At 48.7% G+C, this 142,020-nt stretch overlaps 3 protein-coding genes across 4 annotated transcripts in view; all 3 read right to left on the minus strand.

Moving 5' to 3' along the window:
* SLC41A1 (solute carrier family 41 member 1) overlaps positions 1-16,934 on the minus strand; it is a 21,660-nt gene extending 4,726 nt beyond the window's left edge. The window contains exons 1-10 of the mRNA XM_052653511.1: positions 16,580-16,934; positions 13,905-14,915; positions 5,606-5,713; positions 4,427-4,498; positions 3,651-3,795; positions 3,363-3,509; positions 2,634-2,781; positions 1,782-1,861; positions 1,162-1,296; positions 727-875 (exon numbers count right to left, since the gene is read on the minus strand). Of these exons, the coding sequence (XP_052509471.1) occupies positions 727-875; positions 1,162-1,296; positions 1,782-1,861; positions 2,634-2,781; positions 3,363-3,509; positions 3,651-3,795; positions 4,427-4,498; positions 5,606-5,713; positions 13,905-14,279 (1,359 nt within the window). The 5' untranslated portion in view covers positions 14,280-14,915; positions 16,580-16,934. The remainder of the gene's footprint in view (positions 1-726; positions 876-1,161; positions 1,297-1,781; positions 1,862-2,633; positions 2,782-3,362; positions 3,510-3,650; positions 3,796-4,426; positions 4,499-5,605; positions 5,714-13,904; positions 14,916-16,579) is intronic.
* Positions 16,935-58,173: 41,239 nt separating this feature from the next.
* Positions 58,174-80,841, minus strand: PM20D1 (peptidase M20 domain containing 1). Of its 2 annotated transcripts, XM_052653917.1 has the most exons (13): positions 80,612-80,841; positions 77,820-77,906; positions 76,083-76,315; positions 75,324-75,410; positions 74,073-74,206; positions 73,561-73,680; positions 72,692-72,767; positions 72,272-72,333; positions 71,957-72,035; positions 69,703-69,774; positions 63,493-63,661; positions 60,033-60,132; positions 58,174-58,858 (listed from the first exon to the last, which is right to left on the minus strand). In XM_052653917.1, exons 1-13 carry the CDS (start codon positions 80,778-80,780, stop codon positions 58,735-58,737), a joined length of 1,512 nt encoding a protein of 503 aa, XP_052509877.1. In that variant the 5' UTR covers positions 80,781-80,841; the 3' UTR covers positions 58,174-58,734. The 2 variants fall into 2 exon arrangements, with proteins under 2 accessions (XP_052509877.1, XP_052509878.1); XM_052653918.1 differs by lacking the exon at positions 69,703-69,774.
* Positions 80,842-96,183: 15,342 nt separating this feature from the next.
* Positions 96,184-115,462, minus strand: SLC26A9 (solute carrier family 26 member 9). The gene is made up of 20 exons (XM_052653827.1): positions 115,284-115,462; positions 112,582-112,721; positions 112,365-112,475; positions 111,543-111,718; positions 109,861-110,025; positions 108,918-109,070; positions 108,508-108,590; positions 107,396-107,543; positions 107,045-107,158; positions 106,772-106,849; positions 106,151-106,246; positions 104,063-104,169; positions 103,247-103,316; positions 103,037-103,129; positions 102,785-102,898; positions 101,855-102,124; positions 100,762-100,816; positions 98,821-98,966; positions 97,395-97,466; positions 96,184-96,231 (listed from the first exon to the last, which is right to left on the minus strand). Exons 1-20 carry the CDS (start codon positions 115,460-115,462, stop codon positions 96,184-96,186), a joined length of 2,418 nt encoding a protein of 805 aa, XP_052509787.1.
* Positions 115,463-142,020: the final 26,558 nt, after the last annotated feature.

The raw sequence follows: 142,020 nt of genomic DNA on the forward strand, positions 1-142,020 counted from the left end.
GGTTGCATGAGAGAGCCTTGTGGTGACGGAGCTGTTCTGTGTCTTGACTGTGGTGGTGGTTACGTGAACTATGACTGATAGAACTACACACACACACGTGAGATTGGATGTAAAACTGGCGCAGTGTGAATAGCTCTGTGCATTATACCAACACTGACTTCCTGGGTTTGGTGTTGTGCTATAATTATGCAAGACGTTCCCACTGTGGGGAGCTGGGTAATGGGTACATGGGCTCTCTCAGCACATTTTGGGGGGGGGGGCAAATTCTTATGAATACATACTGATTTCAAAATAAAACCCTGAAAAAATGTAGCGAACAGCAAGGGAGAAAACATCCTAGTATTACAGAGTAGGAAGGCTGGATGGGATCCTAGAGACTGTCTGGCGCAGTGGTTTTGACACTTTCTCAAGCTGTGAAATCCTCTACTCAAGTGAAATCTCCCAAGGAAGCCCAGCATGTGAACAAAGTCACATGGAGCTCCGTGGCCAGGCCAGTGGGCGTGGCACCTGCCTGAAATCCAGCACCTCTGCTTCACTCCCCTCGATTTGCAAATGTGCTACTGAGGCTCAGAGAAGTAAAACAACTCACGGAAAGCCACACGGCCTCTTACGGGCTGAGCTGGAACTGCGGTCTGCTCCTGAGCCCCCATCCACACCATCCCTGGCCCTCCCTTCCTAGCCCTGCAGGGTGGCCCTGGCCCTCCCCATGCCCCTGCCTGTCCGCACCTGGAGCAGAGCAGCTGTCATGTAGAAGATGATGAAGATGAGGGTGAGGGTGGTATGCCCACCCTGCATACAGCTGATGGTGTAGAGAAACACCAGGTGTCCTGGGACCACGAGGAGGAAGAGCACGCGGGCCGAGCGAGAATTCACATCTAGGACCAGCGGAGAGGGGGCGTGAGGCAAGAAGGGGGCCATCTGGTGCCAGGAGGCGCCGTGCTGCATGCCAGGGCAGCAGACGGCGGACTGTGTCTGCATCCGTCCCACGGCGCCCAGCCCCCAGGGTGTCCCAGGAAAGGCCAACCTTCCTGCCTGGGCTCCCCCTCTAGGACAGCTGGTGCACACAGCCCAACAGACAAGGAGAACCCGCATAACTGGGCTCCAGCTGTTTCTTAAGTGATGATGTGAACCCAGGAGAGGAGGCGGGAACTCTGGCATTACCAGGGCTGAAGAAGGTGGTACAGGGGCTGGGACATCGGCGGGGGGCTTGCTCCGAGTTCTCCCCTGGCGTCCCGTTCATGTGGAGGAAGGTGGAGATGCGGCTGGCCTGCACAGCCACCAGATTGCCCCCAACACCTGTGGAGACATGCGAATCCTAAGCTGTGGTGGGCTTGGGGAGGGGGGAGGGCGTGACCCATCCACCAGTCTCTAGGAGAAGATGGAGACACTGAGCAGGGAGACTCCTTTCCAGGGTGTCTTCAAGGCTCCTCCCATCCTCCCAGTTACGGAGACACAGCAGTCCCCTGTAGCCCCGGCGGGCAGAGATCGTGGGCAGGGACAGATGCATAGACGCAGGGAGCCTGACTTCTCTACCCAGACAGCGTGTGCACCTGCGGGCACACGCACAGCTCAGGGCACAAGCCTCGCAGTGATCAGTCCATCTCCAAAGTTAGGTGGACCCCGCATCCCATGCTCAAGCGCCGGTTCCAGGAACCAGTCCAAGTCTTGAACTCTCTGAGCTGGACTCTCTTGCCTGCTAGAACCCTGACTGATACAAAGCCCCCAGACCCTCTGATCCAGCCCTCTCCTTTCCCCCCTGGCAGCTGATGCCGAGACCTCACCGTTAATCACAGGTGTGAAGACAGCCATCCCTGCAAAGTTGGGGTCTGAGACCGTCTTGTCCAAGATGAGGCCTCCCACACTGCACAGACACAAAGACCACTGAAGGCTTCTGCTCCGGTCCCTGGGGTGAGGCCGCAGGTCCGTCTGGATGTGGGCAGTGAGGCGGCTCCCGGGAGTCCCTTGTCCTCCAGTCCTCGCCTCCCCTTGCCAGAGCCAGCAGATGCCCCTAACATTCACCCTAGCACAGCACCCCGGGCAAGCTGGTGCTGCTGGGTCAGGCAGCCACCTCCTTCAACCACCTCCCAAGTTGGCGTGAGAAGCTGCTGGCTACCCTGCCTGCTCAGTCAGTGTTTATTTCCCCTCTGGTAAGAAGGCTGGACTTTTCCTCGGGGAACCAGCTCCCCCAGACTCGGCCACTGTGGTCTGCGTGACCCTGCTCCGACCCTGAGGGTGCGGCCCCAGGCCCGTGCAGTCGGAGCAGCACATCTCTGAGGCCACAGTGACTGGTTCACAGACAGTGAAATTCTATAATGGGACTTTGCAGAAGAGTTTAGAGAAAGAATCGCTCTCCGCCTGTTTATGGAACCAAACCTGAAGCTGCAGGCCAGCACGGAGAAGAGCAGAGCTGAGAGATGGAGAATCCTGGGGCCCGATCATTTATGTCCCTGAGCCCAGCTGTGCGTAGTCAGCTCCCTAAGCCAGTGTGGCTTCTAATGAAACCCCTCCACATGGCTCCGTCACTTCCAATAGAAGCGCACGTGACTGAGCCACTACTGCAGGCATTTCTAGGGTCCGGGCCGCACTTGCTCCTTCCAGAGCTGGGAGGGCGGCGGGTGGGGGCTTGGGCCTACCTGCTGATGGCCATGGCGATGATGACGGGCTCCCAGCCCGAGTACAGCACCTCCCTTGTAGCCGGGCTCCGCCGGGCCAGCATCACCCAGACGGGGAGCAGGGCCACGAAGAAGACACACACCAGTGGGTAGATGTACTGCCAGATTCCTGAGAGGTGGAGAGGAGACGCAGGTGAGCGCGGGCTCCCTGCTCCCAGCTCCCCTCGGCTCAGCCTGCAAAATCCCAACAGGCCAACGGTAACACCACGCTAATTGCCAGCAAAGCTATCTACTCATCTGACACTCGCTGTTAACCTGGGAGGTACACGGGGGCCAGCCCTTTCCATTCTGTAAATGAGGAAACCAAGGTGAACCCTCCTCAGACACTGAGCTTATCAGGGGCAGAGACCAGATCCTAGGTCTCTTGATTTGATCCCTGGAAAAATCTCCATCTCCTCTCTTTCATTGTGCAAGCAGATTCCAGCCTTAGTTCCTTTCCTTTGCCCTTACCCCTCCATAGGACCAAATATATTTCTGAGATACTTTTCACCCCTGCTCCCACTGCCTGCATGAATCTGAGATAAGAACTCAGCTTCATTTCTGTGAGGCAGGGAATTATTACAAACTGTGTTCCAACCAAATGGTTAGGAACAGAGGAGAAACCCTTACACGTGTGTGAAAGCGCTGCCACGTCTCCCAGTCCCACCCAGGAATCCACCCTGGTCGAGTCCTCAGTGACCTCAGCCTCACCCTGCTCCAGGTAGAGTCCCCAGCTGATGCCCGAGAGCAGTGCCAAGGTGATGAGGTCACCCAGGCTGGCAGCAATAGGCGTGGCCACGTTGTCTGGGTTGATGCCAATCTTGCGAGAGCCAATGATGACTCCAATCATGATCATGCCTGGGGAGGAAGGAGAGGGGCCGGGCAGGGGAGACGAGATGACGGGGCATCCACCAACCGAGAGGGAGACGGGAGGGGCGCGGTTTTGGACACCTCTGGGACCACCCTGCCTCCTCCCTGCCCCTCCCTCGCCCTCCTTACCCAGGACCAGGGAGGCAATGGAGGCCGTGGCCACGCTGCTGGCACAGAGCAGGAAGGCGTGCGGGATGCTGAAGTGGCCATCAGGGATCCAGCCGAAGACCACGGCGGCGATGGACGCCAGGAAGCCCACCACCGTGGCCTGCACCTGGGGAGGGGAACCGTGACTCAGGGAGCAGGGCGCTTCTCAGCTGAGGCCACAGGACACTCAACCAGCCCTCCTCCTGCCCCCAGCTGCTCCAGGAGGCAGGCAGAGCTGGCCTGTCCAGTCCTCCCAGGCGGGAATGATGCCTTTATTTATTTAGTTTCACACCAGTAGTGCGCCCTGCAGGAGCCCAGGACATGTTACTGGCTGAATGAGCGCTCCTCTGGGGCCCTGGGGAGGGCCCACAGAGCCTGAGACTTCATCCAGACACAGGCCTGGGACTCAAGGGGAGGAACTCCTGGTCCGGAAAGTGTGCAGCCTCATGGGGACATGGGACAAAAGTGGTCAAGGGCCTTCAGCATTCCAAGTCTCCTCCTGATGTGAGCCGGGGGGACACAAGCCTCCTACATCACTGCAAGCAGAGAACTGACACTGAAGATCCTGGGAATCCCTCTGATCTTGGCCATTTTCCTGGGAAATCGGGAAAAACTCCCAGAGTTCATTTGGGAGAAGGCAGCTCAGCAGGACCTTGGAGCTTCACTCAGGAGCCAGTGGGTGCTGACTTAGGTCTGTCACGTTCCTGCCCAGGGAGGAAGGAGGCTGAGCCCCACCGGCCTGGTCCATCCTCTCTTACCTGAATGAGGGCCATGTTCCCAGTGATCATCCGCCAGAGCTCCTTGGGTGTGTCCATGTGCCCAATGTTGGCCTGGGAAAGGGAGGACCAGGGTCTGGAGCGGCAGGCTGGGAGAGCCTGCAGCGCCGTTCGCTAGGATCCTGCCTGGATCAGCAGATGGTGCACGTGCCCCAAGACCCTGGACCAGGGTGTGACCCGCAGGGAAAGTGAAGCAGGGTGGAGGGGCTGGATGAGAGGGAAGGCGCAAGACTGCCTTGAGCTCCTGCCTCTGGCTGGGGGGTGGCCAGGGGTCTCGTAAGGCAGCTCCCTCTTCTCCCCTCCTCTCAGAACAGAGGCCGATTCTGGGCTCTGCCCTGCTTATCCGGGCAGCTCATCCCCATACGGGTGAGAAGGAACCGATCAGTCCCTGGCTCTGAAGCCAGCTGGCCATCCAAGGGGAACAGGTCAGCTGCTGGTGCAGGACAGAGGCCATGAGAGTGTTTGGGAAGGACTGAGGTGGCTGGGAGCAGGCCAGGAGGGCAAGATGGGGAGGGCTAGGCAGGCTGCCACTTCTCTCTGCTCCCTTCTCTGGGCTCATGGCCATGCGGGGACATCCCTGCCACCTGGCTCCCCTGGCCTCCCACGTTTTACCGCTTCCTACCTCCCGCCCCATGGCCCTGAATCTGGTTTAGTCTCCGAACCACGACGGCTGATCTAAAAGGTTGTGGGAGGTGGGAGTGACAAGCCGCCCCTCTTCCTCGATTCCCTTACAGAAGAGCAAGCTGCCATGGGGGAGAGGGAGCGGGGTGGGAGGGGGCTGGAAAGGCCTGGCTCTGCTCCAGCCCAGCTGCAGAGCAGGGCTGGAGATCAGAGAAGGCCCCTGGCTGTGCAGGTGAAGGGACCAGCGTGATGCTCGCCTGGCAAAGCTGCACAAACAGTCACGAGGCAGGTTGCGAAGCAGGGGGTGGGGCAAGAGTCCAAGGATGGCTGGGACCTCCAGAAACCGAGCCTGGGAACCACTCTGAGCAGGGAGCCCCTGACCAGGGGCAGGACAACCAGCCCGGGATCTCCCTGAGCCTTTCCAGCCCGGACCCACCTTGCGGACCTGAGCAGCTGAGAAAGGCCTGCAGTGACCGCTTGGTCAGGCTCTGTGGTGCCTGAGTCTCTGTGTGCCCCACTCCCTCCAGCCAGGACACTCACTGCGGTGGAAAGCCTTGAGGCCAGCGTCATTTCCAGGTTTCCCTTAAGGCCCAGCAGTGCAGGCACCAGGATGAAGACCTCTGTCACCTTCTGGAATACTTCCCAGTGCTACAAGGGGAAAACAGAACCCAGGAATCTCAGGGCCCCACAGGGCAGGCATCAAAGTTGAAAGTGAAACTGAGTCCCCTGAAAGTGAGTTTATGATTAATTAATAAACTCTGCTCCGAGTATATGATTAATGTTGCTATCCAAAACTTTATTCCCTTTCCTGTCCCTGTCTGAATTCAATCCCTTCTGACCTCAATCCTGGGCTAACTAAACAGCAATCTGCCAGAGTCAGATGACTAAGATTGCTGAGATCAGTGATAACGTTGTTACAAGCTCAGGTTGTTTCTCCTGGGTGAGATGAGTTACCAGAGCTTTTTTGTTCTTTCCCTTTAAACCCCCTCACTCAAAGACCAAGTGGGAGAGGCTCTGAGGCTTGTTTCCCTCGCCTTGCCTGGTGTCCTGCAGTAAGCTCTTGCTGCTGCTGCTGCTAAGTCGCTTCAGGCGTGTCCGACTCTGTGCGACCCCATAGATGGCAGCCCACCAGGCTCCCCTGTCCCTGGGATTCTTCAGGCAAGAACACTAGAGTGGGTTGCCATTTCCTTCTCCAATGCATGAAAGTGAAAAGTGAAAGTGAAGTCGCTCAGTGTCCGACTCTTCACGACCCCATGGACTGCAGCCCACCAGGCTCCTCCGTCCATGGGATTTTCCAGGCAAGAGTGCTGGAGTGGGGTGCCATCGCCTTATGCCCTTACTTTGCTGCAAACCTGCAATGAGAGTTTGGCTTTCTGTGCTGTGGGCACACGAGCCCTTGCTTGGTTACGGTTGGAGAGTCTGGGAGCAGGGGGTTGAGAAGGAAGTGGAATCAGCAGGGAGTGAGCTGGTCAGACGCCTTTCCTCCAGGAATCCTGGAAGCAAACCAAGTCCATGATGCTCCAAACAACATAGCCCCCTTCCTGCCACCCAGAACCGGGGATGTGCAGAGGGTCTCCCTCAGTCAGGAGACCCCAGCCTGGCTCTGCTTCCTGTGGCTACTTTGTGGAGCCAGGACAGAAGACGGTGGGGACCCATGCAGCTGAGTCACCCTGGAGCTGGCTTACACCCCAGAACTCCAGCGCGATCCCCCTTCAAATCGCCTTCAGTCTAGTTTCTTCGTGGCTTCAGCCTCGGGTGGTGTTGTCTCAGCTGTTGAGCGCTGGGCTCCATGGGGCTAAGGAGATTAGAGAGTTTGTTTGGCTTCTATCTCCAAGGGCTCTGGGCCTCAGCCACAGCCGCTCTCCTTCAGAAGAGGCTCTGAATGAAGATGGTGGCCTCCAAACCTCAGAAGGCTCGTCTGCAAGAGGCCTGTCATTCCTCCTCGGCCCTGTCACCCCAGAAAGCTCCTGCAGTCTCTCAGTTAGGAAACGGAGGGCTGCTGGTGCGGGAAGAGCACAGGCACGTGGATTCTGGCCCTGAGACCGTCAGGCTCCACTCTCCGGCCCGTGCTTCCAGCTAGCGTCTTTTAGGTCTGCACTGAGTGCCCGGCTAAGGGCTCTCTGTGCACTTTTTCATTTTACTCTATCAAAAACCTGGTGAGGTAGGAGCTATTCTTATCCCTGTTTTGTAAAGGAGGGCACTACTGAGGTTCAGAGAGCACTATATTCAGTGCTGGGAAGGAGAAATGCAGGAGCCGCGACTGGCTATTTGAAAGCTACTTTAATTGCAACTGAAACTGAAGACTTGCAAGAAATGCTGGGATTGAGTTACCTTCCCTGGCCCCAAGGGCAACCTGAGTTCCTTTCTGTGCTTCCTTTTCTAAGAATGGAAACGTTGATGTTTGGCAGAAAACAACAAAATTCTCTAAAGCAAGTATCCTTCAATTAAAAAATAAAAAAAATAAAAAAAAATGGAAAGCTTTCAGGTTTGGAGAGGGGAGGGGTCAGGCAGCCAGATGGAGATATGCAGGCTGATCAGACTACCAAGGTCAGGGAGCAAAATGCAAGGGCACTGGCCTGACAGCCTCTGGTCTCCCACGTGAGACCACAAGGGTGGGCCACGTGCTCTGTCCCCAACATTGTCCCACAGAGGCCAGCAGGGGCTCCTTAGACAAGTTACAAGGCCTTGAGCTCCTGACTGTAAAATGTACACTTCAGGGGCCAGATCAGATGGTCCCTAATGGCAATTCCAGGACTGACACTACAGTTAATGATAAGCAAGGCTGCAAATCAGATCCACAGTGAGATATCACCTTATACTCGTTATGATGGCAACTATTCAAAAAACAGAAAATAACAAGTGTTGACAAGGATGTGGAGAAATTATAAGCCTTGAGTACTGTCGATGGGAATGAAACATGGCTCAAACACTATGGGAAACAGTATGGCTGTTACTTAACAAATTAAGACGAGAACTACTCTGTGATCCAGCGATCTCACTTCTGGTATTTATACCCAAAACAATTGAAAGCAGAGTGTCAAAGAGATATCTGCACATCCGTGTTCATAGCAACGTTATTCCTAATAGCCAGGAGGTAGAAGCAACCCAGTGTCCACTGACGGATAAATTAATAAACAAAACATAGTCTTACATACACAAGGGAAAGTTATTCAGCCCTAAAATGGAAAGAAATCCTGTTATATGTAACAACATGGATGAACCTTAAGGACAGGACAGTGAGTGAAACAAGCCAGTCGTAAAAAGACAAACACTATATGATTCCACTCATACGCGGTATCTGAAGTGTTCAGCTTCCTAGAAACAGAAGTAGCTTACTGGTCACCTGGGATTGGGAGGAGGGGGGAAGGGAAGTCGATGTTTAGGTGTAGAGCATTGAGTTTTAGCTCTGTAAGATGAGGTTTTGGAGACCTATTTTACAACAATGTGAATATACTTAACACCACTGAACTGGACATGAAAAATGGTTAAGAGGATAAATTTTATGTTATGTGTGTTTTTTTTTAACCACAATTTAACCACCACAACAAAAAAGAGGAGCACGGAAATCAGAGGGGACTGAGGCTGGGGGAGGCGGCACACCGGGTCCGATAAAGGCAGGGACCTCTCTTTTCTTGTCAGAGTTCTTCCTGTGGGAATGGGGGTGTGCGTGTTGACAGTGGGGGTCCCTACCAGGACCCTCTCATTAGGGCTAGAGTGCACCCTTCCCTGAGCTCCTGGCCTAGCCCCTCACAGTGGAAGGTATAGGAATCTTCTTAGGGAAGGTGCTCTCTTGAAAACTAAAGATGGGAAGGAAACCCCCTGACTCCCTGCCACAGCTGCTGAGCTTTCAGACACCCACAGGAAGAGCCAGGAGGGAGGCACATCCTTTCCCGGCCCTGGGGCCCCTAGAGGGGAGGCGGCCCCATGAGCCCCATGAGCTCTGGAGGAGCTCAGGCACTGTTGCTCTTGGCCAAGGCTGGTGCGTACCGCTGGGGCTCCAGCTCCCAGCAGGCAGGGCCGTGCCCCGCTCTGCCCCGTTCTCCCTCACCTCGACTGGACACGTAGCTCAGAGAGCAAGCATTCCTTCTGCGACATCACCCCCTCCCGATAAAAGTGGCTGACTGGCGGTTTTGGAAGCTTCTCTCAGAGCCCAGCCTCATATCCCCTCTTCACTGCATAACACCCACCTCTCACAGCTTCCAAGCCTCCGGTTCTGTGAAAAGCTGTGATCTGCAGGTAGGCGTATGTAAAATATGTGTGTGTATTGGCAGGGTGAAGAAGCCCGAAAAGAAATACTCCAAGTGTATGCCAGAAATATTTTCTGGATTGTTTGTAAGGAATATTGTCTTTATGATTAAGAAAAAAAAATATATATGAAGCTCAGCTAACCCCTCTAGCTGCCACTATATTATATACTAATACTTAAGACATGCTATAAATATATATATATGAGGTTATAAATATCCTCAAATCCTTGCACCCCCTTAGCACACATACACCTTCTCCTTCAACTACACTAGGACCTAGAAGGGATGGGGCTTTCGCAGCGAGGCGGACAGACAAGCAAGTAGAATCGGCACCACGGTAACAGCCCCTGTCTTCCGGGCCTGCCAGGGGACAGTCTGGGCCCTCACACCACCTGACCCCCCACCCAGCGACACCCTGAGCTGGCACTTGGTCAGGGTAGCCAGTGGCTACACACATCCTTTCTTCACCCACAAAAGCCTCTCAGGGGAGCCTCTGACATGCATGCGTGTGTGTGTGTGTGTGGCGTGCATACACACACACACGGCTCTGGGAGGGCCAGGGAAGCAGGCTGGCCCTGAGATGAGCAGTGGGTAGAGAGACAGGGGCCAGGGGACCAGTGTGTCTCCTTCCTGCTTTGGCCTAACTCAGGCCCATCCTATTCACCCTGCCTGGAAGTGTCTGACCCTGAAGTCAGACCCATGAGCCAAGCCTTCACCCACGCCTTCCTGCTCTGCTGGGGATGGAAAAGGACACGTTCCAGGAAGCCCTTGGCGGGAGATGCGGATGGCACACAGGGGCAGATTTCACTGGTTCTCAGAAATGTGGCTCCTCTTTCCTTTCCTTCTCTGTCTGTGGATGGTGTGGGGGGGTGCAGTATGGGGCTCACTGGTTCCTGATGGCTCGGAGGAGGGATGAGCCTGCGGCACCCCCACAATAATCCTGACTCATCACCAAAGGCTTCACACCTCAGCGACCCTACTGCTGTCTCACCCTGGTCTGTTCCTCTTCTCTCTTCCATCTGACATCTCTTCTGGCCTCAAAGAGAGAACCAAGTCTGCCTGGAGTGTTCTGCCCAGCAGGGAAGAAAGTCACAGGCTGGAAAGGCTGGAGTCAAAGACACAAAGCCAGCTCAGATCCCCAGCAGGTCCAAGAACTGCAGGAGAACCTGGGAAGCTGAGCTGGAGCTGACTCTCAGTCTGAGGACTGAGTCAGCTCAGATGAGTGTAAACTCAGCTGGCACCTAAGGCTCTCCCTGCCACCTGCAGGCATCCTCTAGGTGTCTAAGGAGGAGGCCCTCAGGGCAGCGCCTGGGGACAGAAGGCTGGGCAAAGTGTGATAAGGGAGGCAGATACCTGAAACCTTGGGGGCAGGCCAGCCAGGGAGGAATGTTTCTGCTCCACCCTGCTTCCCCAAAGCCATCCTTGCCATTCACTTTCACCTTTGCAGACTACTCTGTACACACAAAAAAGCCAGAGGAGGAGGCGTTTGGGGGAGGGGGTGTCTCCTTTCCTCGGGATCTTCAGCACATGAGGAGCGAGGATAAAGAGCTGGGGGACTCACCTGTTTTAACACAGCTTAGAATTCAAGTGACGGAGAAGGAAACGGCAACCCATTCCAGTGTTCTTGCCTGGAGAATCCCAGGGACAGAGGAGCCTGGTGGGATGCTGTCTATGGGGTTGTACAGAGTCGGGCACAACTGAAGCGACTCAGCAGCAGCAGCAGAATTCCAGGGAAGGCTGGTACACCACCTCCTGCCACCCCCATCCCTCCAAGGGCTGACAGAAGAGGGGAGTGAGGTCCCCTGGGGCAGCCCAGGACTAAACCAGGAGGCTGGGCGAGGCCTCTGCAGGATGGAGGCTCCCCAACCCAACCCCCTTCATTTCCTACACTGGGCCCAGTCCCACTTTCCTTCCCAAATGCTTCGGGAACTTCATCCTCGGTGGGGCGGTTGCAGCAGACTGCAGTCTACCTAACCTCTTCCGACTTGGGGCCAGTAATCAGTCCCTTATCTCACTGCAAAGGTGGCTGTACACACTGAGTGGAGAGAGGGCAGATAAGAGGAGACAGAAATGGGCCTGGGGAAAAGACTGGGGCTTCTGCAGCAGTGGGGAAAATGAGGGCCTCAGACCAAGTAGACGTCTGCACCGGCACGGCCTTGTGCTCGGCTGCTCTGAGACACAGGGGACACCCTACAGCCAGCTCCTCCCAAGGGCCGCTTCGAGGCCTCCATTCCCCTGCAGTTCAGCTTAGTTTGTGAGGGGAACACGCAGATCTGAATCCTTAGCAACTGTCCTGCTCCTCCTGACCCCAAGATTGCCAGTCACCTCTTTCACCCCCTTAGATACGAAATAAAAACCTTCCTGCAGTCCCTGATTTCTCTGCTCCTGCCATCCCTGCCGTGACTCGACTGCAACCATCTGCAGGGCTTGCTCCACACACACTGAGGGAGAAGGCTGGGGGCAGGCACAAAGACAAACCAGCCACTCTTCTCCGTACCAAATGGACCTTGGCTCTGGGGTGAGCCAAGGTGCCACACCAAGGGCAAATGCTGGCCCTCTGTGGGCACACTGGGCAGGCTCCAAAGATTACCTACCTGGGTTTCTCAATGTCTCAGGGTAAGGGGTAAGATGCCGGAAGTCATTTCCAGCTCTAGAATTCCCTTGAGTGCGTAAGAGAAGGGGAGGGAGTGGCCCTCAAAGAATCTTTGTTCTCGCTCATTTAGAATATAACTCCAGTTGTTCCAGATTCCAGTTTACCCTGTTTTTCAAGGAAAGACAAAAAGCAGACTCCTCCGGGAGTCTTTAACCAACTTTGGAACCACGGCCACGGTAAAGGCTATAGAGGCTAAGGACACAGGTTCTGGGTCCGATGACCAAGGACAAGTTACTAATCCCTTTGAGCCATTGGTTCCCTGTCTACACAATGGGGACAGTTATGGTTCGAACCTCACAAGTCCACAGAAGAGTCCAACAGATGCTGCCCACTGCCATTCTTACTTTCTAGAAAATAAAATAACCCCTCCCATGTTACCATCAGACCCTGGTTCTACACCCCTTTGGAGGCATCAAACCAGAACTGGAAACCTCTGAGAATGAGAACCCAGGCCACAGGAAAGGGATGGAAGAGGTGGAGAAACTGCTACCCTGGTCTGATTTCTCCTCCTCTCAGCTACCAGGGTGAGGAATCCAAAGCCTGCCCTCCCCGCTCCAGACTGGCATCCCAACCTCCATGAGGAACAATCCCCAAAGAGACAGGTTAAGGGAGACAGAAGGCATGATATAAACACCATCCTCAGAGGCAATCAAAGGAGCAGGGTCCCCCTAAGGTCTCAAGTCAAAGTGGTCCAGGTAGATACCATTCAAAGAACCTCCTAGAACCAACCACCCTGCTTCCTGGGACAGTGGCCTGGTAAGACTCGCCAGCAGGACTTTGTATTATCATATGCATTGTTTGTAGGGCTGGCTCGGCAAAGGCAAAGGCGAGGGGCTGCTGAAATCCACATCCTCCTGAGAGATTCCATGGCCAAGGACTCACTGGCTGGGGCAGGGGGCAGGGGCAGGCCCAAAGGGCAAAAGCCAGATCACCTCCAGCCTTTCTATTTCTCTGAGTACCTAGGACAGAGCCCAGAACTCAGTAGGAATCTGATACATGTTAATGATTAACTTAGATAAACCCAGCACTTTCAGAAAGCTTTATATGTCTTACTAACTTCAAAAACTTTAGCTGGAAATAAAGCTTTAAATCATCCTGGGGACCTGGAGGTCCCGGGTAAGTCCTAACCCACAATATGCTAACACAGCATATCCCTGGCTGTTAGCCTCCTGGTTCTGCCAATTCCTGTCCTTAATTCTACGTAGGAGCCTCACAAAGAGCTCTCTTTGCCCACCACAGGTTCGTGAAAGACAGGTATGGAGCAAGGAGAAGAGACAGTTCTGCCCAGGTTTAGTTATACTTTGTCCCCGAATTTGTCACATGATCAGCACTTCTGTGTCTGATCACGCCAACCCCCCCAAACCATGTCTCAGCATGTGCCCACCCCCATTCTCTAAGGAGAGCCTGCCAAGGTTACATGAAGACAAGCAACACAAAATGCCTTTAAGAACCTTCTTGCTTCATTTGAGACCCTCTTGGCAGCTGGACAAATTCCTGCCCAGCAGGGGGATGAAGGGAAGGCTTGAGACTGAGCTTTCTACTGTGGGTATCCTTGAAACCCCCAAAAATAAAGGGGAAAGAAAGCCTAAAGAGAAGGCCCACGATCTAAATGTCTCCTAGTGAGCTGGGCTCAGCAGGAATGACCAGGAGGGATGGCAGGCAACAATCTGCTCCATCTCTCCTCTTCCAAGCCTGAGCTTGGGAATCAACCCTGCTTCTGTTTAAGCAATACAGCCCTGACCACCTGTCCCAGGGCTACAGGGCTTCCCCAGGGCTTCTGTAGAAAGGGACTACAGGACATGATCCAAAGGGAAACAGTGTTCCAGGAAGCAGCAGCTGCTTCTGACAGGGAGGTGGAGGAAAAGCTCCAAGAGACAGTCTCCCAGGAGGAAAAGCCGGTTCCAGGCTCAGTGTCCAGGGCCGCCCTCCCAGCTCCTACCTGCACGATGTCCAGCACCATGCCGGCGGCCACCGTCCCGAAGCCGGCCAGGAGGAAGGGGAACAGCACCTGCAGCCCGATGGAGAAGGAGGTCTCCTTGAGCGGGGAGGGGGCGGCGGGGCCATGGTCGGAGCTGACGTCGTCACTCTCGTTGCTCTGGCTGCCGTTCTCCAGCAGGGCGTCCTCCTCCCGGAGGCCCTTGGCATTGGCCCGAGACTCAGGCACCACCACCTCGACCTCCGCCCCGTCGGGCCCCAGGAACTCCGAGGTCCCGGCCAAGGGCTCTCGGCACGGGCCCTCCGAAGAGCAGGCCGAGGCGGCGGGACCAGTCCCGTTCAGCTGGTGGGCGTCCTTGGGCTCCGGCTTGGAGGACATGTCGCGGAGGGAGGAGGAGAAGGGGGGAACTCTCCTCTTTGTTTTTCCGCTCTCTCTCCCTTTCTGACTCGGGAAAGAACTTAGTCTTGGGGTGAACGCAGGCGCGGCGGCCGCGGGACCTCTTCCCGCGGCTCTCCGCTCCTATCGGGCGCTTCAGAAGCTGATCCACCGACAGGCAGCCCCATCAAGCACTGAAGCCACAAGCTGGAGGGGAGCAGGAAACTCCGCACCAGACGCTGCAGCTGGCGCTTATGCGTGCAGGTGCCCGACCCAGCTGGCCGAGAAGCTTCTTGGGGGGAGCTCCTCTGGCCTCCTAACTTCTTTGGTTCTCAGCGCAGACTCTTCAGAGTCAGGGGCATCCAGAGCAGAAGAGCCGGGTCAAGTGTGGGGTGCCTCCGAGGTGGCCCTGCTTTGATGACAAGCAGCCCGAGTTCAGATCCTTCCGCAGGCAGACTTGGCCTGGGGGGGCCTCTGGTTGGGCTCCGCCAGCTGCCCACAGCTCCTCTGGCTCTGCTGGTCCCAGGGCAGTGTCAGCCCTCTTTCTCCTTTTTTCCAGAGACCTTCTTCCTTTCTGGGAAGACCCTGTATCTTCCCAAATCCCTGGTCCTCACAGTCCCAAGAATCTGGATGGAACACCTTATGTAGGAAGAAGGAAGACAAGGGAATGTTACGATACTGCAGAAAACAGCTCCTACTGCGAGAATATTCCCCCACCGCAGGCATAAGGAGTTTGCTATTTCCCTTCCCTTTTCACTAACAACCCCCATTCCTGCCCTGCAACATCTGGATGCCCAGCAGGCACTAGTCCTGCCATCCTCCCAACAGGCAATGCACTGCCCACCAGGGACCACCACCATGGTCAACAGCCACGAGACGGGCCAGCCTGGGATGGGGAAGATGCTGTGCAGGAGCATTGTCTGCACAGCAATGGGGGATGGGAAGGGATGCCCTGGGGGATATCCCTTCTTGAATGTCCATTAAGAACCCAAAGTTATTAAAATGTGGTCTCCCAGCGGAGTATGTTACAAATTCAGTCACAAGCTCCCTACAGCCACTTGGCTGTAGAAAGCGATAGTTTACAGTCATAAGGCAAATAAGCAGGGAGAATCTGACTACTGAATGAAGGTCCCTACACCCCTACAAACCCTAGTCCCTGAGGGAAAAACAACAACAACAACAACAAACTGGGAGGACTCCCCTGGCAATGGGACAGGCCTGCCAGACCAAGGCCAAGAGCCAGAGGCCTACCCACTCCTGCCCTTGAGAGTCAACAGTGTTACAAAAAGCTCAGACACTGACTTGGATCCAGGCCTCTGCTACTTCTCTCCCCCTGCTCTTGGCCTTGTGAGCTCTTCAGATAGGACAAGAGTGTTATCTCACTTTGAAGGGAAAGACAGTAACACTGTGATTATTATGCACACATCTCAGTTCTCTAGGTTCGCCCTGTTCCCCAGGGTTACTGAGAGTTGGATATAATGGAATTCTTAAAAAACAAAAACAAAAAAGCACCATCGGAAAAAAATAAATAAAACACAGCAAAATACAAAACAAAAGCAGCATAAGCCAAAACGTACTTGCTCCCAAATGCATGTCTCTTTAGGGTAATGGCCCCACTTCTTGCCTACAGGAATCCCCAGGCCTTGATCCCACCGGATTCCATCCCACCAGAAGAGCTTTCACAAGTAAAAAACACGTTTGAAGAGAATTTCCCTAGGAAGGATGAATAGGTCCTTAAGTATTCCAAACACACACAATTAGTCAACTCCAGTTTGGGGAAGGGTGGATCAAACTCCAGTAACTGGCCCACGGGAATTGTTTTCTCTTTCTAGCCACTCACGTCACCAGGACTCCCTTTACCAGTCTCCTTAAACACTGTCCTGTTGGTTCTTTCAAAAACCCTCACGAGAGATCCAGGAAGAAACCTCTGAGGAGAGAGCCCGCGGCTCCTGTGCCAGAAAAGTTTCTGAGTCCGCTAAAACCTGACCGGTCCTCCTCCTCCCGGCTTTCTGGCAAGTTACCTAACCTGAAACAGGGCTCGGAGCGAGAGAAGCCAGCCCCTCATCCGCTGCTGCCAGTAAAGAGACTTCAACCGGGCCTAGGCCCGGGGATGAAAGAGGCAAAAGTGACCCGGGATGCTCTGGGGAGGGGACTAAGCAGACGGCTTTCGTGTCCCCGAGCCCAGGGATTGGGAGAAGTATCTGGGTGGCCCTCCGGCCTCTCCTCCAAACAGACTCAGCGAACGCGCGGGGTGCCAGGTCCCTCGGCCTCGCCACCCACCCCCTAGACCCAACAGCACTGACCTGCCCCTCACTCGGGAGGAAAGGGGGCGCCTGGCGACTGGCGGCGGGGACCCGTGGTCTCGGGGGAGGCAAGAGTCCCCCTCTTCTCATCACTCCTCCTCCTCTGCAGTCCTCCTCGGCCCCCGGATGCCCCCCGCCACACACACACCCCAGCCTAGGCGAGCGTCCAGCCGCGGCCCCCGACTTGCTACATTTCGCCTCGCCGCTGGGCGAGCGAGGCCGCCGCTCTGCTTCCACGAGCGGTAGGTGGCCCGGGCGGGCAGGACAGGTCGCCGCGTCCCAGGCGGGGCGGGGGGCAGTCCGGACGGCGAGCCGTGGGGCCGAGCTCGCTCGCCCCCAATCCCTTCTTGCCCGCAGACTTGGGCCCAACTGGTTGGCTGCTAGCGGCAAACGTGATCTGGGGCAGAATGGGTGGCACCCCTATTCCATCAAAACTAGATTCCGGATGGACAGCGGCAGCCCCCAATCAGAGGCGGCGAGGGGGGCGGGCTCGGCCGCGGCCCGGCCCCGGGGGCGGGGCGCCGGGGAGGCGCAGTACGCTGGGTGACGCGCGCCGGAGGCCGCTCGCCGGTCCCCGCGCTGCCGCGCGGGGCCGCCACCCCGCGCCGGGATCGTCCCTCGCCCCTTAAAGGCGTGCGCGCCGGTGCGCGTCTACCCCTGGGTACGGAATTGTTTCCTTGTGCCTCTGGCCTTCGGCAAGACCGGGAAACCTCCCAGCGGAGCCGCCAGCTCTGACCGCCGGGGCTCAAACCACCCTGCCGCTGCTCTGCGCCCCGGGCTCGGTTCCCGGAGAGAACCGTACTTACCTTGTTTGGGGACACAGCCTCTTGCCGGCTGGGGAGAAGTCACCTCCGCTCTTTCCGCCAGATGCCGCGTTCCTGCAAGCGCGTGGCTCAGCCTGAAGGAACCGGCCTTAATAAAGTCCCAGCCTTCGAAGGGCTGGAAATGGGCGGGCGGGCGGGAGGGAGGGAGGAAAAAGAGGTCAAATCCACCGCTGTGGTCCTACACTCACCGCCCGAGGCGGGGCGGAGGGGAGCCTGGGTTCCTCTGACCCGCTGATTCTGGTGGCAGCACGGAAGGATGTATCCATTCCGGGCTAAACAAAATCCAACTTTCCCTGACGCACCTTCTGGGATCAAAGAGGGCTGTTCCCATTTCGCCTTTTGCCACTTCCTCCCTGGGGTATATCCACCTCTCCAACGCAAACGGAGAACCAGTTCTTTTGGGGATGTTTTTGGTGTACGGGGTGTGATCTCCCCCGAAAAGGAACCGCCACCCTTGGGTTTTCCCCTCTTGTCAGTGGAACCTGTGACCAGTGGTTCCTTCCTGTCATTTTCCTCCCGGAAAGTGGCTCAGGGGTGCATTCGAGCGTGACTCTAGACCCCCGGATGAGTTTTGAAGAGAGAGAACACCGCGGAGAGAACACCGCGCTGGGTAGGAGCTTCTGGCTGCCTCTTCCTCTTTCTGAGATACCGCATCCTCTCCCCCACCCCTCAACACGCGCGCACCCCAGCACGCACAGAGTAACAAGAGCAGGTAATTAATCCCCTTGCGCAAACCCGCACAGTCTCGTCCCTATTTCCCACTCTAGTCCTCAGGATTATTCCAGTTTAGCTGCTGGGACATTTGGCATCAGGGCCTGCAGTTTCTTATAGCACCTAGTAGAGGAAATGGCTGTGTCAAAATTGAGGTTCTAATTTGGCTAGGAACACTACGTCTTTCTGCCTGGATACAAAAGTAACTGCTAGACTAGGAAACATTGGGCTGCATCCAGAAGGATCCGATCTTGAATCGGTGGTGTAGGGGTGGGTAGGGAAAGGGGAAGGTGTCTGGAGACTTTTCAGTTGAGGGCTGGAAATAATTCCTGCCCCTGCTCCATTCAACAGTCCTCTGTCCCCTTTACATCTTGACACAGCTGAGCCACCTGAATGTAAAATCTTGATCCACCTCCTATTCCCTTTCTACCTTCCTTTAAAAAAATTCTCTTGAAGCAGTTCCCTTCCCCTGTAAATTTTTTTAAATAGAATTTTCCACCAGATCTGTGGGAAGGTGCACAAATCCTAAATATGCAGGTCAACAAATAACGACACAGTGAACATACCTGCATGACAGCCTCCCAGATCAAGAACTCGACCATAACCAGCACCCCAAAAGCCCTCTTCATGTCTCCCCCTAGTCCCTACCCCACCGTCCTTCCTAAATTAACCTCTGTCTAATCCCATATGTTAGTTTTACCTGCTTTTGAACTTTATATGAATGAAACCATTCAGTTGGTACTATTTTGTGTCTAGCTTCTGTCACTCAGTATTATGTTTGTGAAATTTAAGCCCAAGGTAGCAGTAGCTCATTCATTTTCATGGCTGTATGGTATGCCATTGCAGCTGTTGATGAAAAAATAAAAATCAATAGATGATCTGAGAAAGAAATGGAAAATTTTATTCAAGCCAGCCTGAGTATTATAACTTGAGAGACAGTTTTTCGGAAAGCTCTGAGGACTGTTCTGCCTGCTGGAGGGCAAAACATAGTTATATGTGTTTTTGAGATGACGGTTTATACACTGAATGATGTATTGACAGTTTATGCTATCCAGATGTGCAGAACAAAGCAAGTAGTGGGGCATCATGACCCCTTACAAGACTGAGAAGGGATGTTATCTCCTAAGGAGTTCTGGTTAACGCGTATTCACAATACATATTGAAGGGGAAGGAGGAGGCCCAAATGGGCAGACAAAACTTTTATGTTTCAATTTTTCTTGTATTGTAATAAAATATGAGTTTTATTTCATCACCATTAAATGCATATACCACAGTTTATTTTTCTATTATTCTGTTGGTGGTCATCTAGGTTGTTCCTAGTTTGGCATTATTATGAATAAAGTTGCTGTAACAATTTTGTTTCTGTCCATTGGCACACTTATATTTCTATTTCTGTTGGATATATATTTACAAACAGACTTACTGGGTCATCAGTTCAGTTCAGTCACTCAGTCGTGTCCAACTCTTTGCGATCCTATGGACTGCAGCACGCCAGGCTTCCCTGCCCATCACCAACTCCCAGAGTTTACTCAAACTCATGTCCATTGAGTCAGTGATGCCATCCAACCATCTCATCCTCTGTTATCCCCTTCTCCTCCTGCCTTCAATCTTTCCCAGCATCAGGGTCTTTTCAAATGAGTCCCCTCTTCACATTAGGTGGCCAAAGTATTGGAGTTTCAGCTTTAGCCTCAGTCCTTCCAATGAACACTCAGTACTGATTTCCGTTAGGATGGACTGGTTGGATCTCCTTGCAGTCCAAGGGACTCTTAAGAGTCTTCTCCAACACCACAGTTCAAAAGTATCAGTTCTGCTGGGTCATAGAATATGTTTATATGCTTAGTATCAGTGCGTGTGTGCATGCGAAGAAGTGCGTGTGTGCGTGCGAAGTTGCTTCAGTCATGTCCAGCTCTTTGTGACTCTATGGACTGTAGCCCGCCAGGCTCGTCTGTCCATGGAATTCTCCAGGCAAGAATACTGGAGTGGGTTGCCATGCTCTCCTCCAGGAGATCTTCCCAATCCAGGGATTGAGCCCATGTCTCTTTTTGTCTCCTGCATTGACAGGTGGCTTCTTTACCATCAGTGCCACCTAGGAAGCCCTTTAGGATCAGTAAATGATACTAAATAATTTTCCAAAGTGCTCATGTTAGTTGACACTCCTGCAGGCAGTGTCTTAGCATGCCAATCGCTCCACATCCCCATCACACTGTGTCGTCACTCTATAATGATTTTAAAATGTTAGCCGGTCTGCTGGGTGTGCAATGATACTTCATAGAGGTTCAGTTTTGCATTTCCTTAGTACTGATTGAGGTTAAGCACCTTTCCATATGTTTATTTGCTATTTGGATGTCTGTTCAAGTACTTTATTTCTTTTGTCCATTTTCTTTAAAAAAATTAATGTATTTATTTTAATTGGATGCTAATTACTTTACAATATTGTAGTGGTTTTTGCCATACATCAACATGAATCAGCCATGGGTGTACATGCATTCCCCACCATTTTCTATTAGGCTTTCTGTGTTACCGTTTTATAGGAGTTCTTTATATGTTTTAGATAAGAGTTCTTTGTTGGTTATGGGTATTGCAGATATTTCCATGAGTATATAAATACCGGAGACCTCAGTTTTGCAGGTCTTCTGAAGCCTCGGGGCCACTGGAGCACTAATGTATTCCCAGCTCCTAGCACTTAGTGGGTGCTAGTGGTAAAGAAACTGCCTGCTAATGCAGCAGATGTAACAGACATGGGCTCTTCTTCTGGATGGGGAAAATCCTCTGGAGGAGGGCATGGAAACCCACTCCAGTATCCTTGTCTGGAGAATCCCATGGACAGAGGAGCCTGGCGAGCTACTATCCATAAGGTTGCAAAGAATCAAACACGACTGAAATGCCTTAGCACAGCACACGCAGCACGTAGTAGGTACTAAATAAGCGTGTTGAATGAATGACGGATAAAATGGATGAGACTCATCCAGGTAGTCTGTGCTGTGCTGTGCTGATTCCCAGGACCTCACACTGAGAGGGGCTGGAGGGGACAGATTTTCTTCCAGCCCAGCCAGCTGTGTGACCTTGGGAAGGGGAAGATGCCCAGCCCTTCCCTGCTGAAAAAGCAGAAATAGATACAGTCTGTGAAGAGAGAAGCACAGACATAGGGAACAGAGGTCATAAGTGGGAAGACAGGAACTAGCCGCGGGTAGCAAGCCCGCCAGATGCTCCAGAAGGAGAGACTGGCAAGTGGAGGAGGGGATGGTGTCAAGGAGACGGTGAGGGTCTCTGAGCATCACAGTGGGTCTCCGTATGACAAGAACCTCCAAGCTCATGTAGGCGCTGCTCCCACTTACTCTCTCTCCTTCCTTTTTTTTGGCGGATCTGCTTGGCTTCCTGGGTTTTAGTTCCCGGACCAGGATTGAACCGAGGCATCCCCCAGCAGTGAGGACACCGAGTCCTAAGCGTGGGACTGCCAGGGAATGCCCTCCTGCTTGCTCTTAAAGTGTATTAGGTGAGGCAGCTCTTCGATGCTTTTCCTTTCCAAAGGAGAGAACTTAAGGTGTCCTCATTCCTATCTCCCCATTAAGGAACTCTTTTTTTTTTTTTTTGGTCAGGTCTGAAACTTCCTCATGGCCTGTAATGTCCATCGTGAAGATGGAAGACAGTGGCGTCAGTGCCACCCCCTCCTCTCCAGGGCATCCTTCCCTAGGCCTGCGCATTCTCTCGCCTTCTCATGTCACATTCTCTCCCCTGTCCTCTCTTTCCCCTCCTTCAGCTACAGCTGATACCAGGTCAGGCCAGAAGTCTGACCAATTTCCATGAGTTCGGAAGAGAAACTGTCCCCCTCACAGCACCACAACAAACTCACAGCATCCGCTTTCCAGGTCTTTCCTCCAGAGGACAATGAGGCTGCAGCTGCTCCAGAATTTTCTATATAGGATAAACTTGGGGGCTTAGCACTTTAGTTGACAAGGGGTCCATGGAGTGTCATGGAATGGCACTCTTATAGCAAGCACCGCGTTTCACTTAGACTATGAGACTGTTGACAGGGGTGGAGGATTTAGAGGAGGGAGGAGGTGTGGATAACTGCTGGAGCTGGTGGAGTAGCCTGTGAGGGACGTACCTCTGTGGGCAGCCGTCTCCAGCACTTTTCTAATATGTGGTTCTCTTAGCTTCTGTACTGGGGTCCCCCAGGTCGTGTGGCCTTTCTTTCAGGAACAGCTGATGTCTACCAGTGGCTTCTCCATAGACTGCCTGCATGCTCATTCTGAAACATCGTAAAATTCCAGAGCCCTGTAAACCCTGAATCTCATAAGCAGCATGGTATAGTCATAGGACTCACCTGACATGGCTGGAACGTTTTCCGTCTTTCGTTTCTGCTGAGGAAAGGATGACGTGTCCCATTTTTCCCCTTCCTACAACCCCTCCCCAGCTATGTCCCTCCCAGAGGTCAACATCTTTCCTGCTGACCCGAACTAAGGTGATATCCTCTTCCGGCTTCCTTCAGTTTAGGAGGATGTGGTGACGGGGGTGGATGGGGAAGTGTGGCCATCTGTGCTCAAAGCTGGGTGCTCTCATCACCCCTTTTCTTCTCGCTGAACTCTCTGTTCCCAAAACTCCCTGGACACTCTCCCTGGATTCCTTCAGGCTGGATGGTTCCAGGTATTTTGGAGCTGTAGTTCTGAAATTCCCAGGTATAACTGGGAGAACTTAGCAGCAAGCAAAATAGGCTGGTGAGCTATAACTGGGGAGATGAAGTCATCTTTGAGAGACAGAATTGCAGAGTGGAATGTGTCACAGCTTTGTAATCACATGGGTTTGAATCCATGCTTAGTCACACGTTAGTTATGTGGCCCAGAGCAAACTCCTTTATGTCTCTGAGCCATATCTAAAAAAATGGAGACAGTGCTCGCTTCCTTAGAGATGCTGTGGAGATTAGAGACACCATCGCGTTTGGAGCACTTACCGCACACGGTAGGAAAAGGATGATTTCACCGAAGAGGAAGAGCCACAGAGAAGGGCTGAGGCACCTGTCGGGGCAGCGCCAGCTCTCTGGGACTCACACTGAGGTCTGTCCTTCACAGACTGAGGGCCCTCCTAACTGCAGAGGGTTTAAGAGGGCCGCTCTGTCACATGGGTGTGGCTGCGGACACAGTCTTGGCGGGGCAGCACCCCTGCAGTTTTCACCAAAAGTGAGCATGCTTCACCTTTCCAGAGCCAGAATGCTAGACTATCATATTCTGAAAACCAGATTATCTAGTTTCAGAATGCCCCCCTGTGTTTACTGCCCTTTGATTATCCGCTAGCTCAAGGTTTCCTGAACAGGCCTGGTCATAGGAATCACCTGTGGGCACTTCTCTTAAAATATAGATTTCCAGGCCTCTCTCCTGGAAATTCTGTTTCCACAGATCTGGTGCCAGGCCAGGAAATCCATCTTTAATTAGTGTCCCAGGTGACTCCCACGATCTGACCAGTTTGGGGAAGAGTGCCCCAACCCAGTGGTTCTCAATCATGCTCCTAAAAAGAACCTCTTGGGGAGCTTTAACAACAATTTGGCTCCCCAAGAGGAGGAGCCTCCCCATAGGAGAAAACAATGAACACTTGGAAGGCTCTGGGGTGTTTAAAGACACAGAGATGCTTCAGTTGAATCTTCCTGTGTGGATTTATATATTGACTCATTTAATCCTCATAATTACTCTATGAAGTAGGCTGTTGCAATACGATAGCTCAAAACCAAGTCACTGGACTAGAGAAAAGTAGGTGGCGCCTTCTGGGGCTTCCTTGGTGGCTCAGATGGTAAAGAGTATGCCAGCAATGCAGGAGACCTGCATTCGATCCTGGGTCAGGAAGCTCCCCTAGAAAGGGAATGGCAACCCTCTCCAGTATTCTTGGCCATCTCTGGTGGCTCAGTGGTAAAGGCTCCTCCTACAATGCAGGAGCTGCAGCAGACGCAGATTCGATCCCTGGGTTGCAAAGACCCCTTGAGATGGATTTGGCAGCCCACCCCAGTATTCTGGGCTGGAAAAACCTATGGACGGAAGAGCCTGGCGAGCTACAGTCCATCGGGTCACAAAAGAGTCGGACATGATTTAGCAACTACACAAGAAGGTGCATTCAAAAGTTACTTAGGGGTGTCCCTGGTGGCTCTGTGGGTAAAGAATCCGTCTGCCAATGCAAGAGAAAGGGGTTCTATCCCTGATCAGAGAGGATCCCAATTATTGCGGGGAAATGAAGCCCATGTGCCACAACTATTGAGCCTGTGTCTGGGAACCAGAGCTAATGAGCCCCAGTTCAGTTCAGTCGCTCAGTCGTGTCCGACTCTCTGCGACCCCATGAATCGCAGCATGCCAGGCCTCCCTGTCCATCACCAACTCCTGCAGTTCACTCAGATTCACTCAGATTCACGTTCATTGAGTCAGTGATGCCATCCAGCTATCTCATCCTCTGTCGTCCCCTTCTCCTCCTGCCCCCAATCCCTCCCAGCATGAGTCTTTTCCAATGAGTCAACTCTTCGCATAAGGTGGCCAAAGTACTGGAGTTTCAGCTTTAGCATCATTCCTTCCAAAGAAATCCCAGGGTTGATCTCCTTCAGAATGGACTGGTTGGAGAGACGCAGCAGAACTTCCCTCAGCAAAGCCGAGGGATCCCAAGAAGAGGTGAGCCTGCTGTCCGCCAACCCAGCCCCTCGGCGACGGAGATACAATCAGACCCAACAGGGGTTCCGTCTAAGCAGTTCGCTTTATTGCCCCGAACTCTTGGTTTATATAGGCAAGCAAGGGGGGTTTTGCGAGGGACTTTCCATAGTTGTACCAATCACGTTAAAGGTCAAATTGTAATATGCCATAGTTGCACCAATCACGTTAAAGGTCAAATCTTAATATAGCATAGTTGCACCAATCACATTAAAGGTCAAGTCATGCACTTCATTGTAACAGGAGTCTATGGTGATCACGCGCTGTCCAAGTGCACGGAAATCAAGAGAGCCAATCAAAAGTTTTGACAAACAACTTACGCCACGCCCTCATCTAGTCCGCCAGGCGCCATCTTAGCTCTAAACCGAAAAGCTAGCGCTTCATTTTCAAGGTTTCCCATTTACGGCCCCACGTCCAAGGGACTCTCAAGAGTCTTCTCCAACACCACAGCTCAAAAGCATCAATTCTTCGGTGCTCAGCCTTCTTCACAGTCCAACTCTCACATCCATACATGACCACAGGAAAAACCATGAGCCTACCTGCTGCAATTACTGAAGCCTGAGTTCTACAAGAGAAGACACTGGAATGAGAAGCCCCAACTAGAGAAAAGCCTGTGCAGCAATGAAGACCTAGCACAGCCAAAAATAAATAAATAATAAAGATTTTTTAAAAACAAGTTACTCAAGACAGTCATGTATGTGTCATAAGTCCCTTCAGTCGTGTCTGCCTCTTCTTGACCCTATGGATTGTAGCTTTCCAGGCTCCTCTGTACTTGGGGATTCTCCAGGCAAGAATGTGGAGTGGGCTGCTGTGCCCTCCTCCAGGGGATCTTCCTGACCCAGGAATCTGAACCTGTGTCTCTTAGGTCTCCTGCATTGGCAGGCAGTCCTTTACCACTAGTGATACCTGGTAAGCACAGGATAGTCATGTTGTTGTTTGGCCACTAAGTTGTGTCCGACTCTTTGCAACCCCATGGACTACAGTATGCCAGGCTTCCCTGTCCTTCACTATTTCCCTGAGTTTGCTCAAACTTGTGTTCATTGAGTCAGTGATGCCATCCAACCATCTCATTCTCTGTTTCCCCCTTCTCTTCTTGCTCTCCATCTTTCCCAACATCAGGGTCTTTTCCAATGAGTTGGCTCTTCGAATCAGGTGGCCAAAGCATTGCAGTTTCAGCTTCAGCCTCAGTCCTTCCAATAAATATTCAGGGTTGATTTCCTTTAGGATGGACTAGTTTGATCTCCTTTCAGTCCAAGGGACTCCCAAGAGTCTTCTCCAGCATCACAGTTCCAAAGCATCAATTCTTTGGCACTCAGACTTCTTTATAGTCCAACTCTCACATCTGTGCTTGGCTACTGGGAAAATCCATAGCCTTGACTATATGGACCTTTGTTGGCAAAGTAATGTTTCTGCTTTTTAATATGCTGTCTAGGTTTGTCATAGCTTTTCTTCCAAGGAGCAAGCATCTTTTAATTTCATGGCTGCAGTCACCATCTGCAATGATATTGGAGCCCCCCTAAAAAAAGTCTGTTACTGTTTCCATTGTTTCCCCATCTATTTGCTGTGAAGTAATGGGACCGGATGCCGTGATCTCAGTTTTCTGAATGTTGAGCTTTAAGCCAACTTGCATGTGTGCGTGCTCAGGCACTTCAGTCGTGTCCGACTCTTTGCTATTCTATGGACTGGCTGTTTATCCATGGAAGCCTCCAGGCAAGAATACTGGAGAGGGTTGCCATGCCCTCCTCCAGGGGATCTTCCCAACCTGGGAATTGAACTTGCATCTGCCTGTGTCTCCTGCATTGCAGGCAGATTCTTTACCCACTGAGCCATCTGGGAAGCCCTTAAGCCAGCTTAAGGGAAATGCAAATCAAAACTACAATATGATACCACTTCACACTCACTTCAGTTCAGTTCAGTTCAGTTGCTCAGTGGTGTCTGACTCTTTGCGACCCCATGAATTGCAGCATGCCAGGCCTCCCTGTCCATCACCATCTCCCGGAGTTCACTCAGACTCATGTCCGTCGAGTCAGTGATGCCATCCAGCCATCTCATCCTCTGTCACCCCCTTTTCCTCCTGCCCCCAATCCCTCCCAACATCAGTCTTTTCCAATGAGACAACTCTTCGCATGAGGTGGCCAAAGTACTGGAGTTTCAGCTTTAGCATCATTCCTTCCAAAGAACACCTAGGACTGATTTCCTTCAGAATGGACTGGTTGGGTCTCCTTGCAATCCAAGGGACTCTCAAGAGTCTTCTCCAACACCACAGTTCTAAAGCATCAATTCTTCGGCACTCAGCTTTCTTCACAGTCCAGCTCTCACATCCATACACTCACTAGATTGGTAATAAAAAAAATAAGGGCAAAACCCAGAAAATATAGCAAGTGTTGGTGAGGATGTGAAGAAATTGGAACTATTGTGCATTTGTTGGTGGAATGTAAAGTGGGGCAGCTTCTGTGGAAATAGGTCAGTGTTTCCTCATAAAGTTTAACACAAGATTATCATATTATCCAGCAATTCTACTCCTAAGCATATGCCCCTAAAGAATAGAAAACAGAGAAGAAAAGCATTCCAGTTAGATGCAACGGAGTGAAATGACAGACAGGCAAGGGAGAATGTGTCATTTTCAGAAACAGGGAGTTCTCTATGTGGCTGCGTGCATTTGGAGAAGTGGAGGGTAAAAGATGAAATGTCTTTGATGGTTGTTATACGGCTTAAGACTTACTTTACATGGATGTGTTGTTTTACCTGTTGATTTCATTTTTCCATGTAGGTCTTTGAACCTAGAGATTTTATATTTTGAAATTTATATTAATTTTTAATGCCTTATATTTTAAAATTTCTGTAATGTTTGCTGACATAGTCTACTTTTATAATGAATATATATATATATGGTTTTTGGTTTTTTATGTTTGGTCACATTGTGTGGCTGTGGGATCTGAGTTCCATGACTAATGAATCCAGCTGTCACCCTGTGCATTGCAAGGCAGATTCTTAACCACTGGGCCACCAGGGAAGTCTCCCTAAAAAGATTATCCTTTAAGAGCAGTTTTCTTAAAGAGCAATTTTAAAATTTACAGTAAAGTTGAGAGGACAGTACAGAGATTTTCCTTATGCCCCCTGTCCCCATATGTTCATCACCTGCCCCATTATCAACACTACTCAACAGAGTGGTACATTTTTCACCAGTGTGAACCAACATGGACATCATAATCACCCAAAGTTTACCTTAGGGTTCACTCTTGGCGTTGTACATCCTATAGGTTTGGACAAGTATATAATGATATATTCCTCTCATTATAATATCATATAGAGTATTTTCACTGCCCTAAAAGTGAAGAGGAGCTAAAAAGCCTCTTGATGAAAGTGAAAGAGGAGAGTGAAAAAGTTGGCCTAAAGCTCAACATTCAGCAAACAAAGATCATGGCATCTGGTTCCATCACTTCATGGAAAATAGATGGGGAAACAGTAGAAACAGTGTAAGACTTTATTTTTTTGGGCTCCCAAATCACTGCAGATGGTGACTGCAGCCATGAAATTAAAACACGCTTACTCCTTGGAAGAAAAGTTATAACTAACCTATATAGCATATTCAAAAGCAGAGACATTACTTTGCCAACTAAGGTCCATCTAGTCAAGGCTATGGTTTTTCCTGTGGTCATGTATGGATGTGAGAGTTGGACTGTGAAGAAGGCTGAGGGCCAAAGAATTGATGCTTTTGAACTGTGGTGTTGGAGAAGACTCTTGAGGGTCCCTTGGACTGCAAGGAGATCCAACCAGTCCATTCTGAAGGAGATCAACCCTGGGATTTCTTTGGAAGGAATGATGCTAAAGCTGAATCTCCAGTACTTTGGCCACCTCATGTGAAGAGTTGACTCATTGGAAAAGACCCTGATGCTGGGAGGGATTGGGGGCAAGAGGAGAAGGGGACGACAGAGGATGAGATGGCTGGATGGCATCACTGACTCGATGGTTGTGAATCTGAGTGAACTCTGGGAGATGGTGATGGACAGGGAGGCCTGGCGTGCTCCGATTCACGGGGTCACAAAGAGTCGGACACGACTGAGTGACTGAACTGAACTGAACTGAAACATCCTCTGTGCTCTGCCTATTAATTTACTTTTAATATTAAATAATATTCCATTGGTTGGATGTACCATAGTTATTTATCCATTCACCTACTGAAAGATATCTTGGCTACTTCCAAGTTTTTGGCAATTATAAATAAAGCTGTTATGAACATATGTATACAGGTTTTGGTGTGGATATGTTTCCAACTCCTTTGGGTAAATACCAAGGAACCCAATTGTTGGCTTATATGGTAAGAGTATGCTTAGTTTTGGAGAAGAGCATGCAATCCACTCCAGTTCTTTTGCCTGGGGAATCCCATGGACAGAGGAGCCTGGCAGGCTGTAATACCTGGGGTCGTAGAGAGTCAGATGTGACTGAAGTGACTTAGCAAGCACATGCTTAGTTTTGTAAGAAACTGCTGAACTGTCTTCCAAAGTGACTGTGCTATTTTGTATTTCTACCAGCAGTGAAAGAGTTCCTGTTGTCCCACATGCCCAACACCATCTGACGTTTTCAGTGCTCTGGATTTGGGCCTTCAATTTTAATAGATGTGTGGCAGTTCCTCATTGTTTCAGTGTGTATTTCCCTGATAACATGTGATGTGGAGCACCTTTTCACATGTTTATTTTCCCTCTGTGTATCTTCGGTGAAGTGTCTGTTAAGGTTTTTGGCCATTGTTTAACTGGATTGTTTCCTTATTGTTCAGTTTTAAGAGTTCTTGCACGTTTTGGATAACAGACCTGTCTCTTAACATGCTGATTTAAACTTACAAATTTGGCTCTTCTTTATTATTATTTTTTGATTAGACCCTTAGCTATTAAGTCTCATTTACTCTTTTTAAAAAATTTTTTAATATTTTTAAATTATGAAAGTATGATAACACAGCTACAGAAGACTTGGAAAATACGGAACAAGGTTACATATAGTTCCACTGTATTTTACAGTTACTTTTTTAAGGAGATAAATTAAGAATTTTAGTTGGAGTTTCAATATTAAACTCTCAAAAATTAATAGAATAAATATACAGAGAAGTAGAAGGATGCAGTAGACCTGAAAAGCTCTGGGAACCAATTCAAGTCTCATTTACTCTTAAAGCATTAATTTATGGTGCTATGTTGATGACTCCCAACTATCTTTGTCTTAGACTTCTTCTGAGCTCCTCACTTGTGTGTCTCAACCCTTGTTACTTGTCATATCCAACATGGAGCTCGTCATCTCCTGATGTCTACTCGCTCAGTCTCCCCTTCTCAGTAAATGCAGTCACTGTTCCCATTTGCCCAAGGCAGCTGGCCGGGGGTCCTTCCTGGCCCCTTCCTCTACTTCTCCATCTCCGTTTGTTGCTGCTGTTTAGTCGCTAAGTTGTGTCCGCATCTTTTGCACCTCCTTGGACTATAGCCCGCCAGGCTCCTCTGTCGATGGGATTTTCCAGGCAAGAGCACTGGAGCAGGTTTCATTTCCTTCTCCAGGGGATCTTCCTGACCCAGAGATTGAACCCACGCCTCTTGCATTGTCAGGCAGGTTCTCTACCACTGAACCATCAGGGAAGCCCTCTTCATCTCCCTACCCTCCATCAATCATCAGCTGCCATCTACTGGCTCCACCTCCTACAGACTTTTTTTGATTTTTAAAAATTCAGATAAAATTCGCACAACATAAAATTAATTATTTAAAAGCATACACTTAACTTGTTAATGGATAAACATCAAGGTCCTACAGCATAGTACAGAGAACTATATTCAGTATCCTATGATTTTAAAAAAGATTACATAAAAATAATGTGTGTATTTATATATATACCTGAAACATTTTGCTTTATAGCATAAATTAACACAACATTGTAAATCAACTATACTTCAGTAAATAAAATCAAAGCATACAATTCACTGACATAGAAAACAAACTTACAGTTACCAAAGGGGAAGGTGGAGGGGATAAATTAGGACTTTAAAAGGTATACACTGTGTGCACGTGTGCGTGTGAAGTCACTTCAGCAAGAATACTGGAGTGGGTTGCCATGCGCTCCTCCAGGGGATCTTCCCAAGCCAGGGATCAATCCTGCGTCTCTTATGTCTCCTGCATCGGCACGTGGTTCTTTACCACTAGTGCCACCTGGGAAGCCCCAAAAGATAAACACTGCTATATACAAAATAGATAAGGACCTACTTTATAGCACAGGGTACTATATTCAATATCTTGTAATAACATATAATGGAAAGGAATATGAAAAAGATTCAGTTGTGTATATATATATATATATATAAATATATAAAATTGAGTCACTTTGTTGTATATGTGAAACATTGGAAATCAAATATACTTCAATTAAGAAAAAACATATAATGTTAGCTCTTAGTATATTTACAATGTTGTGCACCTATCACTTCTGCTTATTCTTCATAAGACATTTTCATCACCCCTAAAGGAAACTTCTTAACCATTGCTCCTCACTCTCTCCTTCCCCTAGCTCCTGGCAATCACTAACCTGCTTTCTGACTCTATGGATTTTCCTGTTCTAGACATTTCATAAAAATGGAGCCATGTAATATGTGACCTTGTGTGTCTGGCTTCTTTCTCTCGCCACATGATTAATTCGAGGTTCATCCATGTGGCAGCATATGTCATGCCTTTTTATGGGTGAGAGTAGTCCATGGCACAGATACAATGTATTTTGTTTATCCCTTCACCTATTGGTGTCCAGCTGGGTTGTTTCCATCTATTGGCTATTGTGAACAGTGCTGCCGGGAGTACAAACTTTTGTTTGAATATGTGTTTTCAATTCTTTTGAAAGAATGCTTCAGAGTGGAATTGCTGGGGGCTTCCCAGGTGGTGCTAAGGGTAAAGAACCTGCTAAGAGTTGGACACAGCGGAAACAGCTTAGCACAGCACACACAGTGACTAACCGGAAGATTTTTTTAATACGCCTTTCTCTGACCCACTGACTGGATCTTTCAACTGTTACATTGTAACAGCCTACTTCACCAGGTAATTGTTAGTATTAAATGATTATAATTGTATAATTGAATGACCATATACACACAAATCTATGTCTATATATCTATTTCTATCAATCTATTCTTATTTAGTCACCCAGTCGTGTCCAATTCTTTGCAACCCCGTGTACTACAGTGAACCAGGCCTCCTGTCCCTTACCATCTCCAAGAGTTTGCCCACGTTCATGTTCATAGGGATGCCATCCAGCCATCTCATCCTCTGACACCCTCTTCTCCTCTGCCCTTGAGTTTTCCCAGCATCTGGGACTTTTTTAATGAGTTGTCTATTCACCTCAGATGACCAAAATACTGGAGCTTCAGCTTGAACATGAGTCCTTCCAGTGAATATTCAGGGTTGATCTCCCTCAAGATTGGTTTGATCATCTTGCCATCCAAGGGACTTTCAGGAGTCTTCTCCAGCATCACAGTTCGAAGGATTAATTCTTAGACATTCTCCCTTCTTTACAGGCAAGCTCTCACAATCCTACGTGACCACTGGGAAGACCACAGCCTGTATGGACTATATGAACCTTTGTGGGCAGAGCAATGTCTCTACTTTTCAACACACTGTCTAGGTTTGTCATTGCTTTCCTGGCAAGAATCAGTTGTCTTCTGATTTCTTGGTTGCAGTCAAATCTGTCACTACTTCCACCTTTCCCACTTCTATTTGCCATGCAGTAATGGGGTCAGTATCGCGGGGGCAGGAGGGCCAAGAGGAGCTACTCCACGATCAAGGTCAGGAGGGGTGGTGGTGAAGAGATACCCCTCGTCGAAGGTAAGGACCAGTGGCTGCATTTTGCTGGAGCAGCTGTGAAGAGATACCCCACGTCCAAGGTAAGAGAAACCCAAGTAAGATGGTAGGTATTGTGAGAGGACATCAGAGGGCAGACACACTGAAACCTTAATCACAGAAAACTAGCCAATCTGATCACACGGACCACAGCCTTGTCTAACTCAGTGAAAGTAAGCCAGGCCGTGTGGGGCCACCCAAGACAGGCGGGTCATGGTGGAGAGGTCTGACAGAATGTGGTCCACTGGAGAAGGGAATGGCAAACCACTTCAGTATTCTTGCCTTGAGAACCCCGTGAACAGTATGAAAAGGCAAAATGAGAGGATACTGAAAGAGGAGCTCCCCAGGTCGGTAGGTGCCCAATATGCTACTGGAGATCAGTGGAGAAATAAATCCAGAAAGAATGAAGGGATGGAGCCAAAGTAAAAACAATACCCAGTTGTGGATGTGACTGGTGATAGAAGCAAGGTCTGATGCTGCAAAGAGCAATATTGCATAGGAGCCTGGAATGTCAGGTCCTTGAATCAAGACAAATTGGAAGTGGTCAAATAGGAGATGGCAAGAGTGAATGTCGACATTCTAGGAATCAGCGAACTAAAAAGGACTGGAATGGGTGAATTTAACTCAGATGACCATTATATCTACTACTGCGGGCTGGAATACCTCAGAAGAAATGGAGTAGCCATCATGGTCAACAAAAGAGTCCGAAATGCAGTACTTGGATGCAATCTCAAAAACGACAGAATTATCTCTGTTTGTTTCCAAGGCAAACCATTCAATATCACAGTAATCAAAGTCTATGCCCCAACCAGTAATGCTGAAGAAGCTGAAGGTGAACGGTTCTATGAAGACTTACAAGACCTTTTAGAACTAACACCCAAAAAAGATGTCCTTTTCATTATAGGGAACTGGAATGCAAAAGCAGGAAATGAAGAAACACCTGGAATAACAGGCAAATTTGGCCTTGGAGTATGGAATGAAGCAGGGCAAAGGCTAATAGAATTTTGCCAAGAGAACACACTGGTCATAGCAAACACCCTCTTCCAACAACTCAAGAGAAGACTCTACACATGGACATCACCAGATGGTCAACACCAAAATCAGATTGATTGTATTCTTTGCAGCCAAAGATGAAAAAGCTCTATACAGTCAGCAAAAACAAGACCAGGAGCTGACTGTGGCTCAGATCATGAACTCCTTATTGCCAAATTCAGACTTAAATTGAAGAAAGTAGGGAAAACCACCAGACCATTCAGGTATGACCTAAATCAAATCCCTTATGATTATACAGTGGAAGTGAGAAGTAGATTTAAGGAACTAGATCTGATAGATACAGTGCCTGATGAACTGTGGACGGATGTTTGTGACACTGTACAGGAGACAGGGATCAAGACCATCCCCTTGGAAAAGAAATGCAAAAAAGCAAAATGGCTGTTGGGGAGGCCTTATAAATAGCTATGAAAAGAAGAGAAGCCAAAAGCAAAGGAGAAAAGGAAAGATATAAGCATCTGAATGTAGAGTTCCAAAGAACAGCAAGGAGAGATAAGAAAGCCTTCCTCAGCGATCAATGCAAAGAAATAGAGGAAAACAACAGAATGGGAAAGACTAGAGATCTCTTCAAGAAAATTAGAGATACCAAGGGAACATTTCATGCAAAGATGGGCTCGATAAAGGACAGAAATGGTATGGACCTAACAGAAGCAGAAGATATTAAGAAGAGGTGGCAAGAATACACAGAAGAACTGCACAAAAGAGATCTTCACGACCAAGATAATCACGATGGTGTGATCACTCACCTAGAGCCAGACATCCTGGAATGTGAAGTCAAGTGGGCCTTAGAAAGCATCACTACGAACAAAGCTAGTGGAGGTGATGGAATTCCAGTTGAGCTATTTCAAATCCTGAAAGATGATGCTGTGAAAATGTTGCACTCAATATGCCAGCAAATTTGGAAATCTCAGCAGTGGCCACAGGACTGGAAAAGGTCCATTTTCATTCCAATCCCTAAGAAAGGCAATGCCAAAGAATGCTCAAACTATCGCACAGTTGCACTCATCTCACATGCTAGTAAAGTAATGCTCAAAATTCTCCAAGACAGGCTTCAGCAATACGTGGACTGTGAACTCCAGATGTTCAAGCTGGTTTTAGAAAAGGCAGAGGAACCAGAGATCAAATTGCCAACATCCACTGGATCATGGAAAAAGCAAGAGAGTTCCAGAAAAACATCTACTTCTGCTTTATTGACTATGCCAAAGCCTTTGACTGTGTGGATCACAAGAAACTGTGGAAAATTCTGAAAGAGATGGGAATACCAGACCACCTGACCTGCCTCTTGAGAAATCTGTATGCAGGTCAAAAGCAACAGTTAGAACTGGACATGGAACAACAGACTGATTCCAAATAGGAAAAGGCATCAAGGCTGTATATTGTCACCCTGCTTATTTAAATTCTATGCAGAGTACATAATGAGAAACGCTGGACTGGAAGAAGCACAAGCTGGAATCAAGATTGCTGGGAGAAATATGAATAACCTCAGATATGCAGATGACACCACCCTTATGGCAGAAAGTGAAGAGGAACTCAAAAGCCTCTTGATGAAAGTGAAAGTGGAGAGTGAAAAAGTTGGCTTAAATCTCAACATTCAGAAAATGAAGATCATGGCATCTGGTCCCATCACTTCATGGGAAATAGATGGGGAAACAGTGGAAACAGTGTCAGACTTTATTTTTTGGGGCTCCAGAATCACTGCAGATGGTGACCACAGCCATGGAATTAAAAGACGCTTACTCCTTGGAAGGAAAGTTATGACCAACCTAGATAGCATATTCTAAAGCAGAGACATTACTTTGCCAACTAAGGTCCGTCTAGTCAAGGCTATGGTTTTTCCAGTAGTCATGTATGGATGTGAGAGTTGAACAGTGGAGAAAGCTGAACGCTGAAGAATTGATGCTTTTGAACTGTGGTGTTGGAGAAGACTTGAGAGTCCCTTGGACTGCAAGGAGATCCAACCAGTCCATTCTGAAAGAGATCAGCCCTGGGATTCCTTTGGAAGGAATGATGCTAAAGCTGAAACTCCAATACTTTGCCCACCTCACACAAAGAGATGACTCATTGGTAAAGACTCTGATGTTGGGAGGGATTGTGGGCAGGAGAAGAAGGGGACAACAGAGGATGAGATGGCATCACTGACTCGATGGACGTGAGTTTGAGTGAACTCCGGGAGTTGGTGATGGACAGCGAGGCGTGGCGTGCTGCAATTCATGGTGTTGCAAAAAGTCGGACACGACAGAGCGACTGAACTGAAGTGAATGGGGTCAGATGCTATGATCTTAGTTTTATTTTAATATTTAGCCTTAAGCTGGCTCATTCACTCTCTACATTCACCCTCATGAAGAGGCTCTTCAGTGCCTCTTGGCTTTCTGCCTTAGAGTGGTATCATCCGCATATCTGAGTTTGTTGATGTTTCTCCCATCTATCTTGATCCCAGCTTGTAACTTGCCCAGCCTGGCATTTCTCATGATGTGCTCAGTGTATAGGTTAAACAAACAGGGTGACAGCAGACAGCCCTGTCATACTCCTTCTCAATCTTGAGCCAATCAGTTGTTCCATACAGGGTTCTAAGTGTTGTTTCTTGACCCGCATATAGGTTTCTCAGGAGACAGGTAAGATGGTCTGGTATTCCCACCTCTCTAAGAGCTTTCCGCAATTTGTCATGATCCATAAAGTCAAAGGCTTTAGCGTAGTTGATGAAACAGAGATAGATGTTATTCTGAAATTCCCTTAGTTTCTCTATAATCCAGCAAATGTTGGCAGTTTGATCTCTAGTTCGTCTTCCTTTTCTAAACCGAGCTTGGACATCTGGAAGTTCTTAGTTCGCATAATGCTGAAGCCCAGCATGCAAGATTTTAAGCATGACCTCACTAGCATGGGAGATGAGTGCTATTGTCTGGTGGTTAGCACATTTTTGGTGCTATCTATCTATAGCTATCCCTATTTCTATACCTATCCCTTTACCTATATTTATCTCTAGGTATAATTATTTAGTACAGTGCCTGGAATATAGCAATCACTGTATGTATGTACGTTAGAAAGAAGGAATGAAGTGAAGATGAGAAGAACGGAAAGGTGGAAGTGAGGGAAAGTACCCCCTCACCTGTTCTCCCCTCTCCCACTCTCGGCATGTCAGGCTCCAGAGTGCCTGTCCTGATACACGAGGCCCATCAAGCCTCCTTCCGGTTTCCCGGAGGCACCAGGCTCTTGTTTGCACACTCTGTTCTGTTTGGCACATCCTTTACACTCCCCCCTCCCCTATTCTCCCCACTTCTTTGCCTTGTTAACTCTTATCTAATCTTGAAGTCTTAGCTTATTCGTGACCTTCTCACCATGGGGGCTTCCTGACTGCCCTCAGGAGGCACCATGAAAGTGAAAGTTGTGTCTCTCAGTTGTGTCCAACTCTTTGTGACCCCATGGACTGTAGCCCTCCAGGCTCCTCCATCCATGGGATTTTCTAAGCAATACACTGGAGTGGATTGCCATTTCTTTCTGCAGGGGATCTTCCTGACCCAGATCGGGAACCTGGGTCTCCTGCATTGCAGGCAGACTCTTTTTACTGTCTGAGGCACCAGGGATCCCTGACCAGGAACCATGGGGCATATAAAATAGGATTTTACCTCCTAGATCTGAGCAAGAGAGCGCCTTACCCCCAGTCTCATGCTTTAGAAGGTACCGCAGATTACAGCCACAAAAAGGACTAAATCTACTATAAACCTAGAGGTGCTTCTGTGCACTGGGGTTCAGCTCTCAGTGCTGGTTCAGAGCACCTGGTCACCCCAAACACATGTTTCTGAGACTAACACAGTTCAGGCCCCACAGAACCACTTCTCTACAGAAGTTGCTCTATATCTTCGGAAAAGAAAAGTTACATCTGAAACGTCCCAAAGATGTGGCATTGTGGGTTGTGTCACTGTGAACTTTGGAGACGACATAGCTTTGGAGAGCAGGGAGGAACTGAGCTGTCAAAGTGTGCTTAGCTAAGGGAAAAGAAAGTTGACTTGTCAAATCCTTCCTCTCAGATAGCATGATGGCAATAGATTCCTGCACGGTGTGTTATTTCCCAGGAGTGCTGAGTGGCCACTTTCTTGCTTCTCTTTGAGTTCCAATTTCTGGTTCTGGAGGCACTCAAGAATTAGTGTCATATTTGCTGAGGACATTTTGACTGTTCCAAAGAGGCAGGGAGAAAGGTCAGTATATATGTGATTTTGGTCAAGGGGGAATACAAGCAATCAAGCACATATTTTCCCAGAAGGTTTCTGCTAGTCTCATGAAGCTTTTGCTAGTCATGAGAAACAGTCAGCGCCATTAAGGATTTTAGTGCTTTTCTAGATTTGGGGAAATATAAGAATTGGGCTCATATTAATAAAATTGGCTCCTGAAAATATCTATCTGAAGACCTGTCCTGCCAGTTCCCGATTCCTCCCTCATACTGGTGGAGGGTGGGGAGTTGAAAGATACTGAGACACATCCATCCAGCCTCTAGACACTGGGTGGGGTTTGGTTGGAAGATATCAAGTAATACCTGCCCAGCTGAAAGATACTGGGGTGGGGGCTGGTTGAAAGATACCAGGGTTTGCTCAGTTGTAGGAGATTGAGTCGGAGAAGGCAATGGCACCCCACTCCAGTCCTCTTGCCTGGAAAATCCCATGGACCGAGGAGCCTGCTGGGCTGCAGTCCATGGGGTCGCTAAGAGTCGGACACGACTGAGCGATTTCACTTTCACTTTTCACCTTCATGCATTGGAGAAGGAAATGGCAAACCACTCCAGTGTTCGTGCCTGGAGAATCCCAGGGACGGGGGAGTCTGGTGGGCTGCTGTCTGTGGGGTTGCACAGAGTTGGACACGACTGAAGCGACTTAGCAGTAGCAGCAGCAGGAGATTGAGTGGTCTTGCCTGAGTGGTCAGGAAAGGCTGATCTGACACTTGTCCTCAATTCAGCTGCCTTAATAGTAATTTGTTAGGGTAAAAGTGAAGATGTTACATGAGAGCTTGGCGCTGAAGAAGAAGGATGAGACTCCTCCTGACCAGTTACAGTTTTCTCAGGGGACTGAGAAATTTACAGGAGTGGTAAAGGCTGAGTCCTCACATCATGCAGTGGTCCCATAGGGAAACCCATTCATTAATTAAAGCACTTGCTCTGCTTGCAGTGGGTGGAGACTAGGAACTGGCGATTCAGTGATCTGAGTATCCTTGGTGGTCTTAGACTGCTGGAGGGAGAAACTGAGACACATAAGAAGAACTGAAATGTCTGGGGTGACGGCTAGAGAAGCTAAGCTCACACAGCCCACCACACAGTTTCACTAGGGAATTTTACCTCTGACAAACTCAGCTTAAAACGGGAAACAGAGGCTCTGAAATACAGAAATAAGGAGCATCAGAGAGCCAGCCTTTAACTAACACCTTAGTCAGGGTTCAGTTCAGTTCAGTTCAGTCGCTCAGTAGTGTCCGACTCTTTGCGACCCCATGAATCGCAGCACGCCAGGCCTCCCTGTCCATCACCAACTCCCAGAGTTCACTCAGACTCACGTCCATCGAGTTAGTGATGCCATCCAGCCATCTCATCCTCTGTCGTCCCCTTCTCCTCCTGCCCCCAATCCCTCCCAGCATCAGAGTCTTTTCCAGTGAGTCAGCTCTTAGCATGAGGTGGCCAAAGTACTGGAGTTTCAGCTTTAGCATCATTCCTTCCAAAGAAATCCCAGGGCTGATCTCCTTCAGAATGGACTGGTTGGATCTCCTTGCAGTCCAAGGGACTCTCAAGAGTCTTCTCTAACACCACAGTTCAAAAGCATCAATTCTTCAGCACTCAGCCTTCTTCACAGTCCAACTCTCACATCCATACATGACCACAGGAAAAACCATAGCCTTGACTAGACAGACCTTAGTCGGCAAAATAATGTCTCTGTTTTTGAATATGCTATCTAGGTTGGTCATAACTTTTCCTCCAAGGAGTAAGTGTCTTTTAATTTCATGGCTGCAGTCACCATCTGCAGTGATTTTGGAGCCCAAAAAAATAAAGTCTGACACTGTTTCCACTGTTTCCCCATCTATTTCCCATGAAGTGATGCCATGATCATCATTTTCTGAATGTTGAGCTTTAGGCCAACTTTTTCACTCTCCTCTTTCACTTTCATCAAGAGGCTTTTGAGTTCCTCTTCACCTTCTGCCATAAGGGTGGTGTCATCTGCATATCTGAGGAGATTGATATTTCAAACTTAAACTTGCAAGTACCTACTTAACTTGGGGAAATTATACTAAAGGAGATCTCAACCTAAAATGACCAAATTGAGGTTCTTTTGATATTCCAAAATTGATAGTTTCGTGCGCACAGTTAGAAAATGTTGGCCACAAGATCAAACAGACTGAATAGAACGCTTACTTTGATTGGTATCTAGAAGCTTCTTTCGAAACTACGTCAGGATGCAAAAAGGCTGCTAGCAGTCTGTCATTGACTTGTTCTTCTTCCAGCCCAGCATTTCTCATGATGTACTCTGCATATAAGTTAAATAAGCAGGGCGACAATATACAGCCTTGACGTACTCCTTTCCCAATTTGGAACCAGTCTGTTGTTCCATGTCCGGTTCTAACTGTTGCTTCTTGATCTGCATACAGATTTCTCAGGAGACAGGTCAGGTGGTCTGGTATTCCCATCTCTTGAAGAATTGTTCAAGAGAAAGTTAGCCTGAAGGAAAAAGAAAATGTCCTGAGGGAGGAAGTCTGATTTAGGAGAACCTGGTTTTCACTCCCTGTGCCTTGAGACCAGAGCTCTCAGGATCACTTATCTATCAAGACCATCTCTAATTCCTGAAACTAAAAAACAAACACCAAAAACAGGGAATGAAGCTGGATCTCTCATTGCGTCTGTCTGAATATACGTATGTCTCAGCATGTATCTGTCTTTGGATAGAATTCTGAGGTTAATTTGCTAATGAGCTCTAATTTAATTTGCCTGAAGAAAAGTAAGTGCTTACAAATCAAACAATTCTAAATATAAGAACAATTAAGCTAAACGAATTTCAGATTCATGTGAACTGGGAAATACTCAGTATTAAATTAGTACCTGTCAGTGGACGTCAGTTTGAGCAAGCTCTGAGAGATGCTGCCGGCCATGGGGACACAAAGAGTTGGACATGACTGAGTGACTGAGCAACGGCAACCTGGCATTAATGTTCAAGTCTGTTGATCTGATTAAAATAGACATGTCTTAGAGTCATCAGTATAATACTTTCATTGTGCTTAGGTTTAATATAGGCTAAATAAGATCTTATTGTATCTGTTACAAATTTGTCAGCAAGGAAAGGAACTTAATGTGAAGAAACTTTTAAGGAAACTTTTAAGGAAAGAAAATGTAAATGAGATAAGAGCTTTCAGATAAGCTCCATTAAGAGTAATTATGTTTTAGTCTCTCCAGATTTTGAGAAATTGAATTACTAGGGTTGTGCTAAGTTAAGTGATGAAAGCTTATTGAATACCTAGGTCACTCCCAAATAAAATGAGATAACTGAAACAGTAATTAATAATCACTGGCTTCCTCTTACAGAGAGACTAAGGATATTTTAGGCTATTCATCAATATGTTTGCTGCCATCTTGAGATGTTCTCTATAAGAAAGGAAGTGTTTTTAGAAATTATCATTAGTATTTATGCTCACCAATCTACAGAACGCTAATATAAGGGTCAGTTCATGGTTGCTTAAGGAAAGTAGGATGTGTTTTCAGTAAAAAAGGCATGAAGAATAGAATTGCATTTTATTAAGGGAAAAAGAAGTAGGTCTGACTTACAGATGTCTGTTTCTGAGTGGGAAAATAGTAATGGTATAGAAAGTGATGGCTACAAAGAGGTTTGTGAAAAGTGGGCCCTGAAAAAAGATTTTGTGCATCACAAGTTTTCTTAAGATGCTGAACTGCCTTTGATAACAGATTTTAAGCTCTTTACTTTTAGGTGATCTGCTCTGTATTTGTCTTTGAAATTTGTTACTTTGGCTAAGTGAATAACTATCGCTTCATAGGGACCTATGATCCTATCTGATTGAGTGTTCTAAATTCTTTCTGATATTTTTTGACAAAACTTCCTATATCAAAATCTAATGAAGTCCTTTGACCTCTAGCTAACTTTGGGATGCTTCAAAGGGCCCCAGAAACATCCCAAAGAGATATGTAAACTAGGTTCATTTGATACATTAAATTATATTGGAAGTATTGTCAAGTGAGTAATAGATCTTCTCAGGTTATACTGTATGGTAAATGTTACTAATATAGATATTCTAAAATTTATATGGAGTTCCTAAAATTCTGAAATGTCCTGGTAAGATGTTATCAGTCATAATTCTAATTATTATCTGCAAGTGTTGTATGTCACAGCAGTAACCACATTACTTTGTCAATTGCATTGTAATCAGATTTTAAATGAGCCTTAAGTTGTCATTATAGACAGTTATGGTTTTAGGCTGAGGCTTTTGCAAAAAAGTTTCCTCTTCAAGAAGATTAACAGAATTGGATAAATGTAAGTTTCTGACTTTTAGACCATAATGCTGAACTGAGTAAGAAATAAAAGAATCCTAAGGAGAAACCAGATGGCTTCAAAAACTGTTAACAAAAAGAGTTAGTTAACAAAAGGACTGAGTAAACCGGTAAAAATGGTTATAATTTTTATGGCTTCTGTCTGAAAATTACTGGGTTGAATCCGTGTTTTACAGGTGAAAGGAAAACCGTCCCATCAAACTAACTATGACCTACAGTAATTTGGTAAATCATACTTTTGTAGGCAGAATGGAAACACTTACCTTTTTTTTTTCTATCTGCACCTTCCAGATATCATAATCTATTAGGTTTCCAGCAGCTTCATCAGTAAATCAGGACAGGTAAGTTGGAGAAGGGGACGACAGAGGGTGAGATGGTTGGATGGCATCACCGACTCAATGGACATGAGTTTGAGCAAGCTCCGAGAGATGGTGAAGGGCTGGGAAGCCTGACGTGCTGCAGTCCACGGGGTCACAGAGTCACGCATGACTGAGCGACTGAACAACAAAAGGAAAGCTACCTCGCCAACAGGTACAGAAATCTTAAGGTATCTGGGGACCCTATAAAGGGAGAAGCCCACCTAGATTTGAAAGGTGAAACATGTAGTGAGCCCTTGGCATAATTTTCCTAGCCCTGAGAGGTTTTTTTCTAAAGTTCAGTTTGAAGTTTTAAGTTTGGGAAAAAAAAGTTGTTTGAGACTCCTTATAACAATTTCAGTAAAGCAAAAAGCCTATGTGATCAATTATAGTTATATAAATGATCGGGCCAAGATATATTTTTTGAGACCAGATTTATTTTGCAAGCAAATTAATCTTAATTTGGATGTGTTTGGTAGAAATGAGAGTAATTTTAGAGATTCAAAAGATTATGTTTCAATGAATGTCAAATCCCAATTATGTAAATGAGGATTGAGGATCTGTATTTACTCACTTGCCAGATAGTTCCTTGCTGTTATGTTATATTAATATGCAGTTAATCAAATTACTAAAAGGACACTCTAAGTTTTGTTTCTGAAGCTTATCTTAGTAATCTCTGGATGAAGATCAGACACTCCATGACCTGCAAACAGGGGATTACATATACTGGAAAAGACATAATTTAAAGGGCTATCTCCAACCTGGATGGAAGGACTTTTAAATCAAGTATCTCCAACCTGGATGGAAGGACTTTTAAATCAAGTATTCTTAACTAGTTCATGTACAGTGAAACTGAAGGAAAACTGACTCTTGGATTAATTCCCACTTCTAAAGGCTGGACTGACTACTGGACTAATCTAGAGAGAGCCAGTCTAAATACTGGACTACCTAGAGAGAGGACTGCTGACCTCAAACTCACCTTAAAACGATGCTCAAATAGAGGAAACTACACCTACAGCAGGAAGAGAAGAAAATGATATGAGAAGTAGACAGCTTACCAAGATCCGGGACCTGATTTGTGTGATCTTGACTTCTTAGACTTTTGCATATAAATCAAAAATTTTCTATCAGCGATTTGATCCTATGCTAGTTTTAAAAATCAACCCCAATTGTTGAGTTGTGGTCAGTTATCTGCATCTATTACTTCTAGATTACCTTGGTGGATTTCTCCACTTCAAGAGTCTAATTGGAAGAAAGTTCAGTCCTATTTAGGCTACTCTTGATATTACTAGGTGGAATTCTCTCACCTGGTCAATTAATAATACTTTCTCTGACACTGGCCATAATATGAATTTTCCTCTAAGCTATTCAAGCTCAATCAGAGCAACAGCAAAAATTCAAGGATAAAACCTCCCAAAATTATGGGATGGATTTATGACATTAACACTAGGTTGTGGTCATTTCAGATTTAAGCCCCCCTTCTTTATCTTGGGAACAATTAAATTATACTAAGGATAACCAGCCTTAGTAACACTAGGAAACTGGGCTAGGAGTCTTATGGACAGTGCCAACATAAAATTTCCCTGAAAGGTAAAAATTGGTACAGAATAGTCTAAGTCAGATGACCTGAGAATATACTGGGATGCACCTAGTGTAAGTTCTGGCTTCATTCTTACTTAAGACTTTAATACTATGGCTAGCTATGTTATTTGTATGTTGTTTGTTTTACAAGATAGTTGTTTCTTGCATTACCAAATGTGTGATTGGACCTCCAATGAAAATAATAGGTGAGGTGAGGTGAAGTCGCTCAGCTGTGTCCGACTCTTTGCGACCCTGTGAACTGTAACCTACTAAGTTTCTCCATCCATGGGATTCTCCAGGCAAGAATACTGGAGTGGATTGCCATTTCCTTCCCCAGGGGATCTTCCTGACCCAGGGATCGAACCCGGGTCTCCCGTCTTGGAGGCAGACGCTTTAACCTCTGAGCCACCAGGGAAGCCCAATGAAAATAATAATGACTAAGCAATTTGAAGCAGTTGATCAAATATATAGTTCTGTACATGATCAATGACTGTAATAGTGTAACTCTAGATATGGGAAGGTACCATAAGAGGGAATTTTTCCTGGACCATAACAGATTAAGACAGGTTGGTCCAGAGTCCTTTGATTACTATTGATAAGACCTAGTCCAGTAATAGCACACTGAGTGAGTAGCCTGTCTTCGAAATCTTCACCAGACCTAGGAATGAGCCTTCCTTGCACCGTGTAATAGTGAAATTGTCATGAAATGCCTCCCAAAGTCTGGTCGAATTTATGACCGTGATGGCACTCTGTCAACTAAAAATTGGCACTTACCATCTACCTCTACAATGATAAAATTGTGCTCCTGCTATTGCTGTCCTTCAATACCCACTGAAAGGAGTTTAGAGTGGAGAGCAGAAACGAGGCACTCTGTGCTTGGGGGGAAAACTGATAGGATAGGTCTTCTGTTTTCAGGAGCTGATTTTATGAGTCCAATTCTTGTATCCCTCCATATCTAGAAAAACACTAAAATCCTTCATGGTGACAACTGTTCCTTGTGACTAGCCAAAGTTTCATGAGACTAGTAGAAACCTTCTGGGAAAATATGTGCCTGACTGCACGTATTCCCCCTTCACCAAAATCACATATGTACTGATCTTTCTCCCTGCCTCTTTGGAGAAGTTTCTCAGAGCTATCTGAGGTGCTGTCTCCCAGGCTGCAGTCCTCACTTTGCTGCAAACAAAGCTTAACTCACAACTCCCATGCTGTGCATTTTTAAAAGTCAACAGTAGGTCTAGATGTCACACATGAAACATGATACTTATGCTTTTTATTAACAGCCACATGGACACTGAACATAGAAATTGCAAACAGCTTCATTTTTATTAAAATATTTAATTAGGTTTAAATATTTTAAAAATTAAAGAAGTGTCCAGCTCTTCAGAAAAAACTGGGTCTCTATTATTTCCTCTGGAAGAAAAGAATACTGGATTAAGAATGGCCAAGTTTACAGCAACCTACAATCAAAATCAAGGGACTTCAGGAGAGAACAAGATGGCGGAGGAGTAGGTGGAGGTGGAGTACATCTCTCCCCATGGATACATCAGGACTACACCTTCAGACACAGACGTGCATGCAGAACACCAGCTGAGAGTGGACAGGAGGACCTGACCAGAGGAAAAGAATTTATAGACCCACGCAAAACTCGGGAGGATGAAGGAGCCAGGGGGAAAAACAGGAGTGTTTGTTAGTAGGATTGGACCCGCCCTCGGCGGGTGGGGAAACTGAGGCAGGGGTCCCATCCCCACAGCAGGGCAGTTGTCAGAGTCAGAGGAGAAACATTTAAGGCTGAGAGTGAAACACCTGATCTGGAATGTAAATGAGAATGGAATGAGAATGGAATGGAATAGAGAATGGAATGAGAATAAATGGAATGAGAATCAGACCGTCTTTGTCGCAGCCATACATATGCTGGGCAGGAACGCAGGTCTCCTGGAAGAGGCAGTGGTTGGGAGCTGGAGTTTAGGGATTGAGGAGAGCAATCCTAGTTCAAGGGCTGCTGTTGACTGTGGAGAGACAGATGGAGGCGAAGTAAGGGAGGAGATTGTGGTGGGAAATACCTGTGGAGGAAAGCCAGGCAGCCATGGAAACAAGGCAGTACTGCTGAGTCACACATAGGGGGTGGAGCCATCACCATAGCCTCTCTCTCCCCACATGCCAGCATCCACAGCTGAACAATAGAGAGGCTGGCCCATCAAACGCCTGACTCACTGAACTACAGCGTAGGACCCCAGCCAGGGGCCCCTTCTGTGTGCCTGACGTGCTGAACAACAGAGAAGGACCCCAGGCAAGGGAGCCCTCTAAGGGCCTGAATGGGCGGAGCAATGGAGAAAGACTGGCCAGAGGGGCCTTCTGATCGCCAGCTATAAGAGGCTGGAAAAAAGACTCTGATAAGCCACAACTCCTGCTGTGGAGGCAGCCCGTGTTTTTGCATATTTGGTGCTGCCAAAGGCCCTGCCACCCAAGTAGCTGTGCCACCTTTACGCTCAGCTCTGGGGCAGAGCTGGGGCAGAGCTGCCGCAGGCAAAAAAGTCTTGTGTCTATGTGCGCAGGATCGCTTCGATCGTGTCCGACTCTTTGTGACCTGGTAGACTGTGGCCTGCCAGGCATCTCTGTCAGGGAGGGGGCGTCTCTAGGCAACAATACTGGAGCGTACTGGCCCCTACTGGTTGCACTATATTTCCTGCTGCCCTAGCAGCCAACTCCCCTGAGTACCTGGTGCTGCCAGAACCCCTGCGACCCAAGCAGCTGCACCACCTCCACACCTGGCCCTCACAGGGGCAAACCCAAGTCCTCCAGGGCAGCCTCAGGAACAAACCCCAGTGGACGACCCACATGCAGAGGTGGAAATAAAACCACGATTGAAACCCAGGGGTGGTGTGGCTAAGGAAGCAGACCCAAAACCCTCCCACCAGCTGTACAACCTGCAGATGAAGTCCACACAATCAATTAGCAGGACTCTATGTCTATGGAATATATAAAAGGCCATTGAGAGCTCCCACAAAAGAAAATGCACTAGTTCTGATAGCTGTGGACACTGGAGGCAAGAACACACAGGAGAAGGACCAGACTAGAATCTGAGCTGCCCCCACAGCAGGTCCAGAGATCAGCACAGTGCTGGAGGGCATCCTAGGGTGGTTGAGGTGGACTGTGACTCCCAGTGAGGGAAAGGACCCTGAGAGCAGTGACTCAAGAAAAACATTTATTATTCTTATGTTTTGACTTATTCTGTGGATTCTTTTGTATTTTTTCTTTTTTTTCCTCCTCCCCCCACTCCCCCCATAGTAGTTGCTGGTTTTATTGGCACTATGAAATCTAATTAAACATCTGAGCTTTTCAAATTTTTTCTGAGTCACATTTTTTATTGTTGTTATAAACTCCTGCCTCTACATTGGGCTTTTGTAGTTCTGAGGAGATTTCCTTTCTTTCCCCCCTCTTTTCTTTCTTCTTCTGCTTTTTTTTTCTTTTCTCTTTTTTATAATTTTAATACCTATTTTTCTACATTTATTCCTTTGTTTGCCTTCCTACTGTCCTTTTCCCCTTGCAGTTAATCTTCAGTGTGTATAAATCTTCTTAATCTACCTCTATTTAACTTTGCATATCTATTCCTTCTTTCTTTTCTGTCCTCTCAATATATTTGTTAGTTTTGTTTTCATTGCTCTATTCCCCACTTGGCACCTTGCTTTAGTTTTGTTTTCCAGTTTGTGCTCTAGTTAGTTTTGTTCTTAACTGGTAACTATACTTTTTGATTTTCTTTGTTCACTGGGTCAATATATTATACTTTATTTTTGTTGGACCGTTTTAACTTTGCTCGTGGGTGTATATGTATATATTCCATTATTTTAATTATTATTTCCCTGATTTTGTGACTGCCATTTGTCTGGGGTTCATCTTTGGCTTCTCGCTGTTGGATATTTGCTTTAATCTCACTTAATGTCATAACAAACCACTTGTGGAATCTTCATTCCTGACCAGAGATCAAGCCCTGAGCCTTTGGAGTGGGAGCACTGACTCCAAGACCCTAAACTACTATAGAACTAATCCTATGGAGTATCAAATATGAGAACTCACACAAAGGAAACCACTTGAATACAAGACCAGGCATTATCCAACCACCAGCAGCACCCTGTGCAGGGCGCCTCATCTAAACAACAAACAGAACAAAAATACAAATCAAATCATCAGCAGACAGGATTATCACCTCACTCAGCCTTGCCCATCAGAGGAAAAAAAACAAACAAATAAACAAATCTCACCCTATACAGATGCTTATACAAACCACTGGACCAACCTTAAGAGGCCAGAAACCAAAAGGAAGAAAGAATTCAGCATTGAAGCCTGGAAAGAGGAGACCTCAAACACAATAAGTTAAAAAAAACAAAATGAAAAGGCAGGGAAATACTACACAAATGAAGGAACAAACTAGAAACACAAGTCCAAATAAATGAAGAATAGGCAAACTACCTGAAAAAGAATTCAGAATAATGATAGTAAAGATGATCAAAAACCTTAAAAACAAAATGGAGAAAATGCAAGAATCAATTAACAAAGACCTAGAAGAATTAAGGAACAAACATATAGAGACAAACAACATAATTACTGAAATTAAAAATACTGTGGAAGGAATCAAGAGCAGTATGATTGAAGCAGAAGAACAAATCAGTGAGCTGGAAGATCAAATGGTGGAAATAACTTCTGAAGAGCAGAAAAAAGTAAAAAGAACGAAAAGAACTGAGGATAATCTCAGAGACCTTTGAGACAATATCAAAAGCACCAAAATTTGAATTATAGGGGCCCCAGAAGAAGAAGAGAAAAGAAAGGGTATGAGAAAATTTTTGAAGAGATTACAGTTGAAAATTTCCCCAATATGGAAAAGGAAATAGTCAATCAAGTTCAAGAAGCACAAACAGTCCCATACAGGATAAACCCAAGGAGAAACATTCCAAGACACATACTAATCAAACTAATAAGGACTAAACACAAAGAAAGAATATTAAAAGCAGAAAAGGAGAAGCAACAGCAGCAAGGGAGGAGCAACAAGTAACATACAGAGGAAACCCCATGTGCTGATCTTTCAGCAGAAACTCTGCAGGCCAGAAGGGAATGGCAGGATATAGTTAAAGTACTGAAAGGGAAAAAAACTACAACTAAGATTACTGTACCTGGCAAAGATCTCATTCAAAATTGATGGAGAAATCAAAAGCTTTTCAGAAAAGCAAAAGTTAAGAGAATCCAGTACCAACAAACCAGCTCTACAACAAATGTTAAAGGGGCTTATATAGTCAAGAAATACAAGAGAAGAAAAAGATCTACAAAATAAACCTCAAACAATTAAGAAAATGGCAATAGGAACATATATATCAGTGATTACTTTAAATGTAAATGGATTAAATGCTCCAACCAAAAGACACAGACTAGCTGAATGGATACAAAAATAAGACACATATATATGCTGTCCACAAGAAACCCACTTCATACCTCAAGACACATATAGACTGAAAGTGAGAGGATGGAAAAATATATTCCATGCAAAGTAGAAGCAAAAGAAAGCTGGAGTAGCAATCCTCATATCAGACAAAATAGACCTTAAAATAAAGATTACAAGAGATAAGGAAGGACACTACATAATGATCAAGGGATCAATCCAAGAGGAAGACATAACAATTGCAAATATCTATGCACCCAACATAGGAGCACCTCAGTACATAAGACAAACACTAACAGACATAAAAGGAGAAATTGACAGTAACACAATGATAGTAGGAGACTTTAACACCCCTGGTGTTATATTGGGCTTCCCTGGTGGCTCAGAGGTTAAAGCAACTGCCTGGAATGCGGGAGACTGGGGTTCAATCCCTGGGTCGGGAAGATCCCCTGGAGAAGGAAATGGCACCCCACTCCAGTACTCTTGCCTGGAGAATCCCATGGAGGGAGGAGCCTGGTAGGCTACAGTCCATGGGGTCGCAAAGAGTCAGACAGGACTGAGCGACTTCACTTCACTTTCACTTTAACACCCCACTCACACCAGTGGACAGATCACCAAAACAGAAAATTAATAAGGAAACACAAGTCTTAAAGGATACACTAGAGGAGAAGGATCTCATTGATTTCTTCAGGACATTCCATTCAAATGCAGAAGAATACACCTTCTCAAGTGCACATGAACATTTTCCAGGACAGACCACATCTTGGGTCACAAATCAAATCTCAGTAAATTTAAGGAAACTGAAATCATATCAAGCATCTTCTCTGACCACAACGCTATGAGACTAGATACCAATTACAAGAAAAAAACTGTAAGAAACACAAACACATGGACATAACAACACGTTTCTAAATAACCAACAGGTTACTGAAGAAATCAAAATGGAAATCAAACTAATTCTAGAAACAAATGACAATGAAACCATGACAACTAAAAACCTATGGGATGCAGCAAAAGCAGTTCTAAGAGGGACGTTTATAGCAATACAATCCTGCCTTGAGGAACAAGATAAACAGCAAATAGACAAGCTAACTTTACACCTAAAACAACTGGAAAAAGAACAAAACCCCCCAAAATTAGTAGAAGGAAAGAAATCATAAAGATTGGAGCAGAAATAAATGAAAAAGAAATGAAAGAAACAATAGTAAAGATTAATAAAACTAAAAGCTGGTTCTTCGAGAAGATGAACAAAATTGACAAACCTTTAGCCAGACTCATCAAGAAAAAAAGAGAGAGAATCAAATCAACAAAATTAGAAATAAAAAAGGAGAGGTTACAACAGATAATGCAGAAATACAAAGGATTTTGAGAGATTATGATGAATAACTATATGGCAATAAAATGGATAACCTGGAAGAAATGGACAGATTTTTAGAAAAGTTCAATCTTCCAAGACTGAACCAGGAAGAAATAGAAATTATGAACAACCCAATTACAACCCAATTGAAGCTGTGATTAAAAAAATCTCCCAAAAAGCAAAAGCCCAGGACCAGATGGGTTTACACAAGAATTCTATCACACATTGAGAGAAGAGATAATGCCTATCCTTCTAAAACTCTTTCAAAAAATTGCAGAGGAAGGAGCACTTCCAAACTTATTCTACGAGGCCACCATCACCCTGATACCAAAACCAGACATAGACAACACACACACAAAAAAACTACAGGCCAGTATCACTAATGAAAATAGATGCAAAAATCCTAAACAAAATTTTAGCAAACAGAATTCAGCAACACATCTAAAAGCTCATACACCATGATCAAGTTGGGTTTATTCCAGGAATGCAAGGATTCTTCAATATACATGAATCAATCAATGTGATACTTGATTGATCAATGAATGTAATACCATATTAACAAATTGTAATACCATATTAACAAATTGTGATCAATCAATGTAATACCATATTAACAAATTGAAAGATAAAAACTATATGATAATCTCAATAGATGCAGAAAAAGCCTTTGACAAAATTCAGCACCCATTTATGATTAAAATTCTTCAAAAAAATGGGCACAGAAGGAACCTACCTTAACATAGTAAAGGCCATATACAATAAGCCTACAGCAAACATTATTTTCAATGGTGAAAAACTGAAAACATTCCCCCTAAGATTAGGAACAAGACAAGGGTGTCCACTTTCACCACTATTATTCAACATAGTTTGGGAAGTCCTATAGCATTCAGAGAAGAAAAAGAAATAAAAGGAATCCAGATCAGAAAAGAAGTAAAACTCTCAGTTTGCAGATGACGTGATATTGTACATAGAAAACCCTAAGTGAAGTTGTTCAGTTGTGTCTGACTCTTTGTGACCCCCGTGGACTGTAGACTACCAGGCTCCTCCCTCCATGGGATTCTCCAGGCAAGAGTACTGGAGTGGGGTGCCATTTCCTTCTCCAGGGGATCTTCCCGACCCAGGGATCGAACCCAGGTCTCCCGCATTCCAGGCAGTTGCTTTAACCTCTGAGCCACCAGAGAAGCCAAAACATTACTAGAGCTAATCAGTGAATTTAGCAAAGTTGCAGGATACAAAATCAATGCACAGAAATCACTTGCTTTTCTATATACTAGCATGAAAAATCAGAGAAATTAAGAAATAAATCCCACTCATCACTGCAACAAAAAGAATTAAATATCTAGGAATAATCTTACCTATGGAGGCAAAAGAACTGTACACAGAAAATTATAAGACACTGATGAAAGAAATCAAAGATGTCATAAACAGATGGAGAGATATTCCATGTTCCTGGGTAGGAAGAATAAATATTGTGAAAATGACTATACTACCAAATGCAATCTACAAATTCAATGTGATCCCTATCAAATTACCAATGGCATTTTTCACAGAACTAGAACAAAAAAATTCACAATTCATATGGACACACAAAAGATCCTGAATAGCCAAAGCAGTCTTGAGAGAGAAGAATGGAGCTGGAGGAATCAACCTTCCTGACTTCAGATTATTCTACAAAGCTACAGTCATCAAGACAGTATGGTACTGGCACAAAAACAGAAATATTGTCCAATGGAACAAGATAGACAGCCCAGAAATAAACCCATGAACCTATGGGTACTTTATTTTTGACAAAGGAGGCAAGAATATACAATGGGGCAAAGACAACCTCTTCAATAAATGGTGCTGTGACAACTGGACAGCTACAAGTAAAATAATGAAATTAGGACACTTTGTAACACCATACACAAAGATAAACTCAAAATGGATTACAGACCCAAATGTAAGACCAGAAACTATAAAACTCTTCAAGGAAAACATAGGCAGAACACTCGATGACATAAATCAAAGCAAGATCCTTTATGACCCACCTCCTAGAGTCATGGAAATGAAAACAAAAGTAAACAAGTGGGACCTGATTAAACTTAAAAGCTTTTGCACAGCAAAGGAAACTATAAGCAAAGTGAAAAGACAATCCTCAGAAGGGGAGAAAATAATAGCAAATGAAACAACTGACAAAGGATTAATTTCCAAAATATATAAGCAGCTCATACAACTCAATGCCAGGGGAAAAAAAAACAAAAAAAACAATCAAAAAGTGGGGAAAAGACCTAAACAGACATTTCTCCAAAGAAGACATACAGATGGCTAACAAACACATGGAAAGATGCTCAACATCGCTCATTATTAAAGAAATACAAATCCAGACTACAAGGAGATATCACCTCACACCAGTCAGAATAAAGTGAAGTCACTCAGTCCTGTTGGACTCTTTGCAACCCCATGGACTGTAACCTACCAGCCTCCTCTGTCCATGGGATTTTCCAGACAAGAGTACTGGAGTGGGTTGCCATTTCCTTCTCCAGGGAATCTTCCCAACCCAGGGATCAAACCTGAGTCTCCTGCATTGCAGGCAGATGCTTTACCATGAGCCACCAGTAGAGCCCCTAAAAGTCTACAAACAATAAATGCTGGAGAGGGTGTGGAGAAAAGGGAATGGGAATGTACTGTTGGTGGGATGTAAATTGATACAGTCACTATGGAAGATGGTATGGAGACTCCTTAAAAAATTAGGAATAAAACCACCATATGACCAGCAATCCCACTCCTAGGCATATACGCTGAAGAAACCAAAATTGAAAAAGACACAGGTATCCCATTGTTCACTGCAGCACTATTTACAATAGCCAGAACATGGAAGCAACCTAGATGTCCATGACAGATGAATGGATAAAGAAGTTGTGGTACATATACACAATGGAGTATTCAGTTCAGTTCTGTTGAGTCGCTCAGTCGTGTCCTACTCTTTGCGACCCCACGAATCGCAGCACACCAGGCCTCCCTGTCCATCACTAACTCCTGGAGTTCACTCAGACTCACATCCATCAAGTCAGTGATGCCATCCAGCCATCTCATCCTCTGTCGTCCCCTTCTTCTCCTGCCCTCAATCCCTCCCAGCATCAGAATCTTTTCCAATGAGTCAACTCTTCACATGAGGTGGCCAAAGGACTGGAGTTTCAGCTTCAGCATCATTCCTTCCAAAGAAATTCCAGGGCTGATCTCCTTCAGAATGGACTGGTTGGATCTCCTTGCAGTCCAAGGGACTCTCAAGTCTTCTCCAACACCACAATTCAAAAGCATCTATTCTTCGGTGCTCAGCCTTCTTCACAGTCCAACTCTCACATCCATACATGACCACAGGAAAAACCATAGCCTTGACTAGATGGACGTTTGCTGGCAAAGTAATGTCTCTGCTTTTGAATATGCTATCTAGGTTGGTCATAACTCTTCTTCCAAGGAGTAAGCGTCTTTTAATTTCATGGCTGCAGTCACCATCTGCAGTGATTTTGGAGACCAAAAAAATAAAGTCTGACACTGTTTCTACTGTTTCCCCATCTATTTCCCATGAAGTGATGGGACCAGATGCCATGATCTTCATTTTCTGAATGTTGAGCTTTAAGCCAACTTTTTCACTCTCCTCTTTCACTTTCATCAAGAGGCTTTTGAGTTCCTCTTCACTTTCTGCCATAAGGGTGGTGTCACCTGCATATCTGAGGATATTGATATTTCTCCCAGCAATCTTGATTCCAGCTTGTGCTTCTTCCAGCCCAGCGTTTCTCATGATGTACTATGCATAGAATTTAAATAAGCAGGGTGACAATATACAGCCTTGATGTACTCCTTTTTCCTATTTGAAACCAGTCTGTTGTTCCATGTCCAGTTCTAACTGTTGCTTCCTGACCTGCATACAGATTTCTCAAGAGGCAGGTCAGGTGGTCTGGTATTTCCATCTCTTTCAGAATTTTCCACAGTTTATTGTGATCCACACAGTCAAAGGCTTTGGCATAAAGCAGAAATAGATGTTTTTCTGGAACTCTCTTGCTTTTTCCATGATCCAGTGGATGTTGGCAATTTGATCTCTGGTTCCTCTGCCTTTTCTAAAATCAGCTTGAACATCAGGAAGTTCACGGTTCATGTATTGCTGAAGCCTGGCTTGGAGAATTTTAAGCATTACTTTACTAGCATGTGAGATGAGTGCAATTGTGCAGTAATTTGAGCATTCCTTGGCATTGCCTTTCTTAGGGATTGGAATGAAAATGGACCTTTTCCAGTCCTGTGGCCACTGCTGAGTTTTCCAAATTTGCTGGCATATTGAGTACAGCACTTTCACAGCACTATCTTTCAGGATTCGAAATAGCTCAACTGGAATTCCATCACCTCCACTAGCTTTGTTCGTAGTGATGCTTCCTAAGGCCCACTTGACTTCACATTCCTCAGTCATAAAACGGAATGCATTTGAGTCAGATCTGATTAGGTGGATGAACCTAGACCCTATTATACAGAGTGAAGTGAGTCAGAAAGAGAAAGATAAATATCGTATTCTAATGCATATATACAGAATCTAGAAAAATGGTACTGAAGAATTTATTTACAGGGCAAAAATGGAGAAACAGATACAGAGAATAGATTAATGGACATGGGGAGAGGAGAGGAGAGGGTGATGTATGGAGAGAGTAACATGGAAACTTACAATACCATATGTAAAATAGATAGCCAATGGGAATTTGCTGTATGGCTCAGGAAACTCAAACAGGGGCTCTGTATCAATTTACAGGGGTGGGATGGGGTGGGAGATGGGAGGGAGTTTCGAAAGGGAGGGGATATATGTGTACCTATGTCTGATTTATGTTGTTTGACAGAAAACAACAAAATTCTGTAAGGCAATTATCCTTCAATAAAAAATAAATTAATAAAAAAAAATCAAAGGTCTTCAGCCCAAATTTACTCCTTTCCTCCACTTTCTTTGCCTATGAATACTGTGTCTTCCTTCCAACCTTCGAGAGTGAGGTATGAGTAAGATACTTGAGCCATGTCATTGATGGGAGTGTGCAGGGTACATGTGATTATCTGCTCGATCTCCTTCAGATGGATGTGGGGAGTGATACACGGACGGAGTAAAGGTGGAGGAAAGTTCCAGGTTCATTGTCCCACCCTACCCAGTATCATGTTCTGTTGTTCCAGCCAGCATGTTCAACTGTTCTTTTCAGAAAACTTCAGGGGCCAAAGGGCTGGAATGTCTGTGTTCTCAGAGCCAGGATTTGGAGCAGTTCCCTCTGGAGAACTTCCCTCCCCGGGGGCTTGGAAGACTATTGTTCTGTTGCTAGAAGAGAAAAGGAAGACCAGATAGGGACAGGGACCCTTGCTTGCTTTTTCCCCAGTTATCCCACAGATCATTAGAGGCCTGGCTGTCCCCAAACTCAAGAAGGGAGAAGAGCTGAACACAGAAGCTGAGGGTGGGGGTGGTAAGGAAAGTTGGCAGACAGTGGGACAAGTGTGAATAGTAAAAGGTCAGCCAGGAGAACAGAGAACTTGAGCTCAGAACCAAATTCAATAGTAGAACCACCTTTGTCCTTGAGATCTCCCTGAATCAGAATGAATGAGCCACACACCAGAGGTTCTTGGGGGGAGGCAGTGTAGGATGATTGAAAAAGCACTGGATTTGGGGATTTTTGAGCTGCATTTGAATTCTGAGGCTGCCCCTTCAGAACCATGTCTTCTTGGGCAAATGACTCCTCTGAAGACAAGATTTGGATTCAGATAGACTCTGCCCCTAACACCTGCATGACAAATTAGTTAACCTCTGAGCCTCAGTTGCCTCACTTGTTAAAAACAGGGGCAATAAAACCTTTGGCGTTGTTGTCAGTATGGAATAATATGTAATCTTGTTAAAGTAGGTTTCATCTGTCACATTGGATCATGGAGCAACAGCGAGCTTGGGGCCAGGAGACATGCATTTGAATTTGCCTCCAGCTGGACATGTAATCTCTCTGAGAAACAATTTCTGCTCTGTAGGAAGAATGGTGCCTCCTCATGCAGCTCTCATGGGGCTCCGGTGAGCTAAGTGGGGCTGCCCAGGTGGCCCAGTGGCAAAGAATCCACCTGCCAGCGCAGGAGCCGCAGGAGACTCGGGTTTGATTCCTGAGTCAGGAAGATCCCCTGGAGGAGGAAACAGCAACCAGTTCTTGCCTGGGCAATCCCATGGACTGAGGAGCCTGGTGTGCTACAGTCCATGGGGTCCTGAAGACTCGGACACGACAGAGCACAAGTTGAGTCAGACTGGTGTGGGAAAGTACTTTGTACAGCTCTGTACAGATGTGAAGAGTTCTTTTTGTTCTTCAGCTCACCCTCTAACAAAGGCTAAATTAAATACAGAATTGGCCCAAAAAGGGAGGGCGAGGGAAGGAACGTGAATCTTAGGGGGAGTAGCAGAGAGCCTGAAAGAATCCCTGCTGCCCGTGTTGAACACTGTCCATTAGGCTCCAGCTCCTGAGGAGCTGCTCACACCCACAGGTGGGTGGGAAGGGGCAGGGGATTGAGAGGAGGGAGAAGAAGCCACTGTCCCACTGCTGTTAAACCCCAGGAAGGCGAGGAAGGTCCTGTCTGGACAGAAGAACAAGAGGGAATGTCGTCTCAGGTCCCAGCTCCGTCTGTGTCTCCCTCCGTGACCTTGACTCCCTTGTGATTCACAAAGCATAGCTCCCAGCCTTGAGCCAAGAAATGCTGCATTTCAATGCCCCCCACCTGACAGCTACTGAGCAGATTCCAACATGCTCCGGCTTGGACCCCACAGGAAACAGACTGGAGCTTTGCGGTCCCCTAAGGGAGGGCAGCTGGCCCTTGCCCCACCGGTGGAGCAGAGCCTCTGTAGGCAGTCCCCTCCCCACTTGCCCTCCACTTTCCCTCGATAAGTCTGAACCAGGACACGACGGCAGGGCCAGGGCCCTGCTGCCCCTGGGCTCCAGAGAGAGGCTGCCTTTCTCTTGGGAGCTGAGCCCGCAGGATGTGCCAGGGAAATGTTTCCGCAGATTAGCGCCTCCTGGGGTGGGGCAGCAGCAGCAGGTGGCAGGACAGGGCAGGGGAGGGAGCGAAACCCAGGGAGCCCTTGGGAGGAGCCCAAGGACGAAGGTTGTCTTCTCCAGGCTCCAACCTCCAGAACCAGGAGGTCTGGGGTTCCCCCAAAGGCCCCGGCCTCAGTTTACCCCCAGTGACCAGACGGTGCTGCACAGACTACTTTATTTGACCAGCTGTTGCGGTAATTATGGCAGTGACACAGTTTAAGTCCTGCTCCAGGTGCAGAATAAATGGAAGGGGAAGAGGTGAGAGGCAGGGGGAGGAGGGGAGAGATGAAGAGCCAGATAAACAATCCAAGAAGGGAGGGGGAGAAAAAGGAAAGGAAGTTACGGCAAGAACAAATTTATAAGCCAAGGAAAAGGCAGCCCAACAAGCGTGCCTTAAATTAAACTTTTAAAAGGTAAAATCTGGTTGATATTTTTCAAATCTGTGTTTGCTCAGTTAGGCCTCAACAAGGAGCAGTGACATCACCAGTGAAAGGCAGTCAAGCCAGATACCTTCTATTGTAAAAGACTGAAAAGAAGGCAATAACGGATGGCGAATCGAGGAGCTGTCTGGAGGGAGAGGCCAGCTTCCTGCTGGTCCTCCCCTTCTTCCCGGCCTTGTTTTTCACTGAGTTTAGGAGTGACCAAGGCAGGTGGGTGAGGTCATTATAACATGATTTTTGACATCAACACTGGCTTTCCCCCTTAGGTTAGTCCTGGTCCAGCATCAGGCATCCCTAATCCAGCTGGTCTCTAACCTCACAGTTCGTGCAGGTGAGGAACTGGCTCCACGTCCGTGTCACCATTCTGGATAAACTCGAAGATGAATTTCACCTGGGTCTCATAGGCTTCCACCGAGATTTTCTCGTTGATTCCATGGATGCTGAGGGAGAGAAGTTTTGGGAGGAGAGGCCATTGCTTTAGTGCAAATGTTATTGCAGAGCACCCTACCCCTGAAGCCACTGGCCTTTGACCCTCCAGGGGTAGGAAGTGGGCAAGGTGGGAGCAGCCATTTAGAAGAAGTGAGATTCCATATGACAGGCTGGTCACCCCTGCAGGATCTACGTCCATGGCAAAGTACAGGGGGAGCAGATGACAGTCCTGGGGAGTGCAAAGCATCTCCTGCTCTGGAATCTGTTTAATAATTTCTCCTCCGAGGGGAAGTTATCTTTTAATTCTCTCTCTAAGGCTGGAGTCCCAGCTAGACTTACCCCTATGCCAGCCACCCCTCCCCACATTATTAGGGGCACAGGTGGATAGGAACCCAGGCTACCTATGGGGTTCTCTCCTTCATCTCGAATTTCACTACCAGATCCAATGCCCACAGCCTGCCTCCACACAACAGTACAACCGAAGCACACATGTAACCTCAAAGATGAAAGGAGATAACCTACACTCCTTAAAAAAAAACCAGTGAACCCCCTTCCCATGAAATCTGTTCTTAAGTTCAAATTCAAATATATATTCAAACAACTTGACTTATGATGAGGAAATCAGAGCTGGGTATGGTAAGGAGCAGAGAAGTAAATGGAAATCATGCCCCTCTATCCCAAGACTAAAAATTTGCTGAAGAACCCACAAAGTAGTAGTTCACATACCGTAGTTGAAACTGGTGAATATGTTTTAGATTCCCAAAGTATGTTTTGAGAATTCAAAGCATGAGTTCATCTTTGACCTCAAATGTGTCTGCAGTTCACTAAGTGGAAGTTGAGAATTCTGGAGTACCCACTTTTGGGGCAAATGAGATCCAGAGGGGAGGGCTTCTCTCAAAGGAAGGAAGAGGTGGGACTCAAGGGTCCTAATTCTACCAGGTTCTTTCCAGTCATCTGATTATCTCCACCCCTGAAAAACAGTCACTGATTCCACCAAATTCTAGGCAGTGGCAAGACTCTGGCACTGAGAAAAGCTGGCCAGTTGGGCTCTGCTGTATCTTTTAGTTTGTACAAATTCCAGGTTTCCCCCATTCTGCGGACTGTCAGGAGAATGAGTGGCAAAGGGACAGGTCAGATGTATCTCCTCTCTCCACCAAGCTGTCCAAACCTGTTCCACTCACTCACCTACTGAAGCTCTGAGGCTGTAGGTAGACGGGGTTGAACCGGTAGATGCCAGTGGTAAGATTTAGATAGTGTCTGCTGTCTGTGTTGCCAATACAAGTACCTAGAAAGGAAGAATCCAGAGAAATGGAGCTTTATGTGAGCAGCCAAGCCAAGGAAGTGGTGGCATGCAGGCTACCTGGAAAATTGGGGCCCTTGTGTCACCACAGAAGACGTCTGGATCTTCCTTAGGAGACTGCAGCCAAGAATTTTTGTCCTTCAGCCTACCCATTTTCAAAACCTTTCTAAGATACCATTTCAGCCAGGAACACGGAATCACCTCCCAAGGGCATTAGAGAGACATCCCTTACATGGTCCAAGGCTAAGTGCCCTCTCTCCATGATGACCACGGAGGCCAACGGCTTCATTTCATACCCATGGCCAGGTTATTCTATCAGTAGAAATCTAGATATCCAGAAATCTAAGCACCATTTCTTTATTGCCCAAGCTTTCTTGTGTATCGCTCAGGTTAGAAACAAACACTCTCTGGGGGAGTTTTACTGCTATAGATGGCGATCCTCTTAAAGTAGAACACGCTGGGCTGCTGTGCTTAGTCGCTCAGTTGTGTCTGACTCTTTGTGACCCATGGACTGTAGCCCACCAGACTCCTCTCTCCATGGGGGTTCTCCAGGCAAGAATAAAAGTGAAGTCGCTCAGTCATGTCTGACTCTTAGCGATCCCATGGACTGCAGCCCACCAGGCTCCTTCGTCCATGGGATTTTCCAGGCAAGAACACTGGAGTGGGTTGCCATTTCCTTCTCCAGTGCATGAAAGTGAAAAGTGAAAGTGAAGTTGCTCAGTCATGTCCGACTCTGTGCGACCCCAGAAACGGCAGCCCACCAGGCTCCCCCGTCCCTGGGAGTCTCCTGGCAAGAACACTGGAGTGGGTTGCCATTTCCTTCTCCAAGGCAAGAATAAAAGTAGAACATGATTTCTGGTTATTCCTGTCTTCTGAAGGAGGACTCTATCTTCCCAGAGTCAAACTTCAGGTCTGGATAGTCCCAGGATACTCTAGTGTCCCATTCTCCTGAAGGTAGTAAGTTGTCCCCCTCCCCAGCTGGGGCTGGGACTCCTCCCCATTATGAGTGTTCTTTGAAAAAAGACTCCCTAGCTTATCAGTTAAAGTGTGGTGGGACGAATTTGAGATGGTAATTTGTGTTTTACTTTGATTGAGTTAGTGCTTTTGTTCTAGAAATGGATCCCATTTTTAAGTACTTTCAGGCAGATTTATCATGAAGCTACTCAGCGTATGCATAAAGATCCCACAAGTACAGATGTGTTTTTTGAGTTCATGAAAGGGTCATAGCTCTGTGTTCATGTAGTTGGATAAGTATTTTTAATAATTTAAAAGTGACAGGAAAATTTCAAAAACACCATTTGGCTCTTGCTTTATAGCAACCTTGGGATGATGTGTCGCACACACGTTTTGTTTGAGTATCCTTTCTAAAACTGAAGTATAGCTGACTTACAGTGTTGTGTTAGCTTTAGGTGGACAGCGAAGTGACCCAGCCATCCACGTGCAGACAGAGCTGCTCTTTCCCAGATTCTTCTCCATCACAGGTTATGCAAGATATCGAATGTAGGTTGCCACTGTTTATCTACTTAATACGTAATAGTGTATATCTGTTGTTCCCAAACTCCCCATTTATCCTCCCCAACACCTCTCCCACTTGATAGCCACAGGTTTGTGCTCCATGTCTTTGAGTCTATCTCTGTTCTGCAAGTAAGTTCATTTGTATCGTTGTCCTAGATTTCACACGAGTGACACCAGATGACATTTGCCGTTCTCTGTCTGATTTGCTTCACTTAGTATGATAACCTCTAGGTCCATTGTTCTACTTTCCACTCCTGGTTTCAAAGGGGTCCCTTCACAATTCCTGGCTTTGGAGATTTCTGCCGTTGATGTCTGCCTACCTCTATTCTGTACAAGCCTAACTGTGTTGATGAGATTATCGCAGGTGCCCCACAGGGAAAGGGAAAGGCAGAGAGCCTCTGAGGCCAAGAGAGGAGAACCTGGGAGCCTGAAAGCCAGGGTTCCTCGATGGCAGGGGCCCAGGTCCTGCTCCGTGGCAGGAGTCCAAGGAGGCAGGAAATCTCAGAGGGGATGTTCAGGGGAGATCTTGGATCCAGAGCTCTCACCCCCCAGACAGGTCAAGGAATCAGAGGAAATCTGCAACCTGAAGTGACCTTGTGGGCAGGATAATGGATGTCTCAGAGGCAAACACAAGGACTGATGATCGCAGACTAAGGGATCCTGATGCTATGCTACTGCATAAGACCTTGAGGCCTGATTCAAGGTGGGGGTGCTTGGAGGCCTGATTCAAGGTGGGGGTGCTTGGAGGCCTGATTCAAGGTGGGGGTGCTTGGAGGCCTGATTCAAGGTGGGGGTGCTTGGAGGCCTGATTCAAGGTGGGGGTGCTTGGAGGCCTGATTCAAGGTGGGGGTGGTGGGGGTTGCTTGGAGGCTTCAATAATGCCTGAGGTTGAATTTTTGAGAAATGAGTTAGATTTAAGTTGATTAAAAACTGAGTGCTTTTTTCCCCCCTAATACCCGAGGAGTTTATGGTTGTAGAATTTCACTATAATATCTTTAAGGTCCACGCCTAACAGGTCCTAAGAATTAGCTTAGAAAAATGAGAGACTCCATGATTGAAGGTATATAAAAGCAAAGTGAACACAAGTCTTCACATGAGAGCAGCTTTTCCTCACATCACAGACCAGAGATTCGCAAACTGTGGTCAGCCATCAGCTGGTGTCAGAATCCCCTGGGATATTTGCTAAAAAGGTAGATTCCAGGGTTCTCTCCAGAGTTAATATACCTGAATCTTTGGGAGTGGGTCCAGGTAATCTGCATTTTAATAAGTTCCCTAGGTGATCCTCTTGTCCTCTGAAATTTGAGAACCACTATCTATACAACATAGATTTGGAAGGCATGCTGGAAGACTGGGGAAGGGGCACAGAGGCACTGCTACTGGGAGAGGTGAAGGGGGTTAATTCCAATGGTACAGCCAGGAGAAGTTCCTGGGCTGCAAATTCTGAGCTCTGTTGCTGAGCTGTTATTCTAGAATGGATCAGAACCAGACTGCATGGGTGGAACCCAACCCCCTCTGTGGCTCCTCCAGAGGAAGGGGAATCTGAGCCGATCCTCTCCTCTAGGCCAGAGTGGCTGGCCTAGGTTAAGCAAGGACCCAGGCTTGGCTGACCTAATTTATTGTTTCTGATCCTTTCCTGTTTGCTTTCTCACTTCCACTTGGAGGGGAAAATACAGTTTCAGTCCCATCAGGAGAGGAAGCAGCCAGCTGTTTCCAGGCTGAACAGCTGGCATGGGGGTGGGGCAGTGGATATCAGATAGGATACAGTTCCAGCACCCCACCCCCCACAAGCTCCCCCCAAACTCCCCCAGCCACAGTTGATGAAGTCATTACCTGGGGCAACAATGTTGACTTCCGGGAAGACAGATTGTATGGTCTGGCGGAGCAGCTGGTAACCCAAGGCCTGATCATCAGAGGGGCTGATGGGCAGGGGGTCAAAGGCATCCAACACGTGGAACTGGACCCGGTCATCAGCCACAATGTCCTTGGCTAGTTTTAGGACCTTGAGAGAGGAAACAAAGAAAGTCTGATTTCTTATTGATCTGCCATTCAAGTACTGTATGAATCTATACAGTCCTGATTTCTCTCCAGCAAGGCAGAGCCTTTACAGAGGAGACTCACTGTAGCTCTGAGACCTCAATTTCAGCCTACTGGTTGTAGGAGATAGAATGGCTGTTCTTCCTGGAAATCTATAGCATGGTAGATTTAGGTTACATGCTTGGGAGGTTTGCCTTATAGCCGTGAGGTAGGTCAGGAACTGGAAAATCAGGATATTGGGTAATTTCCCTTAGGCTGAGAACCATGGGCTAGGTGAAAATGTAGGAGACAGCACAGTGGAAATGTCAACCATCTCGAGGCAGGGGGGTAGATATGATGACCTCACTTAAGCCTGGGAGAGTCTCAGACAGGTGGTGACAGATCATACACTTTCTTCCTTCTCTGGGCATCCCTGCTTCCTGTTTGTAACCATCTGCACTGGGGCCAGGAAGATGAGCTCAACAGACAAAAAGTCAGAGGTTGGGGGGCTAGTATTCAAGTTTTCTCTCTGAGCCTCCTTTCCTCAGGAAGGAACATGAGGAAGCTTCTAGAAATTTCAGTCTGAAGTAACTAAAGCTCAACTCAGCAAAAGTCCTGGTCCCAGGCAGGATGTAGACTAGACCCTGAGGATCAGATCACATGAAGCTGTGTGGGAATGGATGAGGATGCTGACAGTCTAGCCCCACAAACCCACCCAGCCACCTAGGGAAAGCTCCAGCACCAGTCTCAAGCTATCTGGGTAACACTTGGTTTAGGACAGTCTCTGCCCTAGAAAGGGGAGTGTCTGTCTCATAACTGGGGGGCATTATCTTGAGAGGACCTCTTTTAGGTCAGTGTGAGGTCTGGAAAGGAAATGAGGGTTCCTTCTCCTGACTTAAAAACCATCATTTGAGGCAAAGCAAATTCTGTGCTGTTGGGCTGAGGGAAGGGGCAACTCACTTGTCAGAGCTTATTTTCACTCCAGCACAGATGTCTCAAATACTCTGATACAAGAATTAATATATAGTCTGGGTATGTTCTTGACCCTCTGGAAGGCTCCTAAAGTCAGCCCCAGAAGTGTCTGCTGTGCCCTGCCCCACATTACTTAAAGATTCCTGCCTCTAGAACTGAAGAAGGCGCACAGATCGGACCTCAATGAGCAAGTGGCTCAGCGGTGAACGGTCTGCCTGGCGATGCAGGAGACATGTGTTCGATTCCTGGGTGGGGAAGATGTCCTGGAGGAGGAGATGGCAACCCACTCCAGTACTCTTGCCTGGAGAATCCCACAGACAGAGGAGCCTGGCAGGCTACAGTCCATGGAGTCGCAAAGAGTGGGACATGACTGAGCACGCATGCCTGCAATGAGCCTACAGAGCCCAGGTTTCCCACCAGCTGCTAGGCTAGGTCCGGACTCAAAGGCCTCGTTTCTTTACGTTTAGTATCAAGAATATAAAAGGTATGCAATGAATGTTGCATATATACATTTTAAAAGATGTGAAACAATAATAATAAACAAAACAGGAGTTGTCTCATTAAGGAATTTGCCCAAGGTTTATGGAGGTAGTATTGCTGGGCTGGGTATCTGACTTCACAAGGATGGTGCTTTACTTTTTCCAAAGTAGCTACAGGTTGAAATGGCATCGAGTAGAGCCAGAAAGAGGGCAGTGTTCATTTAAGATGGATTTCTTAGTGGTATGAATTTTGAGCCAGAATTTGAAGGAAGGATATGAGAATGATGGAGAAGAGGCAAGAGACAGTGTGAGCATGTGCAAAAACTCAGCTCTGGGCTTTGCAGAGCCACTCACAACTGTGTGACACTCAGCAAGCTCCTTAACCTTTGCGTCTCAGCTTGCTCATCTGTTAACAGAAGGATAATAGTAGCACCTACCTGGTTAGGTGGTTGTTACCATGACTGGATGTGTGTAATACGCTTAGGCTGGTTCCTGGCACTCAATGTAGGTTAGCTGTTATTTGCCTGTTTAGAAGGGAGGGACCACTCTGGGCAATAATCAGAGGCATAAGGATGGGACTAAGAGGAGGGATTCATCAATGGTAACGGGGACCTCAAAGGCAGAACACATTGATTCCTCATTTCTCTGAGCTCCTACAGTCCATATTCCCACATTATGTTGTTTTCTATTTTAGGCAAAGCTGTATTTTCTTCTTGAGTGAATAAGTTCGAGGGTAAGGACAATGGGTACTTAGAGTTAGCAAGACCAGCTTCCATCCTACTGTGAGCCTGGTCATCAAAACAACCACGACAGGCTGTCACTGGCTTGTGCTTCAATATTTCCAGTGGCAGAAAGCTCACCATCCTGTGTTTTAATCCATTTCATCTTTGAACAACTCTGTGATGAGCATCTTCTTAATAATGAACTGAGGTACGGGTTCCTGTAGCATCTAACCTACGCATACCTCTTTTATTTATTTTTGAAATATTCTGTAGAGTCCACAGGATAATGAATCAATAGTACTAGAGCCATCAGCAGGATCTCACCTCTGTTGAGAACAGAGGCCTGTGCTCGTGCCGCCTGAATGCTGTTCCCAGGTCTTTGCTCCTTTTTGGGTTTCAGTGTAAATGCCTCATGAGAGAGGATGGTGTGTGTGCTTGGTCATATAGTCACATAGGACTCTTTGCAACCCCACGGACTGTAGCCTGCCAGGCTCTTCCGTCCATGGAATTTTTGAGGCAAGAATACTGGAGTGGGTTGCCATTTTCCTCCTCCAGGGGATCTTCCCAACCCAGGAATTGAACCTGCCTCTCCTGTGACTCAGAGAAGGCAATGGCACCCCACTCCAGTACACTTGCCTGGACAATCCCATGGATGGAGGAGCCTGGTGGGCTGCAGTCCATGGGGTCGCAAAGAGTTGGACATGACTGAGCGACTTCACTTGCACTTTTCACTTTCATGCATTGGAGAAGGAAATGGCAACCCACTCCAGTGTTCTTGCCTGGAGAATCCCAGGGACGGGAGAGCCTGGTGGGGTCGCACAGAGTCGGACACGACTGAAGTGACTCAGCAGCAGCAGCTCCTGTGACTCCTGCATTGCAGGCAGATTCTTAACGGCTGAGCCACAGGGGAAGCCCCTAAGAGAGGCCTGACCACAGATACGAAGCTGCTTACTGTCCCAACCCCACTTCACAACCATTTCGTGACACACTGTCCTGTGGTTTTCTTTGTGGTGCCTACTTCTTCCACTTGTTCATATATTTGATTGCTTACACCCACTAGCATGTAAACATCTTTAGAATGGGAATCTTGGCCTGTTCACCATTTTCCCAAGTGCTTGGAAGAATGTCTAGCCCATAGTAGCCACTGAATGAACACTTAGTGAATGAATAAATGAAGGAAGACAGGAATTTTCTGTAAAACACTCTCGATAGGTGGACATCCAGCCTCTGAGAAGCTCACTATCATGCGAGGTGCCATACTCCCAAACTCAGCTCTAAGTGGGGGCTCCCAGAAACATTTCCCAGTGGCCTTATCTCTCCCCCTCAAGGGCCACACAGGACAAGCCTTCCTTCCCACGTGGCAGTCTGTTAGGTTTCTGAAGGCTCTTGTTCCTCATAGATGGGGCCACAAAGTTCATTCAGATCCTTCCTGTAAAAACTTATGGGTGAGACCAGGTAAAGATGGACGAAGAGGGCTCAGGGAGTCATTCAGAATCAGGGCATGAGGAAGAGGTGTGACCAGGACAAAGAGGTACTGTGTACTCCTGGGGTGATGGGGGCTTTCCATTCCCCATGGAGGCAGGGGAGCAGGGCGGGCCTAGGGAGCCCAGAGATCTCATCAGATCAGCAGGGAAGGAAGGCCACTGCAGCAGGGGACTGGAGAGGAGGGCAGCATGCCAGAACCTGGGGAGATGAAAGCCCCAGTTGGTGGAAAACAGCCCTTGGAAAGGGCATGGAGTTGGAATGAGGCTGGAAAAAAACTGGTGGAAAGAAGCTCAGTGAGGGGAATTCAGTGATTTCCTGGCCCTATGAGCCCCCAGGGAGAGGACAAAGGCTGGCACTGGATGAAAAGCAGCAGAGCCCAGGGCTTACACTGTTCCAGTTCCCTGCCAATGCTGGGTGACTCTGGGCAGGCTTCCCCCAGCCCCTGCAATGCGGGCATGCCCCCCAGCCTGTGCGAGGACACACAGCATCCTCCATGGGGAAGGCCCCAGGGAGAAAGGACCACAGAAATCGAAGCGTGGAGGACCCTTAATGACCCGCCAGGAAGATCATCAGGAAACACCACCTGCCCCTTACCTTGCTTAATCCTGGAATATAATACTCATCTCATAGTTGTCAGGTGGGTTTTATTGATCATTTTCAAAAGGATCAGATTTACCTTCTGAATTCTTTTTAGCTCAACCTGACGTTTAAATAAGCTGGTCTTTCCTAGAGATGTCAAACGTTCTGTGTATTTCTTCTCACCCTTTAGCTTTCAGCTCAGATATCACGTAAGGAAGTCTTGCCTGACCTGTGGACAGATTCTCACTCCTTCTTAAATTCTTCAATAGCAGCAGCCCCCTTTCCTCATAGCACTCATGGTTTGCAATTACACATTCATTTTTCTAACCTTTAAATTGACATTCATAGCAGAACATCCCAAGTCTGTCTGCAACCTCTTCTCTCCAAGGGGTTACACACCCTTCCCATGGGGCTTTATTGGCTCTACGGGTTTCAATTAATAATACTCCAGCCTCTGTCTCTATTATCTCTTTGGATCTGAGGTATTTATAACTGTCTATTAATATATTAGAAGCCTCTCAAATTTCTAAACCATTATATTTCTCTGAGAACTTGCTTTCCTCTTGAATTCCCAATCTTGGTTACAGGCACCAGTACCTGACCAGCTAACATCACACACTGCGTCCTGACGAGCCCACCTCTCAATCCTCGGCGGGCACCTACTCTACCCCACGACCAACTACCATCACACACTGCGTCCTGACGAGCCCACCTCTCAATCCTCGGCGGGCACCTACCCTACCCCATGACCAGCTAACATCACACACTGCATCCTGATTAGCCTGCCTCTCACTCGTCTGCAGGCACCTACTCTACCCTACGACCTACTAACATCACACACTGCATCCTGATTAGCCTGCCTCTCATACCTCTGTGGGCACCTACTCTACCCCATGATCATAGCCTCAGTTAAGACCTCCATACCCACTGCCTGAGATGTTGCAACAATTTAATTGTTTCTTCTTACTTCGAGGCTTCCTCAGGATCGCCACTAGCAGTGTTTCTCTAAAACAGAATCTATCACAGGCCTGTTTGAAGACCCCTGACATTTGTCCACAGATTAGAGCCCAAACTCATTGGCATGGCACACAAAGCCTTGACCCCCAAACTATCAATACAACTCCATTTTCATCTTCCATCACTTTTCCCCAAATTATCCTACTCTTTAGATTTCATGTTCCCTGTGCCCTGAATGTCCTACTTCTAGCCAACTCCTATTTGTCCTTTAAGTCCTTTTCTAGTGGTTGGAAAAGACTTTCTTGGTTCTTAGAGGCAGCATCAGCCCCCTTGTTTGGCTCAGGTTCTATGGTAATTTGTTCATCCCTAATTGTTATAATCCTAGTATAGTGTGAGGCTGAAAGCACAGACTCTGGAACTAGTCCTGGATGTATAATACTGGGTATGTTACTTACCTGCTGTGTAGATCTGTGCCTCCACTTTCCCTGTTCAATGAGGATAATACATTCCCCACTTCACAGAACGGCTGCAGGGGTGAACTGTATATCTATAGTATATGTATACCTGAGCACAGTGCCAAGAGCACAGCAAGCCCACTGTCCGTGTTGCTACTATTATCATCTCCTATTTATCATTAATTATCATCATTCATCTCCCACTCCTAGACTCTACGTTCCCTAAAGCCAGAGACCTCCTATCCCAGCCAAGCACCCGGCACATGGGAAGCCTTTGAAAAATCATTGACCAAATGAGCCCCTGGGCCAGCTCCGCCCAGTCCCGACGGACACACTTCAGCGGGGCTGACCCAGTCTTCGGGAACACATGGTGCGTACCTCCTGAACAGTCTGTGCAGGGTGAATTCGGAAGTTGATGATGGCCTCGGCCACAGGGGGGATGACGTTCTCCTGGAGAGAGAACCACAAACCTTGGCCTGAGCTGACCTCTAGTCCCCCACACCTGGCCCCTGCCCAGGAAAAGCCACCTGCCACCAGCAGAGGGAGCGGAAGCTGATTTGACTGAGAAACTCAAGGCTTAATATTCTTAGCCAGCCACTGTCTTCCCTGGGCCCTTGACATGTGGTTATGCTCAATGCTAGAGGTCTGTCTCTGCTTCAGGCCAGACCTTCATGTTTCTTGGTCGTGGAGGGGTCACAGAGAGCTGCTCAGAGCAAGACTGCTTTCTCTGGGACCGCCAGAACGCCTCTATTTTGGCATGTACAGTGCTGCTGGCGGTCTTCTGTGGCACTCTTTCCCAGGGTGTAGGACAGTTCTGCAGTGGGCAGTGTGAGTTCTTACTCAGGAGGGGCACCCAAGGGCCTCTGAGGCTCCATTAAGGCCCTAAGGGGGATGATCATTATAACTGATGGTGGTAGTGATTTTCCATATCCTACTGTGAAATTTGTTCTCTGTCTGATGAGGAAAAAACTCAGGACTAATTAGAAAAGAGGGTTAAGCTATGGAGGGAATTTCTCCTCAGAGCCCACGAGAGAGGAGATTCCCCAATTGTGTATCTTTCTTTGAACTGCTATGGTGCAAAAAAGCACCAGGCTAGGGCCAGGAGAACTGGGCTGATACAAACTGGCTGTGTGATTTTTGGATATGACAATCTCTTTGTGTCTCGATCTCTCAGCTGGCTCCTCCTCTGTCAGGAGGACCAAATGGAAAAACAGATGTGAAAGTATTCTGGACAGATAAAAACACCATTCAAATGCAAGGACATAGTACACAGTACTATTATTTTGATGAATTCTCTAGGCAGCTGGTGAAAACAGCTCAGGTCTGGCTGACATGCCAAACACACCAGCCAGTCACAGCAGAAATCAATTCTGAGGCATCATTCACTTATTCTCAACCTGGACTGCACATTAGCAGAGCTCCGCAAAGCTGCACCGGGTGAATGGTCCTCCCTGAAGTTGCGCTGGTGGCACTGGTAGAAACTGGAACGGTCTAACTCCTCTCAAGATTTCAGAAAAGCCTCAGCCCCGGTGAGCTAGTGTGGCTAGTTCAAACAGAAAAGCTCCTTAGCGGCTGGTCCAACTGAAAGTAGACCAATTTGCTGAAAAATAGTTCTCAGAAAAAAACTTTATCAAAGTATTGGTTCACCTGAGACTTATTTCTATAAAAGTAAACCTTAGGGGGTCCCTGGTGGTCCAGTGGTTAGGAGTCTGCACTGTTACTGCCAAGGTCCAGAGTTCAATCCCTGCTCAGGGAACTAGGCTCCCACAAGCCAAAAAAGTAAATCTCATATAGAATTTATATTTTTGAAAGCAACCCAAAATTTACCTTATTTTGGAGAATGACAATGTATGTATTTGAAGGCTGTATACATCACAAATGTTATAGATTTTTAAAATAGTAGGTGAATTTCTCTAATTCAACTCAGGGAAAAGATATTAATTATTCATTAAATTTGTGAGGTGAATAAAGCTTTCAAACCATGAGGAAGAATAATAAAAAGGTGGTAAAGAGGTTGGGAATCTTTAGCCTACATGACCAAAATGCTGAATAATAATGATGATGAATATATTACATGTTAAATGAGTATGAAGTGAAGTGAAGTGAAGTCGCTCATTCGTGTCCGACCCTTTGCGACCCTATGGACTGTAGCCTACCAGGCTCCTCAATCCATGGAATTTTCCAGGCAAGAGTACTGGAGTGGGTTGCCATTTCCTTCTCCAGGGGATCTTCCCAACCCAGGGATTGAACCCAGGTCTCCCGCATTGCAGGCAGACGCTTTACCATCTGAGCCAGCAGGGAAGCCCTGTTAAATGAGTATAGGTCACAAAAATTAACTCCCAAATAATGTCTCTTCACATCAGTGTAATGGTTATATTTTTGAATGGGTACAGTCCCAAAGAACCTGAGGGAGGCCTCTGAAACACACATACAGGAAACTTGGCCAGCAACTTCATGGAGTTTGCAGATGTCAGTTAGAACCCTTGCTCCTGAGGTTTACCCATCTGATGACAGAGGACAGTTCAGCACTGAGCCTTCCTACTATCCAAACTGTAGCCAGAGAAGGAAGGAGAAGCCAAGAAGATAAAGCCAAGGGATGGAGGGGTGTGTGGGAGGAGTCAGGTGGTGTTACCTTGATCCCGGCATTGAACATAGTGAGCGCTGTGGTGGTCCTGACCATCGGATTGGTTATGTAATTCCTCTCCATGAACCTAAGGCAAAAAGACTAAGGTCAGACACTGTCCACTGGAAAGAGAGGGTTATAGGATACCCCCTTTCCTGAACCTTGGAGATCTTTAAGACTAGGAGGGATGTCCTGTGTACCAGTTAGATGTAGTGTCTGGTGGCTGAGGGATGGTTAGTCAGGCCTGGTTAAGCCAAAGAGAGGAGATGGGGAAGTGGGTAGGTTTGGGGTAGGGATGTGAAGAATGGAAAGATAAAACTTTACCTGCTTACAAGGGGCCGAAATAGCCACAGGTTGTTCAAGACTATATTGGTAGGGAAGGGAAACTGAAAGGGAAAGCAACAGGTCAGAGGGTTTCAGAGGGGTCAGCATAACAGGCTCACTGTTCTGGGACCTGGGCCTGTCCTTGTATTAGACCCGCCTCGAGGGCCCGGGGCAGTAGCCTCAAGGGTGAGTAGGAGCCACCTCCCTCAGAGTGGCTGGTGTTGGGGCTCAGGTTCTCAGCCTGAGCACCAACAGCCCCAGTGAACAAGCTGTGTTTTGGCTCAGCCAGCAGCTGGAAATAGGGGAGAATGGGCAGAGCACTGGTCATCAGTAGGGCCCCTTTATTACTCTGAAGGCAGCTTCTCTGCCACCCTTTCTTCCCCTTCCACAGCTGACCAGAGTCTGTGAGACTCCCCACACCTCATTTGCCAGTTGCTCCAGTGCCATCCTCAGCGGCCCACTTCCAAACATGTTCGGCATTGGTGTCTGCTCCAGTCTGGAAGAGAAATGGAGCTCTCAAGACTCACCCAACTCAGCAGTCCAGGGAGAAGATGGGAGACAGGACATTTCCACAGGCCTGGCCAGGAGTTCTCCTGCTTGCCTCCCCGTCACCTCCACCATTCCATATCTCCAAGCACAAGTGGGGCTACTTCTACTGCACTCACAGGAGCTGTCCCCGGATACCAAGTCCGAGAGAGGGCACCCCAGTCTCATCGCACCTACCACACTGTAGCAAAGCTGTCAGCCTCTCCCACCAGCTGTTGAGTTCCTGGAGGAAAGGGACTGTCCGTTTCTTCCACCACCACGTGCCCATTACTGGACACAGTCTCAAACATGGTAGATAGTTAAATATTTAGCTGAAAGAATATAGCTTTTCTTCCTACTCTGCAAGAAAACCAGCCAGAGGTAAGCTCTGCTGTTACAAACCCTGCTGTCCTCATCCACAAACACAGCCTCTGCTTATCTTGAAGTCATCTTGCTGGGGCAAGGGGAGAATTTAGACAGTTCTTTTCCAGCTTGTGATCTATAATTTCAGGCCTGGACTTTGGACTCTTCCAGCTACCTAACCTAGCTTTTGTCTGCTGGCCCTTGCTTGCCATATGGATAGGTCCTTTTCTGACCTATAACCCCTGCCAGGGTACTGCTAGCTCTCTCCTCCCTGTAACCTCCATCATGGCTTCTCAGCCCACCATCAGGACAGGAAGCTTAGCCTCCTCAACTCAAAGTGAGGAAGTGCCAGGTCTTCTAGTCGGAGTCTGGTGGGGGTAGCAAGGCCAGGAATTGCTTACCGGCTGACTGCGGCTGCGAGAATGCCTATGCTTGTTTCCTTTGGAGGAGCTGAAGAGTGGCCCGGAGTCATGTTGACTTGCAGCATGAGGTTAATCGCACCCTTCTCGGAAACTGACACCCTGTAAGAGAGGACCAGAGAAGGCCCTCCTGACTTCCTCCCACCCTGAATGACCCCCAGGCCCATCTGTTCAGGGGTCTGGTAAGCCAAGAGGTCTGTTTCATGCTGCTTAAAGATTTTACTTTAGAAGAGATAGGGAAAGGAGAGCTCAGACTTGGTCAAAGCTCGGGGTGATGAAAGCAAGTGCGTGCCTGTGTATATGGCTCAGTCGTGTCCGATGCTTTGTGACCACATCGACTGTAGCTCACTAGGCTCCTCTGTCTATGGGATTTTCCAAGCAAGAATCCTGGAGCAGGCTGATCAAAGCAAGAGGAGCAGGCTTATCGATAACCCGACTGAGGTCAGCTCCCATGTGAGAACCTCTGCTGAGGTGGGGCTGGGTGCTATACTCACATGGCAAAGGGCTTCTTGAGGTTGGGAAGGAAACCATCCAAGATGAAGCTCCCTTCATCCACCATGAAGGCTAGCTGGACACCCCTTGCCTGTAGCAGGGCTGAGATCTTCTGAGCCCCGTTTATCCCTGATACCTGCAGATATTAAACCCAGAGCCACAGTTCTCCTCAGTCAGATCTCCAGAGATAGCTCACAGAGACCCATTCAGCATAGCTGGGTGCTCCAGAGCCTCCCCATCCAGGCTCCTTCATGAGGGACAGGGCCCTCAACAATCCTGCCTCAAAGAATCTGGAATGTCAGAGCTGGAAGGGCCCAACCCCCTCATTTCCCAAACTAAGAAACCAGGGCCCAGAGTGTGAAGTGATTTGCCCAGGGTCAAAGTAAGTGGCATCATTAGAAATAAAACACGTTCATTGATCTGCCTGTTATCTCTCTTCCCGTTACACTGGTGTTTCTCAAGGTGTAGTTGATGGACTATGTGCCTGCTGTGGATGTTACCAGGGAGTTTGTTAAACATTCAGATCTGTGCATAGCACTGAGTGAAAGAAGCCAATCTGAAAAGGCTACATTCTGTATAGTTCCAACTATATAACATTCTAGACAAGACAAAATTATGGAGACAGTCAAAAGATCAGCGGTTGCCAGGGTTTGGGGAAGGAGAGAGGGATGAATGGGCAGAACACAGAGCTTTCTTAAGGCAGTGAAAATACTCTGTGTGATACCATAATGACACACCATTATAATGTACAACACCAAAAGTGAGCCCTAATGTAAACAATAGCTTTGGGTGACTACGATGTGTCCAGGTAGGCTCATCAGTTATCACAAATGGATGACTCTGGTGGGGGACATTGATGTTGGGTAAGGCTGTGCACGTGTGTGGGTTGGAGAAGAAGGGAAATTTCTGTATCTTCTAATTTTTGCCGTGAACCTAAAACTGCTCTTAAAAAGAAATTAAAAAAACACTGGACCTGTGGCACAGAGCCCAGGCATCTACACTTCGGTCAAAGTCCTTAGATATTTCTGGCGTCATACGCACAGTGTGTGTGCACTCAGTTGTGTCCGGCTCTTTGCAGCTCCCTGGACTGTGACCCACCAGGCTCCTCTGCCCATGGAGTTTTCCAGCCAAGAAGACATATTCACAGAGAAGCTGGCAAACTGTGCAGCCAGGGAACAAACCGGACCACAGTGAAGCATACTCCCTCCCCCAGGAGGGGACCCAGAGATAGGCTTAGGATGAAGGCATTCTACCTCCTCATCATGGCCCAGAGCAATGAAGAAAGATCTTCGGGGGATGTAGTTTCTGATCAGCAGAAGCTCCAAGGCCTGCAGGATTGCCTGGGGGACAGAAGGACAATGGGAGAAGAGAAAGGCTTATTATTTAAGTGGTGGTACCAAGGCATCAGAGATATTCAGCAGCTAGCAACAGGGCTAGGATGTGATGGATTCCTTTTAGAGAGAACACATTAAAATGGCCCCAGGGGATGGAATGGAGGGAAACAGTGGGTGTACGCATGGTCAGTCACTCAGTTGTGTCTGGCTCTTGTGACCCCACAGACTGTAGCTTGCCAGGCTCCTCTGTCAGTGGGATTTTCCCAGCAAGAATTCTGAAGTGTGTTGCCATTTCCTCTTTCAGGGGATCTTCCCCACCCAGGGATTGAACCCACAACTCCTGCATCTCCTGCACTGATAGCTGGATTCTTTATCACTGAGCCACCTGGGAATCCCTGTAGGGAAACAGAGCTCACATAAAACCATCCCCACCTGGAGAAAAGCATAAATTTATCAATGTCAGACCTGAAAGGGTACCTGGGATCATCTACTCTGATCTGTATTTCACAGTTGAGAAATCAGGACCCAGAGAAGTGACCAACTGATGACTGGAACTCAGATCTCCTGGCACCAAGGTTTTCTCTATCAGAACCTCCCACCTCCCAGGGGTTAGCAGAGCACTCCCACCCTGGATTGATCTTTAGGACTCTAAGGCAGAGGGAACATAGCATTTCAGACCATAAGAGAGTTCTTGTTGTCCAGTGTGCCTCGACCATAGATGAAGCCATCACGCTCCAACCCAGAGAAGGGGGGCACATCCCAGCCTTTGTCCGGGGCAGGCACCACGTCAATGTGAGCGAGGAGCATGTAGGGCTGCATGCTGGGGTCTGAGCCTTTGATAGTGAACAGGTGGCTGTAATTTCCTATGACCTCATGCCGGATAAAGCTGGTATGGAACACAGTAGGAAAGACTAGAAGCAAAGAGATGCAAAGCAGTGAGAAAAAGCCAGATTCAACAGTTGCCTTTGCTTTTCCTACTAACTGATTCTCCCTGCCTTTTTCCTCCCCTTTTAAACAGGCAGCCTCCTTTAGGAAGCCCTCTGGGACAAAGCTAGTCTGATTCCTGATTCACCCAGACAATCTCTGAAATATCTCTTCCTCATATTATAATGTGCTATCACTGTGTAATAACATGCATATCAAGACATGCATCATTTATGACAGATAAGAGCTCAAGATCTGGACTGACCTGACCTCTAATGTTGTCACAAATACAAGTTACAGAGTGATGCAGACTAGGATTACATTAAATTTTAAATATAACAGGCCCCAGTATGCAAATTATTTGGAACCAAACATGGCCCTTATCTATGTATATTAAAAAATCAGAGATATTTTTCCTTTGCAAAATACACCTAATGTTTGTGTTATACGGAGATAAAAGATGATCCTGTCGAGCACATGGCCATACTTCCGTGTTCAAGTGTTCTCAGGGTCAACTATGCTAGTTACAGATAGGTAATAACACAGGTGGCTTTAGATACATGGGAGAAAGAACTTTGATCTCTCTTTGTGCTGTGTTGGAAGAATCCATACATGCCTCTGTGGATAACTGAAAACAAGCAAGTAGGCAAACAAACAAAAAACTGAAGAAGAATATATTATTTTTCTTGTCAGCCTGCTTATCTACTCTACTATTACTGAACATTTCTTTCCCAGTTTTATTTCCTATTTAGTGAAGACTTTCAGCCTGGCCACTGGGGATTGATCCCAGATTCCCAACCCACCCCCACTGCCCGTCCCAGAGTGTTAGAGAAGGGACTCCTTGCTGTGCTATGCCAGGCTCTCCCACTCCTGATGACTTGAGAGGGGGCTGTTTTTTTATTTGATTTGGTAAAGTGGTCTCACTACTCTGCATGCGCTTTTTCTATGGGGAGAGGGAGCTCCAAGTCTCCTTTTTCCCCTTGACCCATCCTTCTTTAGCTCATGGGCAGTGGGGTGAGAAGAGAGCAATCATGCGATAAAGTTTTTGACTGCCTAGCAGCTCAGTGTTAGTCATGAATCTGAAGCAGGGCCTGGGTAGGTGGAGTGTGCCTGTGTGTGGGCTGTAGGTGTGTGTATGGAGGTAGGGAGGGGAGGAGACCGTGGTGCAGTTCTGGAAACTTGCAAATGAAGAAGGAATTCCCAGTCCTATCTTTTTATGTTATTGACTGACATTAAAGGGCAAAATTGACAGCCAACCCAATGGCTATGTGCTTGGTTCTGCAAAGGGTAAATCTAGTCTCTGCCTGTTCTAACTCCTGAACTCTCCGTTCTATCCCTCCCCCTTGTATACAAACATGTCCAAAGAGACCGAGGCACATTAGGTCAATTGACCCTTTGGTCAATCACAAGATAAACTTCTTTATCACCTTGTAAAAGCACTGTGTCTCCAGCGCTACCTCTCCTAACCCTTTCCCATGGTTTGTGGCTGACCTTTACGAATATATTCTCCAAACTCAGCCAGGGCTGTTGTGTTGAGCTCCTTGGGGCTGAAAGACACTGTTGGAATCTGGATGGCACCTGTTGGAGTCAGAGATGGAAGATGATAACAACCACTGATTTTTCCACAGCCCTGTGTACATAAAAAGTTCTCTTGCATTCATTATCTTATTGTGGAGGGCAAAACAATCATTCCAGGTAGGCGTTGTTGTTTTCCCTAATTCAAAGGTGAGGAAACAAGCTTAGAAGCATTAGGTGAGCTGCTCAAGATTGTCCAGAAACAAGCAGTAGAACTGGGATTTAAACTCAAGTCCTTTGTTTAGGCTAATATGGTTCTTAAAGGAAGATAAAGTCCAAAACGGGATGGGGTGGCGGAGGTCAGACAGGAGTAAATTCTGTACCCTGATCCTAAGTGGGAAGCTGCTATAAATTGCTGCTAAGGCCTCACTCTGCCTCTGAAACCACCAACCCTTTGATGAATCCAATGAGCCCACTGTCCTGGGTCCCTTTGTATCTTTTTGTGTACAGTGAGTGTGTGAAAGTTCCTCAGTCGTGTCTGACTCTCTGTGATCCCATGGACTATACAGTCCATGGAATTCTCCAGTCCAGAATACTGGAGTGGGTACTCTTTCCCTTCTCCAGGGGATCTTCCCAACCCAGGGATGAAACCCAGGTCTCCCACTTTGCAGGCAGATTCTTAACCATCTGAGCCACAGGGGAAGTACTCTTTGTGTACAGAGAGTAGGCTTATTCCTCATAGACTGGTTAATCCAGAGTGTCACTGATCTCAGCCCAGGTCAGCTTTGGGGGCACATGATGCCTGGGAAGGGGGGAATTTAGAAGCTCCCAAACAAGCTCCTTTGTCATAAACAATCTAATCCATTCTACCCAGAAGTCCAGTTCTTGAGTTGCTACTAGGTTCATTCCTTGGTGAAGGTTTTATATCATTACAGAGTTCCACTGTCAAATGCAAACAGTAGGGGGTGGGGGTGGTGTCATGAGATAATTTGATTAGATGGCTATTCAAAAAATAGTGGGAACAAAAGCACCCAGAGCAGCTTGATGTCAAGGGAGGCTTTTGACTTCTGTACTCAGTTTTGTGAAGAATCAGCCCTGCATCATAGCCTACAAATAGGTGGGGATGCCAGGGTTCAAAAAGATTAAATGAACTGCCTATGTGAGATTGAGAGGCAGACTCAAGATCTGAATTCAGATGTTTTGCCCTCGGCCCCCAATGCGAGAGACCTGAGTTCGATCCCTGGGTGGGGAAGATCCCCTGGAGGACATGGCAACTCCACTCCAGTATTCCTGACTGGAGAATCCCCTGGACGGAGGAGCCTGGTGGGCTATATATGTGGTCCATGGGGTCACAGAGAGTAGGACACGACTGAGTGACTTCAATATTCCATATATTCAGGGTTCTAAGTCATGGTGCTATGAGGTCCGTATTTTAGTTTCTTATCTAGCTTTTGCTTTCTTGTGTGCAAAGAGACTCTGGTGAGTGGCTGCCCAATGCCTTTCAGAGAACTCTTTACACTAGGATGCTTTGGGAAAGCCCTGCTCTGACTCCCAGGCCTATCACTCCAGTACAAACAGAGTTTATATTTAACAACAAGGGCTAGCTTTTGGATTTGCCTGCAGGTTTATTTAGGACTTCCCTGGTGGCTCAGACGGTAACGCATCTGTCTACAATGTAAGAGACCTGGGTTCGATCCCTGGGTTGGGAAGATTCTCTGGAGAAGGAAATGGCAACCCACTCTGGTACTCTTGCCTTGAAAATCCCATGGACGGAGGAGCTTGGTGCAGGCTACTATCCATGGGGTCGCAAAGAGTCAGGCACGACTGAGCGACTTCACTTTTTTTTTTATTTAGGCAGTTTCTTTTAATCCATTACTTAATGGAAGGGAAAAGACTGAAGATAAGCCCAACAGTGAGGAAGGATCTCATTGTTTTCATTGTTGTTCATTCCCTAAGTCGTATCCTGACTCTTTTGCCACCCCATGGACTGACGCCTGCAGCCTATCAGGCTCCTCTGTCCATGTGATTTCCCAGGCAAGAATACTGGAGTGGGTTGTTATTTTCTTCTCCAAGGGATCTTCCCGACCTAGGGATTGAACCCGTGTCTTTCGGATCCTTTCACTATTGAGCCCCCAACTCTTTTCTCCTGGATAATGCAGACTGAGATGGTAAGTACGTTTTTAGCTTGGTTTGAGGTCTAGGGGAAAGATGTCCTTTAATTGGTAGAGGAAATTAAGAACACCTCACACCTCAGCAATAGCCCCATACTTCTTTATGGAGCCATCTAGAACCCGCAGGATCCTACAGGCAATAGAGGCTGTCACCCACTGCTTACTCCAAGATGTAGGGTCCTGGGGAAGATGGTTCAGCCAACATAAACTTCAGTTTCCTCATCTGTACATAAGATTCAGATCGTTTAGTCTTAAGAAACTTAACAAGTGAAGACTGCCAAAGGTTAAAGACTATAATGCTCCAGGCAAGCGGAGGTTGGCGTGGGGGTGGGATGGGGTGGATGACAGCCTGGTAAACCTGGGCGAAGTTGAAGCTTCCAGGGTAGGCAAGGAACGCCCTGGAGTCCCCAGAAGGTAGGTCTAGGAGCAGAGTGTGGTCTCCAGGGCCCGGAAATGGGGCTGGGGCTTGGTGGTCGGGTGTTGGGGAGCTCAAGCTCGAGGGGCGGACCTCTGCGGCGGGGGAAGGGAGTCCCGGGTTGGCCCGAGGAGACGGGGACCTTTATCTGAGAATAAGCGGTAAAGGGGACCAGGGTTCACCTTTCAGCGCTTCCTTCATGGCGATGCGCTGCTCTTGGCTGAACTGAGAAGGGATTCGCGGCTCCCTTTGACTCTCCGTGCCCCGCAGGCCCTTCGATCTGGAGACGGCGGCGATACCTAGGAGCAGCGCAGACAGCGAGGCCAGCAGGCAGACGGACGGCCGAGCCATGCTCCTCTCACGTCCTCGCTGCCAGTCGGCGGCTGGAGTTTGGACCTAAACGCACAGACCGAGTTCTTCCCCCTGTCACGGCTCCAATTCCCGCAACTGCCTTAGCCCCGCCCCATTCCCAGAGCTGGCCAATCGCCGCTCTCCTGGAGACGCGGGCCCACCAATCCATGGACGGCCTCGCCCCAGGCCCACAAGGCCTTTCGGGGGTTGTGGCCTCCCGCTGGGTAGCGGGTCGCTGTGGAGCTGAGGAGTAGTGGGGCACCAGGCTAGTTAACCAGCAGGTCTTGCGTGCGTCTGACCCTCTGCTTTGAGATGCTAGTCAATCCCTTTCTTCGTGACAACAAATCAGATAAAAGGGGGAAGAGGCAAGCAAATGAACCAAGCTTATCACCTTGATCTTGTCGCTTCCTCTGAAGCTTAGGGTTTGACCATTCTCCTAGGTTCCTTGAGGGAGCTCTCCAACCCCCGGCTCGGTTTCATTTGAATCAGGACAATATTGTTCTGTCCATGGACATTGTTCTAAAGTATTTTGGATCAGAGGAATTGCTTCTGTTCAGGAATTCGCTGGAAGTGTTTTTGATATCAATGTTAAATCGCATTTTTGCAATTCTAGGCAAATGTAATAAGACGGAAGGATTTTTAGAAAGATTATGTGTTATTAGACTTCCCTGGTGGCTCAGGCAGTAAAGCGTCTAGCCTACAATGTGGGAGACCCGGGTTCTGTCCCTGGGTCAGGAAGATCCTCCACCCTACTCCAGGACTCTTGCCTGGAAAATCCCATGAAGGGAGGAGCCCGAGCGACTAAACTTTCACTTTCACATATTACTAACTTCAGTGTGTCCAACAAACTGAAATGTGATAGCTTTTAGAGTAGAGGGTCATTCTGAAAAAAAAAAAAAACCTCGTAAAATACAGACACTTAAAATTAGATTTCCTGGAACCAAAAAAACTTTTCTTTTCAAATCCCTTGATGCAATTTAATATGGTACCACTGTCACATTTTACAATTCTCTAAAAAAAAAACTCATAAGTGCTCTGCGGTCAGTAACTAGTCATGACCAAACTTGCAAATTCACACTCTTGATGTTTGCCAAAGCTCAGAAAGGAAGTGCTTTGCTCCAACTCTTTCACTTATCCTACTTGAAAAAGCAAAATTAAAAAAACCCCTGCAATCATGTACTTGTTTTTCAATAGAATTTCGAAACAATATTATGAAAACTTCACATATGTAGAAAGATGTAAAGAATAATAAAACAAACATATCTGTATTCACTACGCAGCTTAACCCCTAGAATATTAAAGATGGAATTTACCTGGGATCCAGCTTAGCCCCCTCCGGCCGCCCGCCTGGCGCTGCGGGAGGGAGCAGTCTCCTTCAGCTGCTTCTTCTGCCACTTCTGGCTGTGGGTGGACTGCAGGGCCCCTGGGTTTCTGAATGGCTGTCCAAGGGGTTTGGGTGCCCTTTGACGGTGTGGAAGCTCACTCCCCAAGGGGCAAATCTTGGCTAATGGGAAGAGGGAGACTAGATGGAAAGTCGTCAAGTTCCCTCCTTCCTCTTTCCTCAGCTGTCCCGGAGGTGTGGTCACATCTGCTGCGGGGCCAACTGGGTGACTCCTGGTGAACCAGGGCCCACTATCCACCCACACTCACTACCCTTTGGGATTGTGTCTCTCCTGTGAAATATTTGCCCCCCGGCTCTGATTTCAGGGAACCAACCATGCATGACAGAACAAGATGCCCAGATCTTAGAGGGTTAAACAACTTTGTGTCTCATGATCTGTGGGTCAGTCATTTGGGCTGGGCTCAGCTGGGGGCAGTTCTGCCAGTCTGGCCTGAGATCACACTGTGACCATGGTCAGCTGGCAGCAGGCTTGAGGCTGGATGGTCTAACATGGCCACACTCAAGTTTGGCAGTAGGGCCGGGCCCTGGCTGGTGGGCTGGGGAGACTCAGCTGCTCTAGGAGGCGCCTCTTCACCCCTTCCCTGTCTTGCCTGCTGCTGGGAGTGGGCTCAAGGGGAACCATAGTCCTCCTGTATCCCTGCTGGGATGGGGCCAGGGAATGCATTCTGCCTCCTGCCCTGAACTTGCCCTTTGTGCTATGGGCAGCTAATGATGCTGGCCCTCTGTCCACACCCCTGGTAGGGTGTGTGGTCCTGTTTGTAGGGTCCCCCGCCCCTCCATTCTTAAGGTTCAAGCACACCAAGACCCAAGTCTGTGCTACTCTGAAGATGATGACAAAACCCAAGTGAGGAAGTTCCAGCTTCTTCTGAACACCACTGCCCAGATCAGCACAGACCCCAGATGTGTGGCTTTCTGGCTACCTTGGCCCACTGCTCCCAGCTCTGTACTCCCTCCCTCCAGGTTCCCTCAAGGTTGACCTGGGGAGAGGGGAGGCTCTCTCCCCAGCCTCCCCAGCTCCAGCTCTCTGTGCTCTGTAAAGTGGACCTTCACCACGTACTATACTCATGCCACATACTTGTGTTGCCATTTCTCACCAAAAAGAACTAGAAGCATCACTACAAACAAAGCTTGTGGAGGTGATGGAATTCCAGTTGAGCTGTTTCAAACCCTAAAAGATGATGCTGTGAAAGTGCTGCACTCAATATGCCAGCAAATTTGGAAAACACAGCAGTGGCCACAGGACTGGAAAAGGTCAGTTTTCTTTCCAATCCCTAAGAAAGGCAATGCCAAAGAATGCTCAAACTACCGCACAATTGCACTCATCTCACACGCTAGCAAGGTAATGCTCAAAATTCTCCAAGCCAGGCTTCAACAATACATGAACCGTGAACTTCCAGATGTTCAAGCTGGTTTTAGAAAAGGCAGAGGAACCAGAGATCAAAATGCCAATGTCTGCTGGATCATCGAAAAAGCAAGAGAGTTCCAGAAAAATATCTGCTTCTGCTTTATTGACTATTCCAAAGCCTTTGACTGTGTGGATCACAATAAACTGTGGAAAATTCTGAAAGAGATGGGAATCCCAGATCACCGGACCTGCCTCTTGAGAAACCTGTATACAGGTCAGGAAGCAACAGTTAGAACTGAACAGAGAACAACAGACTGGTTCCAAATAGGAAAAGAAGTATGTCGAGACTGTATAGTCACCCTGTTTATTTAACTTATATGCAGAGTACATCATGAGAAACGCTGGGCTGGAGGAAGCACAGGCTGGAATCAAGATTGCCAGGAGAAATATCAATATCCTCAGATATGCAGATGACACCACCCTTTTGGCAGAAAGTGAAGAAGAACTAAAAAGCCTCTTGATGAAAGTGAAAGAGGAGAGTGAAAAAGCTGGCTTAAAGCTCATTTAGAAAACGAAGATTATGGCATCCAGTCCCATCACTTCATGGCAAATAGATGGGGAAACAGTAGAAACAGTGGCAGAATTAATTTTTTCAGGCTCCAAAATCACTGAAGATGGTGACTGCAGTCATGAAATCAAAAGACACTTGTTCCTTGGAAGAAGAGCTATGACCAACCTAGACAGCGTATTTAAAAGCAGAGAAAGTAATTTGCCAACAAAGGTCCATCTAGTCAAAGCTATGGTTTTTTTTCAGTAGTCATGTATAGATGTGAGAGTTGGACTATGAAGAAATCTGAGCACTGAAGAAGTGATGCTTTTGAACTGTGGAGAAGATTCTTGAGAGTCCCTAGGACTGCAAGGAGACCCAACCAGTCAATCCTAAAGGAAATCAGTCCAGAATATTCACTGGAAGGACTCATGCTGAAGCTCCAATACTTTGGCTACCCTATGTGAAGACATGACTCATTTGAAAAGACCCTGATTCTGGGAAAGATTGAAGGCAGGAGGAGAAGGGGACAACAGAGGATGAAATGGTTGGATGGCATCACCAACTCAATGGACATGAGTTTGGGTAAACTCTGGGAGTTGCTGATGGATAGGGAGGCCTGGCGTGCTGCAGTCCATGGGGTTGCAAAGAGTTGGACATGACTGAGTGAGTGAATGAACTGAACTGAACTGAACTGAAGTTGCTTGTTGGCCAGCCCTGAAGTCAGGCAGTGGGTTGGGACAGGGGTACAGCAGGGCTGTAGTTATACCTGTGCCCCAATCTGGGTCATAGTGCCAGCGGCTCCCCCGTCATGCCCTGTTAGCATCTGTCCTTTCACCATGGGGCCATTATCACCTCCCCTGTCATCCCTCAAGCAAAGCTACTCTGAAAGTTCAAGGTCCTAATGGATGTGTCCATTTTTTTGCACCACAAATTAGATGAGATTTCTGAATGTGAAAAAAAAAATAGAGTTGAAATGATTTTTTAAAAGTGGACATTGACAGAATTTTTATTAAAAGTAGTTTAATTCTTACCAAACTTAATTTTTTTTTTTGACCAAGCTGCTGGGCTTGTGGGATCTCAGGTCCCCAACTGAGGATTGAACCCTGGGCCATGGCAGTGAAAGCCCAGAATCCTAACCACCAGGCCATCAGGGAACTCCCCCCAAACTTAAAAATTTTAATTGTCAACTTAATATACATTTATCCTCCTGTGAACTATTTGGAAAACACAGGAAAGAGAAAGGAAAAAAAATTCAGGTGCCATCCCAATATCCAAAGATATTCATTCATAATATTTTGTTGTTGCCCAGTTTTTTCCTATGCTCACAAATATTCACACATGAAGTATGTATCTGTTTTAAAATAAAACAGATGCATACTATACGCAGAGTTCTATATTCTGCTTCTTTCTTTTGGCATTATCATGAGTATTACCCTGTCCTTAAATATCCTTTAAATTCTCTTATCATATAATATTTAAAAGTTAATGAGTATATGCAATGACTACGTAAAGCAAGTAATAATGCAAACAACTGTGACCTGCCCCCAATGATCAATAACACTGAGGATGTGTATGTGACCCATTGCCTCTATCCCTCAATTCCTGCCAAGTAACCACTATCTGCAATCCTGCGTGTCTATGTGTGTGCTTTAAATAGTTCTCCCACATATGTGTGAGCCCTGGCATATATGTATATGTGTGAGAGGAGAGTTTGGTTTTGCTTGCTTTCATAAAAATGATAGCATGCAGTCCATAGTCCTATGAAAAGTTTTTTCACTCAAAATGTTGTTTGTGGTATTTATTTACACTGTTATATCTAGCTGTGGTCTATTCAATTCCACTATGCACGATATTGCATCCTGGGAATAGATAAACATCCATTGTACTTGTCTCTTGGGCTACAGGTGAAAGAGATTCTCTGGTGTATATCCCAGAGTGGAAATGCTGGGTTGCACTATATGAGAGTATTCAACTTGAAATTCTGAATCATTTTCCAAGGCTACTGAATCAGTTTATTCCCATCATTGGGCTGCGCATAGCCTGTAAGTTCCTGTTGCTTCACTTTCTCGCCAGCAGTAGACACTTCAGATGAATAATTTGGCTTATTTTGTGGCTGGAAAATGATATCTCATTGTGGTGTTAATTTGTACTTCCCAGTTTATTAAGGAGTTTAAGTATCTGTTCATATGTTTATTTGCTATTTGTGTTTTCCCAACAAAATGGCTGTTTACATCTTTTGCCCATTTTTGTTTTGAGTTGTTTTCCTTCTTGTTGACTCTTCAGAGTATCTAAATATTGTGGATAGTAATATTCTGTTGGTTATATTTATGTTGCAAATGTTTATGTCCATTTGTGTTTTGTATTTTCACTTTATGTTCTTTCGATGAACTGAAGTCTAATTTTAATGTAGGTGAATTTATCAATCTTTTGTTTTCTTGTTTAATGTTGTTTCCTATTTAAGGTTATAAATATATTTTGATATGCTATCTTTTTAAACTTTTGCCTTTTACATCAAAGATCTTAATCCATCTGGAACTGCTTTTCTATAAATGGTGTGAGGTCAGGTCCAATTTTATTTTTCTCCAACTAGAGAGCAGTTTCCCCAGGGCCATTCATTAAACAGTCTATCCTTTCCTCAGTGATCTACAAGGGCAACTTTCCTATTTACTAAGTTTTCAGTTGAATGAGCCCATTACTGGGCTTTCTATATTGTTCCATCAGCTTTGTTTATTCCTATGCTAATATGATTGTTTTAATTACTATAACTTTAAAATATGTCTCAACATCTAGTGGAGCATGTTTCTCCTTTAGCCTGTTAATGAAATGAATTATATTAATAAGTTGAAAAAATGTAAACCACCCTGACATTCCTAGGATAAGCTCAACTTGGATGAGCCCATTGCTGGGTGTTCTTTTAGGGTTTTTGCAATTCTGTTTTTAAGTGTGATCAGTCTGTAATTTTTCTTTTTCGGATTTGGTATCAAGTGTATAGTAGAAATCTAGTTAGAGGATATTGTAGTGATTTCTAGCTGTCCCTATATTCATTTCTCCTTTTTTCTAAGTAATAAGAACCCCAAAGAACTCGACACGTTGACACTCAGATAAAAAACCAAATTTCCCAGACCCACCCTTGCAGCTAGGTTTGCCATGTGACTAAATTTGGAGAATGAAGGATAAGTAGATACTCTCTGCTTAAATCACTTTCTCCAGCTTCACATGTGATGGCTGGCAGCTCTAGCAGGCATGCAGGACCATGAGGATCTGCTTTTATGGGGAGGGAGGAGGGAGAGAGAGAGAGAGAGAGTTGGTTGTGGGGGGAGGTGGCAGAGAGAGAAGAAGGAAGAGAACAAGAAGGGGAGGGAAGAGGAAAGAAGGGGAAATCTGAGCTTGACTTTCCTTCCACTTGTTTATTTGTTTGTGTTTTGCATTTTCTGGAAGAGTGTATATAAAGTAGAGTCAAATATCTAAGATATTTTTCTCATAATTCTAAAAAATAGAATAATTTGGACCTGATGTTTTCTCTGTGGGAAGATTTTAAACTGATGATTTCACTTAATAGTTACAGGACTTTTCAGGTTTCTACTGTTTTCTTGATTCCATTTTTGGCACATTATATTTACTAGCAATTTATTCATTTCATTTAAGTTTTCAACTTTATATTAGCTAAGAGTTTAAACTCTGGAGCCAGATTGTCTGAGCTAAATTCCTAGGCCTTCCACATTCATTGAGTTGTGCTGAATGATCTTGGGAAATTCACTTAACTTTTCTGAGCCTCAGTTTCCTCATCTGTAAAATGGAGATACTAACAGTATGTACCTCTTAGAGCTGTTGGGAAGATTAAATTAGTTTCTGTACATGAGGGACTTAGAAGAGCACATGGCATATAGTAACCATTGAAAGGACGTTAGCGGTTCTTACTGTCTCCTTTCTTTTGTCTTCTTTACGTTTGTTTGTTTCCCAGCTGCCATAGTTGAACATTTGGTTCGTTAATTTTTGTCTTTTTTCTTTTTTGATAAAAGCATTTAGAGCTATAACGGAGAAGGCAATGGCACCCCGCTCCAGTACTCTTGCCTGGAAAATCTCATGGATGGAGGAGCCTGGTGGGCTGCCGTCTATGGGGTCTCACAGAGTCGGACACGACTGAAGCGACTGAGCAGCAGCACCAGAGCTATCCGTTTGCTTTGATGCACTCTTCCCTGTGTGCCATGGGTTTTGATAGGTAGCATTTTCATTACTGTTTAGGTCTAAGTGTTATAAAGTTTCCATATAATTTCTTCTTTGACTATGAGTTTTTCAGAAGTGTTTTTAAAATTTTTAAAAATGCATACCTTTTTATTCCCTTTTTGTAACTGATTTTTAACTACAGTGTGGGGTCACAAAATGTGGAATGATACCTATGTTTGAAATTTGTTGAGAATTGCTATAGGGCCTAGTATATGAACAATTTTTGTAAATATTTCATATGTACTTAAGAAGTGTACATTTTAGTTGTTGTGTGCAGAATTCTATGTATGTTCACTAAATCAAGATTGTTTATTTTATTGCTTAACTCTTTCATACCTAACTTTAAAAAAATCTGTATGAGTTACCAACTGTATATTGAAATCTTCCATTATGTTGCTGGATTTGCCATCTTTTCCAGTTTTTAAAATACCAATTTTGCTGTATTTATTTTAAGACTTTTATTGGGCACACTTAAATTTAGAACTGTTGAAAATTTTATCATGACATAGTAGTCTTCTTTATGCTTCATGACCTCCTTGTCTTAAAAGCCAATTTTTTGCAATTAATATAGCTACCTCATTCTTTTGGTTAGTATTTGTCTTGTAAATGTTTTCTTCCATTTTTGTGTCCCTATGTTTTACAGGGTCTCTGAATTTAATTTTAATCTAATCAGACAGTTTCTTTTACTAGTGAGATTAGTTATATTTTTTGCGATTTGTGTATTTGGGCTTATTTCTATCTTCTTTTTATCAGCTCTACATTTTCTATGCTTCTTTCCCCCTATGTACTGGCTTTTTAAACAGCTTATTAAATTTTCATCATGTGGGTTGTTTTATTATCCTATTCTCCTCTGCCTCACTGGTTTGGAAATTATATTCTTTGCTATCTTATGATTTACTATTCAAATTTTATATTCATACTTAATAGATTTGAATTTAATACTGTAACACTTTTCCTCTGAAAAATAAGAAGACATTTGAACACTTTAACTCTGGTTGCCTTCTCTTTATATACTCTTGTAGTTTGTTATTTTAATTTTTCAATTTATTTATATAGACATTTCTTTATATTTACCAATGTGTTTACCAGTTTCCTTGTTTAATCTTTCTTCTTGAATCTCAAACCTTATTTCTGGAATAATTTTTATTCTTCCCAATATTCATCCTTCTGAAGCTACTTTATTGAAAGTCATGATAGTCAACTCTCTCAATTGTTGTCTATTTGAAAATATCTTTATTTTATACTCATTCTTGCAAGACAGTTTTCTTGAGTATACAATTTTAAGTTGATGGTTGTTTTAGCACTTTGAAGACATTAATTTACTGTTTTCTGGCCTCCATGTTTTTTCTGTTGAGAAGTTGGCTGATAATGTAATTATTGATGTTTTGTAGTGAACTGTTTTCTCTCTGGCTCCTTTTAAGAACTTCTCTTTGTTTTTAGTGTTCTTAAGTTTCATTACAAGGTGTCTAGATGTCAAATTTCGTTTTTTTTAAGTGTAAAATTCAATGTGTTCACAGAGTTGTGCAACCATTACCACAGTCAATTTTAGAACATTTTCAGTTCAGTTCAGTTCAGTTGCTCAGTCGTGTCCGACTGTTTGCGACCCCATGAATGGCAGCATGCCAGAACATCTTCATCACCCCCTAAAGAAACCTTGTACCTTTTAACCATCATCTCATCCCCTAATTCCATTCAGGATGGTAAAGCATCTGTCTACAATGTGGGAGACCTGGGTTCGAGCCCTGGGTTGGGAAGATCCCTTGGAGAAGGAAATGGCAATCCACCCCAGTACTATTGCCTGGAAAATCCCATGGACAGAGGAGCCTGGTAGGCTACAGTCTCTGGGGTCGCAAAGAGTCGGACACAACTGAACGACTTCAGTTCAATTCCTTCCTAGACCTAAGCAATCACTAATCTACTTTCTGTCTATATACATGCCTACTCTGGACATTTCATGTAAATGGAACAATATCATATGTGATCTTTTGTGTCTGGTTTTTTTCATTCAACATATTTTTCAAGGTTCACCCGCATTATAGCCTGTATTAGTACTTCATTCCTTTTCCTGTCCAAATAATATTACATTATATGAGTACACCACATTTCATTTATTCATCTTTTCATATATAGGTGGACATTAGGATTTTCACTGTTTGACTATTATGAATAATGTTAGTATAAACCTTCGTGTATATTAAAGAATAGTTGATTTACAATGTTGTGCCAATCTCTGCTGTACAGTGAAGTGACTCAGTTATACAAGCGTAAACAACAAGATCATAATGTATAGTACATGGAATTATAGTCAATATCCTATGATAAACCATAATGGAAAAGAATATTAAGAATGTATATATGTGGATAAGTCATTGTGGGTTTGATTTGTATTTCCCAGGTGACAAATGATGTTGATGATGTTGACATGTGCTTATTGGCCATTTGTAAATCTTCCCTGGAGAAATGTCTATTAGAATATTTTGAGTTGTAAGTGTTTTTTAATGTTCTAGATACAAGTCGCTGCTATCATATGTATGATTTGCAAATATTTTATCCCGTTCTGTGGGTTGCCTTTTTACTTTCTTGATGGTGTGTTTTGAAGCACAGAAGTTTTAAATTGTGATGAATTCAATGTACCTATTTTTTTCTTTTATTGTTCTTTTATTGTGCATTTGGTGTCATATCTAAGAATATTTTGCCAAATCCTAGGTCATGAAAATTTACCTCTGTGTTTTTTATAATATCTTATATCTATATTCGTTTAATAGCTATCTTGAATAGATATTTCTTAATTTGCTGTTTTCCCTTTTAGGACCATTTATAGAGGCTTAAATTAAAAAAACAAATGTGACCAGTTTCACTGGAGAGCTGGTCAATGTAGTGTCTCACACTGTCATGAAAGACATTGATTTTTCTCAGTCCTTTTGTGATAAAAATGCGAAAAAAATTATAAAGTATATTTCCAATACTAAAGTCAGAATTATGTTTAATGATAAAAAGTAGAAACTTTAGCATTAAAGTCAGAGAATAAGAGAAGGATGTCTACTTTCACCAGCATTATTTAATATCATATTTGGAGGAACTAGTCAAGACAAATAAATAAGAGAAAGAGATTAGAGGTATAAAGATTTGAAAAGGAGATAAAATTATAATTATTTGTAGACATAGTCTGTATTGCTGACAAACTTGAAATATTCAATAGCCAAACTATCACAGAACTATTAATATTGTAAGAATTCAGCAGGTACTCTGGGTACAAAGTTAATATACAGAAATCAATAGCAAACATCAACCAGTTAGAAAATACAAGATTACATTATATAACAAAAAGGTAAAAAAAAGAAAACTAGGAATAAACTTGAGACATGTGTAAGATCTATATGAGAAAACACTACGTAAATTATCAAAAGGAGATCTAAATAGGAAAGAATATTACATCCTTAATTAAGAAAACTGTATCATAAAAATGTTGTAGGTGGGGACTAACCTTTCCAGATGTTAAAAAAAATACTACAAATCCTCTGTAATTATCTTCTATCTACCTATCTAGAGGAAATGGCAACCCACTCCAGGATTCTTTCCTGGAAAATCCCTTAAACAAAGGAGCCTGGCAGGCTACATACAGTCTACAGGATCACAAAAGTTGGACATGACTGAATCACTGGCAAGAGCACCTGAGATCTATCTACCTAGTACTGGTATAGTCACAATTATTGTTTTTAGTGGTTTAAAATCCACCATTGTGTTTATTTTGGTGCCCCAATTACCCTACATTTGGTTAGTAGAAGGTGCTTGAATCTGATTCCTGTGACCTTGTGATATGCCTCCATCATTTTGGGGGAACAATTTCTTGCCTCCTGGCATAAAAAGTTGTTTCAGATTCATTTTGTCCCTACCCTGCCCTGGCCCTGTAACCAGTCATTGCTCTGAGGGGCCCTGGTACCTCTTAATAATGAATTGTATTAGAGACCATGTTTAGGAATGCATAGTCTTAAAATACTCCATTCCATGGTAGAATGGGGAGATCATCTTATAGAATTTAAAAATTGAGATATAATTGACATATAATAATTTATTAGTTTAAGGTATACAATATAATGATTTGATATTTGTTTATATGGTGAAATAATAACCACAATAAGTCTAGCTAACATAAAAGTTTTGACACTTCTTCCCTAAAGACTGCTAAAGCCATGTTGTAGTTTTACAACTAATGGTAAAAGTGGGTTTTAAAGACAGGTTAGAGAAACGCACCTGATTTAGATGCTGCTTATATGCCACTCAAAACTCTCCTCTGAACCCTCTTGAGAGGGAATAGTTCTGAGCAGTCTCACCTGCTGGCCTTTCCTGCAGCCAAACACATCTCTTCCTTCCTGCCCTGGGGGGCTTCCCTGATGCCATAGCAAAGGGCCCCTCGGGAACTACTTTGTGCTCACGTCCTTGTAACCCATATAGGCCACCCTTGACCAAGAGAAGCTGGGAAAGATGGTTAAACGTTTCTCCAGGTCAGTTTGGAGGTGCACTTCGCAGCCTCCAGGAGGTTGGAGCCCCAGTTGCCCTCTGTAGGGGCTGCCACAGTAACTCATCCTTTTGTTGGTTTTCCCTCCCTGCCTGTTTCACTCCTTCTGCCTTTCACGCCTGCTCCCTGGGGTCACTTCTCAAATACCTGCTTTAGTCTCATGTTCTACTTTTAGTGGTCAGGCTAAGATAGTATCATTAAAAATTCATATAGAATTCAAAAGGGAGGGAGGGAGGTGGGGGGGTTCAGGATGGGAAACACCTGTGGCGGATTCATGTTGATGTACAGCAAAACCAATACAATATTGTAAAGTAATTAGCCTCCAATTAAAATAAATAAATTTAAATTAAAAAAAGGTGGGGGAGGGATGCCTATTGCCAGCTTATTCAGATCTTGAAGGGCATTTAAATAGCACGGTGAGGCAAGATTATTTTTGATACGTGGTTGTTTTGGAACTCAATGGCTTCTCTGCCTCTGCAACCTATCTTCTTCGTCCTTCACCTGTTTCCCCCTCTTCTAGCGCTCTTGGTGTCTTTGTTTTCATACGTCTATCCTGCTGATCTTCCTTCCTTCTTTGCTTTGTCTTATCTCTAGCCCTCCATCTCTTGCCACTTCATCCTATTTCTGTCTCTTTCAGACAGAAGAAGTCTTTGCTGTTTTTCTGTGGTTCCTCTTATTTCCTACGGTTAGCAAACAAAGTTCTGGGTCAGCCAAGCTTGTTGGACACTCGAGTCCTTTGGCCTTTTGCTCGCTGCATTGTCTCACAAACAGGGGAAGGAAATGTGGGATTAGGCTGTGTGCTCCCCCGAACTGGGGATTCGGAAAGCTTTGCTGCGTATTGATAGGATTGGCCCATTCGGGAGACATCTCATGAGTGCTGAAGTACTAGCACATGAAACAGTGGAAGTTCAACTTCCCTGATAGCCACAGAAATCACAAATTTGGCTCTGGCAACTGGTCTTGAGTTGGAGGATCCCTTGGACCAGGTGTTTCACCCTATTTCTGTTCTTCAGCTGTATCATGGGAGTTTATTCATTCCCAGGAGTGGAAAACCAGACCCCAGAGAGGAGCTGTGAGACTCAAGGAGAAGTCTTAGCTTTCTGTTTTTTTCCCCCAGGGACTGGGCAAAGCAAGGCCACCTCTTTCTGGAGGTGACTTGTTTGTTTCTCTGTAAAACCACCTGAACGCATGCATTTGTTCACATTTCAAAACCACTTTATTAGCAAAATGAACAAAAGGAGAATGGCGTTTAAATTAAATAAATTACACAAATATCTCAAGAGTCCTGGTTCCTGGGAACCACATCAATATCACTAAGAACATTCAGAAGTTTTGAAATTGTGGATGCTTTCTCTACCTTCCCACCTTCCCTGCCTCAGTCATGTTCGGTAAGTGGTCTGTGTGAGCTTGTGTTCTTGCTAAGGCATTCCAGCAGTAAGTTCTCTTCTGGTTGTCTCTCTCCACCCCGGGTGTTTCCCACTTTACCTCCGCCGTGGACTCTGGTAGTATTTACACTCTTGAACGTGATGCTGGACCCCTCCCTGAGCCCCTACTTGAGGCCCCTGTGTGCCAGCAATCCCCTTTAGGTCTGGGACTGGCCTGGGGGTTTGTGGTCACTTCAGCAAGTCCTCAAGGGTTCTAGACACTTGGTTCCCAAAGCACTTGTGACTTGGGATGTCCTGAGAGTCTGTGATCTTTCCCCCACCTCTTGGGCCTGAGCTGGACTTTGCAGGAGGTGGAGCAGGGGAGGTTGAGTTTTCATTGGCTACGGTTCTTGTCCTCCCGAAATTTGGCACTTCGGGTGCTGGGCACGGTGAATTCCAGATAACACTGTCCTCTGCCTTCCAAGTTTTGAGTTCCACTGGCAGCCAGATGGCATAATGAATTCACAGAGGAGCAGTGCTTGTAGGCCAAGAATCTGCTGGCTCTTCACCAGCAACCCCCCCTTTAACTCTGTGAAGACTTGCTAGCTGACCAGCTCACGCTAAACAGACACACAGTGCAGGTCAGGCTGAGAGTAGGAACTCTGGCGTTTTTCCAGGCTGGGCCAGCCCAACCCTTCGGGCAGGGATCACTCACCAAAGGAGCTCGGGAGACGCAGTGCGGAGAGGCCAGAGTGTTTTCTGTGCACTTCCGTGGAAAGTTTCCCCAAACACCTGCACATGGAACCTATTTATTTTCTAGTCAATCGTGGGTTTCTTCTACATTTTTCTATAAATTTGGAGCACTTAACCCCTCTTCTCATCTTTCCTAGAAGGAGATGGCCTCAGATCCTGAATTTGTTATGGGATGCCTGTGGAGGAAGACTCAGTCTGCATCAGCCCTTCTCCGCACCGGGCACCCAGCTGGGATATGCCCTTGGAGGCATCTTCCCTCACCTGCCTGCACCGCTCAGGCCCGAGCTGATGAGGGAGAGTTAAAGCCATTGGCTCTTTGCCGGAGAAGAGGACAAGGCAGACTTCTCCAGTGGGGGAGGTCGGGGGGCTTTCAGGGCTCGGGCCCCACCAGCTGGCACTGGACTGATGGAGCATCCCTTCATCTCCATGTCTCCAGTACAGGGACCGCCCAGAGCTTTTGTGCGGAATAACTGGTATCTGTTGCTAGGCTGCCAGAGCATTCTGCCAGCGACCCTCTCTTCCTCCTGGGTTTCTACCAGGTCTCAAGTAGAGGGGAGCAGCCCTCGAGGGCAGGGGGGGTGATAACGTTTCAGGAGGCTGCCCCTGGGAAGGTAGTTCTGGTGGCCGCTCCCCAGGCTAGAGTCTGATGTGCCAAATAGCAGTGGGGGTCTCAGCAGCCTTGAGAGGAGGAGGAATGGGGCACAGTCGCCAAGACGGAGATTCCTGGGTGGTTGGAGCCCATGGGCCCAGCGGTACAGAGCTGCCGGGGATGGACTTGGGGCAGCGGGAGGGGATGAGCTACAGAGTCATGGGCCGGTTTGTCCCTGTGTCCTGTGACAGCGTGACACCGCCTGATGCCGAGGTGTGCGGGTCTCAGGGCACTCTCGGAGCTTGCACGCTACGTCAGCTTGAGCTTTCCCTCCGTTCCCGAGTCACTCTTGAAGCCTGGCAGTCAAGGGTCCCCTCAGCGGCCACAGGCAGGGTGTGGGCGGGTGCAGAGCAGCCAGCAGGAGGCGTGCTCTTTGGGAGTTGGGGCCCCGCGGGTCAGTAGGAGGGCGTAGAGGTGTCTCTTCCTGCTGCTGAGATTGGCTAGCTTTAGAGGTGCCTGGGGGGGCGCAAGAGTGAGAGACGAGGAGGACGGAGAGGCACCGGGGTTCCAGTGGAGGTGTTCTCCTCGACCCTCCACTCCCTGGGGTCCCAGGCTCATCCTTCACGGGCGCCCGAGGTGCTCTGGAGGCGGCCTGGGCCTTCACAGGGCAGTCAGGGTCTCTGCGTGAAACATGCTTCCGAACATCTCCTGCAGCGGCCACAGGAAGGGGGTGGGGGAGAGAGATGAGATCCGAGTAGTCACAACTGCCAGGCGACCCTACGACACGCTGGCCAGTAAGAGGCGTTATGAGGAAGTGAGGGTGAGTGTGTGCATGTGTGTGTGTCAACAGTAGAGGGGCAGGGTCAGCCCAAGAGGTGAACTGGTAAAGAGGTGATGGGAGAAGAAGCTTGAAATCTAGCTTTGAATCACCCCTGCTGTGCTGTGTGGCCGTCACAGGTCCCTCCCTCCGTTTTTGCTCTCCTTTCTTCATTAGGTCAGGTGAGGATTGAGATCAGACAAGCTCTAAAGTTGTTTCTTGTTCCGACAAGCTATTTTGTCCTAGCCAGGTATTTGGAATGTGCTGGAGATTCTGCGGGAGCCCAGAAATCAGTGTGCCAAGTCTTTGCGGCCTGGCTGTATTCCCTGATGCCTGCTGCATGCCACCAGCCCTCCCGGCGATGAGCTCAGAGGACCATCAGAACTCACGCCCAAAGAGAAAGGGAAGAGGCACAGAGTGAGCTGTTCTTTCTAATAGACCCAGAGCTGGATTTCTCTAAAGCTTTGGTTTCTTTGATTCAGGGCATTGGGGTGCGGCTACTTTTCATGTCGGGACCATACAGTTCTATATGAAGTACACGCCACATCCTCTTGGCTCGGAAGGGCTGCCCACCTGCAGTAGTATTTGTACCCCTGGAATTCATCTGATCGGATGTGTGCCCACCCTGGGACAGTGTCAGGCAGGTAGTAGGCACGCCATCAATACTGGTTGAATTAACAAAAGAACAAAAGCGTCCCTCACTAATCTTGTTAGGTAGATGGGACAGGTATTCCTCGTATTTCCCTTATTTTACAGTGATAAACACTGGGGGCCTGGTGGTGTCACGTGGCTTGCCCAAGATTGTGTGGCCAGTGCGTGGGAGAGTTAAGAATAGATGTTGTTTCTCTAGGACTTGATCCAGTGACTCTCCCGTCCCCCATGATGCCTTTCAGGGAGTGAGAAGAATTAAGATCTGCTATTAACAGAAAGGCGAGAAAGAAACATTATTGCCTTCAAGGTGACTGCTCTGGCTTCTGGTGGGAGAGCCCAGCCAACACTTTGGGTGGGAGAGGCTCTCCTTCCTTCCCCTTCTGACCCCCGCAAGTCAGCTTACCTGCTCTAAATCCCAGTAGCTGGGGCTGTCCTCCTCCGGCTCGTACAGAGAAAGCTCAGGGTCCACGGGCGCCTGGGTGGGGGAAACCAGTGCGGAGTGAGCTGCAGCGACCGAATGGTGGTCTGGCACAAATTGTGGGGTGGGGGAGGGCGTCATGTGTTCTGATGCGTAACTTGGCCTCTTGTCCTTTCCTCCCCTCCCTCGTTTGCCTCTCAAAATACAGCACAGCCGCAGTTTCCCTCTTGCTTGTAGACAGGTGTGCATCAGAGTCGGCTCCCTTGGCGGGCACCTCAGAAGCAGGAAAGCTTTACCTAGCTTACCCAGCTGCCCGACCTGGGGAGTCCATCTCCCTTCTCTGTAAAAGTAGGATGATCACACTCACTTTGCTGACTCTCTGCCTTACCACGCTGTTGAAAACAGTGTATGTGTGTATAATTTACAGATATGAATAGAGTCTGTAATATGTAAATATACAATTGGTATAATATACATCTTTAAGAATTTAAACTGTAAAAACTGGGCATTATTTGTGCAGTTATGATGATGAGGGTTTCCCCAGAATCTCCCTCTCTTTGCTCTGCTGGCAAAGAGCATGCGGCCAAGAAGGCCACTGCTCTCACGGTTTGCCTCTGTGTGTGGTGGGCGGGTGCCCGGCCCTGTGTTTCCCTGGACAGGCTTTCTGCACCCAGAACAGATGGCTCCAGCTTCATGAGTCTCAAAAAGCAAAGAGCAAATGGTTGCTCTAGGGCCACAAAAGCCTTTCTTATGATCCCCAGAGAGTAGAAGGGGTTTGCATCATGGACTAGGGCACAGAGGCTTGGCAGGCCGAGGGCCGAAGATGAGCTGGCAGGGCAGCTTGGGAGATGGAGCTGTCTGGGGAGGCCTGGGCAGGGACCCCGACTGGATGGGCTTTTTCTGCCTCCCCAGCTTTCTGGAGTGTTATTTGTAGACACTGTTGTTTGTAGCTCATTGGCATACCACTGACTGAGCTAGTAAATTAAATGTCAAGAAAATGAGACAAAACTCTGATCCACACTCTTCATCCGTCACCAGCCTGAAATCTCTAAGCTCGGTTAAATTAAAACAGGCAGGCTTACTCCCCTCCCTTCTCCAAGACGTCTTGTAGAAAGAGGGAAGGAACAGGATGGTTGAGCCGTGTCAGGATACAGGACATAACCTACTGTGCTTTGGGTGTTTGATCTCAAAACTGATACTAATAAAGAATTTGTAATATACAAAGCTTTTTCAAGTGACACAAAAGATATAATTATCAGTTAATCCTAAAACCAAAACAAAAGATCCTGTGAGAGAGATAATGTTATCTTAAGGCACCCATTCCACACAGAAGAAAACAGAGATTAAGGAAAGTTAATTGATTGTCTGTTGTTTCAATGCCCTGGGGCCTAGGATTCCCCAGAGAGCTTACCCCTTGGAAGTCGCGTCCTGGGGCCACTTCCCTGGCCTGTGCCTGGGCAAAGAGGACCGCATCGTGTATGCTGGGAAAGATGTGACTGCGTTCTAGACACCCGTCTTCAAAGAGGCCTCCATGACTGATGTCATCGTACACCTGGGCTGCAAGGAGGAAAAGGTCACCTTCAAAAGTTGACGCCACTGTGGCCTGGAGCTGGGGGTGGGGGAGATGGAGAGAGAGCGGCCTGTGGGTCGTTCCCTTGCTGCGTCACAGGGCCTGGGCCTTGGCCTTGCAGTATCAGTTCTGGACAGCAGAGGGCAACGTGAGCTTGAGGATGCTGAACCTTCAACCCTGGGCAGAAGGAAATAGCTTGATTCAGGGTGTCGGTACTTGGTGGTGAGGGAAAGCCGAAATCATGGGCCAGTTCTGTCTCTTGAGGGTCCATTCTTCCTCCTGTTCACCCAGACCTTTCCTGCAGAGTCCAGTGTGTGGCAGAGCCCTTACTCCGCCCCAGCCCTGGGGATGATTTCCTGAGGCGTGTCCAGTGAGGGTGGGCAGGGAGCCTCTGAGTCCAGCTCCAGAGCACACACAGAGCAGTGCACAGCTCACACGCACAGAGCAGAGCCAGTGGAGACTCTCCCCAGGCGGAGCTTGCACAGAGTCTGTGTCACGCTCAGGCCGGCACCCAGGCTGACTGGTCCTGCTGGAAGGCACTGACCCTCCGAGGCAGTGGGGTGTGCAAATGTGGGCCTTTCCCTCTCTCCTGTGCGTCTGGGGAGTTATGGCATATCTGTGCTTTCTGCCTGTTTATGGACTTTTGGATTTGGAGAAGATTCCCCGGTTCATCTAGTCAACCTCTTCATGTTACGTAGGTGGCAATCGATCCCCAGGCAGATGAAGTGACATGGCAAATTGAAAGGGAAAGTCGCTCAGTCATGTCTGACTCTTTGCAATTCTCCAGGCCAGAATACTGGAGTGGATGGTCTTTCTCTTCTCCAGGGGATCTTCCCAACCCAGGGATCCAGCCCAGTCCTCCCACATTGCAGGCAGATTCTTTACCAGCTGAGCCACAAGGGAAGCCCAAGAATACTGGAGTGGGTAGGCTATGCGTTCTCCAGGAGATCTGCCTGACCCGGGAATCGAACGGGGGTCTCCTGCATTGCAGGCAGATTCTCCACCAACTGAGCTAAACATGGCAAATTGCTGCTGCTGCTCCTGCTAAGTCGCTTCAGTCGTGTCCGACTCTGTGCGACCCCAGAGATGGCAGCCCACCAGGCTCCCGCGTCCCTGGGATTCTCCAGGCAAGAACACCGGAGTGGGTGGCCATTTCCTTCTCCAATGCACGAAAGTGAAAAGTGAAAGTGAAGTCGCTCAGTCCTGTCTGACTTAGCGACCCCATGGACTGCAGCCCACCAGGCTCCTCCATCCATGGGATTTGCCAGGCAAGAGTACTGGAGTGGGGTGCCATCACCTTCTCCAAACATGGCAAATTAGTGGTGGGCAAATCCAAATCCTAGTTGCCTCTCCTTAACTTTACAATCCCCTCCTCCAACACTTTTATTGGGACCCCTAGTGGTAAAGAACCTGCTTGCCAGTGCAGCAGACGTGGGTTTGATTCCTGGGTTGGGAAGATACCTTGGAGGAGGCCATGGTGACCCGCTCCAGTGTTCTTGCCTAGAGAGAATCCCATGGTGAGAGGAGCCCGGCAGACTCCAGTCCACTGGGCCACACAGAGTCAGACATGACTGAAGCGCCTCAGCACAGCACAGCATAGAGGAAGTTACGTAACCCAGCTGCAGCCTCTTCTGACTGGTGCCTGAGTTCTTGTGAGCAGGCAGTAGTTTAGGGGAACAGGTGCTGTTCCAGTTGCTACCCCCTCACTATTTGGCCTCCCACCCGCCTAGTCCCACCCTAGCCCCTCGTCAGCCTTCAGTCCCCGAAACATCCTTCTCTTACCATGAATGTTCGCCAAGAAGACCTTCACCCCGATCTTCTCATAGGTGGAGCTCAGCTGGAGGAGCCGGGAGCGAGTTGGGTAGGGAGACAGAAGGAAAGGAATGTTCTGAGTGGGCCTCCAGAGTGATTCACAAAACGCACTTGAGAGGGAAGCCAAACAAATAAGCAACCAGGAGAGCTCTGGCAGCCCAAGATAAAAATAGCAGCAAAGCACACCACTCCTCCCTGGAGTGTTGGCCGACCGCTCCTCTGGAAAGTGGGGCAGACCTGGGGCTTTGCCAACAAGGCAGCCACTTGGTGTCCCGGTGGCCCCTTCTTGTGGGGCCAGATCTTTTATTTCAATAGCTTAGAATCCCAGACCCCACCTCATGCCTGCCTTCGAGGCTTAGGCAGAAGCCGCGGGGGAGGACCATGGCCTGGAATGGCGAATGCCTCAGCCACCTGGATCCTAGTAGACCCAGGCTGCGGGAGCAGGCCGAGCCCTTGTCTGGGGATGGCGCCGGCTGTGCGCCGGTTGACGAGGCCATCAGCCTGTGTGTTCTCTCTCTTCCTCGGTTCCACTGTGCTGCCTCTTTCTGGGCCAGTCTGAGATGACTCTGCCATCAGAAGTGGCTGCTGAAAAGCTATCAGACGGATGCATTTATTCAAGCGGCCCTGTGAGCTGTCTGTTTGGCCTGAAGGTGAGGGCCGCTGATATTATTTCTTCTTCCCTCCGTTGGCCGGACCCGGCTGATGCTAGAGTGTCTGGGTGAGTGTGGGAAGGATTAGCAGATCATGAACCTGGGCCAAAACGAGCTCTACTGAGGACCCTGGGCCGGGTTCCTGCATCTGCTAGAGAGCGGTGCTAGGACGGGGTGGGCCAGCGGGGCCCAGACACGCATTGTTCTGCGCTGTCTGGGCCTGCTCTGCAGGCAGCATCCTGTCCTGGTGGAATCTGGGAAAAGGGATTTTAGGAGATGGTAGGCTCCCTGGTGAGCTTCCTCACTCAGTCCTTTGAAATGAAGGCTCCAGGGAAAGGGAGTGTGGGAGGGTAAGGGTGAGGGAGTCGGGGTGGGGTTGTGCTGGGGCTCCCTCCTCCTTGGGGCTCCCTCACCTTGGCCAGGGCTTTGATGCCCATCAGGTCCACAAAGCTGACCCCACTCATGTCGAGGATGAGGGTGTGGAAGGTGACAAAGGGTGGGACGCTGGCCAGCGTGTCACTGGGCTTAGCAGAGGCTGGGGGCTCGCACTGGGCAGCGGTGGAGTGGTCAGGGCTGAAGGTGATGTAGGACACGCTGGCGCCGTTAGCAGGCGTCTGGTTGTTGTTGGGGTCAGTCGGGGAGCCGTTCTCAAAGTCCTGCTGCAGCTCCTGCAGGGAGACAGTCTGGAGGGGGAGTGGGAGGGCGCAGTTAGGGTCATCAGGCTCAATCAGACTTCGCTGTGGCTGAAGGTGGGGCAAGATGCGTGCAGGTGGAGGTGAATAACCGGACTTCGTGGTGGGGAATCCAAGCTCCTGTATTCCCTGAGGACTGGCACCTCCCGAAGCCTCCTCCTTGAACAGGTCTGCACGTTTGGTCTCCGTAACGCAGGCAAAGTTAGAGGACCCTTCTAAGAGAGGCACTGAAGCTTCAGCCCACTCTGTTCTGGGAGAAAGCCCTTTTGGAAACAACTGAGACTCTTTTTGCATTTACCTGTGTTTACCTTTTTCTCTGCAGAATTCCCACATCCACACCCACCTTGCTAGTGCTAAGTTGGCTGGGGACCCCAGGAAATTCACTGCAACTCTCGATCTGGGGTTGCTCATAAGTCCATGGACATATTCCATCTTAGCCAGAAAATGAGGAGGGGGCCATGGAAGTTAAGTGGCCCCGGGAGCTGATGGCTCCTCATGCAAGGAGAAGATGCCCACCAGAAAATGCCCACCAGGCAGTGGCCACAGAGGCTTGCTGTCCTTGCCTCCGAGGGTGCTGGGAGGTGGGACACCAGGTGGCAAGGTCAGAGAGGGCAAGGGAGAGGGCGTGGGCTGTTTCTAGCCTCAGTTCACCTTGGTTTTCATGAACAGAGACTTCCTCTGTTGCGGGGGCATTGTTCTCTCCTTCTCCTGCTTCTTGAGGTGCTTTTGCTTGGCCAGCAACACTTTCTGGGGGTCCACACCTGTCTGGAGGAAGAGGGCCGAGAGCAGTCTTCACCTCTGCCCTCTCTGGAGGTGGCTGGATCTTGGCTCCCGGCTCCCTTTCTTGTCTCTGTCAGGCATACTCTGTCCACTCCCTCTGGTCACCAGGGGACTGAGCCTTACCTTGGCAATGACTTTTTGCCTGAAGATCTCTGAGTTGGCGAAGTAGAGAGGAGAGCAGTAAGTGATGATCTTTATACCTTGGATTTCTTGGACCTGTGGCAGGGAGAGTCAGCTCAGTCAGCAGCAATATCTTTCATCGGTTTTTCACAAAAGCCTTTTATGTGGGGTGATGTAGGGCGAAAGAGGGCGGTCATAGCTTGGATTACCCACCCTATTGTAGGTCTTGGGATTCACGTAAATGTCAGTGTCCATGACTTCGGCCAAAGCATAGCCATTACGGCTGGATGAAGAAGGGAAAGACAAACACAAGAGAATGTTATTAGCAGACAGGCCTAGAGGGACGCTTGGGCTGGGGGCTGGGCAGAGGTAGGGGAGGAGAGGGTCCCGTCCTGATCCTGGGCTTTTTCTGTTTGTCTTTCTGCGCTGGAGACACACGCCTGGTGGCCCGTGGCTGGGCTATAATCAGAGAGATGACAGGCAGCTCCCTGACATAGCTGCCAGGCGGGGGCTCAGTGGGCAGGAAGGTGGAGAACACAAGCGTAAGCGGCCCCAAAGTCACCGCTTCTTGGTTCTGAGTTCTCAAGAGGAGAAGACAGGTCGCTGACATTCAGGATCCTTCCTGCCCTGGACTGGACCCCCTGTCTGCTTCACTTAACATTTTATGGGAGAGACTTAGCTGTCCTCTGGCCCACGGCTCCCTCGAGGTGGGATCCCATCTGATCTGGGGTCTGGCACACTTTTGGAAGGACACCGAGTCTCACCCGCCTGCCCGACCCCGCTTCCTCTGGGCCCCCAGCCCTCTACAACCATGATGGGTTCCCCTGGCTTTTCAGGACATGGGAGTCAGACAGCCCGGCCTGTGCCAGCAGTCCTAGCTGGGCTGGGCTCTCCTCGGGCCTGGCAGCCCCTTCAGAGCCAGACCCCACGGGCAGCGGGGCCCAGGAGCTGTGCCAGGCCACCCACGACAGTCCCTGCAGACCGGCTGGGGCCTGAAGGCCATGCCCTGAGGGAGGGGCCATTACTTACAACTGGGTCTGGAAGACCACAACCAGGGCGGAGAAGGTGACCCCCACCGCCACACCATAGGGCAGGCTCAGGAAGAAGGCAGAGAGGAAGCTCACCACCCAGACGCACTGTGAGGAGAGAGACGTCAGAGTAGGCCTAGGGGTACTTCCCCGCTGGGGTCAGCCAAGGCCCTTCTCTGCTAGCCCAACCTCAGACCACCCTTCCCTCTTCACGGCAGTTTTTCAGCATTTCACGTAGGCGAGCTTCGGTGACACCCGCCCATTTCCAGAGGACTGAGGGTGGCTCCCTGGTCCTATCTGGCTGTTAGTAGTCAACCCCCGTGCCCACTGGGAGCTGGTGTGGCACAGTCAAAGACTGTGAGTCTTGGGACAGATACGCCTGGGCTCCAAGTTTCATTGTCCTACTTGTGAATATTCACTTACTAGCTATGTGAATCCTGGAGAAGGTCACTGCAGCCCACTCCAGGATTCTTGCCTGGAGAATCCCATGGACAGAGGAGCCTGGTGGGCTACAGTCCATGGTGTTGCAAAGAGTCAGACATGACGGAAGTGAGTTAGCGCGCGCACACAGCTATGTGAATAATAATACCAGCTTCATGCAAGGACTGAAGAATTAATGAAGATAGGGTCCTGCCAAGCCTAGTGATGGGTGCAATAACATGAGTTCCATTCCTGCATCTGACACAAAGTGTGCACTCGACTGGCGCTCAGCTTCCTGACCTGATGGCCTGGGGCTGGGTTGTGTGTGCAAGCCGGGAGGGTGGGGGATGGTGACAGGGAGGGTGCAGGGCAGAGGGAGGGAGGGTAAGATGTGAACCCAAAGCACGATGTGAATACCAGGACTATTGCTGTTGTGGGATGATGGTTGGGATACAGCAAAGCAGACCTTTGGGGTGGATGCTGGGGCCTCATCTTTCTCCCCATCCTCGTCCTTCACTCGAGGGGGACCCCAGATGGACCACTCACTTCTCAGACTTCAAGGATTTCCTTCCTTACCATGTAAGTGTGCCTCCTCCCCCAGAAGACAGTACAGCTCAGAGATTTGGAGGCTGAGACTTGGAGCTCCAGTCCTGCCTCTGCCACTAACCAGTTCTGTGGCCTTTGATGAGTTACTTAACCTCTCTGAGGCTTGGTGTCCTCATCTTGAAAGGAGGCTAGGAAATCCTCTCTCACAGCTTACGCTGGGCTCAAGTGTGGTAAGCAGTGTGGTCGGTACACAGTAGCCTCATTTCTACTGCCCAGTGGGAGATGTGTTGGGAATGTGACTATCAAAGCAATAAGTCATGTTTACTAAGTGTTCACAGTTACATGCTGCTTTCCAATTCTGATCTCATTTAATCCTCAGAACCAGTGTATGGTGCAGCCATGAATATCACCCCCATTGTGCACAGATGGGGAGATAGAATTCCACAGAAGTCTTAACCTGCCCAAGATCCTGGTCCACTGGCTTTATGTTCTAGGTTTTTTGTTTTTTAAAATGACTTCATTTTGCTTTTTGGAACTATAAAAATAATGATAGCTAAGTTTTACTGAACACAAGATACAATTCAGACAATGTGTTCCTTACTTGCTTTATCTTGTTTCATAAGCATCCCTGGGGGTTGGGGTGGGGGTTGGAGAGTATAAAATACCTGTGACCACAGATGAGGAAGCCGAGACTCAGAGAGGTTAAGGGACTTGCCATTGGTCACAGAGTCAGTGAACAGTTGAGTTAGGATTTGAACATAAGCTGTCTCACTCCAAAAGCTGAGCTGTTAACACTCGGTTATGCTAATTAGGGCTTCCCAGGAGGCCCGGTGGTAAAGAATCTGCCTGCCAATGCAGGAGACACAGGAGATGCTGGTTCAATCCCTGAGTCGGGAAGATCCCCTGGAGGAGGAAATGGCAACCCACTCTGGTATTCTTGCCTGGAGAATCCCATGGACAGAGGAGCCTGTTAAGCTACCGTCCATAGGGTCACAAAGAGTCTGATACAGCTTAGTGACTGAGTGCACGCTAAGTAGGGAGCCACTGACAGAATGCCAGGCCTGGGGGCTGCAGTGCCTGGGGTACCAGGCATGACAGGCATCCGGGGCCGCCCGCTACTCACGCAGTCCAGCTTGCTCTTCTTCCACAGGTAGTAGGGATCGGCGAGCTGCTTGAGCGAATTCTTGAGGTTGACAGCAATCAGGGCTCCTAGCACAGACTGGGGAAGCAGAACACTGTTCCCCGTCACCTGCGGTGTGGCCCCTTCTCCCTGCCCTTCCTACGGACACCTGGAGCTGGAGCCTGGCAGGACGGAGCTGCAGTTCTAGAACGGGCAGAGCCCCCAGATCTTTGTACTCAACCTTAGGGTTGGAAAGTGCTGGAGCCAGAGGGCCCTTGGGCCTGAATTTTGCCATCCCCCCGCTTCCTTCCTCCCCAGCCTGTGTCTAGGGCCCTCTAAGCCCACAGACACTGTAAACACTGACTCAGGTGTGGACCCTGAGGTCAGAAGGCCGGAGTTTGAAGCCAGCCCTGCGCTTCTGAGCCTTGTCACTGCTTCTCAGCCTCACTTTCCCTCACCTGTAAAATGGCGAGAGTAAAACCTACGTTAACTACTTCGCAGGTTGTGGCTAGGACAGAGGGTAACAGGGATGGTACTTGGCAGCCTGTGAGGCACCACACATCTCCTAAGGCCTGCTCTTCCTGGAGTCTCTCGCTGGCTTCTGCTCTCATGCTGTGCTCTTACCTTGGGGAGAGCGTAGAGATAGGACCCCAGGACCAGCATGGTGACCATCACCACCAGGGACACGCACAGGCTTGACACCTATCCAGAGAAAGAGATGGAAACAGGGCGCAGGTGTGAAATTCTTGCTCTTGATTTTTTTCCCCAATAAATGCCTTTGGCGGAGTGGAGCCAGAGGAGGGCAGAGGGAGGCTGGAGACCAGCTGACCTGGCTTCTCTGGGGCAGCCGTGCTGCCACGCTGAATCCCTATCCCACTGTCCTGACCCAATGCTCACCTGGGATTTTCCTCCAGCTCCGTCCACGGCCAGAGTGACAGAGAGAGCACAGCAAATGACGTGGATCTTGAAGAAGGAGCCGAAGAAGTTGCTGCAGCCCAGGGCGATCATCTCCTATGGGCACAGGGCAGGATTGGAAGCTGGGGCGTGGGGGGGTAGGGGCACATGGTACAGACCAAACATAGTCGTTCAAGCTAGCTGGATCTGGAACTTGAGGATGGCCCAGCTGCTATAAAGCCATACACTCCCAACCAAAGTAGAAGTCAGCCAAAGAGCCCCTGACATCCCTCGTCAGGCCTCCGTGGGCCCTGACCCGTCCTGCTCAGCCCTGCTGGGGGTGGCTGGACCTACCTGGTTAGCATCCACATCATAGCCGTGCTTGTTGGCCAGGGTCCGGCCCATAGCCAGGTTGATGACATAGCCCACGATGGCCAGGGAGAAGGCCGTGCCGAGCATGTCCTTCCACTGCGAAACCACAGGCGACACGGGAGCGGGGAAACTGTCAAGAAGCCAGAAAGGGGGCAGGGCCCAAGGGTGTGAGGAGGGCACCTCGAGTCCTTCAGCACCCACAGGGGGCCAGGGCCTCTGTGCGAACCACCACTGCCAAACTGGATGCTCAGTGTCACGCAGCAGGGCAGCTACCACCACTCCCCTTGAAACCGCAAAAATTCGAGGCGTAGAGAACACAGCTTGTCTGAGGTCACCACGCTAGTAAGTGGTAGGGCCTCATTTGTTCACGTCCAGAATTTGGACTCCTTACTCTCCCTGGTCCCAGAGCCACAGCCCCCAGCGCTCTGAGGCCTTTTCTCCATTGTCTGCTCCCGCTCTGCCGTATAAACCCTGGTCCTCTCCTCCTAGGGCCCAGCACAGTCCCTGGCACAGAGTAGATAGCTGGTGAATTCTGTTGATCCTAATAGCTTTTTTCCCATGTGGATAGGAGAGCCCGTGCATTAAAGCGAGGCAAAGAACCAGAGGAGGGCTGATCAGAGAGGCTTCACTCGTCAGATGAAACTTTTGGGGGGAGTGTGGCAGTTAAGGGGGCTTCCCAGGTGGTGCTAGTGGCAAAGAACCAGCCTGCCAATGCAGGAGACGTAAGAGATGAGGGTTCGATCCCTGGGTTGGGAAGATCCCCTGGAGGAGGCCATGGCAACCCAGTCCAGTGTTCTTGCCTGGAGAATCCCATGGACAGAGGAGCCTGGTGGGCTACAGTCCGTGGGGTTGCAGAAAGTTGGACACGACTAAAGCGATTTAGCATGCACACACGTGGCTGCTAAGACTCACTGTTCGTGAAACAGCTAGCATCGTGTGGCTCTTCTCCATAATAAGTGATAGTAATAATTCATAGCTGGTCAGTGTCATCGACTTTATAACATACTTTATAGAGTTCATCTCATTTCTGACTCTGAACCTAGGTGGGGAGGAGAGTGGGAGTGGGGCCAGGCTTCCCAGCCCCCTGGACTCACCCAGGTTGGATCTCTCCCACGATCTGCATATGGTACTTTTTGGGCATCTTGTAGCTTCCGGAGATAGCTGTTGCCACCACTACCTGCAAAACCCAGAATAGAGAACAAGGATTACCTCTAAACTGGGGCCAGGGTAAGGGTCCCTCTCAAGTCTCCCTTTTGTCTGGGGACCCCAAATCCCACTCCCCTGACTCCTTGAGAGGGAACGACCTGAGGATCGGGAAGAGTGGGAGCCACACACGGGGGTGGAGTGGATTCACCCCAGACCTTCTGTCCTACCAGCTCACAGAGGGCAAGTGGGTGGGGGAGGGATGGGGAGAGGGGCTCTCCTGGTTCCGGCTGGAGCTAGATTCCTTTTCAACAGCCTCTTGCCTGGGCCCCAACACCCCAGCCCTGGGCACGGCCCTTACCACAATCATCTCTGTTGGGATGGGGAAGCGGATCTTGTGCATGTAGCGGGCATTGAGCTCCTTTACCAGCACCAGGACCACACCGCTGATGAGAGCGAAGATGAGCGAGGCGATGTTGGTGTGAGCGAGGTTTTTGCAAATGTCAATGAAGGTCTGGGGGAGAGAGCATCACGCCCGTGGGCTCCCACCCCTTCCTCCTGTACCGCCACCACCCAGCATCTGAGCCAGTGGAGGGGTGTCGTCAGTGCTCTGAGAGGCACAGCAAAGCAGAATCTGGACCCTACTCATGGTCCCACTTCCCACCCCTGTCTCCATGCTGGGACGGGAAGGCTGATTCCCTTCCTTTTCCTCTAGGGAGAGTTCAAGCTAATGGAGGAGGGATGGAGATTAGACGTAAGGAAAGACTTTCCAGGTAGGGAGGGGTTGAGGCGCTGGAATGGGGAACTGATGGAGAGTGCACCTCTCCTTTTCTGCAGGAATTAACCACAGAGATTTAACCATACTTCGGCTTCCTGATACGAAGCGCTGACTCATTGGAAAAGATCCTGATGCGGGGAAAGATTGAAGGCAGGAGGGGAAAGGGGCGACAGAGGATGAGATGACTGGATGACATCACGGACTCAGTGGACATGAGTTTGGGCAAGCTCCGGGAGTTGGTGATGGACAGGGAGGCCTGGCGTGCTGCAGTCCATGGGGTTGCAAAGAGTCAGACACGACTGAGCAACTGAACAACAACCACAGAGAACCTCAGCCAGCCTTCAAGGTCATGTGTTTGATCCTCCCTCCCCAAATGGGAACCTCTTGAAATCCACTCTAAACAATGGGTCAGACGGCCTTTGCTTGAGAACATCTCATGGTGAGGTGCTCACAACTTCTTAAGACAGTGAGCTCGGCTCACGTGTCTGCTCAAGACCCTCTCGCAGGGGTGCACTCATGGACTCACAAAGACGATGGACCCCGGGCCTGCGTAGGAGGGGACGGTCAGTCCGAAGATGTACTTGAGCACGGAGATCAGGATCTGCAGGCCAGCGGCCGTCATGAAGCCCCGGATGAAGGACTCAGAGAGGTAGATGGCCACAAAGCCAAACTGCATGAAGCCCAGGCCCATCTGAGAGAAGAGGGGTGGTGGGGTCAGACCGCGGTGGGCCAGCTGCTCTCACACCTGCCTGGCCCAAACCCAGGACTGGAGTTCATGCAGCCCTGAGATAGTGGTAGCTCTAGGAAAACGAGTCCCTTGTGACCTTGTCCTGCCTTGTGCTGACAGAGAAAGTTAGTCCCTCGGGGCACAGGCCTCTGACACTTGACCTCATTGGCTCCAGTTTCCTCCACTGTGGAATGAAGCTAGTACTCACCAGTGTTTGCCCTCTCAGCAACTGACACCCCCGTCCGCCCAACTGGCCAACCCAGAACTTGGAAGTCATCCCCCCTCACCCTTCATTTCTAATATCCCAAGCCCTGTTCATCCTGGCAAAGCATTCTTCCAGTCTACCCACCATCTCCTTGCCTGCCACTCTGGTCCAGGCCCTTATCCTTCTTGCGTGGGCCTCTTCATAGTCTCCCAACTGGTCCCGTGCTTTGATTCTAATCTACTTTCCATCCATCGTCTTCTCCAGAGTCTGACTGATCCAATCTGACTGCCAAATAGGAACCGAATTTGCTGCTTAGGGGACAGACCTCAGACTTCACTGACTGGTCCTGACTGCTTCTCCGGCCTCTTCTCCGGCTCATTCTCCCAAGGCCTCCTGCCCTCCAGCCACACCAAATGCCTTGTTTTTCCATTCCCTGGTCAGTTCACGCTCTGTTAGGCCTCAGTGCTTTGGGGTGCTGTTTTCTCTGACTGGACTGTCCTTCTGTACCTCTTTCCTGTGGTTACCGGTCAACTTCTACTCATCCTTTGGAACTGAGGTCAAAGGTCACTTCCTCTCTTTCTGACTTTCTCTTTGATGTTCCCTAAGCTACTCATATATAGCTCGATTCTGCTGCTTATCTTACTGCTTACACATTTATTTGTTGATATGGCTACTTCCTCCGCTGGGCTATGAGCTTCTGGAGAACTGGGCCTCTTTCTTACTTATCTTTTATCCCCAGAGCCTAGCCCAGTTTCTGGCATGGTGAAACAACCAAAAAAACCTTAACTGAATGAATCAATGAATGAAACTTCTGAGGCCCCTTCCTGCTCTTACATTCTGTCCTGCTGTATTTGCCTGTTTAAAATCTAGCAGAGTCCTTTGCAGGTGGCGGAAATGCAATTTATCTCATGCGGGAGGTGCTGTGGCTTGGAGCGGAGGCGGCTGGAGGGGGATAAGGAATGTTACAGAAATGGAAAACTGCTGGCAGAGAGCTGGGCACTGGAAAGGATATCGGAGAGAGGCCATGAGCCCTTTAGACAGTCATTAGCTCAGGACAGTTTTATTAAGTGTGGATGCTGGTCTTAGGCATCTGCTGAGGACAGGTGAGATACTCTGCGTTTTTAGGGTCATTTGTGGCCTCCAAATGGGGAAGAGGGAGGATGGAGAGGCCTCAATCAGCTTTAAGGTCAAGGCTGGGCCTCTGTGGAAGGGGCGATGTGAGCTGATGCTGTCCTAAGTGGGGGGCCCTGGCAGAGACGGAAGCCGAGCTCCTCACCTGGATGACAGCCGTCAGGCAGGCTAGCGTTGCCGACACGTGCAGCCTGTCGGCCTCCATGGCCCCCGTGTCCACGTAGCTTTCATTGGTGGCATTGTTGAAGACCCGGAATTTCGACTCTGGGGCCAGCTGCAGACAGATGTTACCCACCAGGATGCTGATAACGGCAAAGGTACCTGTGGTGCCCCACCCAGCCAGCAAAAGTCAGAGGTTTGGACGGCACCCGTGGGAACCAGAAGGGGGCCCAGAACACTCCCTAGCCCCACAGGGATGGCGCCCCGGGCCTCCAGGGTCCTCTCCGGCATCACAGTCACTGTTAGTATCTGACCATGATCTATACTCTTCCAGGTGCTTTTATCCCAACTGTTAATATTACTTTATTGGACACGAGAGGAAACAGGCTTGGAAATATAAGCAGAGCCTGTGTTGGAAACAGGCTTTGTGACCAGGCCTTTTTCCTCTGTCTCATTTCACACCAGAGAACTCCGAATGTCCCTGAGTTGGCCTGATGGATGATGGCTGTCGGACGGCCATTTCTCGCATCTGTTCAACCCTTTATGGCCTTTCTTGTTCTGCCAAGTCTTCCTCACATTCCAGGGAGGGAGACTTAATGGGTCATGCTAACTGAGCTCACGGAAGCTGTGTGGCTTCTCCAAGGTCACAGAAGACCTGGGATGGACACTCATGGTGGTGGTCCCTCTGGGACCAAGCAGCGCCAGCAGGGGGAGAATGCAGATGGGAAAGCACCCGAATCCCCTTTGCCACCCACCACCCATCCTCGCGGTCCAGGTCACCCACCTGCTAAGAGGGGAGGGGCCTTACCTGGCACCATCTGGTGGATACCCCCCAGGAAGAAGTAGGTCAGGAGGGGGAAGAAAGAGGAGTAGAGGCCATTGACGGCAGGAAGGTTGGCCAGCAGAGCGAATGCCATGCCTGCACAGGACACAGAGAGTCAAGGCCCTGGGGCACAGCTGGGTGATGCATGTCACAGAAGGTGGAGTGGGAAGGGGAAGAGGCTTGGCTTAGGGGACCCCCTGACCTTGTGGGACCTGGATGCATCCACCGCTGAGGCCGCCAAGAATGTCGGGGATGATGTAGTCTTTGATCTTGTACTTGGGGAGCCAAGAGAGAATGGGGAGCAGCCCGAACACTGCGGTTTTGATCTTGGCTGAGGAACATCTGGAGGGGAGGAGGGCAGGTTTTCAGTTAGCACTGCATTCAGAGTTGGGAATTGTTATAATATCCCGTTCTTGGTCATTCATTCATGCATTCATGCAAAATTCAGTGAGCATGCACACTATATGGCAGAGACTTTTCTCTTGAGAGCCATCACCTTGCTCTGGACACTGCTTGGAGGTCTTCTGATTGCCTTCTGCTAACCTGGGAAGTCTACAAGACTTCTCTTAAAGGCATGGATTTTGTGGATGCCTAGCATTCCGAGGTGTCAAGTCCAGCTCAGACCGCTGTTCTCTGATCTGACTGAAAACAGGCCTGGTTACCCTCCCCTGGGCTCCTGTAGCAATACCTCGGGCTGTAATTTCTCGCTTTTCATCTCTCTCCCCCACTACACAGTGAAACTAGCATGGAAAGAAGCCTGGCCTCTTGTCTAGCTTTGTACACCTCATGTGTCACACTGGGATGCTTAGTGAATATCTGTTGAAAAAATGAGTGAATGAATAAGTGAAAGAATGGACCTGAATCAGAACTCAGTCTGAATGGGGGCGGCTGCTGTATTTTTTGGAACCTCCCCCTACAGGAAGGCTTCTTTGTCCCCACAGGGTACGCCTCTGCTGACCCACCATCCTTTGTGGGTGATTCCAATGCTGGAATTCTTTCCCCTGTTAATTCATCAAAAGAGGGAAGAATGGGGAAACTATTTGTTGGTCAGCACAGGGTGGGGAGCATTGATCCCTCCCCTGTTTGCTGAACACCTTGAGGTCCTTTCATCAGAAACTCAGAAGCGGTAAAAACAAGGGCCTTCAATCTCAAGGATGACAGCTGGTGGATTGATGCCCGGAAGAGGTGGGGAGGCCTTCGCTTTTCTTCTCCCAGCTGAGGGAATTCAAATGCTCAGGGCCCACCTGGTGACTCACTGGCTTGCTGTGATTAGGCCTCCTTTCTTGCCCAGCACCGATTCCTGTTCTTTACTGTTGCTCAACAATAGTTTCCCTGACCCTGGGTCCCCTGGATGTCACCCCAAACTGAAATCATTGTGCCCTTTAAAATCTGGGTAGATTTTCTGTCCCAACCAGCACTTCATGGAAGAGCATCACCATTGCCTGTGGACTCCCCCGTCCCCTCTGCAGTGGGTGGTGCCTCTCCCATCCCCGGGATGATGGACAGGGAGTTGGACTGGTAGTAAATAGCTTAAAGCATTTCTATAGGCTTGTTCTAAGAGAGAACCAGGCCCCCAGGTTTGTTCTCAGGTTTGTTCATGGCAGGGAAAACTGGACTCACTGATGGAGAGCTGGCTGGGGGAGTAAAACAACCCACTCAAGGGCTTGTACATGTCCAGCCTTACTTGCAAGCCTGCCATAGTTGAGCAAAGCAATCTGACTTCTCTGAAGTCTGAGAGAAGGTCTGGAAACAGATGCTAAACACCTATAGAGAGGTTCTAGGAGCCAAGTGGGAAGAGGATAGTGGGAAGTGGGTTAGTTTTCTAGACATTTATTCATTCATTAAACAAAAATTTATTGGAGTACCTTCTGTGTGCCAGGCACTGTTCAAGGCCCTCCTGCCAGCCACATGGGAACTGTTAGCTCCCTACATCTTTTTATGGTTTCCATCATCCTCTGTTAGGACAACAGCAGATATCCTCATCCCTCCAGTACAGAAACAACACAGACTTAAACTCCTTGGCACAAATGCTGACAAGGTCTTTATATAACCAGGCAGAGACGGAGCATCCCGGGAGAGATAGGGCTGGGCTGGTGCTTTTAGTGAAGACTCAAGTGGGTGATCCCCCAGCCTGAACCAGTTCCACCTGCATCTCCGCTTCAGCCATTGACAGTGACCTCAATTCAGGTAAGTGAATCAGCTGTTTCCCCAGGGGAGCGGGGAAGTGACTTCTACCACGGACCACAGTGAGGCCTGAGGGAGGTCTGCCAGCTGTCTGCCAAGGGGGGACAGTAAAGTTCATAGCCTCAGGTTCCTGGAGTGCAGGTATTGGTCACCTCGCGGAGTATGAGTGTGGTTTCACTACCCACCAGCACAGTTCCAGGGATCTGAGAGTGGAACAAGCTGGTGAGACCACATCCTGGTAAGTATCCTTTAGGGGAGCCCAGGAATTTAGGTGCTACCTTTGAGCATTGTCTGGACCTTGGAAGGGAAAGAGCATCCAGGAGAGAAAGAGGACAAAGGCCATGGGGTGGGAGAGGCTTCAGATTTTCCTTGGTGAGGAAAGGACAGGAGAAGGCACAGCAGAAGTAAGGGCTCTGACCTGCTGTGGCGACGCACCCTTTCCCAGCACCCTTGAGAACCAGGAGGGACTCGTGTGGGCTGAGAGCACGGTGAGACCCCATGCAGGGGTCGGGACACCTGCCAGCCTCTCTGGGCCTGTGAGTGGTCCTTGTCCCGGTTCCCCATTTCCTCGAGGGTCTCAGTAAAGATGAGGTGTAGGATCTCAAATTCAGGGTTCCCAAGTACCGTCTGAGGGACAGCGGTATAGGAGCCGTGCCCTGGTGCAGGGAGGGTTTGGTGGGGAGCAGAGGGGAGAGGAATCTGGGCTTCCAGCCATGTTACCTGAAAGTGTTGCAAAGTTTCTCTCCCAGTGGGTACGTCCGGTCCTTCTTCTCAAACTCGTCATCAAAGAGGGTGAGCGAGTATGCGGCTCTGTCTACCACGTAGCGGGGCCTGGGCTGGCTCATGTTCGGGGCATTTACAAGCTTTGGGAGAAACAGAGTAGGGAGGTTGAGGGGCATCCCTTCTCAGCGCCGGCCTGGGCCATCTCTCTCTGGTCCTAGCTCAGCAGGGTTTTATGCTGTCTTCCCCGCCCCCAGCCAGCAAGGTGCCTCCCTTCCCTCTTTCAAGTCTTTCCACCAGACTCACTTCTCCTGGTGGCCTTCCTTCCCAGGCACAGGTGATGCATACACTTGCCCTGGCTGTTTTGCTTGGCACTCAGCACGTGGCTGGCACTCCACGTCTATGACATCACTGTCACCCCCGCTGAACACCAGGCAACAAGGAGGCGGGAGTGCAAGGGCAGGAGTCACGGCTGGGATTCAGCGGGTTGATCCTCTCCCTTCTTCCCTTGTCATGCTCCCCGCAACCCACGCTGGCCCCTGGTATCCTCGCAAGCCCCTTTGCCCTGCCCTCCCACCTCAGTTTCCCGGGCAGAAAGGCTCATACCTTCCTGTCAGTCAGCTTGGAAGAAAGAGAGCAGGCTGCCTGGAGGCAGGGGGATGGCCAGGGTGACCTTGGGAGGACCCTTCTTAAAGGAGCCGCCTAGGACTTCACCAACAGGTTTTCCCAGGGGGACAGTGGTGTTTGGGGAAACCAAGATGGTCTGTGCTGGCTGGCTCTCCCACGGCTTCCTGTGTCTAACCTTTCCCCCACCCTGTATACTGATGTTTCTCTCCTTGCTTTTTGCGCAACCTTGCTGACGTTCCAGGAGCTGAGCAGGGCAGAGCTAAGTGCCAGGCCCCCAAGGCCCAGAGGAGCTCCCGGTAGAGATCTTCCCTCCTCCATCCTCCAACTGCTGGCTCCCCCTCCTGTCCCCTGCCCCCCAGTGCTGGGAGAAGCCTGCCTGGACGACCTCAGAGGAAGAAGGAGGGGGAGAAAAGAGGTGGCATAAGCTTAGAAGGAGATGATGTCTCCCAGGGGGAGAGTGTGGGATGGCTGTAACCAGTTTGACAAAAGGTTTGAGAGAGAGTTACAAGTGAGAAACCACACGGGGGACTCAAGATGCTCCTCCGCAGGCTTCCCAGGGGAGAAGCTGGGTGAGTGACAGGTTGTCAGAGGGGAGCAGGCTGGTTGATGCTTTTTGTGGAAGAGCACCCTGCGGGAGAGGAGGAAAATGCATTAACTAAGGGCCCAGAGACTTGGGTTCTAGCGCTGGCTTTACGGGTGAAGTGGAAGGAGCAGCATTCCTTTCTGAACCTCAGATTCCTCATCAGCAAAACTGCGGGACCATAACCTCACAAGGTTGTTTGAGGATCAGATGAGTAAATGGACAAGAAAGGCTTGTGTAAAATGTAAGAGTGATATAAATGTAAATTGCTATTGTGGATAAGACTGTGTCCAGGTAGATGAAGGTCAGGCTGGTGCGTCCCATTCACTGGGTCACAGGACCCTGAGTTCCACCAGGACCTGTAAGCACGGTGCCCCGCAGAAGCCCCCAGATGCTACTCAGCTGGCAGGGCAGGTGTGGGTGAGTCTGCCCACAGCGCCTGGGCCCGCCCAGCCCTTTGCCTGGTACTTACTGTGCACCCAACAATTGCTTGTTGAGTGAATCAATAAATGTTCTTTTTGGAGAACACATGGGTTGAACTGAATAAGAGTAAAGGCCTGTAAGACATTTCAGTGGGACAAGTAGAGAGACTGTGTGACATAAGGAAAACAGCACAGGTTTTGGAGCCAGGATGACCTGGGTTCAGAGTTGGTTTCTTCATCTGTAAATGGGGATAATAACAGTCCCAGGCATTTGCCATGAGGACTAAATGAGATCATGAGTGTGAAGTCTGGTCTTCCAAGGCCACCCAGTGAATGGTAACGGCGATGATTACTATGATTAAGATGGGAGGGTGCTTCCTTCCTCTTGGGAGAGACTGTTCAGAGGCTTCCAGCCCTTCACCTCCAATGAGGCAGGGTGGCCTCACTCCCCCTTTCCCGCCCCACCCTCTCATTGGGTCTGGAAGGGTCCGACCTTCCCAGTGCTTTGCCTGGTGGGCTCTGTGGGAGAAATGAGTGGGGATCATGACCCTCTGGAGGGACCCCGAGCTCCAGCCTGGCTTCAGAGGAAGACTCATAGACTTGGGGAGTCTATGCCCGGCCACCAAACGGACCACTTATAAAGGAATAGCCAGGATTTTCAAGGGGGCTGCACCAGGAGAGGGAAGAGGAGGCAATGGAAGATCTTGTTTCCATGCCAAGCAGCATGCAGCGATACCAGGGGCTCTGCGTTCTAGGGCTGTGCGTGTGGCGGGGGGAGAGGGTGGTCAGTATCTGATCCTACAGAACCCACTCACCCGGCTCCCCTGCTTGGCGCCCTCAGGTCCTCAGTGGCACCTTTCGCTACCCGGCATACTTGTCCCTGCCCTCTCCCTCCTACAGCCTCCGCATTCAGCAGCCCATCCCATCGCCATTTCCTTCCGGTGTCACTCCCAGGTCTTATCTCACACCTGGACTATTGCATTAGCCTTCTGACCAATTCCCCAGCCCACACCCCCAGCTCAGAAACTCTCAGCTTCTTCGCGTCCAGGAGGGGATCAAGTCCAGACTCCTTATTTTGGCATGCTTGTCCATGCATCAGCTGACCCTGTTTTGGTGGACTCAGTAGATCTGTGGGTTGCATCTGCCCTCTGTATCCAGGCTGTCCACTCACCCCACCTGAGCAAGCTTCTTCAGTTTTCCCTCTGGGGCTCCCTCCATACTTTCCACCTTACCTGAGATGCCCTGACTCATTCTGCCCTCACTCAGCCCTGCCCAGTCTTAAGACCTGCTAGGTTCCTCCTCCTCCCTCTCTTCCTTCTGCCTGCCCTCCTCCTCCTTTTCTCTGATGCCTTTCCTGAACACCCTCACCTGGGATCTCTTTCTCCTCAAAACTCCTTTCTTTGGACCCCTCCAGCCTGCACACCACTATTGGCTTCCAGCAAAGGGAGGCAGGAAAGAGGGCATTGGTGCTGGAAATCCTTTCGAGAGCACAGATGGATTTGGATGACACGGGACTGTTGCTGCCCTTGTGGGCAGACTTTTTACAGATGGGGCTTAGATGTTGGGGGAGTTCCCATTAACAGAGGAGAAAAGATCCCTCCCTTCTGTGGAATGTAAAATCTGTCTCTCTCCCCATAGGTTGCTTGTCTTCATCTAGACATGGGTGCTGAAGGGAAGAAGGCCCTGGGAGCTTTCCCAAACCTGGGTGTGCACTATGTATAAAAATGAGAGCCCAGCAGCCCAGCAGCCTCAGAAAGCTTTGTTCAGAAGGGGACCTGAGGACCAGGCAGGTCCAAATCTCTCATTTTGTGGACGAGGAAACTGAGTCTCAGAGGTGAGACTTTGAGCCAGGCCTTTGACTCCAACTCAAGTGCTCCTGTTGAAAAGGCCCCAGACTTTCCAGAGACAACCCTGATTCTGCTCTGTGGCATCCCTGAGTGGTATCGGACACCCCGTGACCTTCCACCCCAGCCAGTGATACAGGATGTCCAGGTTCTGCTTTTCCTCCTGAGGGCCCTGTGGGAGGTTCTGGCTCCTCCCCAGGCCTGGACTTTCCCAGGACAGGGACGGACAGAGTGGCAAACTTGCAACCCCCCCAGCTTCCCCAGCTCCTGGTGAGGAGGTGCCCCGGTCATACTTCCTAATTCCAAGACTAGGGGTTGAGGCTGGGTGGGGCTTCGGAGGGGAGGTTACTTCATCCCCAGCCAGTCCTTCTGGCCTGGAGGAGAGGGGGATGGGAGGGAGAGGAGGAAAATGGCTAGCTGGCAGCATGGTGGGAGGCACCTCTCCTAGGTGGCTCCCGGGGTTCTCAGAGAGTCCAGGGCCTCCCAGTCCCCCAGAAGGGGCTTCTACAATGCCTGGCTAGGGGCACGAAGGTGAAAGAGGGAGCAAGAAGGGAGGGGGTGTAGGGAACACGAAGACTTGATTCCTGGTTAAACAAACACACAGCCCTGCCAAATGATGTCAGCATGGCTGAAAAAAGTCAAGTGCTCCATTGCCATAGGCATGTATCACCCAGCCTACCTCCTGTCAAACGGTGTGGGCCCCTCCAGAGCCCCCCATCCCCCACTGGGTCGGGGACAAACAGCAGGTGCCATGTGACAATGTGGAGGAACAAAAGGGTGCCCCGCCCCTCCCCAGTGTGGAGGCAAGGAGAGCAGGTCCTGAGTCACCGGAGAGACCTAGAGGGGGGTGTGGGGCTTAAGGGCAGCAGAAGGTGAGAAGAGAAGAGAGAGGGCAGGAGAAGTGGGTGTCTGGATAGTCCCCAAGGCTTGGCAGGGGACTGGGGTCACATCTGGGGCAAGGGGGGATGGGGGGTTTTGCAGAGCTGGGGGTGGGGACAAGGGGAAATGGACTCTGTTGGGAGGGCACAGACAGAGCAGACACTCCTCTTGGGTTCTTCCTCAGAATCTTAATCCCCCTGCAGCGAGCTCATTCAAAAGAAAGCCCACTGCAATCTCCTCCCAGTTGTATTTCTGACAAGGTCTGTCTACAATGCCCATGAGAATACTGTGGGCAGAGATGGGCTTGGGCATCGTGCCCGAGTGAATGCATAGAAAGGCCTGGAACGGTGCCCGGCCACGGTAAGTGAGCAACAGATCTGCACTGTGATCATTAGTACTCCGATTACCCTGGAGGGGTCTCTTCATCGCGCCTCTGTAACCTCAGGCAGGTCATTCTGCTTTTCTTGGGCTTCTTTTTCCACTCTGCTCTTACTTGCCTCCCATGCGCCCTTCCCCATGCCCTTGTTCCTCTGAAAGCTTCCAGGACTGGTGAGAGGAGGACCGAGAAGTCATTTCAGAAGGGGCAGGACACCTGGGAAACAGAGAGCTGCAGAGCCCATCTGTGGGGTCTCAGTGGCCTGGGGGTGATCCCGTCATTGTGGCCCAGGCTGACTTCCTCCTCAGCCCTGTGGGGTGTGTGTGTATGACTAGAGGGGAGTCCTTTGATGTGCACACGTGCCAGGCACAGGAACAACCCCAGCTCGGCCAACCCACCTTGGTCTTCTTATCACTGGTCCCTACTCGAGCAATCACTGTGTCCTGGGCAGAGGAAAGGTCACTTTCAGGCTTCCCCTTTGCTCTAGCTGCTGGTTCCTCCCCGTCTCATCCAGGGTGGGAGCCAGAGGGAAAGGGTGGGTGCTGGGGTGTATGGGGTGGGAGCTAATGATGGGAGAGGAGGGCTGGGGTCTCCACTGGTGACCACGTCTCTGGCATGAAGGAGCGTGGGTGGAGAGGCCTGTGAGTTTCCAAGACCTTTTATCAACATTCCTTTTATCTCTACTGCCTCCATGTTTCTTGGGCAAATTTCCCACCCCCAAACCCTAGGCCGATTCCCTCACCGGTAATGCCAGGGGAGAGCGTGAAATCTCCCTGAATTGCCTTCTTGCTCTCCAGCTGTTCTAGGGCCTGGCTTCCCCGCCGGGGGGAATCCCTGTCACCCATCCCATCCCACTGTTCATCTCTAAGCCTGCAAGCCCCCTCTCTGCTTTCTCTGCTGGAGACAGCTGCTGGGCTGAGGAATCAGCTCCAGCAGGAAGGCACTTCCCAGCAGTGAGACCTAGCCAAGGTCATGGGTGCCTGAAACACTTCAGGTCAGGCTCCTGAAGGTCTGTATGGAGACCAGGGTTAGCCTTGTGCACCTCTTGGAAGCAGCTGGGTGTCCAAGGACTCCAGTGAGGGGCCCGCTGCTCTGGTTTAAGAAATCTGGAGCTTCCTCAGTGCTGACCTGGTCACTCATTCCCTCAGGGACTTCCCTGGGATCAGATGTGGGTTGGTTGATTTAGCTCAACACACATTCACTAAATACCTGCTTTGTGACCATCCCTTGAAAGACTGGACACCAAGAGATAAAAATGAATCCTCCTCTGTCCCCCAAGCTTTCATACAAATGAGCCTTCAGGTTAGTCGACCAGGCTCTGGGAGGCGCCCACAGAGACCATCCTGGTGCTGAAGGAGCTGTGTGTGCCAGTCTTGGTGTTGCCCAGGGAGGGTCTTGCCGGACCCTGAACGCCAGGGTTAAGGGAGGCTGGGAGGGCCGTGCCAGAGGGGTGTCAGTGGGAGTGATGCCGCTGGGAGGAAGGCCTCTCTTGGTTTGCCCTACTTGGCATGCTGTGCCTCTCCAAGGGGCACGACCTTAAAGCTGGTCTTTCTCTGGTCCTCAGGGTCAGTGCGATCAAGTGTAAGTGGGGGAGCTTGTGCTCGAATGACAGATCGGCTTGGCCGAGCCTGGGGACCCTGTGGGCTCGTTGGGAGGAGGGGTTCCTGCCTGAGGGTGATTTGGGCCCCCTCTGAGCTGTCGGACGAGGAGTTAGGAGCTGGTCCAACCCTCCTGAGCCAAACATTCACCAGGGAGTCAGGTTGCCGGGTCCTGCTGCTGCCTGCCTGCCTGATGGAGCCCTGCTTGCTGTCTCTAAGCCTCCCTTTGCCCTCCAACCTCCTCCAACCTCTCAGGACTCAGGGGGCACAGTGGACAGGGGGCAGGTGCCTTGAGTAGGTGGAGAAGCAAACAAGTGAGAGAGAACACCTTGGGGCAGAAGGACAGGGAGACAGTTGCACAGAGACTGGAGAGCCAAGCATTAAGAACCCGCTGCTTCCAAGACCTGCAAAGAAGGAGAGGTGCAGCCAGCAGCCTAGAAGGCTGGCGCCCCAGGGAAGGTCCAATATTTTTGTTCTTTCCTCTGCAAAGGGAAGAAGCCCTGGGGGTCTGGCGGGTCTCTCCGCTGGAGCTTCTGTCCTGCTTGCTCCCTTGGCCCCTGGCCCTGCAGCTGAGACCTTCACATGGAAGTGAGAACCCCAGGGGCTTCTCAGGGCTGAAGGGCTGGGCACTGTTCTCAGACCCTGGGGGCCCAGAGCCTGCTCCCTACCGGTGCTCCGGTTGGCAAACAGCTGCCGCTGTGGCCAGCTGGTCCCTGTCATCCTTCCCCTCACGGACCCCTGCCGCCGCCCTCCTCCAGGGATGACCCCAGTCCAAGGGGCACCTGGCTGGTGCTTACCAGTGGGTGAGCAGGGCCGTCTGGGCAGGGCTGCAGGCGTGTCTGGGGAGCGGGCAGCCGAAAGGTGTGTGAGAGGTGTGCGAAAGGGCTCTGCTCAAATAATCCAGGGAGGCGTTTATAAATAACTTTACCTCAGGGCCACGGGGTGAGCCCCGGCTTCCGATTGGCTCGGAGGGGAAGTGGTTTTGAACACTACACCATAGCTAAGCCTGGGGAGATAGGAAAAGGAGATAAGGGAAGAAAGGTCCCAAATGAACAGCCCTTTTTTTGTTTTGCCCAAGGAGCAGGGCTGTTTGATGGGAGCTTGGCACTTCCTAAATCCACCCCGGAGACAATAGGTGACATTCAGCGGCCCCGGCCCCACAGGCTCCCCCTGGCCAGCCAGCCGTGGCTGAGGAGGGGTCGAAGCAGACCCCTCTCTGAGCTTGCTGTCCTGCTGCTTCTGGGGTCAAGCCGCATGGCCTCTTGGACAAGGGGACGCATTGAGGCCACCCAAGGGGAGGGGGCCTGGGGCTTCTTGCTTTGAAGGTTGGAGACTTGGGGTGTTACAGGGGGACAGTAGAGCTCTGAGAACCCCCGAGGAAGGCTGCAGGCCACTTTTGGGGAGGCCTGAGGGCGCTTGAGAGATTTGGGGCAGTGGTAGAGACCTGGTTCCCAGGTCCGTCCCCAACCTTAAGGCACTCGTAAGTTCTGTGTCTGGACCGATGCCCTCCAAACTTCCCAGGCAGGGTGTGCAGGGTGCATGGGGGTTTGGGATATGGTAAAGGCACTCAAGAAACTGGAGTGCCAGCAGTTATCTGTAAGGCGGCCTGAAGGCTTGCACATCTCTGTCTCAGGCCTCTGTCACTTCATCAATGAGTGAAGGCCCATCGGTCGTGGCTCGGCTCATGTTGCCATGTGCCTTCTGGGTTACAGCTGCCCACCCACTCCGTGCCCACTGAGCATTGTTGAGAACCTCAGACAGGGCAGAGGGGTGGGTTAGGGGAGTTTCTTGACATCTTTCCTGAGAGAGGGAGACCCCAGCTGGTGCCAGAAGCCCCTTCCTTCTCGTATCTGGGGCGGTACTGTGTTAGTCTGAATTGTCCTCTCCTCTCTCCAGAAGACAACATAGGCACTGAGATGGGTTGGAATCAGTACAGAGGGTTTCAGTAAGTCCCCCTGGAAGCTAAGGAGAAAGTCCCACTGAGAAGGTGAAATGAGCTAGTTTCAGCACGTAATAAGGATTCAATTAAAAAATGTGGGTTTATTTATTTATTTGTTTATTTTGCTGTGCAGCATGTGGGATCTTAGTTCCTTGACCAGGGATTGAACCCATGCCCCCTGCATTGGAAGCACAGAGTCTTAACCACTGGACTGCCACGGAAGTCCCACAATAAATATTTGTTGAATGAATGAAAGAATGAATTGTCTGCAAGCCCAGCCCAAGGGAGAGTTTGCAGACGCATTGCTCCTGGGGCCGAGGGTAACACCCAAGGTCACTCAGAGTTGTCAGTGTGTAGCCAGGGGCCTGAACGAAGCTGGCCCGAGAATGCCCTGCCACTTGCCGAAGGCAGGGTATGTGCGTGGACGCTTCCTCCAGCAGCCCTCCCGCAGGCCCCGCACAGGCCTAGCTGTTGTGTTCCACGGCTCCCTCTGCTTCAGGTCACAATGGATGGAAGTTATGTGTTCAGTCACTGACTTTCTCCAAGGACCGTGAACTCCACGAGGAGGGTAGGGCAGTGCCTGTTTCATTCATTTCTGCATCCCTATCGTGTAACACAGTGCCTGCCACTTAGTAAAAGTTCAGTATAGATTTGTGCAATGGGTGAATGACTGTGTGATGAAATCTTCAAACAAAGTAGAGCCAGAGGTCCAGAGCTGGCACGTCCATCTCCAGTATTGCCCAGGGGCATGGGTAGCATGACCTGGCCTAAACTTTGCACAGATGAGTTATCAGTGTTAGCTGCTCAGTTGTGTCCAACTGAGACCCCATGGACTATAACCCACCAGGCTCCTCTGTCCATGGCATTCTCCAGGCAAGACTACTGAAGTGGGTAGCCGTTCCCCTGGGATTTTCCCAGCCCAGAGATTGAGCTCAGTCTCCTGCACTGCAGGCGGATTCTTTACAGTCTGAGCTACCTTATCAGACTCTCTCTATAGCCAGGTGACCATGAATACCGAGAACAAACAGCTAAGTTCCCTTGCTGGGATACCATGCCTGCAAGGGAAATCTTTCAGTCGTACTTTGGTTCTTTAGGTGCAGAGAATGTACTGTCCAACTGTCTGGAGCATCTAGGACTGCCTGCAGGTACATTTCTCTCTTTTAAATGACCCATGGACATTTTCGTCTATCGATTGATCTAGTGTGAGTTTTGTTAATGTGAGTCAGTCTCTCCTGAATCTGATTGACTTTCGATAGTGACACTAGGCTTTCAGACAGGTTATCTGGTTTAATTCTCATAGCAACCATGTGATGTAGTCATGTTACTGTCGTCTTTAGGAGGAGTAAACTGAAGTCGACTAAAGCGAAATAACTTGCTCAAAGTCACAAAGGCCTGGATTTAAGAGGCAGAAATCCAATTTGGATATTACGGCTTCAAATTCTATGCTTAGTCCATTTTGTCACTTTAACCTTTGACCTACAAAGCAAAGGATGACACCCACCTTTTAAGACTCCACCTTTTATATACTTTCAGCCTCCCCATCAGGTATATCTTCCAAGATAACTTGGATAAACATGGCTGAGGCCTACAGCATGGGGCTGGCAACTTGTTAAGGCTCCTCCCTAATCCTTCTCCAACCGTCTTAGCAAAATTCTGGGAAGGTTGATCTTTTATAATAGTGACAGGGAGCATGGAGCCTAGAGGGTTCTCTGAAGTCACCAAGGGAGCTAGGCGGAGCCCTCAGAATCTGGGGAAAGCCAGATCAGAAGCTGGAGAAGCAGAGGACAGGAGGGGAGGCAGAGGGCTCAACAGGCATCTTAGGGGTGCCTTGGATAGAGTTACATTATGGACCAGAGGGCAGGGGGCAGAAAACACAGGTGGGGAGAGACAGACGGCAGAAACGACTGCACAGAGAAGAGGCAGACTCAGAAACCAAGAGCAAGCGGCAGAGAGCAAGCACAGCAACGTCCCAGCAGCTCACAGTCCTGATTCTTGTTAAATCATTGTCTATTTTGTATGGTAAAAGCATTTCCGCATCAACCCTGTACTTTCCCGGAGTATACAGATTCTCCTTTGGTGACAACCTTACCCCTAGAGTTGAAGACTATATTCATCCATCCATCCATCCATCCATCCATTCACTTAACTGAACCATCGCCTAATGCCAGGATGCTGCACTGGGGATACTGAGATCCACAAGGCCCACCCCCTGCCCTGAGAAGATCTCACTCTGGGGGGAAGACAGCGAGGTGAAGAGACCCTCATCGCATGCAATCACAGTACCAGGGCCATGCGGAGGAGAGGCTGTGGGGATGGTGGGGGTGGTCGGGAAAGGCTTTCCCCAGGAGGGGACACAGAAGGGCCGATCGTGGCCAGAGCCTGGGACTTGAGGTTTAAACCCCAGGTGGCCACTCCCAGGGGGAAGGGGGACGGGGACTGTCCTAGAAGCACTGTTTTTATAGAGGAAGGGTCCCAGCGTGTCTCCAAGACTCTGACCCCCGACTCCATCCCAGGTTCTCCCTTTAAAGCCTATCCCTGAGTTTCCATCTGACCAGAGCTCCACCCTATTCTTCAGCAGATCTTAGAGCAGTGTGTGTACAGACACACATAAGCTCACACCAAACAGATTTGGGGGATTTACTGAGTTATGTAGGTAAAGCCATAGTCACAAAGTACCCTTCTGACTATGTCACCTTGGAGCTGGTCCAGCTAAGGAGCAGCTAGTTTCCACACTAGTAAACTGAGGCTAGACCTCAAGAAGGAGACGAATCCTGCCACCTCTAGCCTTATCTGCACCTGCTGGCTTCTTGTACCTGTGCCCTGCGTGGGGCCTGGGCCAAGCGTGCGGGCAGGATCGTGTTTTGGGCAGAGCAGCCCAGCAACTTAAGCAAACACCTCAAGGCTGGAGTCAGAAAAATCTTCAGCACCTTGCCCTGCGGTGGCAGGATCTGACCTGGCCCTGTGGGTGCCAGTTTCCTGAGTTCCCAGGAGCTGGCAGGGCTGCAGGGGTACCCACGGAGAAGCCAGCTTGCACCTCTCTCCTCAGGGAAGCCAGAGCACAGAGCGGTGAGCATCTGAGATGGGTCAGGGGACAGGGGAAGCAAGGTGAGCCCCAGGGATGCCAAGCTGTGTCCAGTCTTAACTCAGGGAACTGGAGCTTCTGCCGTGTGCCTGGCACTGTGCTAGGTGCTGGCTGAAGACTGCCAGGCCCCGTGAGGCCATGATCCTGAAGAGCAGGCAGAGGGAGGCTTCCGAGAGCACACACGGCCACAGGGCTGGTGGGCAGTAAGTCGGCAGGAAGCTAAGGGGAGCTCTGAAGGCTGTACAGTGAGGACAGGATCCATCTGGAGAGAGTCGGATCAGCGCTGGCCAAGACCCCACAGCATCTGGGACCAGAGGAAGGGGAATGTTGCTGAACCCTTGGATGAGGAGTGGAAGAAGGGGTCTCAGGGTTCTGAGTCCTCTCTCTCAATTTACAGGTGAGAGAGAGATAGGAGGGACCTGCCTAAGGTCACCCAGGGAGGCCGTGTCAGAGCCCAGGCTGGGCACCACCCAGGACCCCAACCTGGCCCTCCAGCCTGGCCTCTCTCCACACAGCGGGTGCGAGGTGGCTTTGTGACCCTCCCTCCCTTGTCCGTGTCACCCAGGGGCTCCCCAGAGACACTGGGTACCCAGAGTGCTGCCTGCAGAGGTCTTCCCTGCTCATGGGGCCCGAGCACTTTGCCCTGAGGTTTGGGACAAGCAGGTCCGCAGCGTTGGGCCTGGGAGCCCCGGCGTGCTGGTCTTGTAGCTGCCAGACAGAGGAGAAGACTCTGCTCAGGACCGGACCTTGGCGGGCTGGGTGAGGGTGTCCAAGGCACTTCACACTGTCCTGGGAACCCCGCGAATGAGGCTGGAGGTGAGGCGGGGGTGAGTTCCAAGTCTAGTCATGTTGAATGCAATTCTGGCTTTGGGCCCTTAAGCCAAGCGTGTATTAGCCTGGTATAAGGGCTGCCTCCAAGAGGGGTATAGAGGTTGGGGTATAAGACGACCTAGACCCCCTCCCAATTCCAGGAGAACTGAGATAGTTGGAGAAAGAAGGCATTGACAACCTTGGTTCCAGGGTCTCGCCCTGGCTCCAGGGTCTAGCTTGGGCAGCGAGAGAAGTTGATCACAAGAGGGACTTGACCTCGCAAAGAGATTGGAAATGATGCCTCCGCATCTCCCCTTTCTTATCCCACATTTTCCTGGAAAGAATAAAACGGGAAGGTACCTATCACTCACCAGCCAGTCCAGTCCTCCCAGCTCTTCTTCCCATCACTGCTGACCACACAGGCCTCTCTCCTCTGCGTGCTGACAGCTGTGCTCTCTGAACCCCGACTGGCCAAAGGAGAGGCGGTCTGGGTCTTCTAGTTACTGTCTCCCCAAGAGCTCTGTGAAGCCAGTGACTATGTCACAGGTACGTGAGAGGCATCAGGGTGTAATGGGAAGAACAAAGACTTCAGGCTGAGACTCTGGCTCTGAGTTTGCTGGTCATGTGATCTTGGGTTTGTTCATTTTGGGGGCTCAGTTTGTCCACCTGTAAAAGGGTACACACGACGAAAAGGAAATGCTTTTGTAAGGCAAGTTCCTTCCCTTGGGGCATGACCGCCTGGCCTTTCGCCCATACCCATTACCTCTCCAATACCTGCGACCCTCAGCCCTTTGGCCCCACCCCAGCCAGTGACACCCTTTGCCACCCTGCACCTCAACGACCCTGCTCCCTCGTCTCAGGAGTCAGGAGTGTTGGGCTCCCACTTGCAGGCCTTGCCCTCCTGGCCTCCCAGGGATGCAGCCAAGTGGCAGACTGGGTTCAAGAAGGCTCTCCTCCCGAGTTGCTGCAACAAAACATCAGGGCATTAGTCATGCCTGGGCCTTGGAGCCCCCACCCCCCTTCCCCTCCTGCCTCTGGGAGGTGCCAAGCAGAGAGGGTATGAGCGTGAACGTCGGTGTGTGTGTGCACGATGTGGGCTCTGAACAAGCTGCTTTTCTGAAAGGGAGTGGGGCTCGGGGCATGTATGCACCCCTTCTTTGGCCCCCCCCACCTCACAAGCTCCCCAATTACTTTCTGCCTGTGGTCTTTGCCTCACCCTGCCGCCCATGGGCTGGTGGGCAGGGGTGAGTCCCCTCACCCTCTGGGTCCTGGTGCCCTCCTGCCTGAGGAATATGCCAGACTCTCAAGAGCTGAACCCGCACTAGCTGTGGGCAGCCCTTGCAGGAACAGAGCCTTGCAGCTGGGACTCCCCTCAGTTCATGTTGGAGAGAGGGATGGTGGAGGGGAAAGTGTCTTCCCGAGTTTTCCCCCAGGGGCTGTGTTTGGGCGCTAAGTCCAGAAAGTTACTCCCCAGATAAGCCTTCCTTGCTGTGTTTTCTCAGCCCTCCAAGGTCAGGCCACCTAGCATCCTGATTCCGCCCTCTTCTTGCCCAGAACCAGCCATCACAGGCTCAGGCAGAGGAGGGAGCATGCTGGGGTAGGTTTTCAGCCCCAGAGAAGAGGTTGTCCACTCTTGGTAGGGGACTGGGGCTGGCTTAAGGCTTCAGCCCGGGACACATTCAGAGCTCCTCAGTCCTGAGCAGTCTGAACACCATTCTCCCTCTGGGAGTCTGGGGGTGGGGGCGTAAGATATGCGTGGAATTCCCTGAGAATGTGGGAGAATGTGGTCCCAGCTTGACGGATGGTGCAGGAGTGGGCCTAGGCCAGTGTGCTGGGACCTCAGCTGGGGCCGCTTCTCTGGGTCTCCCAGCACAGCAGGCAGAGGCGGGTATGATGGAGGCTGGCCGCGAGGCTCTGAGGTCCAAGGCTCCAGAAGCTCATGTCCTAACTCCAGATTTCAGGGAGCAGGCCGCAGCACAGATGGCTTTGGAGGAGTCCTTAGGACAACTTGGTCGCTGGGGCTAGTTCCTGTCAGCTGTCCAGGGCTGAGCTCCGGCCCAGGCCGCTCACAGAGCCGCATTGTTCCCCGGGGACCGCTCGAGCATTTAGCTCGTCTTGTCCTGCTGGTACATTCGTTGGCTGTGATTCCCACTGAGGACATCTTCAGAGGCAGGCAGGACGCCAGGCTTGCGGGCAGGCCCTGGACTGCTCCGTTGAGCAGGGAGCTGGGAGAAGGGGCGCTCACCAGCCTTCAATGTGACCCTTGGGGCTGTTTGCCAAGGGTAGTGGCAAGTCTGCCTGGGAAGTTCTGATGCCGCTGCTGGCCCTGCCAGGAGGCTGAGAGCAGACCCCACTGCCAGCGTGTCCCGGGACTGGCTCTGGCTCCTGGGGAGAAAGCTCTGTGATTAGGGGCAAGCTGCTGAGCCTCTGTGAGCTCCTGGCTTCCTCATCTCCAAAGTGAGAGAGATAGCAGCACCTGCCGCAGAGTGATACTGGGAGGATGGAACAAGGTAACTCATGAAGCCCTTGGGCAGCAAGGAGGTCCAGCCAGTCCATTCTCAAGGAAATCAGCCCTGAATATTCACTGGAAGGACTGATGCTAAAGCTGAAACTCCAGTACTTTGGCCACCTGATGTGAAGAGCTGATTCACTGAAAAAGTCCCTGATGCTGGGAAAGATTGATGGCGGGAGGAGCAGGGGACGACAGAGGATGTTGGATGGCATTACCAACTCAACGGATGTGAGTTTGAGCAAACTCAGGGAGATAGTGAAGGACAGAAGCCTGGCGTGCTGCAGTTGTAGAGTCAGCTCAGATATGCCTTAGCAACTGAACAACAACAATTCAGGAAAAACATTTATCGCAAGATCTGGCAATTTCCGGAGGGTCCACCCTACCCACTTGGTCCTTTCTCTTCTCCCCTGTCCTTGTCCCTTGAAATGCTTTCCCTTCCTTCTCAGCTCTCCACGTCCTTCAGCTCAAGCTGCCTGTCCCCCGTGCAGCCAGCCTGTTTGCTCCGACCACGTTCAGACTCTTGCAGCTCTCTCAGAGGATAACCGCAATTAGACACTCGATCATGTGCTCTTAGGGATTTGGCTTTAATGGTTTACAAGGGATCCCTTCCTGGATCATAGGATTTGGGTGTTTTGCTTCTATTGTGTCCTTCACGGACCAAAATGTCCTGAGCTTATTAATACGAGTGCTTACCTACGGACTGAGAGCCCATCCTGGGTCCTGCCTCAGGGCAATTAAAGAAGAACCATCGCTCATTGTGGTTTCAACCTTGCTCAGTGAGGGTCCAAGCTTTCCAGAAGGTGCGTCATTTGCAGCCACGTCCCAGCAGCTGACGGGACCCAGTCAAGGGTCATGACTGACCCCCATTTTGCCTGCTTGTGCCCCATCCCTCTGACTGAAGACCCACTTCCCCTCCAGGGCTAAGGCTCCTGTGGGCAGGCTTGGGAGTCTCTGGGCATCCCTGGGTAGGTTTTTCTGCTCTTAGCTCATTCTTGCTCTCTGTTGCCCACCGGCCGTGGAGAGAGGGCCCCTCTGGGGAGTTCTGCTCTGCTGCCTCCTGGGGCTCCTGCCCTTGAGGTCCAGTGTCTCAGTGAGCCCTGTGACCAGCAGCACTCCATGCGTCCCTCAGGAGCATGGCGGGAGCCCCCCTCCAGGCTGTGAAGCCACGGCACAGACTGCTCTCTACCACCAGTGACAGCATTGCTGTGGGCGCGTGATGACACGCTGGGGTCCATCTTCCAGCCTCCCTGACTGTGTGACTGAGTGCGCACTAAGGCAACGCAGAGCCAGAGGAGCCCCTTCCAGGTCTGGGCCTTGAGATGCTGGGTGAGTCTCCACGCTCTTTCCTCCTCCCGCCATGCTGATGACCCAGCATCAACCGTGCACAATGACAGTGGCCCGGCAAACGGGAAACAGCAGATGGAAAGCCTCTGAGCTCGTGAATGACCTTATGAAGTCAAGGGCTCCGGTAGCCTTGAGACTGCTGTAGGAAAAAAGAGCGACTTTATTCTGCAGTTCACTGTGCTGGGGTCCTCTCCATCGCATTGTAGTTTGGTCTTTAACCCACACATGGGCCCCGAGTATGATGAGAACACTGCCCTTCAGCTTTTGCTTGTAGTCACCGCGGCTTGGCTCAGGAGAGAGAACGTAGACGCCCATTTCCTGGGTTCTCCTCTGCCCCGGAGACTTGACCACAGGAACTCTTCCTCTCCTGTAAACAGAGATCTGGAGGACCTCTGATTCACCGGCTTAAAAGACACACCCAGTCTCTGGATCCCAATTTGGGTCAGCTGAGACTCCCAGCCCTGTGCTTCCCAACAACAGAATCATTTTTTTCCCCTTTCCCTTTCTCTCTTTTTAAAAAAAAGATTTTATTGAGTTATTGATTTATAATGTGTTAATTTCTGCTGTACAGCAAAGTGATTCATTTCTATCTCTCTCTCTCTATATATATACATTTTTCATTTTTTTTCCATTAAGGTTTATCACAAGATATTGAATGTAATTCTCTGTGCTATACAGTAAGAATTTGTTGTTTATCAATTTTATATAAAGTAGCTTGTATTTGCTAATCTCAAACTTCCAATCCTTCCTTCCCTGACCCTGACTCCTTGGCAACCGGAAGTCTGTTCTCTGTCTGCAACAGCAAAATCTTTATAGTTGATGCCTGCGGTTAAGGTGAGCCTTCCTGGATGAGGGCTTTACCCTCCTGCTTAGTTCATCTCTGTCTTCTGCTTAGAATGAGAAGATATGGGAAGGGTTGTGGGTCTCAGGGTTGGGAAGGAACCCCATTGGTTGGTAGTTTCTAGTCTGCTAGGATCTCCCTGGGATTAGTAAGTAGATGAAAAACGGAGCTGTGTTACTAACTAAGGTTAAGGAAAAATGGTGCATTGTATTTATAGAGCACTTACAATTTATCGGATGCTTTCCACTTGCGCCATCTCATCTAATTGTTGGCCACAGCCCTGTGGCAGGGACAGGGGCTATTCATCACTGTTTTGCATATGTGGAAACCAAGGATAAGTTACCCACGCCTGGGAAATGCCCAAGCTTGCATCAGACCATCAGGGTTCCCGACTTTCTAGCTTTGTGCTCTTATGTCTCCACCCTGCCAGGTTGAAAAAATGCTATGTTTTGACTTATGCTCAGGAAGTACCAGGCCTGCATTTCTTCTGAAAAGGGAAGGACTTCCTTGATGTGAGGGTAGGGGCAAGGGAGACACTTAAACTGTACTTGTCTAGAGACAAACAGTTGAATGGGATGTACAGTCCCTACTGGTGAACACCTTGAAGCTCCAGGACTTCCCTGAAGTTCCCAGAACAAATACAGGGTTTGTTGTTTTTCCCTCACATCCTGTCCCCATCCAATTCCTGCCCTTACTCCAAGACTGCAAGGCAAACAGGTCTGGAGGCTTGTATGGGGAAGGTGGGGTCTGGGCAGGGGGGAGAGATGTCCCAGTGGGGTGAACCCCACTACACTGCTCCTGGAAAGTGTTAACTGAGAGAGTCCTCAGCCTAGGAAGACTCAAGGGGAGGGGGCAGGGATCGCTTTCACCTCCAGTGGCTCAGCCACACCAGGTACTTGGGTGGAGTGCAGGATAAAGTCCAGTGGACAAGAAAGGTTGGTTTGACCCCAGTGTTCCTGATTTTGCTGCCCCACCAATTACACAAACAGTCCTGAGCACTCAACGTGAGCACACCCACATGTCTAGAACCACAGACCCCGCTGGCTTTTTTAGTAAAGCAGCACGCAGGATTTAAGTTAGACACAAAGGTGAACTTCCCAGGGTGAGGGTATTAGATAAGAGACTGGGCAGTGTGGAATCTTCTGAAGGAAGCTTGAGAGTCCCTATAAATGTGGAAGAAATGTTTATCTCTCTGATTGTTGGGGTGAGGGTAGGGCTGAGGGACTTGTCCAGAGAAAACCAGATGAATAAGATGTGCAGTCCCTACTGGTGAACACCCTGAAGCCCAGGCAGAAGGAGAGGCAATAAAGGAACAAAGGAAAGAGGAGCATAGGACTCTCCCCCTTGCTTATTTCTGTACCTGGAAATGGGAGAGGGAGGAAATCTGGGGCTTGGAATATTACAGCGGGGGCACTGCTTGACTGCTGGACAGAAAGTGTTCAAAGAAGAAGGACTCTTTGATCCTTAGAACAGGGAAATGGTGAGGAGTCTGTGAGAAGGAGCATTTCCCTGTATGCAGGAGGCCAGGGACATCTAGAGTTGTCATCAGATCGGCCTGGGCATGTGAATTCAGTGGGCAGAACAAGTGGGAAAGGGGTGAGGCAGGCTAGAGAAGGGTTGCGGGGCTCTCCGCTCACTTAGCCAGACTCTGCTGAGCCAAACCAACCAAGACCTGTGAGAGGGGATCAAAAGGTCCTAAGGAGGTAGGATGATTCCTGGATACTCTAATTATTTTTATTTCCGCATTTTATTATGAAATATTTTAAACATACAGAAAGTCCAAAAGACTTCTCCACATACCCACCACATACCCACCACCTAGATTCTACAGTTAACATTTGCTGTATGCCCTTTATCACACGTCACATTATTCATCCCTCTATCCATCTAATTTCTGGATGCATTTTAAGGTGAGGAGCAGGCCCTGAAAAAAATGCCGATTATTCAGTTCAGTTCAGTTCAGTCGCTCAGTCGTGTCTGACTCTTTGCGACCCCATGAATCGCAGCACACCAGGCCTCCCTGTCCATCACCAACTCCCAGAGTTCACTCAGACTCACGTCCATCGAGTCTGTGATGCCATCCAGCCATCTCATCCTGGGTCGTCCCCTTCTCCTCCTGCCCCCAATCCCTCCCAGCATCAAAGTCTTTTCCAATGAGTCAATTCTTCGCATGAGGTGGCCAAAGTACTGGAGTTTCAGATTTAGCATCATTCCTTCCAAAGAAATCCCAGGGCCGATCTTCAGAATGGACTGGTTGGATCTCCTTGCAGTCCAAGGGACCTTCAAGAGTCTTCTCCAACACCACAGTTCAAAGGCATCAATTCTTTGGCGCTCAGCCCTCTTCACAGTCCAACTCTCACATCCATACATGACCACTGGAAAAACCATAGCCTTGACTAGACGGACCTTAGTCAGCAAAGTAATGTCTTTGCTTTTGAATATGCTCTCTAGGTTGATCATAGCTTTCCTTCCAAGGAAAATTGAAACTACAATCAGCTCACACCGGTCAGAACTACCACCATCAAAATATCTACAAATAATAGATGCTGGAGATAGTGTGCAGAAAAGGGAACACTCCTACACTGTGGGAGGGAATAGAAATTGGTCCAACAGCTATGGAAAACAGTCTGAAGTTTCCTTAAAAAAACTAAAAATAGAGTTACCATATGATACAGCAATCCCACTCCTGAGCAAATATCTGAAAAAGATAAAAATTCAAATTCAAAAAGATACATTCACCCCAATGTTCACAGCAGCACTATTCATAATAGCCAAGACATGGATGCGACCTAAGTGTCCATCAACAGATGAAGAGCAAAGGAGGTGTGATATACGTACATGCATCATATACATGGTATATGTAATGAAATATCACTCAGCCATTAAAAAGAATGAAATACTGACATTTGCAGTGACATGGATGGACCTAGAGATTAATGTACTAAGAGAAGTAAGTCATGCATAGAAAGACAAATACTGTATGCGGAATCTAAAAAAAAATAATACAACTCTATTACAAAACAGACACACAGAGAAAACAAATACATGGTTAGTGAAGGGGGAAGGGGAGGGGGAGGGATAAATTAGGAATCTGGGATTAACAGATGCACAGGGAACTATATTATAAATCTTGTAACAACCTATAATGGAAAAGAATCTGAAGCTGCACACTTGAAACTAACACAATATTGGAAATCAACTATAGTTTAATATCACACAGAATTTTCAAAAGTGAGGTGCAGACATCAGTACCCATTTAGGCCAGTACGTCAGCATCATATCATGAGCAAGAGGTCAATACTTGTTGCAGTTATTTTGTGTGTGTGTGTGATAAGGTTTGCACACAATGAAACACACAGATCTTGTGTGCCAGGGATGAGTTCTGACAAGCGCATACACCTGTGCAACTCAACCCCCATCAAGCTACAGAACACAGTGATGACTTCAGAAAGTCCCCTCAGACCCGTTCCTAAGAAGTCCCACCGCCCCAAAAAAGAACCTCTTCTGATTTCTTTCTCCCGTAGATTAGTTTGGCCTTCCTGTAACTTTATTCACACAAATGAAACCATACAATTGGATTTCTTGGGAGGGCTTCTTTCCCGTCACAGAGTGGATCCTACCTTCTCTGGAAAAGAGCCTGTTTTATATAGAGTCAGACTTTTTTTTAAACCAGCAGGAAACATGTCCCCAGATCTAATCTTCGTTACAAGCCGGGACGCTGTGTTTACAAAGGCATGATCGACACCTCAGTGCCCACTCTGTGTGTCCTTGACCAGCTAAAGGTAAACAGGGCTGCTGCCACTGGCTCCAGAGAGCTGCGAGCGGGTGCGGGGAGGCTGGCAAGACTTCTGAACGCCCAGCCTACTCCTGCTGCTGTGAACTGAGCTGGCCTTTCGGGGTCCCCGGCCCTTATATCCTTTCCCCACTCCGGCGCTGAGGATCGGGCCTTCTCGCCCTCCCCTCCTCCCTAACCCCCACCAGGAGGATCTGATAACCAGTCATTTACACTAGATAACTGATAGTCCGGTTACACTGTAACTGGACCGCCTTCCACTGAGGTGCTGCCTTTACCGGTATTGACTTGTCCCCTCTTTTATCTCCGATCGTGGCCGACAGGCTCCGGCTCTGGGCCTCTCTGCCTCCCACTGAGGCTCCCTAAGGACAGGCAGCCCCGCGGCCCCCACCGAGCTGCTGTGCTCTGACGGCATGGATTTTTAGTCATTCTTGGAATCAGTCACAGGTCCAGCCCAGGAGGCTAAACTCTGTGATGGCATGTGGGCAACGCTGTGCAGGAGACGGAGGAGGGGCCGAATGCTCTGTTGGGGGGCCAGTTCCGCGTCCTCCCCTGGGGGGAGATGGGTCACCATCCAGAGATGACAGCGCAAAAATAATCATCATAAATAAAGGTTGAAACATACTGAGATCCAAAGGTGGCTGCCGGAAGACTCAGAAAAAAACAAATACAAACTAGGAAAGGGGACTGTGGGGACCCAAACAGTGTCAGGAGAAGTGTCGCTGAAGAGGCACCTCCTCACAAGCGCATGTGTGTGAGGCATCCCACTGCCCACTGGGTCTGGATCTGTTTGGAATATGACCTCCACCCTTCCCATCCCCCGCTAAGCCCCTGCGGGGTCTCTGCAAGGCTCTAGGATCTGGCAGGTTTCCCCCTCGCCTGGGAGGTTCTCTGACTCCCCCACCCCACCAGCAGGCCCTGGAGATGAGACCTGTGCAAAGGCATTTTAGGCACTGCTGGGAAATGGGATCTGAGGGACCCGGAAAACCATTCTGAGTCCCTTCTGCTGGCCCCCGAAGGGAAACCAAGCTGTGTGTTCAGCAGGACACTGCTTATGGGAGAGGGTGCTGAGTGGGCTGCAGCCCGCTCTGCAAACCCTGCTCCCATCCCCACCCCTCCCTGCCAGAGCCTCTGCTTCTGGGGAGACCGAATGAGCTGGGCACGCTTCTTTCTGAAACAGCAAGTCCGGGTTCGTTCTCGACAGGCTCTCAGCGTCAGGAGGCCACCTCAGAATGGGCACAGGACTCCTTCCCTCCAGGTCTTCCCTTCTCAGAGCTGGGCTCCCTGCCCCCTCCAGCCCTAGCACAGTGATTCTTTCCCCCAGCCTCCATCCTCATCTTAATCACAGTTAGGTTTCCCCAACTTGTCTATACTTTAAACACTGGGAGGGTTCAAAAAATTCTTAGGCTTTATCCCTAGATACTCCGACTCACTGTGTTGCCGGGGACCTGGTCATGAGTATTCTGTAAACTATTTAAATACTCAACTAGGTAAGGGAAGCCCCACCGTAGCCCAAACCCTGCCTTCTTCCCTCCCTAGACTCCCAAATATGTGTTTTGTCTCCTGGCACAAACGATGTGATTTTGGTCGGTAATTGATGATCTTTCACGTCATCACTTTTAAAATGAAAAATTCTCTGAAATGTCCCTCTGTCTCCTGTGCCATTTCCACCCTGATACTGACACCTGTCATCTCTATCACCAGCGGTATCGATGAATGAGACATGTCCCTCTCTTCTGGAGGGTTCCTTCTCTGCTGAGGCTCTGAAGGCATACCTCCCTCATGGGAGAGAGAGCAGTTCCACTTAGTTCTAACCAAAAGAGAAGTGATCAGACTGGGGATTGGCTCTGAACCAAGCTCCTCCTCTGAAAGCTGACTTCTCCTGTTCTTTTCTTGGGAGACTCTTCACAGTCCTCAGTGGGAGGAGGGCGTGGATAAGGCACACCAAACCCATACCCCTGATTTGTTCCCAGGCACTCTCCACTTTCTGAGCTTTTTAAACAGTGGAACCAATAATACCAAATTGATCTGAAATCTCTGCTGAGAAAAATATGCACCACCAACAAACCTGCATTAACTTTTTGGGCTCTAACCTGATCCTAGCATTTATAGTGGGGGCGGTGGGGGGAGATAGAAGCTTTAGGAAGAGGATGAGCAGTGTCTAACTCTAAAATAAAATTCCAAATATAAGTGAAGGAGATTGGATTGAATTAGACTCGTTGCAGTCTCTTCGTATAGATTCTGCTGAATGGATGAACAAACTGTAAGCGTGTGTGTGTTTGAATGATACAGCTGAGTTACAGCTTGCAAGTTATTTCCTCCTTCTCTGGCTAAGGACAAATAGGGAAAGAGCCTACTAATACTGAGGTTAAAAAAAAAAATGACGTCTATAAAAAATCCCTCCGAAAGGTCAATGAGATCAAAATATTTTTTTTGTAAACGACCTTGTTTAAAGAGCTTCAGGCATTTTGTCCTTCACTGGTCTAGCCCAGTTGCAGGCCTGGGAGTGAGGTAGTGGAACAGAGACGGGGGCCAAGAGAAATACCCCAATAGGAGCCTAGAACCCCCTGATGCTGCCAGTGGAATCACCTTTCTGCCTGACCTCAGCATGGTTCCCAGCCTAAAGGAAAGTGGGAGCTTTAACTGGGGGGCACCAGAGCCCCAAGGAGCTCTAGCTGGAAGGCATCGGCTCCAGCTGCCCTGAGCCTCCCCAGGAAAGGACACACCCAACGACTGAGCTCTCCAGCTGCTGCCTGCGGGCTAGATAGAGTCAATCCTCTACTGCTCCAGGGCCTGGGGACAGCTCCCTGCATTTTCTCCTTCAGTTTTACACTCGTCAAACATTATGCTTTTTCACTTCTGTCATACACAAAACATTCTTGCTTTGTGTGTTATTCTTTTTTCTGCTAATGAAAATAATTCCAGCTCATTGTAAAAATTTCAAGCGAAATAACGTGCAAATAAGAAAGCAAAAGCTTCCATAATCTAATTTTCTGAGATAGCCAGCCTAGCAGCTCAGGGTACACCCTTCCAGATCTTTCTCTAAGCATGCACAAACAGCTTACACACCTTTGCTCATGCTGTCTAACCTGCTTCCTGGAGCGCCGTTTCTTCTCTCTTGCCAGGCTTACCTCTGTATGTACTTCTGCATTCAGCCCACTTTCTGCAACTGTCATCCCCTAGCCTGGACCAGGTGCCCCTCCCTGGGCTACTTGAGCCCCTGTGAGCCTTATCAGAGCACCTACCATGGTGAATATTCAAGTCCTAGTTGATTCCCCGCCCGCCCCCACCCCCCAACTAGAATATAGGCCATACAGGTTAGTGGCCAAGACGTGAAGGCCGGGGAGGACCCTAGTCCCACTAGCAGCCCCGTCCCTTCTGACTCTGCTGACCCTCCTTGTTGCTCGAGCAGCCTCAGTGCCTAGCACCCTGCCTGGTCTGTGGTTGCTGCTCAGTAGCTGTTTGTTGAGTAAGTGAGTGAGTGAGTCAGTGGTGCTGGGTCACAGAAGCTGTCCCCACCGTGGGACTTTCATGCACAGGTGGAAGGCTACAGAAACCAGCCAAGAACAGCAGATCTCCATGTTGCCTGGTTCGAAGAGCTACCACTGGTTTACAGTGGTTGTATAACTAGGGGAACAGTCTTCTTGAGATATTGTGAAGGTTAAAAATTCAAGGAGTGAGGTTTCCTCCCACCACCTACAGTGGCCACTCTCCCACTCCCACACAGGAGGCCAAGGGCCCTTTTCCCTTAAGCCCAGTGAGACACAGAGAGCTCGGGTCTCTAACAGAGCTTGGTATGACGGGCTCCGAGGCCAGAGCTCCAGACGTGTCAGCTGTGTGACCTCAGGCAGGTACCCCAACCCCTCTGAGCCTCCCTCCACAATATTAAAATTAGAATGCTACTGATTATACCTACCTCACAGGTTGCATGCGTGTGTACTAAGTCACTTCAGACGTGTCTGACTCTTTGGAACCCCATGTACTGTAGCCCACCAGGCTCCCCTGTCCATGGGATTCTCTAGGCAAGAATGCTGGGCTGGGTTACCATGCCCTCCTCCAGGGGGTCTTCCCCACCCAGGGATGGAATCTGTATCTCTCACATCTCCTGCATTGGCAGGCAGGCTCTTTACCACCAGCACCACTGGGAAGCTCTACCTCAAAGGTTAGAGGAGACTAAATGAAATACAAGTGTGAGAGTGCTTTGCACATTTTGTAGCTCTTTAGCCTCCATCCCTCCCAATGGAGTTCAGAGTAAGATCAGCGTGCTAGGAAATCGAGACTTTTTGGCTCTGTCCTTGTCTCCTGAGTTGACCTTGGGACTTTCTGTGAAGCGGAGGTGGGAAGGGACATGGGACCACACGGTTCCTAAGACTGCTTCCAACTCTAGAATTCTATGTGCTCTGAAAAGTCAAATGCCCTGAGTCCTCATACCACCATTTGGATGTGAGCACGAAGGTCTCTGCCGGTGGCCAGCACAACCAGGGAGGGGCTCTTTCTTTCACCAAAGCCCCTGAAAAGGAATTTCAAAGGGCTTCCCTGGTAGCTCACCTGGGAAAAAATCTGCCTGCAATGCAGGAGACCCTAGTTCGATCTGACGAACACTGGTTGGCAGGCCATCACTGGGATGCCCCCAAGCTTGAATTTCTGTGCTGGGCCACCATGATACTAGAAAATCCTCAGCTAGTTTCCAAGTTCCTAGAGAGGGATGGATTTGGGAATGGCGTGTGTGATGTGTCTTTTATGACATTTTTGGCTTCTTTCAGTTCAGTTCAGTCACTCAGTCATGTCTGACTCTTTGCAACCCCATGAACTGCAGCACACCAGGCCTCCCTGTCCAACACCAACTCCTAGAGTCCACCCAAACCCATATCCATTGAGTCGGTGATGCCATCCAGCCATCTCATCCTCTGTCATCCCCTTCTCCTCCTGCCCCCAATCCCTCCCAGCATCAGGGTCTTTTCAAATGAAAAGACGTGCTGTGAAGTGGAGGTGGGAAGCTCTTCGCATCAGGTGGCCCAAGTATTAGAGTTTCAGCTTCAACATCAGACCCTCCAATGAACACCCAGGACTGATCTCCTTTAGGATGGACTGGTTGGATCTTCTTGCACTCCAAGGGACTCTCAAGAGTCTTCTCCAACACCACAATGCAAAAGCATCAATTCTTCGGTGCTCAGCTTTCTTTATAGTCCAACTGTCACATCCATACATGACCACTGGAAAAACCAGTCATGACTAGATGGACCTTTGTCAGCAAAGTAATGTCTCTGCGTGTTAATATGCTTTCTAGGTTGGTCATAACTTTTCTTCCAAGGAGTAAGTGTCTTTTAATTTCATGGCTGCAATCACCATCTGCAGTGATTCTGGAGCCCCCAAAATTAAAGTCAGTCACTCTTTCCACTGTTTCCCCATCTATCTGCCATGAGGTGATGGGACCAGATGCCATGATCTTAGTTTTCTGAATGTTGAGCTTTAAGCCAACTTTTTCACTCTCCTCTTTCACTTTCATCAAGAGGCTCTTTAGTTCCTCTTCGCTCTCTGCCATAAGGGTGGTGTCATCTGCATATCTGAGGTTATTGATATTGGCTGCTTTGGAACCTGATTATTTAAGGCTAGGATCAAACAGGTAAATTGTAGAGCTTGCCCTTGGGGTGTGTGGGGTCTAGGTGATGAGAGAAGACTGACAAGTGACCCTGGTGCGGGGAGCAGGCTGGAGTCTGCAGGCTTAGAGAGATGATCGGGGTTTGGGTATGTAGAGGGAGCACGTGGGCGTGGTGCAGAGGACAAGCCAGCTGAGACAGGGATATTGAGTCAACCGTACACGCGTTCGACTGATCAAGCACTCATAGCATCCGCAAGGGCACTCTGGAGGTGGGCCCCATTTTACAGATGAAGGAATTGGGGCTCAGAAATGCCTGGAGGCTGCCCTAGCTCGACTCTAAATCACCCAGGATGCCCGGGAGGCAGGCAGCTCCCCTGGGGTGCGGTGGGATTGCACAGAGCCGTACAGAATCAAGGGTGGGTTGGGGCTGCGGGACTGCGGTGGAGGTCCCGAGTTTGGTGGGTCAAGGGGTGATGAGGGGGTGTTTGCTG

This window comes from Budorcas taxicolor, chromosome 16, assembly GCF_023091745.1.
Source record: "Budorcas taxicolor isolate Tak-1 chromosome 16, Takin1.1, whole genome shotgun sequence".
In the NCBI taxonomy this organism is placed as follows: domain Eukaryota; kingdom Metazoa; phylum Chordata; class Mammalia; order Artiodactyla; family Bovidae; genus Budorcas; species Budorcas taxicolor.

What these genes read in the sequence shown, in the direction of transcription:
- PM20D1 (XM_052653917.1), bottom strand. Translation starts at nt 80,780, where the DNA reads ATGGCTCGGCCGTCCGTCTGCCTGCTGGCCTCGCTGTCTGCGCTGCTC. An exon ending in CTCGCAGCCGCAGTCAGCCG is followed by an intron (nt 72,768 to 73,560) that starts GTAAGCAATTCC and finishes TTTCTCTTCCAG; the next exon opens with ACTGGAGCAGACACCAATGC. An exon ending in TTTCGGCCCCTTGTAAGCAG is followed by an intron (nt 72,036 to 72,271) that starts GTAAAGTTTTAT and finishes TTTTTGCCTTAG; the next exon opens with GTTCATGGAGAGGAATTACA.
- SLC26A9 (XM_052653827.1), bottom strand. Translation starts at nt 115,462, where the DNA reads ATGCCCCTCAACCTCCCTACTCTGTTTCTCCCAAAGCTTGTAAATGCC. An exon ending in GTGGGAGAGATCCAACCTGG is followed by an intron (nt 107,544 to 108,507) that starts GTGAGTCCAGGG and finishes GCTTCTTGACAG; the next exon opens with TTTCCCCGCTCCCGTGTCGC. An exon ending in GAGCTGGAGGAAAATCCCAG is followed by an intron (nt 106,850 to 107,044) that starts GTGAGCATTGGG and finishes TTCTCTGGATAG; the next exon opens with GTGTCAAGCCTGTGCGTGTC.